Raw genomic sequence first — 126,782 nt, forward strand, 5'->3', positions numbered from 1 at the left:
TATTTCAACATGTTGAATGAAAAAGTGTTACTGAAGGACAAGGCCTAGCTAGCATATCAAGGGCTTAATCTGAATTTATACTTTCAAATGCATCAGCTGTTTGTAGGTGATCACGTCAAGATTATTTGACGGCTACCGATTGTGAAAAACAATTGTCACTCTTCGTCACGTGAAATCAATGGAATCGTCAAAGAATTAATTGAATCACTATGATACCGAAAACTGTGGCTTACCACGTTGATTTTCATCGCAACAAAATATCGAACCGGATGAAATTGATCTTACGTACATGCACTTACCTCATTTTTCAGTATGTAATCGCGCTGAGAAGCCTTTACAAAAACCGTATATGATTTTAGTAACAAACATATTCTATCGGGGCGACTTTCCCGGATTTTTGGCATAGCGATAATAATGTACGTGAGTAGTCAAACATTTGAAGTATCTTCAAACACAGTTCCGGAGCCTTTCTGTAATTCACTCTTGAATATTCCAAGTATCGTAAAACACAGTTCATCAGCCTTTACAGAATTCACTACGCATAACGTCGCAGGTTTGAGATTGTCTTCGACGATATATGCACATTTTATGTGGTTGTCCGATTTTTTTTCCTCAATAAATCCGAGAGTAGTGGCTTCGCGTCTCGGCGAACTACGAAAACCAAATGAAGATGACGTCATTCTGCGTGAACAGCATTTGTGATTTGGATGGTGGTGAATGCATATATATAGTGGACATATTGTAAAAAATCGGTCATTCTGAGCTCTGTCATCTCGGCTCAATGAGAAGTTTTGTTCTCACGCGTATAAAGCATCGAAACATGAGTGTTTCGAACATAAAACAATTTTTCGAGTAATTTTATCGCACTCATTTATCAGAGAATCGTAAGTTTTGTATCACAGTGACGTTGCTGAAAAGCAGGCAAATGAAACAATCAGTCCAATTTCATACCGAGTGAAGTGCAAGATCATGCTACGTTGCATCTTCTTACTGATCACGTGCATATACACAGGTAAATTTTAAATCCAATTCATCGAATCGCGCAAATCTTTTATTTATATGAAAGTAACGTTAAAAATAAAATTAGATGATAAATGAATGAGCCGGTCTAACATGGATATCAATCAACGATATCGTATAATTGTGCATGATTAACACTGTTTTGAGAAAAGTGGTCACCTATCATCCAACGTTTAAATTTACAGCGCGAAGTATTCCTTGCGTACATCGCGATTTTGGAAACAACGGAACAGTCTGTGTATGCAACGCTACTTATTGCGACAGCACTCCCGTATCCGAGGTTCTAGACATTGGTTTCTACATCCGTTACTCATCAAGTGAAAACGGCTTGAGGCTTGACGAAACGCGTGGCGTTTTCAGGAAAGAATGCAGTCTTGCTGATGCAGATGGTTTCCAACTAGACCTCGGTACTACCTTTCAACCAATTCATGGCTTCGGAGGCGCGTTTACTGACGCAGCGAGCTTCAACATAAGAACATTGAGCCCTGGGGCTCAGGAAAATTTATTAAGGTGCGGCGTTTATTGTAATAGAACCGAAGAGATGATGGACCAATTTTGAATCTTTGAAATTAGCATGGCAAATCTGGAATCGCACGTACCCCTTTTTTGTTTAGGTTATTGTTTGCTCGATAACTGAATTGTTGCTTATGGTTAGAGTGCTATCACTTTCGATTAACAACAACGTAAGATTGAATACCCAACAGCTAACAATGCAGTAGTGTACTTGTGTGAATCGACATTATTGCCAGTTGATCACCTCATGGTCCACACCATCAAGTGTTCAAAAACCGTTCTCACGTGGACGTTATCCCTTCTTATTTTTGACTGAAAACATGTGTACAGTAGGTCAGAAAAACTTAATATTAAGCTATAATAATATTCGCCTTTGTATTATGTGGTAGCGATTTTTTAGGACATACTTCAGCAAGGAAGGTAGTAATTACAATTTAGGACGTGTACCAATTGGCGGAACTGACTTTTCTAAAAGGCCATACACGTACGATGATCACGAAGGTGATGTGCTACTGAAAAATTTCAGTCTAGCAAACGAAGACTTACTCTACAAAATTCCATTGATGAAGAAAGCTTTAGAAATTAATCCGGAAGTTAAATTTTTTGCGGCAGCATGGACTGCTCCACCCTGGATGAGAACAAATCACAATTACACAGGTTACGGTGAGTATTGTGGAGTACCGCCATTTTGGATCATATCACGTTTACTACAAAATTCTTTTTCATTCGATGAACAGTTTAATGAATATCGTTATGGTCTGTAAACTTTAAGTCTTCAAATTTCAATTATCGTACGTAGTAATTGCGGAAATCGATCTGATTTGACTACTTTATTTGTTCGGGGTTTTTAACGAAAAAATTTTAACTTTAACCCAGCAATTTCGTTACTTGGTAGGATTTTTGAAAAGAAAATACTATCAGGTATACGCCGACTATCTAGTGGAATTCTTGAACAAGTACGGAGACCATGGGCTGGAAATGTGGGCTATGTCAACGGGTAACGAACCCTATATTGGTACCCAAAGCTTATCTAACTATGGAAGTATGGGTTGGTTACCAAAAAACCTCGGCAAGTGGATAGCGAACAATCTTGGACCGACTATCAGCAAATCAAAGCATAACAAAACTGTGATTCTTGCTTACGACGACTCAAGATCGCGCCTGGATCCGTTCATCAATGACATTTTTAAAAACAAATTAGCAAGGAATTACACAGCCGGTATTGCTATCCACGCGTACGAGGACGCCACGTTTTCCGCAAGCGTATTAGGCGAAATCCGTCAAAAGTATCCAGGAAAGTTTCTCATCATGACCGAGTTTTCCGCGGGTAAGTGATGTGACGATTTATACGTGTTACGTACTTTATATATCACCAATATGTACACATATTTGTAACGATTTGTAGCACGACGTGATGGCGTTTTGATTATTGCAGGGAATCCACAAAAAGACACTGGAATCGTTGCTTCGGCATCTTGGCAACTGGCAGAAATATACATATTGAACATAATTGAAGTATGTAAAAATATCATTGAGTATTTGTCTGTTCAACGCCCAGTACGGTATGAAATCAGTATGTTTCCTTCGTGAAGACTCTGAACATTCTATCTTTGAAACTAAGGACAGTGTTAATCTGCACGCTCATCAATATATGGGCTAATTCGTGAATTTACGGCCAGGTTTTTAAGCTCGTTTTTAGAGGCAAAATTATGACTTGGCCAAAATTCTAATATGGTATAGTACACACGGTGGTGTGAAAGTTTGTATTTACGAGAAATACATACGTTGATAAATTTAATCTTGCTTTCAAAATAGACCGTGGTCTTTGAAATGTTATCACTGGCTGTCGTTGGAAAAAAAATTCAACTTATGTGACCTCTGTGTGACAAGGTTCGCGATTTCCGAACATGAAATACATTCAATGGCCAATCTTCAGAAAATGCCAAAAGTTTTTTTTGGTTGTAATTTTGAGTCTTGAGTATGCGAAGACCCGAAAAAGAATTGCTCTTCATTCGTGTGCGAAACAAGAGATCTTAAAGTGTAGCTTACAGTTATTTAAGTAGAATAAAGATATTACATCACCATCAACTCGGTATCAAGATTCCAGGGGTATAAAATATAATCAGAAAATTCAAGACCCCTTTAATATTTATATCGATTCACCGTTAATGATGGCTCGATTTTTAATCTAATAGAAATATTTTCGGACTTCCTCTAGAATGTCAGTTTTTCACGGAAAAAGAACAAACCATTGATTCTGTGTATAATTTTTTCTTAAAATCATTAACTATACCAATATAATCATAATCCCGCTTTAAACTAATCCTGAAAATTTTAGGATATCATTCGAAACGCCTACTTCTTGATAAAATTAATCAACGTGTTTCTCGTAAGCAGTAAGGCATAGAGACCTCGAAATTAGCGTATTTTTATATTACAGTGTATATTACACATCCGGATTTCAGCCAAATTGAAATTTTTACCACACAAAGCTGACCCGTATGATACGATATACTACACTTATCACTGATTATTAGGAAAGATTATTTTACAGTCCAAGTAAACTCTCGCACTTGCTCTGAGTGAATAAATTTCACCTGGATGATAAAATAACCTGTGCTTCGTAGTGCAAGCAGATCTAGAGACTTGTTTCACTTCCTCCAAGAATACTATGAACATATTAATTTCTGGAAAAGGAATGAATTGTTCGTCATGAGAACATTTGAATCTTGCAGAATTTGAAAAACTGGGTAACTGGTTGGGTGGACTGGAATCTCGCTCTTGACAAATATGGCGGACCAAATTGGAGACAAAACTTTGCGAATGCCCCGATTATTGTGAACTCGGAAGCTGACGAATTTTACAAGCAGCCAACGTATTACGCCATTACGCACTTCAGCAAGTTTATTCCACCAGGTTCTGTAAGGGTGGGATTTGTTCACGGAAAGAAACCGGTAGAGGCTGTAGCATTCAAGACACTGAAAAACGAAATCATTGTTGTGATGTATAACAAGTGAGTAGAAGAATTAACTGTAAACTGAGAATCCTCTTTGCAAGTTTCAAGGAAACAGACAGACAAAGTTTGTGAAACTGAAGTTAAGTGCCACTAAAAGTTGTTGCGAACTGTGACTAGGATTTTACGTGAGAGATATCTTTGCGAAAATTTTGAACTCATATTCTTCATTTCAACGAACGTCGTATGAACAACTAATCGAATTAACTATTATATTCAAGAAAAACTGATGTCATTGAACAACGTTTTTGGGTCTTGATGAGAACACCTTAGTGTTTCTTCTATGCTACTTATTTTTAATACGATACCAAGACCAGTAAATGAGACATTTCTCTTTGTATTTTCTATGAGCACTTTGCAAATGTGATTTCTCATCTCTTAAATACGAAATCCTTGTTTTTAAATACAACTCTTCCAATTTCAGAGGTATAGCAGACCAAAGCGTGACTATCTATGATCCAAGGAGAGGACAGGTCCGTTTACAGTTGCCACCAAAATCAATTCACACCATTCTATACAAATAATGCGCATTGGAAGAAATTAAAATGGCCCCAAAAATGATTTTCGTAGCAATGACTGTCAGAAAGTATCGTTAGGATGATTACCTACACGAATTTCTTCTTCATCATGTAACTTGTTCAAACCCGTAATTACGTAAAACATTCAATTGTGCCTCACGTTGGTAGTGTAATAATATCTTCGTACTTTACGTGCACAATCTCTAGTTAAAAATTAGTAACACTTATATACTAGCAGATGTATTTCATGACACACAAGACGTTTAGTTGTCAGATATGTAGCAAAAAATATATTACCTATACAAAAATATATTACTGCTGTAAAACAAATATAATTGAAATATGTGCTCTGAAAAATGATACACATGTTATACCTACTGCATTATACGTTTCGTAATTTGAACTTATTTTGTTGTATTTTTTTACGTCATATTTATGTTATGACGTGGCAAAAGTGTCACACACGTGACTCTCGCTGTCTTCCAGAAACATAAACGTTATTGATTTGAATACCGTCGTTGACAGGGTTGATCGTTTCGTAAAAGTTCAATGTAAAACCAGTAATTCAAGTCTTTGAAATGAAAACAGACTGTTTTTTTTTTTTTGTAATATTGTGCCTCCACTGTCTGTAAGTATTAAGCACTCACGTAATCTCACGTGGGACCAACACCACCGTCGAGAATTTTTTTACTAGCAGGTACTTTGAGCGCTCTGACAGGAGTAGTCTTGTCGCTTTTCCAGCTAAGAATGACCAAAAATAATCGATTTTCGATTAAATCGAATCATATATTCCTCATTAATCGAGTATAATCGATTATTTTTCATCACAATTGATTCTCGTTTTTTACTCCCAATAACGATGCAATACAATATCAGTTTATATGATTGAAGTATTAATTATTATCATTGTCTTACTTACCAAGTATCTATTTGATATAACAAGTGAAAGATAAATATTTTCACCTGACATTGAAAAATATTTGGAACGAAACAACAAATCATTAAAAAAAACTTTTCCGCTATTCAGACTACATATTAAAATTTACAAAATTTTGGTATCATACGCACCGTTTTGAAAAAATACTAAACAATTGACGAATTTTTATCGAATCAATCGAGTCATGTTCGATTATATTTTTGGACTCGATTAATCCATGCATCGATCATTTTTAGCTTAGTGGCCATTGCTACTCCCAGCAGTTGGCACTCCTTGTCCTTAGTTTCTGAGGTTTCTGTGCATCGGTAACCGGCCCAAAAGAGGTACGAATAAACAATCCAACTCAGCTGAGACCATCGGGAGATTATTGCTTCAGGCTGATCCAGGTACGTGAGCTGTGAGCTCACCGACACCGCATCTGTCTTCGATGGCAAGAATTGTATCCCTGATACCTGTGAATGAGCCTTTGGACTCTGTCCTTGCTACGAGAATGTTAAAATACTAGTGTCAACGAAGTCGCAACTGCGAAACTGGTACCACAGCTTTGCTATCCTGCCCTCTAAAGTATCTCCAGCGCCACCTGTCAGGGATGAAAGCTCAAACACGTCGAAACTAAAGTTGCGCTGCAAGTTCCTGTCAGGACATCTATCTCACTCCCAGTCAGCTTAATTTATCATAGAACCATCGTTAAATTATCGCGACCATAAGTTACGGTAGACAGAAAAGGAACATTTAATAGATTTTCTGGTTAGAGGTACAATAGCACGTTGTGTAACAAGTGCAAGAAATAGTCTATACCTGTACGAATATGGGTTGCGACATGAGAAGAAGTGCTGTAATCTCACCAAGTCGGCTATTGTCTGTCTGCACGTCTCTCACACGACGTTTTCGGAACAGCGTGCGCAGAAATTGATTTTGCGCACGGGTTAGAGTGCACAAAATGCCCTACTACCAGTTCTACGTGTAATATCGCTAGAAATTGATAATGTATAGTGGTACTTGTTTTCAATTTGAAGTGCGTTGTAACATCCTCGATACCTTACGCCCCTGAATATTAGACCTATCGAGCACCATCTCGATTTTATTTCATGGATTGATGTAATTTTTTTTTACATATTACAACCTTTATAATATCAGTCTGAGTCGTTCTTATATTTTTCTCCAAATCTCCGTATGCATTGCATGACTTTTATCTCCTAACTGTTTTGGAAAACGGTAATTCTTGTTTGTGTCAATCTTATAGTTAAACAATATTAACGGTAGTCTGTGCTCAAACATACTTAGAGGCAACGCCCATCGTTGCGGTACAGCGCGGATCCACTCAGCCTGCCGCGGCATGCCGCGGCATGCCGCGGCGGTCCGCGACTCCGCATGACGACGCATGGTATGGCACTTCCAACGTAACGCAACAATAAGACTGTTAGGTGCAAAACGATATAGTTCATTCCACTATAACTCTCACTTCTATGAGACCAAAGATTTCTTATGATTCTGACGATTACTATTCGCAGCTAATCCGAATAACCGAAGATGAATCGGTGAATCATTTCTTTTCTGAACTTTTCGATTTGCAACCGATGAAGAAAATTTCAATCATTTCAAGTTGAATTCCTTTCAATACCTATCAATCTAAAAGGTTCAAAAACGGGATTCATTGATTCATATTCAGTTATTGGGATCAGCTGCGAATTGTAATCGTATGAAATCTTTGGTCTCATACAAATGAGAGTTATAGTGGAATGAACTATATCGTCTTGCGCGTAACAGTTTTATTATTGCATTATACCGAAAGTGCCGTGCCGTGCTGAGCGGGTCTACGCTACACCGAAACGATGGTACCAGAAAAACCACACCAGAGAACGAGTGGTATCCTCTCAACATCGCAAGCCTACGGTCAAAGCATCTTTACAATGCTTTTTATGGTCTTTGCCATTTGTTTTGTCGAAACTCAAACAAAAACTGTTAACTACCAATCAACAGTTCGTTAGGACAAACCAGATTCCCGAAGATTACCTCATGGTACTGGCTTGTACGTGCAGCGTAAAAACCTTTTATCCTTCAAGTGGTGTCTGTTTGGGCATTGACTACCCAAGGCTAAAATGGGTTATCTTTGCACACGTAATGCAAGTACGGAAATTCTTACCCGCACTCGTGAAAGAGGTCGGAGTGGGCGTGACTAATCCACTACACTTGACCCTGCGAAGGGCAGGGGTAGTTCAGAGCGAATAAGAAGGCCAAAAATATTGTATCGGCACATGTAAGTCTTCCGTATTGGTCCAACTTCCATAAAAATGGAAGAAACCAACTAGAAATTACGTTAGAAAATTGCTCGCTAAAGGATGAACTCTAGAAAGCGTTGCATTGTTCAGAAAAAGGTAGTTCATCGAAGACCTTGTAAACAGTCAGTTCAGAACTATCATCCAAACAGAGCAGTTCAAAAAAGCTCCTAGAATCCAGACACGTAAAATAACTCTAAAGAAATTCTGTACGACTCGTCTTATTTTAATACCATCATTTTCGCACTAATATTCAATAATTATGATTTTGATTCAACTGAATTTGAATAAACTTAAATATACTTTGTGAGTTAAACTAATTAGGGGAGACGGGGGCACGAAGGACACCTTTTGTCGCTAATTATTTTTTTTTTAACTTTGAGCACCAGGTACAAGAAGTTTTGATTCATCCCGAAAAAATCCATAATTATTTTAGCATAATTTGAAAAAAAAATTACAATTCCGGGGTACGACAGTCCCCCTCACAAAAATTTGACGGAATTTTTTTTCCCCATAACTTAGCATCCTTTAATTCTACCTGTATTGAATAAATCATTAATTATCTATCCATATCTATGACAGGAAAAATGTATATTCCGGAGCTAATGGCCTTTACCGAAAATATCATTTTTATAAATCTTCTCAGATTTTTTTTTTTCGTACCAAAAGAATGTCGTATACTTGATTTAACACATGATGAACAAACTGCTAATAATGTTTCAATATTAAAAAAAAAAAATTCAAAATCAAATTAGCAAATCCATTAAACTATGTCCGTACCCATTTCAGTATATCAGCCGGCCTCCTATCTTGCATTAATTGGTGAATTTTACCTACCATTTTTTGGCAACATCACGTGTATCATCATTGGTCCACCAGCGTCCTATTTGGCCATGGTAAATTGTCCTTCTTTCTGTTGAAAACCCTTTCACCAAACCTTATTGTAGGTAACAGTTTGAAAGTGTAGCATCGATTCCGAAATGCTAGTAAACAATTATTAGTAAACATTTCATTCGTCCGGCGAGGGACAATAATTTAATTGCTGCAACCAAAGCAATCGTGCGTAAATAGTGTCAATTTATATCATATCCAGTCACCGTCGAGTACGCAGAGCCGACCACAGCCCGAATCATCACGATCAACGAAAGGTGAGTGGCGCCTTTTTATGACACCTGATCATTTCCTCTCAATACTAATTCAACCAAGAGAGGAAAACTCAGCGTTTATTTCAGGGAAATCGTATTTAGGTACTGTGTCTTAGTACCAGTGTTAAATTGTTGTGTCGAATTTAGGCTTTATTGAATGAATAATAGCCAACCGATATTCGTTCCTTAACAGAGTACGGTTCACTTGTGAATGTGCGAAAAATGCAATACATCGTACGAACCTGAGACACTGATGCGAGAGCCATGCTTTTGGCGAGGTTATGGGGAAAGCACGAAAAATTGTTGCGGTATCACACGGGATACGATACATTGATAGTGGTTATAATCAATACTCGAATGAAAAATCCAACAAAGCAATAGTAGAGTGTAACAAATCCGAGTAACTGAATTAGTACCTACTTTATACAATTGGGGACTTTTTTTAACTACTCCGCATGTAATCAGTCCTTCAGTTTCGTCAACAATTTGTTCTACCAATTTCACCAGTTAAGATGAACGTTACTACTTGTTTTTGGTATACACTTCCTGCAAAATAACGATATTTCCACTATTTGACGTTTGTTGTTTTGAATGCAGCATTTTTTCAGATATTTGAAATAGAATCCAGCTGTATTCACGTGCAATTTGGAGACGCCGCAAGTAATGATGATTACGAGATTGTGGGATCAATGTATCATGTTATTTGGAACGAATTCGACACTTGGTTGCGAAATAAATCTTGTTCGTTACTCTCATATTATAGTCGTTGAAATTATGCGTTTAGCGTCCCTTGTGGCGATGGTGTATTGGCGGTTTGCTTTCTGAAAATTTGGGTGGTTGATTATTTTTTTCATCATCATCTTTGTACAATAAAGACTGTAATTTAGAAACCAGTGATCCAGCCAAAAATCTGTAGCATGCCGGAAGACAATTTTGGTGAAAACAAATTTTCAGGAATTTTTCAAATAGTGAGAATCGTAGAAGTAGGTTGAATATTCTAAGCATGAACACAGTTCAACAACCTTTCTATAATTCGCAATTGAATATTCTAAGTAAGTATCGTGAAACCAAGTTCATTAGTCTTTCGAAGATTCGCTGTTCTTAATACATTGCAGGTATTTCGTGATGATACGATATTTTTTCTTTACGATTAACGTAGAGCAGAACCAAGGAAGGGTAAGGACTGTGAAACTCAGTGAAGTATGAACACTAATTGAAGACGACGTCAATCATGCGTGAGCAGCAGTTTTAATTTGGGCGGTTGTAAATGCTTATATATACTTTCCGCATTAGAAAAAATCAGTCACTCCGAACTCCTTTGTCGCTTGCTTTTTGTACCAATTGGAAGTTTTGTTCTCCCGCCTCAAGCAAACGGATCTGGTCAATGGTTGAGTAATTAAAGATGTTTGAAACAATTGTCGAAAAATTAATAAGTTAATAACACGTAACGAAATTAATAACGATCCATCACCGCACAGGTTGGTAAAATTGACATTCGCGTTGATGTGATAAAGTAAAAAAAAGTCAAAATAAAAGTCATAATTCCATTTTCTAATGATAGATGAAAATAAAATGACAAGCAACTTATCTCCAAATCTGATATAATGTCTGTGAAATAATTCTACGCGCAAATTATTTTTCAGACAGATTTCTAAATATATAACGATTTTTCTTTTGAAAACACAAACTAAACGGAGATTCTGCATTGTTAGTGAAAATTGTGTGTTCGACAAGAATATTATTCTTCGAAAAGCATTATCGTTAGTAAATACAGCAAGATATATTACCTTGTTTAGTCAGCATTTGATATTTTTAAATATCAAATGTTCCGATGAAACTAGATTCTGTCGTTATATTTTTTTTTTGTTCTGACATCATCACTAGACAATATTTAAAAATACTACCCGTTGCAATTATGAAACGTATGTATCAGTGAGGAGAAGAAGTCGTTAGTTTTCGTAAGAAGTTTTGCTTTCAATATGTCAACGTTTCTGTTGTACGCTCAGATCGACCATCAACGTTGCAAATCGCTATAATTCGTCATGTCATTTTCACTTATTTTACAACATATTCTCGTACTCATATACATGTATTCACAATCATATCTTGATTTTGTTTACTGACAAATATTTGCGAAAACCCTGACGTTGGAACTTTCCATGCACGCCATGGAATGCAAGTAATTTTGTATAACTTTCCTTAAACACAAGTCACTTTTTATGAGTACACGAAAATACAAGTAACATTGAATTGATTCAACTCTTTTCGTGAGTTCAATACAAAATAGATCGTCTTTGATTCGTAGTCACCAGGACTCTGATAATATATGGATTATGGAAACCGTGCAATGACATAAGTCCGTAGAATTATTATTCGGAACCTGCATTTCGTGACTCTCAAAATCATTCAACTGTGACGTCGTTCTCGCTTGCTTGATGTGAACTGTCAATTCTGTATTTTACGCGAATGATACGCGGTCCTATTCAGAGGTGAAGTCAGTGGCTGAGTCAAGACGTGCTCGAGCTATTGGTGGAAAAATTAATTTTCAAGAATCATTCCTTTCACTGCTTTCGAGCGATCCCATTCAGAGGGAAGACTGCAGTACCTAATTTTTACTTATTGTCAATATATCCGATGGCATAATTCATATTTACATTTGAGTATTGGACCGAAGCGACTAAATATTAAGAAACAATTTTCACGAAAATCAACAATCTCCACGCCTTAGAAATATTAGCGATCATGTATATCACCAGAAATATATTTATTGTGAACAAAAGATCATTTTTAGAGTGAATTCATTACCTCCAGTGTTCAAAGGCTTACAAGTTTTTTATGCTAGGCTCGTTGCTGAGAAGCAGCCAAATCAAACTGTCAGTCAAAGTTTGCAAAGTGTGGAGTGAAGAATCATGCGACGTTGCATCTTCTTACTATTCACATGGATATACACAGGTAAACTCCAAACAGTATCTGTGAAATAGCTTAATTGTTCTTTGTGCAGGAAAACACCGTTTAACTTGTGATTGGCTTGTCAAGAAAAAAAAAACGCTTCCATCGAACAATCGTTCTATGTCATAGATTTCCATAGAATTATACTTTATGCCCTGAATGTTCACTTACAGAATTCACCCCTAGTTTGAAAAAATTTTCAGCAGAACTGGGCTTAAGTCTTCCATTCCCGTAATCCGTATGCAAAAAAGCACCCACGTATCATGCGTTAATTAAATTTTCAGCTCTAAGTGCTCCTTGTATACCTCGCGATTTTGGAAACAATGGAACAGTCTGTGTATGCAATGCTACTTATTGCGACAGCACTCCGGTAACCGAGGTTCCAGACATTGGTTTCTACATGCATTACACATCAAGTAAAGACGGCCTGAGATTTTCCACGATAGATGGCGTTTTTAACAAGGAATTGCCTGCTGATTCCAACAGTTTTCAACTAGACTTTGACACTACTTTTCAACCAATTCATGGCTTTGGAGGTGCTTTTACCGATGCAGCGACCATGAATATAAAAACGCTGAGCCCAGATGCTCAAGAAAATTTAATGAGGTAGGACACTGACTGTAATAGGACGTAAAAAATTATTATCTCAGTTCGATTTCTTATAATCATTACAAAAGACTGGAATATTACGTACCATATTTCTACCGAGCCGAAATTTCTCATGTACAAGATTCTTTCTATTAATCGTTTAAATTATAAATATGTCTGAAAAGAGCAGATCCGATGGGCAAAATCTCAAATACTCACTCGATGGTTCCAATACTGTATAATTATTCCGAATGTGGCCACTGATCACAACCGGTAATCACCAATGGTTTTCTAATACCCACATATATGTGCCTACGGCTTCAAAAAAAAAAAAAAAAAAATTACTAAAATTCAGATTACCTGATATCACATTGACAAGATTCCAAAAATCATTTTCACATCAATTTTCTCACTGTTTGTAACCTGCTTACCAAGAGAATAGTAAATCGAAGAAGCTTCATATTCAGCTTCCGCAACACGTATGTGGCTGTTTCGATATTGTGTGATTACGATTTTCCAGAACGTACTTCACTGAGGAAGGTAGTAATTATCATTTCGGTCGTGTACCGATTGGCTCAAGTGACTTCTCTACGAGGCCATATACCTACGATGACTATGAAGGTGATGTGCAACTGGAAAAATTCAGTCTAGCAGACGAAGACTTACTTTACAAAATTCCACTGATGAAAAAAGCTGTGGAACTGAATCCAGAAATTAAATTTTTCGCGGCAGCATGGAGCGCTCCACCATGGATGAGAACGGATAATAATTACACGGGTTATGGTCAGTACTATACACTACCATCAGTCTGTATTATATCTTGCTTCGTGCAAAATTTCCTTACGTTTCCTAAATGTAAGTCGTTAAAATTTTTCCCAATCTGTAAGCTTCACGACTTGAAATATTTTAGATCACATAGGCTTAGAGTGAAGTTAGATTTTGGTCCACTACTTTCTTAGCTCCGAGCTTTTGTTGATAGAGCTTCGAAACAAATTGCAATTTCTTCGCCTGATCCACCATGGAGAAGGACGAATAACAGTTATACAGGTTACGATAGAGATTGTACATCCAACCATTGTATATCATATCTTGGTCCACATGAAATTCATTTCCAGTCTTAAAGGATTTCTTTGAATTCGTTCTGATTCGTAAACTTTGAGCCTAGAAATTGTCGACCCATTCCTTGTGGATTCGAATAGTTGTGACTCTCAAGCCACATATTTGTTTTTTCAACAAATTATCCGGATTGTTAGGAATTTATATGGTAGGAGTAAGGATATTGGGTGTTTAGGATCTAGTACAATTTTAAAGGTGTTTGAAATAGGAGAGCGTGTGGAATAACGTCACTTTCACTGTTGGCAAATTATAAAGATTAGCAATAAACTTTCGTTCTCGGATAGTTACACGAAGACTGATAATAGTGAAACCACTCTTCCGGATCGTTATACTCATACATACGTACTAATTGATGGTTGTTACAATGATAATCAACTGTGAATTTCTACTGTCGGATGATTACCCACAGACATACATGACTAAATAGTAAACCTTCACTATCGGATGGCTACATACAGACGTACAAGAATCGTAAACCTCCGCCATTAGATGGTCCCTATTATTTAGATACAATGGACTCGTATGTTGAAGAATATTTTTGCTCATTTTCGTCAGTATCTGCTTTATAATTAGGGGGCTGCCAGGATATTTTTTGGCTGTACCTCGATCAGAGAGAGTCACTGGATTTTCAATTCTAATCCACAACGAATGGGTCTAATATGAATTGTCAGATTTATTGGGGTTTGATGTCATCTCGCTGTGTTCTCAATTCAACTACTGTACAGCTTTATATGTATATTTAATTTGCAGGATTTCTACGAAAAGAATACTACCAGGTATACGCTAGATATCATGAAGAATTTTTGAACAAATACGAGGATCACGGATTGAAAATGTGGGCTATTTCGGCAGGCAACGAACCCTTTTACGGTATGCTAAGCATCACTTATTACAACAGTATGGGATGGCTACCGAGAGATGTCGGCACATGGATAGCGAATAACCTTGGTCCAACCATCTGCAAATCGAAGCACAGCAAAACTCTGATTATTGGCTATGACGACGCAACGTCAGGTTTGGTCTCATACGTCAATGAAACATTTTCGAATGGGTTAGCTAGAAAGTATATAGCCGGTATTGCTATTCATGGATACACAGACACAAGCATTCCCGCAAACGTACTTGACGGCGTCCATGAAGACTATCCTGAAAAGTTTCTGATCCTTACTGAGTATTCGAATGGTAGGTGATATCAAGATTCGTATGCGTTACGTGCCACATACTTAGATTATGGATGCACCTAATGGATGATAACAATTAATTGCATAGCGTCAATGTATTTTTGATATAGGAAGTCCAGATGCAGAAACTGGAATTCTTGCTTTGGGTTCTTGGGATCGCGGAGAAGAATACATATTGGACATCATTCAAGTACGTAGCTATATTCCTTAATTCTTGTCCATTCGCCGTACAGTACCGAATAAAATCAGAATATTGTCATCGAGATAATTCCGAGCATTTCACCTCAAGGCTCGAAGACGGTGCTGATTCACGCGATCATCGCTAACGTTGTATTAACGCTCATTGTTAGCATCGAATGTTTCACGATTCGGATGAAACACACAAGTCTTACTTACAATTGGTCGTTGAAAATATCATCCTTAGTAAGAGCTGATGGTACTATCTTGTTTAACATAAACTCAGAATGTTGTAGAAGCATGTTTATGTTAAGCTACGGGTAGTTGGTCATGAAAAGGCATTATTATTACAGAATTTACAAAACTGGGTAACTGGCTGGGTGGACTGGAATCTTGCTCTGAATATATATGGCAAACCCAATTGGAGAGGAATCTTAGGAGATGCTGCGGTTATCGTAAATCCAGAAAGCGACGAATTTTACAAACAGCCAAAGTATTACGCCATCGCGCACTTTAGCAAGTTCATTCCACCAGGTTCGATAAGAATAGGACTTACCCACGGCATGACATCCGTCAAGGCTGTGGCTTTCAAAACACTGAAAAACGAGACGGTCGTTGTGATGTATAACACGTAAGTGTAAAAATTAATTAGTGAATTCGTTAATTGGCGAGGTATTTTCTTCACTAGTTTCGACTAAATAGAAACAATTTACGGAATCGAAATACCTGAGATCGAGAGTTGACGCAAACTGTAACTATAAGATTTTACCCAAAACACGTATTAACAGAGTACTTGAACTTCTGAATTCCATTTTTATTCGAGTCATTTCAGCAATAATATTGATAAAATTCAGTCGTTCATAAACAAAAAACCAGTCCATTGAACCAAATTGTTTGACCTCAATGAGAAGCCTTAGTTTGTTATACCACTCTGTTCATTCCATTAAATTGTCTGATGGTAAGTGCAATGCCAAGAGTAGTAACTTTAGACTTGTAAATATTCTTATTCATTTCAGATACCTCACAGACCAGAATGTGACTATTTACGATTCAAGAAGAGGGCAGATCTCGTTAAAGTTACCACCGAAATCTATTCACACCCTCATATACTATTAGGGCACGGTGTGATTGATTGAATATGCGCATCATCGTATAAACATATTGCAGTAACCCGTAAGAAATACGTGCAAATCATATTACAGAATCTCATAAGCCGGATGATTATGTAAACAGTAGCATATTGTGATGCAAGTGTGGAAAGTAAGTGATTCCAAATGGGTTTGAAGTTTGCATCGTGAGCCGCAAAGTCAAGCGTTGCAATAGCACGAGTACTCATGTGAACTCAACAGAAGTCAATACAAGGCGAGCTTCGTAGTTATACCGTAGTTACGCACGGGTGACACACGTAAATTTTCCCAACACTCGTGAAAGTAAGTTCGATGTGAGGAGCAAAAACAATGTCACTGGAAGCGCGTAAAATCGAGACGTTCAGCAATGCGCGTGCGCCAAAGAAAACCCTAGTGTACAAATTTTCGAGCAATTCGGTTATGCGCATGCACTTAGGTCGTTTTGCATTACTGTAAGCTCTGAACATTGGATTTTCTTAGCAGGTGTTGAAAAAAATTGCTTTTTTCTTGCACAATTTATATAAATAATTACTTTAAGAAAACTGTTGGAACCGAAGCTCATAATTACACAATTCACGTGGTATGCACATAGATTCTTCAATTACTACTTTTATCACTATTATTATTATTATTATTATTATTATTATTATTATTAATGTACTTGTATTTCGCTACTCATTTTTATCATCTTTTCTATGGTAGAATTATCATTACGTCAAGTTATTCAAAATTCATGTACAGCGATAACGCAAGCATGGAAATTATGTATCACGAATAAAGATGATTTGAAGGAATAAAAATGAAGCAGTGATAAATTGGAAAATTATAGCTTGTGAGACAATATATTGTGACGTGGATTTTTCCCATACTTCGGTCACTCGGAGAAAATGACCGAGAACTCACCACGTGCACAATAATTTGGCGTGCACGATGTAACCTGGATCTAAAAACAATATCGCGAAATGTTGTTGGGTGTCTGGCGTGATTAACACGGCTCGAAATCATTGATGCGCTATACCTCGCGGAAATATGCTCGGTAGCTCAGTACCGCGGAATGGGTAGGGGTAATTTTGGGAGAGAGAGAGAGAGAGACACTCGAAAACCACATGATACTTAACAAAAGAAGTAAATTAAAATCTTATATTTCACAATACCGGTGATACAAAAACAAAAAAAATAATTCAAAAGTCGATTGTCGCGATTCCAAAACGAACAGAAAATTACACGTAACCTACGCTATTCCTTACTCTACTGAGCTCGCGGCTCCCTAACTAAAATTTCACTTAACAGTTCCAAAATCTCCCTACGCTACTTTCAATTCGCAAATTCGCAAGTTTTCCTCAATAGCAATAATTGCTCGAAACCGAAACTAAAACTACTTTCTCGACGGTGCGCCGGTGCAATCTCACCCGAGGCCTTACCCGACTCGGAGCTTCGACGCTACCGCGAGCTGCCTTAAATCTAAAAGTGACAACTTAACCTAAAGCTTATTTTCTACTCATTTCGACTAAGCAAATCCTTAAACGCCACCATACTTCAGACGTAACTAAAACCCAATATACGGACTTCTCGTCCCAACCGCTGCTCAACGCACGGCTATTTTGACTATACGTAACCTCAACTCAACTAAACACTATCTTGAATAAACGAAAATTTAACTAAGCGCAAGCGCAACTAAACGTAACCTCAACTAAATACAATCTTAAGGTAATGCAACTCGATTAATATCATTTTAATTAAACGGGTAAGGAACTAAGCGCAAGCGCAACTAATCGTAACCTCAACTAAAGGCTATCGCATTCATCCGAAATCAAACCTTCTTGAAATCATCGAAGCAATTATTCGCTAATTCGAGCACTCAAATTCGGCACTTCGCGACCTACTCGAGAGGTGACACTGAAAAACCCGAAAACTCGGCTCGATCCGGTACAGCGGAATTTGGCTGTAATTAGTTTCAAAAACGAGAGAGACTCGACTAAACCCCGTGACTACTCAACTTTCTCAAGGACTCAAAATTCACTCTACTCCATTACGCGCACTCAGGCTACGGTCATCAAGCAAAAGAATCGGCAAAAGAATTTTGAGTACTTTTCTACAACGCAAATCCAAAACGGCTATCCGTTACTCGGCGCTATAATAATATAGTAGCGCTTACCTTCCACATCCTCGCAACACCCTCTCCATCACCCTCGCGATTTTTGGGCGGCTCCATTACTTCGCAAAACTCCCCAAAACGTGACTACCTATCATGACCGCCAGAACCGGAGTGGTTTCAAAAACCTACGATCTGTCGCAACACGGATCTCGATACGCCATCCCATACGTGACGTCATATTCACAAGAATACGCAGTAAGCGACCCGTCGTCGATTTGGGCGATTGCGCAACTCGACGCGCACCTTTAATAGCATCGCGGAGCAGAACTTAACGCTAGATCGCAATCTCGTCTTCTGCGTAGCTCCATGGCGTCTTGGTGGTGAGCGTGGTGCTCCCTCGTCGCTAGTCGGTCCGTCGCAAGTTCGCCGGCCAATTGTTGGCGACGTGAAGGGGGAGAAGCTGCGGCGCGCCAGCCGCCAGCGGGAATCCCGCGATGCGGGGACCTGCGTTGGCTCCCCTTCTGCAGCCTGGACATCCTTCCTTCGCAATCGTCGCTAGTCCGCCACTCCGCAATTTCCTCGAATTCGGTGCCGACTTCCTGCCTGATCCCGTCGTAGCTCGAAAAATAAAAAAGACAAAAAAACCTGAAATATCTTACGCTGTTCGCTAAAGTGTCCCCTCTCGTAGTTTCGGAAGCGTGACTCTGGTCCTAGCGCTCTTTTGCAAAGACTTCGCGACTTAATCTCGGAAATCCCTAAATTTTGGTTCCGCCGAGGGTTCAAGGAGGCCCTTGTAACGGGCATCAAAAACGCCACGTTACAATATGTAAACGAACGAGGTAGAGCCAAATGTAAACGAGACGAAGGTTAAGAATTTGAGTCTATGATTAAAATGAAATGGACAGGTTTACAAAAACAAGAACGATGATGAATATGACATTGAACTGAATAAATAAAATATAAACAACGATAAAAATCTTTAAATCATGTTCATTGAATTTCACTTTTTTACTTCCATGTATCTTATAGATACATGCGCATTTAATCATCTACGTCATTACAATTAAAATCATACACTCATACATTCATTCACCCAATTATTAACGGTAAAATGTGCCATGGCATATTGTTGCAATTAATCAAGTATGACATAATCATAATTCAAATTTGGTACGCTGCAGGAATTAACACGTGTTAGAATATAGAATTGTTTTTTATAATAACGAGATTCGTTTAAAAGATAGAAATAAATTAAAAATCACTCAGCCCTTTGTTTCATTTTTAGCAACAGCTCCGTTGTGTGATCAAACACGTGTTATTGGCGGTCGATGACATCGGATTATTTTCGATATCTTTATTGAAAATTTCGAGATGATGTCAACCACGTTTTTTGATGTCATGAACGTGACGACTCAGTGATGCAAAAAATTGAAAAATTTACGGTCAAGTTGACTGCGTGTCTTCGTTTTTTTTTTAGTATTCAACCACACGTCATTATTCACTAAGGAGATCAAATGTCGATGACGATGTGTTAAAATCGATGAAATGGTATTAACAATGATTATGTGACTGCTACGGGAAATCGAACTTTTTCTCGTCCCTCTCGCTACGTTGGCCTGCAAAGCATCAATGTTATTTCATGTGGATTATTGGTAAGTGGGTAGCCGTTTATTCAGATGTTCAAATGGTATTATGTGTATAAACAGTCCGGCTGTTTACGTTTCTTGCCATGAGTTACGTTAATCTCATGACTATCAGTTGCATGAAAATAATTTCGAAATGGATGTTGTTTCTCAGCACGTTATCGAAGTACTTTGTAAAGAGTTTTGCAAATAGTATCATGCCTTCTGAACTTCCATAGTTAACGAGTTTCGGTGTACTATTTAAATCGTAGACTTCAGCTCTCTGCGATTGGTTCGTGAGGTGTGATTCAAACAATTTCAGTGCCATTCCGCGAACTCTTCTTCGTTCCATTGCGTTGAGCATATGACCTTTATTCCTTTAGTCAGCATTGTGGTGCATTTGTGTGGTGAGTTTACGAATGGAGTATTGCGTAGTCATTCTTGTTTGGAAGCTCTATTGCATGTCTGATTATAAGATGAACCTTACTTTTTCGCGATATTTCGAGCAAAAACCTTTTTGTCTCAGAATCAATTTGTAGAACGTATTTTACATCAAGTTGATCCTAAGATTAAGGAAAAAAAATGTAAGACCAACGGTTGAGGAAATACACAATGGTGTTTTCGTTTAACAGCTAAATCACTCAAAGCGGTGACCGCAGCAACTGAGGTCTATGTAATGTCAATGTCACTCACATGACAATGCGACAGTGAGGTCCAAGTTGATTAAATCTATCGGTTTTTCAGAACTTAACAAAATTTAGCGAATAAAACTAGACATTTTCTTTTCCTCCGATCTTTAGAGCTCAAAATTAATTCGTCCCAGAATTAATTTGTCAGATCTTCTGTCCACTCACCCTGTACCCTCAGGATTCCGATAAGAATATCCAGGATCCGAAAGAACAAGAGATTCGTAAATTCAAAAAAAATGTTTGTTTTTCCGTTGCAACTCCTCAAGCGTTAATCGTACTCAGTCCGGACTGTATATAATCGACTATATTCTTCGTATGAACCAATCTTAAACTGCAACTTCAAGTCATTTATTAATTTGGACCATGCGTAAAAAGCATAGTTGATGTAGAACGCGACACAAACTGTATAATTAGTTGGTCCCATTGAAAAAAATCCACATTCGTGTACCTTTGTCACTTGCCTTTATTATCAATTACGGTTGCATTTTGACGGTGTCAAAGAAACCATTATGGATATGTTCCATCGCTAGTAAATATCCAAACTAGTTGCAGAGCAAAAATGGAGTAGACGATAATTGGTAAAGATTTGTCACTGCGTAAGTTAGTAGGGTAGGTATCCTTGTAAAATTTCCAAAAAAAGTCTACTAAAGTAGACTAAGGCATTTGTATTGTGAAAGAAAAGATCATCAAGTAATTAGCAGGTCGTTTCGTATTTTCGTATATTTTCTCGATAAGAATTCTGAATATTCAGCGAGGTCTCTTTTTTTCAAGCAAAGAAACGGACCTCATAGAGAGTTTGGATTCAGATTCATGAAAGTTCCACCCTCTCCGACGAATCCTTCCACATATTCAAAAAAATTCAAGGGTCACGAAATCTTCACATTGAAAATTCTCTACTAACAATAGAAGAATTTTCATTTTTCAAAAGGTTTCCTATCATCGAATATTAACATTTGATATTTATTATTCGAAATATATTAATTTCGAATTAGTAGCCCGTTGCAGGTCTACCCGTAAATATTTTCGAATGCTTTTTGTGGCAAAACTATTACAGACATACCTAGCCATATAATCTCGAGGACTTTTTTACAGAGTTCATCGAGACCTTGGAAACTCTTCAACGTAAATTCATTTTTAGTGATGAAATACTTATAAATTGCTCATTTCAGGTTGGTTGTTGAAAGGCAGTCGAATCAAACTACATATCAAACTCGTGAAGAGTAGATTGGAAAATCATGTGGCGTTGCATTTTGTTACTAGTCGCGTGTGTATATACAGGTAAGTACTGAACTCGATTAATTAAATTGCTCAATTATTCAACGTTTTCTGTACAACGCGTTTGAACTGTGATTGGTAAATGAATAAATGCCCTGGTGCAAAAATTGTTGGACACGATTGATTTTTGGATACCTAATTATACTGTCTGATAAAAATTTTTAAATACCCAACAAACACACGGTAGTATGATAAACGTTGAGGAAGAGTATAAAACCATAAGTTTATAAAACGTTCATGAAGCACGGATAACGCTTTTCAGAATGTCCCCCACATGTCGTTATTTTTTACGTTTATTAACCGGTTGTGATAGGTATTGTCGGAAGATTTTGAGACGTATATTTGTGTGAGTATAATATCAGTCGTATTTATACGTTTTAGGTACGTCGCTCCGATTCACGTGTAAAAGTAACCCGGTTGTTAATGTATTATACATGGGATACGTGTCTTATACGTATCACATGAACGTCAAGACTATCGCAGGCATGACAAATAATGCAGTCATCAAAAAGTCATCAATGAGATCATGATTTCAGAATTTGCACTCACAATACAATTTTAAATAAATTTACAAGAGCGTTTACCTTCCAAATTTAGTAAGTCGTTAGATAGTCAGTAAATTTATAGTGTAATTGTCTGAAATTGAAAATTTGATTACTTATTCGAAACTTAACATGGTAATTCTTTGGGCATTGCTGTAATCTGATGCTATTAAGTATTTTGTATAAAGTTTAGACAAGCACAATTTGATCAGATTCACAGGAGTAAAGTCCACATTGTCCACTGTAAGATAAAGTAGCGTACATTTCACTGAATCGTTAAAGCAGAAGTTACCATATAATTTTCAGAGCAACTATATGTTATGCTTCCATACCTCACAGAAACGGACATACATACCTACTTACATGATGGTAGGATGCAGAATTAACATTTGGAAATGACACGTGTCAGGTGAACAAAAACGTATTATCAACTAATGATATACGTTGTTGCAGCGACTACTTTCAACGTTGAACATCAGAGTTCATAAAACGATAATCATGTTCGAAAGCAAACGGTAGAAGGCTGCAAATCGATACAACTGCGACATATACGGTTATTCAACGCTTTTTCGACAGCGAGATATACGAATGTTGTAATTTATTCTCATAAGTCATCAAGATATTCATTTTTCAACGTATAATAAACCTATGGAGTTCTGACAATGTAGTCTAAACATTTATCGCTGCTGGATAATACCTACCAGTTTGTGCAACGTTGATTTTCGGACGTTTATAATTTGTACTTATACTGGAATTAAACCACCCTTACGTATATTTGACGTATCATATACTATCGTGTGTCCATTGAGTAGGCGCTGCACTCAAAAAAGCAGTCACTCAAGGTGCGATATTGAAATTTTTAGCGAAAACTTTTCCTTGTGTACGTCGCAATTTCGGAAACGACAGAATAGTCTGTGTATGCAATGCTACGTATTGCGACAATACGCAGATTTCCAATCTCACTGGGAATGGTTCTTATCTTCGATACACATCAAGTCAAGACGGCCTGAGACTCGAAGAAACGCAGGGTGATTTTGTCAAGGAATGGACTGCCGATCTCAATAGTTTCCAAATAGATCCTGACACCACGTATCAAAGTATCGAGGGCTTTGGAGGCGCTTTTAGCGATGCGGCGATCTTGAATATAAAAACGCTCAGTTCTGATACTCAAGAGAATTTAATGAGGTTTGACATCACATATAATAACACACAAGATCGAAATTATTGGAGACACTTTTCCCTTAATATCATTAATTTCTTCATGGTTTACGAAAAGACCAAAATGCGCCAATAACATAAAACATTCCCATTCATGTAAAAATTTCTTACTCTCTATTAAATCTATATATTTTAAACAGTTATTACATGAAGTGTATAGTAGGTCAGAGCAGCGCTATATTCAACATATCCAGTGTTGTCCGTACCGTGAATTTTGATATTACAAATTTTCAGATCGTACTTCACTACCGCAGGTAGTAATTATTATTTCGCCCGTGTACCGATCGGCTCAACTGATTCGTCTATTAGGCCATACACCTACGACGATCACTCTGGTGATGTGGGACTGGAAAGATTTAGCTTAGCAGTTGAAGACTTACTCTACAGAATTCCATTGATGAAAAAAGCCCAGGAAATGAATCCTGAAATTAAATTTTTGTCAGCAGCATGGACTGCGCCACCATGGATGAGGACGAATCACAATTACACAGGTTACGGTATGTGTTGTATAGCATCGCCATCGTTTATCATATTGTTACAAAGGGTGAAATCACCCGTTTTGTCCCCTTTTTAATGATCTAGTAGTCATCATAGATAAAAGGCGTTTATAATCCTCTTATGTCTTTCAAAAGAATAAGGTTGCTGCGTCAACCTACATTATTGTAAAAACAGTCTATCTCGAGACTTTAAAACGAGAGCTTCGTCACAAAATGAATCCTTCTCCTCTCTCAATTTTCCGCTTCGTAACAATATACACAACTGCTCCACAACGCGAAACTCATTTCCATTGTACGAATAATCAGTCGAAATGAGTTCCAATCCGTAAACTCTAGACCCATTGATAGAGTTATGCGATTTTACTGCATTCCAAGTCGATTTTGCTGCATTCCTTACTGACTTGATATATGCAGTATATGTGCTCCACAGGATTTCTAGAAGAAAAGTACTACCAGGTATACGCTGACTATCTTGTAAAATATTTGAACAAGTACGAGGACTATGGACTGAAAATGTGGGCTATATCAACGGGCAACGAACCTTACATCGGTACGCTAAACCTATCTCATTATGGCAGTATGGGATGGCTACCGAGTGATCTCGGCAAATGGGTTGCGAATAATTTTGGTCCAACTATTCGCAAATCGAAGCATAAAAGAACTTTGATTCTTACCTATGACGATGAAAGAACAATTCTCGACCCGTTTGTCGATAAAATGTTTGAGAACGAATTGGCGAGGAATTACACGGCTGGTCTTGCAATACACGGATACGCGGATACGGTAGTTCCCACGAGCGTACTTGACGAAATCATTCGGCGTTATCCCGAAAAGTTTCTCATTATGACCGAGTTCTCCACGGGTGAGTGATGTCGAGTTTCGTACACGTTATACCCAAATAACTGTGGATATACACAATCATTGCTAAGGATTTATTGCATATGACATAAAAGTGTTTTGGATACAGAGACTTCACAGCGGGGCAATGTTATTAGTTTCTTGGGATCTTGGAGCTATGGAGAATCCTACGTGTTGGACATTATTCAAGTAAGTATACTTCCGTGACATTTACAGGTCATTTTACCTTGGAGATCAATGACGATGCTTCTGAACACGCTCCGTAATTTGCGCTGCACCTGATTTACGATATCCGAGTACTCATTTGTAGGACTGATTGTTGCATATTCCTGGTAAAATTTATCCTTTTGTGCTGAGCCAATCAGTTTTACCTGGGATATGAAATCGCCAGTCCTTAATAAACGCAGGTGGTACCGCCGCTTTTGATTTTCTCATAAAATACCGTAATAACATGTCCAAGTGAAAAAAACGGATAACTCGTAATGAGAAGCCGTTAATATTACAGAATTTGAAAAACTGGGTAATTGGCTGGGTGGACTGGAGTCTTGCTGTAGATGAATACGGTGGTCCCGATTGGAGACAAAACTTTGTGGGTGCCTCGATTATCGTGAACTCGGAGGCCGATGAATTTTACAAGCAGCCAATGTATTACGCCATCGCGCACTTCAGCAAGTTCATCACACCAGGTTCAGTCAGAGTGGGACTCACCGGCGGAAAAGAATTGGTAAAGGCTGCAGCCTTCAAGACACCGAAAAACGAGATCGTCGTTGTAATGTACAACAAGTAAGTGCAAAACCAACTCAGAGCTCAAAGTTTTCCTCGCCAGTTCTAATCAATGTTAGCGAAATTGAAATTGCTGCGATAAAAAATCTTCGCAAACTATGACTAGGGTTCTACCTAAAAGACTTGTAGAGGAAAACCTTCAAATGGTATTCTTTGTTTCAATTCATGCTACAAGAACCAATTACATAAAATTTACATCCACATGCATGAAAAGCTGACGTCAAATAACGATGTTTTCGGATCCTCATCCGAAACTCTAGTTTCTTCGTGCTACTTGAACTTTTTTACTATGTTTGAATATGATTTTGAAACTCGGAATAAAATCGTTGTTTCCAGTGGTTTCTGTTGGCGAATACGTTTCTTTCACTTCCAGTTGCAGTGCACAGCAGAATGTGATCATTTCTGACAAAGAGAGAGGGCAGATTCGCTTACAGCTGCCAGCAAAATCGATTCACACAATTATGTACAAGTAATGCTCATTTTGATTTACTGAGCACTATTGGTGTACAAAAATTGGCGTAACCCTCAAATATACCATCAATAAAATAATATAGACTCGTATGCGTACAACTTTTAAATTATTATCTGAAAAATTGGTATTGGAAAAATAAGTAATGTAAAAATAATGAAAAAAAAAAATAAAATAAATAAGTAAAAATCTACAGAAGTTTACCGCCGATATCAAGTACATGATGAACTGAACTTTGTTTAGACCAATGATGTAATTACAACTAGATCTTAATATGAAATCGAAGTTTAGGTTCGATTACTCGTGCTCTTAATCGTACGTGTGAAAAATGTATGAAGCATATTTTACACGAAAGAAGAGTTACCTTTCAAATAATTATAACAAAATTATTCTATTCACGCAGGCTGCTACGTCTTCATTTCATCAGTCACGAGTTAATATGCAATGCGACAGCGATAAGACATACAATCAAGTGACTTTGGGAAGTGGGCTGCAAACCTTGGTTCAATCATCCACAAATCGACGCAAGAAAAAACTTTGATCCTTACCTATGACGATAAAAAAAAACACGTCTCGACCCATTCGTTGATAAAATGTTTCAGACCGAATTGGCAAGGAATTCTACGGCTGGTATTGCAATCCACTGGTAACCGGATATGACCATTCCCGCGAAAGTTCTGCGCGAGATCCAGCGACAGTATCTCGACAAGTTTCTCATCATGACGGAGTTTAACGTGGGTAACGAATGTTAAGCTTCATACGCATCGTATCCAAGCTAATGTAAATATGCACAATAATTGCTGAGGATTTGTTGCATACAACATGATGGTATTTTGGATGCAGGGGCATCACAGAAACTCACTGCAACTATTTAGTTGGGGTCTTGGAACTTCGGAGAAACCTACGTATTTAACATTATTGGAATACGTATATTGCCATGACATTGTAGGTCATTTCACCTTGGGTTTCAATGAGGATACTTCTGGACACGCGCAGTAATTTGCACTGCACCTGATTCACGGTATCAGAGTACTCATTTCTAGGACTGAATGTTTCATATTCCGGGTTGAATTTGTCCTTTTGTGATGAGCGAATGAATTTTATCTGGGATATGATATCAACAGTCGTTAAAAAAAAGCTGGTGGTACTACCGCTGTTCACTTTTTCATAAAATACCGTGGTAATACGTTCAAGTGAAGAAAGGGATAGCTCGTATTAGAAAGCCGTTAACATTATAGAATTTGAAAAACTTGATGACTGGCTGGGTGGACCGGAATCTTGCTGTAGACAAATACGGTCGTTCCAATTGGAGATAATACTGTAGGAGCCTCGATTATCGTGAACCTGCAGGCCGAAGAATTTGACAAGCAGCCAATGTATTACGTCATCGCGCTCTTCAGCAAGTTCATTACACCAGCTTTAGAAAGAGTGGGACTCACTAGCAGCAGGAAATCGGTAAAGGCTGTAGTCTTTAAGATACCGAAAAACGAAATCGTTGTTGTAATGTACAACAAGAAAGTGCGAAATCAACTCGAAGATCAGAATTCTCGTCGTCAGTTCCAGTCACAATTTGCGAAATTCTATTGAAAAGCTTTGTCACTATGACTAGGCTTCTATCTGAAATACTCAGAGAAAAACCTTCGACTCGTATTCTTTGTTTTAATTCACACTGCAAGAACGATTTACATTTACAACCACATGCATGAAAAGCTGACGTGATCGAACGATTTTTTCAGATCCTCATGCAAGACTCTCGTTTTCTAATTCTGCTCTACTTCTTTGCTTTGCTTGAACGTTATTTCAAAACTGGGAATAAGGCCCTTCTTTGCCGTGCTTTCTGTCGGAAACTCCTTTTCCGTCACTTCCAGATGCCAGAAAGCGAGGAAGTTTTGCGAAAAAAACGCAGCGGTATCTCTGTTATGAGAAAAATATCAAAACTTATAATCGATGACGTTGGTATAAGTACACTGAGGGGAAGGGTTATTTAAGTCAAGTTGTATTCGTTTGATTCAACTAAATGCTCTAGTCAAATGTTGTGAACCCAATATTTATCTAATTCAACAAAATACTTCTGTCATACGAAATATTTATTGCAACTTAATGTAGAATTGAATCAAGCCTTTGAATGCTAATGCCGACTGTCGATTTATTCAAGATAACACGGCGCGAGTTCCTTGCAATAATGTGAAATTTGTATCAAGAAAATGTGTGATTGGAATGAGTAAAAATTCGATCGAACGCACCCCGATCATGTCTTGTTGCGTCAAAAAATGAATTTTGATCACAGATACTGAATTTTGTTGTTACAAAAAAATTTTGCAATGACTGAAGATTAAGAGTTGTTTAAGCGCAAAAAACGTATTTTTTAAGTGACATCATTTATAATACTGTTGCCTTAAATTTGTGATGGATTTATGAGTTGTTTGATGGGCCATGCTTGAAAATTTATTATTGTATTTGTGGCAGTATAAATTTAATATGTGTCAATAGTTTTTGTTCAGTCGTAATCAATATGAATTTTGATGACTCGAAACTTGATATTACGATTTTTACGTTCGAAGTAGGTTTGATGACAATTTTATGTTACGTTGTCAGTATCTGACAACCCAACCAACTAACCAGTTTTATAACTATCTTTGAAGCTACTTCCGTAACGAGAAAGTTTGCCGCCTAGCGGCCGTTTATAATACTAGCATACTAATGTTTTCTCTACTTCACTCAAAGCATGTGGTGTATATTTTAGCTCGTGAAAAATGAGTGCAACTGATTCAACCAGTTACGCCAAACAAGCTCTGGTTAGATCAACAGTGTATGGCATTCAATTGATGTAAATTTTTTGTTTGCCACATTCATGTACAATTATTTTAATCAAAGTACATAATTGTTTCTGTCAACGAACATGTCATTCAGAGGACCAATACACAAACTTCAAATGAAATGATATTTAACTGACTCAATTTTGGAAACACATCAAAAGGTTCGCTCGATTGTGACGAGCAAGGCTTTTGTCGAATCAAGGTATTCGCTTGACTAAATCATTTTGACAATCTAACCGAATCGAAATTGATGAATTGTAGTCATCGTGTTTGAATCAAATAGGGGATAATAGATTCAAGCGAATGGATTCCAAAAGAATCTATTTTTTTGGTTCAAGAATTTCTTTCCCTCCGTGTGCATAATTATGCACAAGTATGGATAGAAATGCAACGTGACTCCGCACAAAGTTTAATTGAACAGAAACTACGATAAGATATATATAGAAAAAAAAAAAAAACGTCCTATATCCCACAATGGATAGTCATTGCGAATATGTATTGAAGTAAGCTGCTGCAATTTGAAGTAGTAACGATGCGACTGTAATAATCGTATTACCTGCATAAAACACAATGAGTTATTCGACCTTGTATTTTGCAAATATGCCCAATTACTGTCTACATAAATAGTATGAAGTGTCGCATTTTTCGTAAACGCGGACACGCTCTTGAATTGTAAGGTCAGTATTTGCAATTTACTACTGTGAAATAATTTGAAGTCGCATTTATTCAGTTAAAATAAAGAGCCTAATCACTTGATATGCGAAAATTGTGTGTCTCGTGCAAAAATTCGGAACCCGCTACTAATTCTACCGGAGAGTGATTTCACTTCTTATAACGAGTGTACGTCATGAGTTTGACGTTTTATTATACTTTTTGCATTGTAAAAGTTAGTCACAACATACTTTCTCTGACATTTCATATTCATGGCATGTATGTCTAGCAGAGAACATCAACATTTATCCTCCTCTTGTACTGTCACATTTACTACTCACGACGAAGCCCACGTAGGTTTACTTCATTAAGACTTGGACCTGTTTGATGCCGTGTGGTTGCAAACTTCAAGATCAGTATTCGTCATTATTATTCTCTTTGAAAGCAAAAAGGCCAGTATAAACGCGGTGGTCCGTGATTCAGAATAATTCGTCAGAAATTTTTATAAAACTGCGCCACTGGTGCAGCCACGTGGGAATTTGCGTATTCTCACATGTAGAAACCGCGGAGATTCTGTGCAAACGTTTTATCTTCTCCTGAAATTCGGGATTATCACTTGAGGAGAGTGATGACTGTTGGCTCGTGAATAAGTAGCACGGTTCCGTCCAGCCATAGAATTATCATGGGAGAGAATCGCCACAGCTGGACAGCAGTGATTATCGAGCAAGCCGATAAACAGTCGACTTGCTACCGTCGTGCGGTTTGGACGGACCAATTTGTTTGGCTGCAAGGTTTGCTGTGAAACATGTGTCCGAAGCCGAATTTCTGTTGACATTTCTTTCGCCTCCACTGACGCTGACAAACGGCGAATTGACTTTGATAAGAGAGTCGTTAAGCGATCGCTGAGATGCCTGTGTGATCCGTATTATTTATTCATAGTGACAACTTGATGTGAACCGTGAAAATTTATGCTCATTCGTACGTTCGCAGAGAAAGAACGTATTTGGAACTTCTGCTCTTGGGTCATCGCTGAAAATGAAATAGAATCAAGCCAGAGCGAGGATTGAAACTTGGAGATTGCATTATGCAACGATTCTACCTCCTGCTGATATTGTGGATATGTGCAGGTATTTTTAACTTGAATATGTTTAAGTCATTTCGACAAATGCAATGCTCTGTCATTGAAAAAGTATTCATTCGAATTAATACTTTATACGTGTGACGTTTAAATCGAACATGTCTAATAGAGGAACCAAGTATGTATCCATACTGAATTGCGATGACAAAACACATTTTTGCATTACATAGTTGAATATAACTTTGTAAGCTTTTCAAAAGTTCAGAAATGAATACTGATCAAAGTCTGTTGATTATTCGAAATCAGTATCAGTGAAAAGTTGAGTTTTTTATCGATTTTGCACGATTAAAACTTCAAGTTCGTACAATGAATGTTTTCTTAGTACGCATTGCAAATAATAGATTTTTTTTGTTGTTGTAGTGAAAGGAGTAAATAAAATTGACCGTGCCCATGCTATAACAAACCGATTTTCTTAATTCTTCTCTTACAATAAGTGCGAAATATATTCAATACTATTATCCCTCTTCAATGCTACGAAAAAGAACGAATTTGTTGAAGTCACTTGGGGCTTTACATTTTATTCTGTTGCAAGTGTTGAAACTCATGATATGCCGCATGATGGATGGATATAGACATTAAAATTTTTCAACCAGCAGACCTTGTCGTTGAAAACATTTAAAGCGGATGACTTGGTTTTTTTAGTTATCTACAAGAACGAAGTGGATGTCCTGAACGTCAGGAGTTTTGAGGTGGATCTACATCGTGCGGCTTTTTATTCAGCTTCACGATGTATTTTCACTTGAATAGAAATATCCGTCGCGTACATATACTTTTAATAACGATTTACTTATATTCAACTTTTTTTTTCAGGGACAGTTTTATTTATTTAGAATATTCTGATCCATGTACTTTGATCACTGCTAATCTCTGACGATACAATGATATATTCATCTTGAAACACAATGCAGCTTTGGTTGGTACTACATCACTGGCGTACGTACCATTTTTTCTCATGTGACACCCAAAATATTCAAGGGATTCAATCGATGAGTTACTTGCTTCATCGCCTGTTATGTAATCTTCAAATTCGATAAATTACGTCTGTAAAAATTTCCGATCTTCTGTATCTTTTCCGTGTCTGTCTTATGCACTGAATAGAAATTATCTGAATACACAATTTCCTTCAGGGATCGTCTCGATTCTAATTCCGTTCACTTTCATTGTCTTCTAGACGCAAAGTCGACAAATTACGTCGAACAAGGAACAATATTTCTACCTTTTCATAAAACAGAAACTTATCTCACTTAAATGAAGTTTGTGGTTATGTTTGTTGACTTTGAAGAAGAGTTTCTTATCACCTAAACGGGAACTTCACGTACGTGGTTGCTCGTACATAGCACTTTACTGATAATGATAGTACTATTGTTATTATAATCCTCGCTATATTATTGCCATTACCATGCAGCTTGAAGGCACTGTTGCTACTGGATACAGATCACTTTCTATGCAGAGGGATTCGTCAGTTACCGTAAAATAAATGAGTACATATTTCTGCATCACACGATAATTCATGCTCCTGTATAACATCGTGTATAATTACGTTGCATGTAGTCATACATAATCATATGTTTTTGTATTATATAATCGATCGTGTTATACAATACACACAAATATGTCACCACATTGAGGCTCACACAATACGATATGATTATTTATAACAACCTAGATAACAATTTCATAATATTTTGACGTTGTTCGCGTATTACGCAGTCAATATTGTACCGCTAATCTTGCGGCAAGCGTCAATAAAAAAAAGAATGCAGTGTGTAATTTTTTATACACGACAATGACAATCGAATTCTGTTATTGAGTGATATTTTCACCGTCATTGATCAGTGCTTTAACATTGCGCTCTGAACTTCATCTCCAGAAGAGAAAAGAAACTCTTTGTTCGTCAAAATACACTGGTTGTCCATAATTTGAACCGATACGTTACTTTCAGCTCCACCTCAGGATGGGTGGGGGTGAGAAATCAGAGAAACCGAAAATCGGAATGGCCAGAATTCCGAATTTAATGAACTCGAATAATAAATATGAGTGAAAAAATACTATCAGAAATTTCAGTCCAAAATAGTGCCCACAAAAAGCTGCAGTTTACCTAAACTGTATTAAGTAGAGGACTCTATTATCCGAAAACGTTAATCCAAGAATTCAGAGATGCAGAATTTAATAATGTATAGAGTCAATATTCCAGAGACTGAATCTGTAGTGAGTTTCATATTCTCGAATGTCCAGATATTATAAAAATAATCGTCAGAATTTTATCATCTAGAAACGGCGGAAAACAGATATCCAGAATGCGGAACGCTCATCATTCAGAATGGTACGATTCGGAAAGATTGGTACGCCGAAAGTAACCGTATAGATGGCTTACCACCAGAATTTCACATTCCGTGTCTATCCAACTAATGTATTTTGACTTGTAAAATGTCTTATATACAGAATTGAACAAATTCTTTATTCAATAGTTATTCTCAATAAAGGGGAAAAAACGCGATGCAAATGGACAACCTTGAGTTGTTGAAGCTGGTGGGTTAGACCTTTAGAGTCTGGCCAACGATGTGCCTCTTTTTATTTTCTATCTTTATTTTATCTCATTAAAATATTAATTACGATTTTTGATATCATAAACTTATATTTCTGGGCTTCTAATATGATGTGAGTTATTGATTCTTCTGATATATTGCGATTCTTTATTCTAACGATTCTGACATACCGCAATTCTATATTCCGAGCCTTCTATGAGATTACTACTCGGAGTTCTAACCGTTCTGATTCTTGATCCTCCGCATTTATGAATTCGAATAAATGAAAATTCTACTTTGTTATCCATCCGAAGGTTATTTGTTTGTGAGAGTAAGAATTTCTTCTCTGCATGCACGATGTAAGGAGACTGTAGTGTGTAGATGTTTATGTTTACCCCTTTCAATCCTTCGCTTCCGATGAGAAGCCCGTAAGACAGCGATGCTGTCTAATAAATGAGATGCGGGTGTGCAAATCATTAATCTACGAGAGAATTTTTGTTGAGAAAATGTAAATGTTATTTGTTTGTGTTTGCGAGCAATCGCATTCGCCTCAATCTACTAATGGCCTTTCGGAATTTTCATCAGTTTGGTATTCTAAATTCTATAACTTCAAATTTCGATACCTTTATATTCTATATTCATTATTCCTGGCTTACTGAAGATTCACCACTTTGTTCCTTCGTGGTTGTGAGTTTTTGATACATTTATGTTCGGAATTCTGACCATTCTGATTTGTAACCCACACCCATTATGATCTTTGTGAAGAGGCTGATGCTCATTCTACCGAACTAAAGAACTGACGTTAACCATTCAAATCTTCCGTATTCGCAGCGGAATCTCTTCCCTGCGTGCCTCGAGATTTCGGAAATGGAGGAACAGTGTGCGTGTGCAACGCTACTTACTGCGACAGTACACCAGAGCTCGAAATTCCGGAAATCGGTTCGTTCGTGCGATACGTCTCGAGCCGAGACGGCTTGAGATTGGATCCAACGGAGGGTGCTTTCACCAACGAATCGGCAACCGCTGACGTCACTTTTCAGCTGGATCTTAACACTACTTTTCAAACTATTCACGGATTTGGAGGTGCTTTTACCGACGCGGCCGGCATCAACATAAAATTATTGAGCAACGCTACAGCGGACTATATACTTAGGTAATTCTTGTACTTGAAACACAACAGTTACCGGAAGTTAGTGATAATTATGTTACCTTGACTCTTGCCCTTTTCATTGATATACTTCTACAATGGCAGATCGTGTAACCATTAGGCGATATATTTTATTTGAAAACTTTTGTCGATGAAATCATCGTATTATTGACAAAAGTTAATATACTCAGGAATATTCAGACGACATGAGAATCTTGAGGAAAATTCCGATCTCGAAAGTCTGATTTTGCTCAAATGTGAATTTAGATGAAACCGATCTCAAGTCATATGATTTTATTGGATGTTGAACAATTAACGTTTGCGATCTAAATTGTTTAGGTGATTATATGGTTGACAGGTTTCCAGCTTCAAATATTTAATAACTGTGGGTTCTTTAGAAGACATGTATTCGTTATTTAATATTCGGATAATGCAATATGTCAGATGGAAATTAACGAGTAGCACGCATTTTGTTGTAAGTTAAACTCTCGTGGACCGGTTTCCCAGCAACTCTCTCGAATTAAGGAAGAAGAACAAGCTCGCGAAACTTGTGACCTACTAACGAGATTTTTAACGAAAGGATATCTGTGTCGGCTGGATTCGTCGGTAGATCATCGCAAGGAATATTCCATTTAAATTCTTCTGTGCTCATCCCAGTTCATGATAACCTTACTTTCCACGAAATCAATCTCGAAGCTTCCGTATAAAGACTCTTCAAACGAGTCATTAACATCTGCCATTGTGTTTTGCGTCTGAACGGGCACCAGTTGAGTAGCTTAAAAAAATCCCGCAATTTTCAGATCGTACTTTGGCGAGGAAGGTAGTAGATACAACCTAGGTCGTGTGCCCATTGGTGGGTCCGATTTCTCCACACGAGCATATACTTACGACGACACCCAGAGTGCTGATACGCAACTTCACAACTTCAGCCTGGCAGAGGAAGATATCAAGTACAAAATTCCACTGATGCAAGAGGCTCTTAGAATGAATCGCGATCTAAGATTTTTCGCATCTGCGTGGACTGCTCCGCCTTGGATGAAGACAAATAATGATTACACGGGTTTCGGTGAGTACGCATATTGCAGTATTGCCAGTTCAGGGTCAACGATGTATCGATGGATATCGTGCATTATAACTCAAGTATGTACTTGGTAACTGTATTCCGCAGGGTTTCTCCTTGAAGAGTACTACCAGGTGTACGCTGAGTACACTGTGAAATTTATGGATGAGTACAAAAGCTATGGGCTCAAAATGTGGGCGATGACGACAGGCAATGAACCGTCTCTCGGTATCATAGCAACGTCTAGTATTAACAGCATGGGGTGGACACCGAGTGGCATGGGCAAATGGGTGGCGGAAAACCTCGGCCCTACCATGAGCAAATCCGAGCACAAAGATACGATAATTTTGGCTTTCGACGACCAGAAATTCGGCCTGCCCTGGTACGTCTCTGATATGTTTAGCAACAAGGTGGCAAAAAACTATACGGCTGGTATTGCATTCCATTGGTACTGGGATAGTATTGTACCTTCTTGGGTGATCGATCGAACCCATTATCATTTTCCTGAAAAGTTTCTAATCATGACCGAGGCCTCGGTTGGTGAGTCATGTCATTTTCAATCTACATATTGCATGCTAGATATTAACGGTCTTTTCTAACAATCCGTTAGTCGAAACATCGTCTATTGGTACAGGAGATAAGCCATGGCAATTCAACAAAGTCCCCTTAGGATCCTGGGAACGAGGGGAAATGTACATTACGGATATCATGGACGTGAGTATAATATCCGTAAACACGCGTGGCGAAAAGGGAGCATTCTGTTGTGAATGAAATGGCGGCAACTCGCTTGTCATGGATTCGTTGAACTTAAAGAATCTGCAACATTGGGTTACCGGCTGGGTGGACTGGAATTTAGCTCTTAACCATCATGGTGGTCCCAATTGGAGTGGCAACTTTGTTGATTCTGCAATCATCGTGAATGCTGAGAATGACGAGTTTTACAAACAACCAATGTTCTACGGCTTAGCCCACTTCAGTAAATTCATTCCACGAGGTTCTGTCAGATTTAAGCTCAGTCAGGAGGGAAGCTCTACAATTGCTGTCGCCTTCAAGACTCCGGACAATAAAATTGTTATAGTTCTGTACAATACGTGAGTTCAAGATATATTATGATCGGATTCTAATCGGTATTCAGCTTAAAATAAATTGTATACATAATATTCTTTAAACGTCCTGTTTTGGCAATGCAACTCATTTTTCGTTTTAGACTCACTGAAAATCAGCATGCAGTTATCCGTGACCAAGAAAGAGGAATCATCGACTTACAGCTACCACCGAAATCCATTCACACCATTATGTATAAGTAACAACACACTGTAATCGATTGGTCACTTCTAAACAATTGCGTCAATCTTAACGATTTGAATGGGGGCAAAAATGAGAAATAGCAGTATTCGGTACAATAGCAGAGGGTTTAAGGTAAATTACAACATTGTTGAACATTTTTTACGATGAGTTCTTAAATTTCATTCTGTTTCCTCAAACCTTCGATTAAAATAACTTCCATCTTCAAGCAGCGAGCAAAGTAACAGTTATCTGAAAATAACTGAAACAAGCCGGACAAAAAAATCACTGCAATCATACGCTAATCTTGCCGTTACGATAACGTAATATATTTTGATGCTCTCTAATCTTATGTCTCATGGACGTTGCATTGCATGTTGGTGACTAATGAATGGAAATGTATCTCACGAAGCATGCCGTTCTGCATTAGACGAATTTCCTGACGTCGAGCTAAAAATAACACCGGCCCACAAAAAAAAAGTGGTCTGTACTTTTGACCGGACCTACCTATCTCTATGTAATTTGACGCGCTGAATCCGAATCTGAAGTCAGTGTTGCCGTTACACCCTCAAAATTCTGAGTAAATCTCCCGCTGTTCTGGAGGTCCAACATCCAGGACGATCCCAGGATGTTCGTGACTCAAGGTCTGTGCCTTTTATTAGGAGAGTAGATGAATCCCCAATTTGTAGAGCAAGAGTAGATAATGAGGTTGGTTTTTCCGAGCCTCTATCTCAGGTTCAGCCTCGATATTCTCATTTAAGTCAATTAAATAATTCGAGATTTCCTGGGGTTGCTTCTCAGATTAACGAGAAACCCTTTTGTCCTTCAAAACCGCCAATTTTTGATGGAAAAATTCCATGGGCAGAGTATGAGCGTCAATTTAGCACAATAGCAAAACATACTCAGTGGGACCCTGCCATGAGGGCCCACAGCCTTGCCTCTTGTCTTCGGACGCCGGCTTTGAATGTTTTAACAGCATTGTCCGAGGAAGAAATTTCCCATTATGAAAAAACTTAGCTCCGCGCTTGAGTTAAGATACGGAAATGACCATCTGACAAAATTTTACACAGCTCAATTACAGACCAGAAGACAAGGACGAGACGAAGACCTCGCATCACTTAGCCAGGATATTGAACGGCTTTCTCGTGTAGCTTTGCCAGACCACGAGTCGTCTCGTAACTTATTAGCGGCCCAAGCTTTTTGAATCGCAATTAGTGATCCGGAAATCAAAATGGCCATTGGGACATCGAGTCTCATTTCTCTGCGAGAGGCAACGGCCAAAGCCCTTGAGGTGGAGGCTATGCGAAAGAATTATTTTGGGACAAACAAGCTTCGTCAGATTGAGGTGTCCAAAAATACCTCAGAAAGACGAAGATTAGAGCACCCGGAAAAGACAAAGCCTCAAAATTACAGAAATAAACATAGTCATAATAATTTTAAACAAAGAAATCGTGGTTCTTTTCAAGACCAGAAAAACAAACGTGAAATTAAAAACGCGGTCATGACAAATCAAACCGGCTTAACTTATATATATTCTCTAAAAAAATTGGACATGACGCCAACCATTGTTTTCTGATTAAGAAAATTAATGGGGAGCCGATGCAAAGTTCGAATCTGAACTCCTATAATCGGGGTAAGAAACATATAGAAATTAGGGAAGCAAATCCTCAGTCGAGCTTTCTTCAACAGAAACTCGTCCAAAAAACTAATTTCGGATGATTTTTCCAGGCGAAAATCATCGCAGATTGTTAAAAGTGAAAGCCCTCTTAGAGAACAGTTTTTGATGACAAGTCTACGACAGTCTGGTCTTTACGCGCGCGGTACTGTAAATGGCGTCGATTGTCTTTGGGTAATAGACACCAGCGCGGAAGTAACCGTAGTTCGATCGGATCTCTTTAAATCCGATGAACAGATTGTTCCCTCTTTATCCCTGCGAACAGCGACTGGAGAGACGACCCCGGTTTTAAGACAGGTTACTGTCCAAATTAACCTTTTTGGGCGTATCGACTCTCCACATAAGGTTTTAATAGCAGATATAGAGGATGAAGGTATTTTGGGAATAGACTTTCTTACAGCACATAACTGTGTTATCTCGACCAAAAGAAGTTCACTAGCTTCAAACAATCGCGAAATAACTCTTTGTACGAATAGGAATGGAATTTATTGGACTTGTCCTAGAATTCGGGAAATAGAACTTTCAGAGGATGATTTTCAACAACACTTTCCTTCACATTTACAGAGCCTTGTTCAGAAATCTTCGATTTCGTTGAATCCAGCTCAGTTATAATCGTTTTAATCTCTTTTGCTAGAATTTGTAGATTCTTTCGCCAAAGATGGTGGTGATAAGGGCCGATGTACTTCCGTCAAGCATAAGATCTACGTCGGAGAGAGTTCACAAATAAAACAAGCTCCTCGAAGACTCGCTCTCAACGCCCGAGAAGAGGTGAAGAAGTTTGTGGAAGACATGCTAATGAACGATGTGATTGAACCATCGTCTAGTCCCTGGGCCTCACCAATCGTCCTTGTTAACAAAAAGGACGGATTCAAACGATTTTGTATCGATTACAGGAAGCTGAACGATATAACGAAGAAAGATTCTTACCCTCTACCCAGAATCGACGAGACACTCGACCTGATAGCTGGTCCAACTTGGTTCAGCACCATAGATCTTCAGAGCGGATACTGGCAGGTCAAAATGGATCCTCTAGATAAAGAAAAAACAACTTTTGTTACGGGCTTAGGAGGATTATGGCAGTTCAAGGTCATGCCGTTTGGTTTGAGTAATGTCCCGGCTACCTTTGAACGAATGATGGAGGCTGTTCTCCAAGGGCTCACTGGCAAAATATGCCTCGTTTATTTAGACGATATAATCGTCTTTGGCAAGAACTTTGAAGAAGAAGTTCAAAATCTCAAACAAGTTTTTGCCAGGCTGAAGCGAGCAGGCCTAAAAATGAGCCCGAAAAATCCCATTTGTTCCAGAAAGAAGTAGGCTTCCTCGGACATATCGTCTCAGCACAAGGTGTGAAGACCGACCCATCCAAAATCGAGAAGGTTTCTTCTTGGCCGACACCTAAGAATAAGGAACAAATTCAAAGCTTTTTAGGCCTTTGTACGTATTACAGAAGATTTGTAAAAGGTTTCGCTAGTATAGCTAAGCCTCTCCATCATTTGATCGAAATCAAGATTCCTTTTGACTGAATCCTAGAATGCGAAGAAGCTTTCAAGAAATTAAAAGAAAATCTTATTTTTCGCGGATTTTAGCTTATCCAGAAGTCGAACTTCCTTTGATTTTAGATACGGATGCCTCTCTTTCAGGAATAGGTGGGGTTCTGTCACAAATTCAGGTAGGTCAAGAGAGAGTGATAAGTTATTTCAGCAGAGTTTTGAGTAAAACTGAGAGGAATTATTGTGTCACTCGTAGAGAACTTTTAGCTGTTGTTAAGACCGTAGTACATTTTCATCATTATCTGTACGGTAGCAGATTTTTGATACGAACAGATCATGCTTCTCTCAAGTGGTTACTTTCGTTCAAATCTCCCGAAGGTCATGGAGCTAGATGGTTAGAAAGGCTTGGACAGTACGATTTTGACACTCGTCATCGAGCAGGAATTCATCATGAAAACGCCGATGCTCTCTCTCGAAGACCCTGCGAAGAAATGCCAGAGTGTAAACAGTGTGCACGATTAGAGAAAAACCGAGACCCCTCGCTTTTAATACGGAATATTTCTCTCGAAAATAACCTGGAGGAATGGAGAAAATCACAACAAGAGAAAAGTTAGAAAAACTCGCACGACTCCTTTGCATCCGCAATCTGACTGCATGATAGAACATCTGAATCGAACCTTGCTACAGTATTTGTCGTCCTTCGTAGAGCAGAATCAGAGAGACTGGGACTCCTGGATCCCTTTCTTCCTCTTATCTTACAGATCTGTGATTCATGAGACGACGAAGCAGACGCCAGCCCTCATGCTTACTGGAAGAAATCTTCGAGTTCCGTCAGATTTAGAGAAAGGCCCTGTTCCTGTGCAAAGACAGCATCAAACAGATTATGCCTTTTTATTACAACAACGTTTAGAAGAAATTCATCACTTTGCTAGGAGTAGAATTTCTATGGCTTCAGACAAATTAAAAATTCGTTATGATATTCAAGCCAGAGATTTAAAATTTTATCCTGGAGATTCTGTCTGGCTCTTTCAACCCCGAAGACAGAAAGGACGATGTCCAAGACTACAAAGAAATTGGGAAGGCCCTTACTTAGTGGTTAACCGGATAAATGATGTTGTTTATATAATCCGAAGATCTCCTCATTCGCGTCAGAAAGTGGTACACTTGGATCGTCTTGCTCCATTTGAAGAAGGTCAACCTGGAACAGTCTCTTCCAGACCAAGAACATCCTTTGAGGTTAGATCTTCAGACGTACACCTTTGATGACTGTGATCGACTTGACCTTCTTTACAGTCGGTCATCGATTGGGAGAAGAATCTGCCTTTTGGAATTCATTTGAGTAAAACTCGACCGCTTACGATCATTATAGAAGGGAATATCGGATGCGGAAAAACAACTTTCACCAAAAGGTTTTTAGCAGATCACCAGGTCTGTACACTTTTAGAACTTTTACTTTTCACTTTTAGTGAGGAATATCGAGACGTAGCTGGAATTAATCTCTTAGATTTGATGTATCAGGACCCAGATCGTTATTGCTATTATTTTCAGCATTTCGCTCAGATGGTTATGTTAGATAGACATCTTCGGACGACTTCATTACCTGTAAAGGTGATGGAAAGATGGATATTCAGTATCAATTGTTTCGTAGAAGCTCGTCGAAGGTTAGGTAATTTTCGCGACTTCGAATCTTATTTATTGATGAAAAATTTCGATTTTCTCATTCGCTCGTCTGAGCTCAGAGTAGATTTGATTGTTTATTTGCGAGTTTCTCCAGAAACTTCTTTTGCTCGAGTTAGTTCCCGTTCTCGTGAGGAGGAATCGAACATTTCTTTAGAACTACTCAGAACTGTTCATGAGGTTCATGAAGATTGGCTAGTAAAACAAACCTTTTCTTATTTATCGGCTCCTGTCTTGGTTATTAATGCAGGAGCTACGGCCGATCAAGTTTTTAAAGAGTTTTGTACTTCCTTGACATCCGGAGAACAACAACGAACTGATGTTTTCAATATAAGAAGTTGTTTGTTTTGAAATGCTCTTTTGTTTTTCTAAGAGTTTTGTTTATTTCTAGAAACTTCTTATTTGGAATCGAGTTTCGTGTCGGATAGGCTTTGATTTATTTTATAATGTGAATAGAGCCACGATTATTTTTCGAGATTGATGAGCGATTGCTTGATTTTCACATTTTATTAACCTCAATTGTCAGTTTTTGTGAGCACTTTTTCAGGTTATTTGACACAGCCTTTTCCTTCCGACCTTTCCCGATTCCTGAGGATGACTGGTGGCCTTACTTTGAAGAAATACAGGGATGTGATTCAGATAGGATCTTTTCTTTTGTTTTGAATAAATATTCAATTCATTTTATTCGTGCATTTTCCCGAATTCACTTAGTGAATTTGAATTGTTACACCATCACTCACATTTGTCCTCCCAAAAACTCTAGGGTGTGCTGTTTCTAAAGAAGTCCTGGATCAGTCACCCATCTATTTCCCTGTTTCCTGTGTGAATTTTCAGAAAGGAATCTGCTTTTATTCTGTTTGGTCCTGGAATTTTCGGTTCCCGCCTCGATGTTTTCACCCGACATGTTTAGTTCGGACAATCCTTCATGAAGAGGATTAGATTTCTCTTCGACATTGATCTGGAGCGTTGCTGATGACTTCAAATTCATGAAGATACATAACACTTAACAACACTTACCTTTATAAAACAAGGCACATAAATTTTTGAAATTATTTAACTCTCAAATATCTGCTCAAGGTTTTCTGTGGTTTACCTTGAGACTGTCGGCAAATGCCAGATAGTAAAAGAGGGAGTCTTTAAATTTTTAGAGCCACAGCTCCAACTCACCTTTGAGCACTGACTGCTAGATCACTTTTATAATTGTTTTATCTTTCCCGAGTCGGGTCGACTCTTTTCCTCGGGGGGGGAGTAGTGTTACAAAGGGTGAAATCGCCCGTTTTGCCCCCTCTTTAATGATCTAGTAGTCATCATAGATAAAAGACGTTTATAAACCTCTTATGCGTCAACCAACATTATTGTAAAAACTGTCTTGTTTCAGATTTGAAAAGAGAAACACATATCTTGCAATTGAAGCTTTTTCACGAAATTTTATTTACGCCTTTGATTTTGGCTTGATAATCAAACTCACGGATCCATATTTATTTCCGGAACGTCTAAGAACGTTACAATATAAAATCCGTCACAGTTTGCTTTTGTATTCTTGGGAGAAGCTATAAGGATTTTACAATTTTGATAGCACAAGTTTACATGGATTTTGTGCCCGGTATTTGTGAACGTAATTATTACAGGTCAAGTGATACTAAACACAGGAGAATGACGATTTTTCGAAAAGTTTGATATTGTGTCAAGGACAAAACTGCGCCCTCTGCATCCCACCAAGGGCTGAACCTAAAATAATTCCCCCACCTTGTACCGCGCACCTTTTTTTCTTTCGTTCGTTCAAATTCATTTTCGACCAATTGTTCTATCCTTCGACCTTGATTTAGTACTGTCCACTAACTGTGACGAACAATGTTGTTCGTATCGCGGGTACCGTTAGCGCAGAGGAAAAATATGGTCGTACAACAATAACGATTTTTTTCAACCTGCAGCATTTGAAAAAGAAGACGTCTTAGAAAAGTGAGGTTAAAAATTCGAAATGAAACAATACGCGTTGTTCTTAATTTGCATTAACTTAATTTGACAGATAATGAGATACAGAATTGCACGAAACTATAAATGGGCAATTTCACCTGAAATTGGCGAGAAATGAACTTCCATTTTTTGAGTCAATTAAAACTTTTCTTACGTGAAATGTATGTGGAGAGGTGGAATCGCGTTTCATCGTATATCAAAAAAAAAAAAAAAAAAATTTGTACGCTGACCACGAATTATTGCATTTTGCTGCAAAAGTGGCGTGCGTGTGGCGTTAAGAATTGTTATCTCGGGTCCCCCCTGACGTAAAAATATGTTTAAAAACGTGTTTCAAAGATGACGAAAGACGCATTCTGCAAAATTTGAAACACTCATAAGAATAACAAAACTACATTTTTCAGAAATTGCAAATTTCTTTCGAGATGTGTCTCTCATTATCTTCAAAACACGTTTTTGCACACCTCTCCACGGTAAGGGGACCCCAAATATTAATTTGCGAAGTTTCCCGTCCGTTATTTTAACAGTGAAATGCGATAATTTATAACTGATGTAACAAATTTTTCTGAACTGGAAAAAAAATACCGGCGCACTTTTTTCTCTGTTCATTTTACGTAACGAAGAGTTTCAATCGATTTGAAAAATACAAGATTAAACTACACTTAAGATATGCTGCTCAGAGGCGGAATTACCCAAATGCTATTCAGCCGAGTTACCGCTATCACGTTCCATGTACGTGGCTGTCATCTCAATGGAGCTTTCTGTGATAACGGCGGAAGTGCGATCAATCTGTTTTACAATTGTTGACATCAAATAACGCTGGTTACTTTTTCTCAACTGCAACAGACACTTGAAGTGGATGCGCACAATACGTTTATCAGGAACCAAGTTTAGAACTAATAGTATATATCTAACGGAATGATCAGGATGGAATAGATTCACTAATATGGAGTGTATTAAATTTATAATTATCCGTCATTAGATAGAATCAAATGGACTTGATGGACACTTGGCACATAGATCATCCGTAACCTGAATAGGCCGATTATTCCATAAAAAATATTAATAGTTTCGACTGTTGGTCACCTTATCTAGACGAAAATAAAGGACGGTAGAAACGACACTATCTCTTTATCACAGTAGCAGAAAAGGCTCGGCCATCACAGGAATAGATGTAGCATGCGTAGTGACGCACAAACACGAATGGGAGGGGGACCTCTAGTGTTCAGAGATGCACGACAGACGGCGCGCGGCGTTGGAACTTTTATACGGAGAAGTAAATTAGCGCGGCAGTACAAGTTCAAACCTTGCGCGATTCTGTTGCATATTTGGCGGGTTGCGTTGCAAAAGCTCTATCTTGTTCTGCTGTCTTGTTCGGAGAAGTGCGAATAAACGTATTAACACAAAACTGCTGGCAGGAATAAGCTTTCATTAAGCTCATTCTTTTGGTCGAGTTGAAGCTGAGAAATTCACGGTATCGATTCGAGACGGCAATAGTAGGCTTAGTTTCAGACTTGTTCGTCTTTCGGCTCGGCATCTGTGATATTTATAGAAGATTCCCAGGAGTAGAGTACTACACGTGCGATGACAAACAGACTAAGCGATTCAGGGGCAATCGATTTCGATGTATTAACGAAAGACAATTATCGAAGTTGGCGAATGAAAGCCGAAGCCTTGTTGAGAGTATCTGATCTTTGGGATCATGTCGACGAGGACGAAAAATCATCCGCGGTGGGTGAGTTATGGATGAAAAAAGATGGAATAGCTAAATCAAAATTGATTTTACATATAAGCAGCGAGCTGCTTCTGTTGCTCGAAAATTGCACAACTGCGCGCGAAGTTTGGTTGAAACTTGAAAATGTTTATGATAATAGAGATAAAGACAGCGAAGTTTCAACAGATGATTGTGAAGATAACGATGAAGATGTCATTATAAATGCTATTGAAGATAGTGCTGAAGACTTTTTCAACAAAATCAATGATTTATCTGGGAAAAATTTGATGAATTATAAGGAATTACTCAGCTCTACCTTCACCAATGGTTTATTCTCGCGATTGAAAAAAAATAATGCTGAAAATTCGCGGGATAAAGAAAAGATCGTAAACACTGTCAATGATTTTATCGCTGTCATTGGTAAATTATCCAATATTGAAATACAGAAACAACAGAATGAATTGGTCTCCAAGCTTATTGATACTTTACTTGTGATATTTGATATTGAGCCACATAAAAATCATATCGATGAAGCAAAAAGTGATGCTGACGCAGCGGAAATACCATATGATAACATGAACGGTGACAAGAAGATAAAAAAAGATGGAATGATGGGTCAAGAGATTTCGTCACAAGCCTCTGATAATACGAATGCCGAGTTATTCGGAGACGATGAGACCGATAATGAAACAGAGGCTGAGGCGGAGACTGAGACAAGAAATGTATTGGGAAAATTGGCTGATATCTGGAGGAAAATGTTGCAATCCAAAGAGCAGGTCGATCATGAGGAATTTCCGTGCGAGTTGGGTAATTGCAGAAGTGACAAAGTATTATAATTGAATGAATTTATTTTATTCGTCTTAGATTCGTAAGTTTTGAAACTGAAATTTCCAGAAAACAGAGATTCGATACGCTCAGTCATGGATTCTCATACTCCACTGCCTACACCAAGTCTTGAGAAAACGCGCGAATGTGAAGTGTGTCGCGAAGAAGGTATAAACGAAGATATATTGATGAATAAGATATAATTCACGATTTGACGTGAAAATTTTTTCTAATATCTAGGGCACAACAGAACGACCTGTCCAATGAATAAACCGGCTGCATCCGAATCAATAATTCAACCTTCCAAAGTCACCGAAAGTCCCAAGAGATCATATAAGTGCGGAGTATGTCGCGAAGAAGGTATAAACGAAGATATATTGATGAATAAGATATAATTCACGATTTGACGTGAAAATTTTTTCTAATATCTAGGGCACAACAGAACGACCTGTCCAATGAATAAACCGGCTGCATCCGAATCAATAATTCAACCTTCCAAAGTCACCGAAAGTCCCAAGAGATCATATAAGTGCGGAGTATGTCGCGAAGAAGGTATAAACGAAGATATATTGATGAATAAGATATAATTCACGATTTGACGTGAAAATTTTTTCTAATATCTAGGGCACAACAGAACGACCTGTCCAATGAATAAACCGGCTGCATCCGAATCGATAATTCAACCTTCCAAAGTCACCGAAAGTCCCAAGAGATCATATAAGTGCGGAGTATGTCGCGAAGAAGGTATAAACGAAGATATATTGATGAATAAGATATAATTCACGATTTGACGTGAAAATTTTTTCTAATATCTAGGGCACAACAGAACGACCTGTCCAATGAATAAACCGGCTGCATCCGAATCGATAATTCAACCTTCCAAAGTCACCGAAAGTCCCAAGAGATCATATAAGTGCGGAGTATGTCGCGAAGAAGGTATAAACGAAGATATATTGATGAATAAGATATAATTCACGATTTGACGTGAAGATTTTTTCTAATATCTAGGGCACAACAGAACGACCTGTCCAATGAATAAACCGGCTGCATCCGAATCGATAATTCAACCTTCCAAAGTCACCGAAAGTCCCAAGAGATCATATAAGTGCGGAGTATGTCGCGAAGAAGGTATAAACGAAGATATATTGATAAATAAGAAATCATTCACGATTTGACGTGAAAATGTTTTCAAATGTTTAGGGCACAACAGAACGACCTGTCCAATGAATAAACCGGCTGCTTCCGAATCGATAATTCAACCTTCCAAAGTCACCGAAAGTCCCAAGAGATCATGTAAGTGCGGAGTATGTCGCGAAGAAGGTATAAACGAAGATATATTGATAAATAAGAAATCATTCACGATTTGACGTGAAAATGTTTTCAAATGTTTAGGGCACAACAGAACGACCTGTCCAATGAATAAACCGGCTGCTTCCGAATCGATAATTCAACCTTCCAAAGTCACCGAAAGTCCCAAGAGATCATATAAGTGCGGAGTATGTCGCGAAGAAGGTATAAACGAAGATATATTGATGAATAAGATATAATTCACGATTTGACGTGAAGATTTTTTCTAATATCTAGGGCACAACAGAACGACCTGTCCAATGAATAAACCGGCTGCATCCGAATCGATAATTCAACCTTCCAAAGTCACCGAAAGTCCCAAGAGATCATATAAGTGCGGAGTATGTCGCGAAGAAGGTATAAACGAAGATATATTGATAAATAAGAAATCATTCACGATTTGACGTGAAAATGTTTTCAAATGTTTAGGGCACAACAGAACGACCTGTCCAATGAATAAATCAACTGCATCCCAGTCGGTAATTCAAGCTTTTAGAGCCACCGAAAGTCCCAAGAGATCATATCAGTGCGGAGTATGTGGCAACGAAGGTATAAACGAAGATATATTGATAAATAAGATATAATTCACGATTTGACGTGAAAATTTTTTCTAATATCTAGGACACAACAGTACGACCTGTCCAATGAATAAATCAACTGCATCCCAGTCGGTAATTCAAGCTTTCAGAGCCACCGAAAGTCCCAAGAGATCATATAAGTGCGGAATATGTCGCGAAGAAGGTATAAACGACCGGTATATTGATAAATAAGATATAATGTACGATTCAACGTGCAAATTGTTTCCAATATCTAGGACACAACAGAACGACCTGTCCAATGAATGGATCATCCAAACCTGCTGCATCCAGCACTCCTGCGAGATCTTACGGATCGGAACTATTTGGAGGAGAAGGTACTGACAATGTATAATGATTCAAATATAACCACGCAATGAGCACGACACACGCGGATGAAATATTAGCAGACCGAAAATCGACGAACTTATAATAAAAAAATAAATTCAAACCTCGGAGAAGAACATTTAACATTAATTGTTATAAACTCCACAAGTCAAGTCAAATTGAAAGATAGACGATTTAAAATGAAGGAACAACAAAAAACACTGAGAAATCCAAGAATATAGTGCCTCGACGAACGACTACTATTCACTATAATTTTAACAATATACACCATTTTTAAACAATATACACCTGAAACGAATGAGTTATGGAATGGATGAATGAATGAATTTTAAACCAAATGACGGCTCGTGTTTTAATACATTCAAAAATAAATTAAATTGTACTCTGCTATTCGTACCTTATAAAATATACTCAATATTGATTACGCATAATTTTCAAATTTCAAAAAAGTCTTGTAAATTCAACTAGTTTCACTGATTTTGTATGAAATTTCGTGTTTTCAAAATTTTGCAACCCTCAGAACACAACAGATCAACACGCTCGCGCGATTCTGTGACATCCAGGGCTTCAACGAGAGCCACTCCTCGATGCAGTACCTGTGGCGGTGAAGGTACATTATTGAGACCATTTTCAGTGACTATCATTGGATCTATGATGTTAACAGTAGAGATTATGATCAGAAGTTAAGATGATGAGAATTAATATGTATTTTGTCTTCTCATCTCAGGTCACAACAGTAGAACTTGCGGCCGTCGCAGCACTTCGTCATCGTCCTATAACTACATGTTCACACCATCTCCTCCGATGTCATATTCTGGGGGTGGTCGCAGTTATACGTGCGGAAATTGCGGTGGTTCAGGCAAGAGTACCCCACTCTCTAGAAATAATAGTTATAGTTAGTATGATGTCGTTTCAATAGAATCTTGAGTATTTTTTTTCATTCACAGGACACAATCGGAGAACATGCCCATACTAATTTGCATCACAAGGTGTCGACGTATTTCTCAACATTACTACAAATATGAAACGTCAAGGAAAACGTCGACTTGTGCCTTCCATATTTTTCGTGATTATTACTTATGTATAACATTTTCCGAAACATCAAGTAAAACTATGCCTTTGTTTTCGGTCAAGCGTACATACGAAGTATTCCGTGCCGACTCGACGAACGATTGTTTTCATCCTTTTTTATTTCTTCTATAATTTTCACATGATTGTCCCAACTGTAAATCACTCTGCTGATCTGCGTTAAATTATTTTCTCCAACCATCATCTTTCATGAAATTCGTAACTCAAAACAGTTTTACGGGGAAGAACGCGTCGACTTCGATGCGTGGCTACCGAAACCTACTCTACGCCCAACCAAGGTGTTATTTCGCTGTTTTACGCTCCGTACATACCGATTATGCACTTTCGTGACACTGCTCCTAGTGCAGAAAATGTATGAGAGAGGAAGAGATCGGTTTAAAAGGAGGTAGACCATCCGAATGGTATAATTAGTTCATTGCTGATGATCGAGTAATCGAATTGTTAAGACCAACTCATGTTGACGCACATATACGATCGAATGATTCGGAACGGAATCGCGAAAATGTTAGATATAACGCAACCCACGCGAACTTTGAACTACACTCAGCCCTCCTGCTCCGTTGTTTATTCTCATTTTTTTAAAGTTTTTTTTTCTAAGCTGTAACTGATATATTTTGGGTATCTCATACGAGATTAATGGGTGGGCGGGATTGATCTCTTCGGAAGAGGCGCTCATACAATCACGATTGAACTTCACTTAGGTAAGTTCGTTTAATCGTTAATTGTATTTTGCGCCTCTTCCTTCAGAGATCAAATTGTAGCTGTTTAAAGCGAGTTACGGCTGTTGAGAAAATTGTTATATTTATTTTTGAAACATTTTGAAATTTTCATAACATTTCAAACCAAAAACGCAATAATGCAATAATACGCATGCAATTTTTCGCCCTGCATATTTTAAGAATCAAATAAGGTCACAAATAGAAAGCCTTAATCTCTATTACCGAGAATACCTTCAGCAAATTGGACTTCATTTGACAAAACCTCTCGGTCGTAGAATCGACCGAAGGTTGCAGACTCCTGCGTCCAACCCGCCGCTTTTCGAATTAAATCGACGCTTAGGCCAGCCCGTTTTGCTGCTGAGGTGGAGGCGTGACGCGTACTATACGCGGAAAAAACATTAATCTTGACGCCGCTTATGGACAAAATCTTCTTTACCCAGCGGGATAACGTTTGAGACGTAACCGCCTTATGCGGTTTTTTGAAACAAATGAAAAGACTTAAAATCGCGTTACGTAGATCTTTTGTTTTTTTCAAGTAACTTTCGAGAGCTGACGCTACACATACTGACCTATCCTCTGTGAAAAACGGTGAGCGCAATACCGGTTGCTTTTTATTTGGAGCCGAAGTTTTTATTCGGTTCGGAATTTTCATCTCGTATGATTTTTCGTCGACTTTTCGGATACTACGAAAATCTATTAACGAAAAAGTTTGCAGTCGATGGCTTGTCATTAACGCTAGTAGCGTTACTAGTTTCATAGAGAGTCGCTCTAACGAAAGTTCTTCATTTGAACCCCAGCTTGAAAGTAATCGTAACACAATTTGTGGGTCCCACGTCGAATCATACCTAGGCGCAGAAGGCCTTAATTTTGAAACCCCCTTAGAAAATCGTGTTATTCTGTCGTCTTCACCCAAACTCGAACCAAGAATAAGTGAAAGCGCTGATCGATAACAATTAAGCGACCCATATGACGCGTTGTTTTTGAACTCTCTTGTAAGGAACGATAAAACGTCCACTGGCGAGCCCCTTAACGGATCGAGACTGGTGGTTGCACAGAAACGCCACCATTTTTTTAACCCACAATCATACTGCCGGATCGTTGCATCTGTTAAAGACGCAATAAGAATGTCGATTGATTCCGTTGGGGCTTGTCTCAAGATGAACGCTTCCCTGATAGCCTGCCGGCAACCGATGTAAGTTGCTTCGACAGCGGGTGAGGGTCCCTGTTGGAAGAACGCAACAGATTGACGTTTGGTATGAAATAAACAAGATCACCAATCAATAACGAAGAGAAAAAGGGGAACCAAGTGTATCGTGCCTACACGGCAGAGTTACTTGTATTGGGATACACTCATGTGATTACGTGTGACACACACCTTCAAATCTGTGCAGAACTCGAAAACAATGGCTACCTGACATGCGCAGTACGGTAAGTCGGAGAAACGCCGGGTCAACACGTGCTGGCACAAGCAGTTGCTTGATACGCGTGAGCCAGACAGCACTCTGGCTCCTCTTCAACTTGGTGAGCCTATAATTCGAATCTCTGATTTGAACTGACGCTAAGTAGTATTTGTGACGATGGTTGTGTTGATACATAACTGAGCAACGCCACTGCGGCATAAGAGGGTCGACACTCGTCGTCACTCCATGACATAGCGCCTCTCGGCCACTTAAATAGCGCCTCTCGGCCATTCAAATAGCGCCTCTCGGCCGTTCCATCTCTCTCTTGTATTCCCACTGGGGAATTGATTATCGCCTTGATAATTATCGTGTAACTAGCTTCCACGCTAGCATCTTGTAAGGCGGTTGAGCTCACCCCTATTGTGTCTTCACTCGAAGCGTCATAATTCTCTCTCTAGATACATCCAGTGCACACATCCACTCATAAATCTAACATTCATTCACATACATTGTACACGATTTCGAGGAGGTTTTTACTCAGTTCCTGCTGAGGTTTTCCTCCTCTGGGGCAATAAACCATCTTTGATTGACCCCCAAACCGAGTGGATTTATTTAAAATACCTAACCTTGCCCATATCAATAATTGTTATAAGTATTAATTTCAAGATGAAAGGGAAGTACGGGAATTAATCCTGGTGGTCAATTTCCGACAAAACACCAAGGTTGACTTTCCCAATATGGAACAACCACTATTCCTTCTGCGCGGTCCTGGCAAATTTTTCGCAAAACTCTCGAAATAATTGAGAATGGCGGAAAAGCGTAAGAAAACCATTGATTCCATTCTACGGTAAATGCATCAATCGCGAATGACTCGGGGTCCCGACGTCATGAAATATAATGCTTGCATTTCGTATTTGTTCGCGAGGCAAACAGGTCAATTCTTGGCTCATCCAACACCTTTACTATTTTTTGAAACGCATAATCCGCAAGTTCGGATTCTGTTTCGGGCTGTAATTTGCGTGACTCGTAATCTGCTTCTATGTTTTCTTCCGATGCGATGTATCCCGCAACGATCCAAATATTTCTGACCTCGCACCAATTCCAAATTTGTTTCGTTATATCGCTAAGATTATCGAACCGGCTGTCTCGCATACGATTTATGTAAGCTATCGCGGTGGTGTTGTCGATACGAAGAAGCACGTTGAATTGTTTCTTGTGGCTTAAAAAACATTTAAGTCCGAAAAATGCGGCCACCAACTCGAGATGATTGATGTGGAACTTTAAATCATACGTGCTCCAGTGTCCGTTTGCTCATCGCCCCTCGCAAGCTGCTCACCATCCTGTACGCGAAGCGTTGGTAAAAATCTCGCAATCGAATACTGGCTCATTCAGCGGGGCACTGGCTGAGGCTATATTTACCGTCCACCAATCGATATCTTGTTCTAATTCCTCCGGAATGACCATGGTCACGTCATAATTATTATTATTTGCTCCGAGCGCTAATAATAATCTGACTTTTTCGAACCGTCTCATATGTATCATGCCATATTTCATTGCTGAACAGCAAGAGCCGAGAGTACCGATCCAAGATGCGAACTCGCGAATCGAGCACTTTTTCATTTTCCTAAATTTCTTCAATAGATCAAGAGATCTTTTGATTTTCTCCTCTGGCAACTCGATTGTCATTTTTTCCGAGTCGAAAATAAGCCCTAGATATTTGCATCGTTGTTTGGGAATCTTACAACATTTTTTCTGATTGATTATGAACCCGAGTTCTTTTAAAATAGCCGTCGAGCTTGAAAGTTTTTCGCACACTCTTTGTATGATTTCCCGATAAGCAAAATATCATCTAAATAGAAAACGGATCTAAAGCCTTGTTTTCTTAAATATGCTGCCACTGGTTTGAGTATTTTCGTAAATACGAAAGGTGCGACATTTAAACCGAACGGTAAGCAATTGAATTCGTAATATACACCGCTGTATTGGAAACGTAAAAACTTTCGAGAACTCTTGGCGTTTGATACGAGGTAATACGCGTCCTTTATATCGATTGATGCCATAAAACAATTGGGCTCAATTAGCGACTTCGCCACGCGCCAATCTTCTATCTTAAAATGTTCCGCCTTTATGAATTCACTAAGTCCTTTCAAGTTTAAAATGAATCGTTGCGTACCGTCGGATTTTGGCACCAGAAAAACATTTGATAAAAACTGGTCGGATGACGGAGTAACCGTCTGTATCGCGCCTTTTTCTAATAACTTTTTGATTTCGCTCTCGATTGCCAATTTCTCGTTATTTGACCAATTTGTTTTTTCCCCGATTCGGCCCTGCACAGGAAGCGATGTGAAGGGTATTTTTAACCCTCTAATCCATTCATTAATCTCGCGATCAGCCGATACTTTTGCTCATGCTCGATGAAAAAACCGTAATCGACCCGCAGATTTACGTACGCTGGGAATTAACGGCGTCTGTCCGGGAACCGCGTCTTTCGAGGATATGTTATCTTCGGTCTCGGGCCGAACTTGTCGTTCGTCGGTTTCTTTGGCCCGCTCGACGTCCAATTCCTCTTGCGCATTAACTGTAGCTTCGCCGGCGGGCCCCTCTGGTTTTTTGAATCCTTGAATTCTGATGGTTTTTCCCGTTGGATAAGGTCCTTTGATGCACGCTCAATCGTCTTTGCAGTCTTTATTTTTTCTTCCAGATTTTCCCCGAACAGGAAACCGTCGACTGTCGAGCCCGTCAAAATTTCTCTGACGGATGAATTGAGATTCGCGAGGATTAAACTCTTGCGAATTTCTGATTCCTCCCTCTGGAGAAAATCCAGGAGTCTTCCCATGTCACTCTCAATTTCGAGCCGTTCGAGTTTATCTGGACTGTCCGATTTTAAAGTAATCGAGATAGCTTTTCCGTTGGCTGCCACGCAGGCAGCGATGCGCTCTTGTTTTTCCGTAATACGCTTGTCTCTTGTTTTGACATTCTCCTGTATTGCAGCAATAACCTCCGAATTTAGCACTGGGGCAGCTATGAATCCGTAATTTTCGGGAATATTATATTTTTCCACTAGGTTCTTGTTTTCCTCGTTAGAAATCCCTTTTTTAAAGATCTCTTTCCAACGAATGACAATATCCTTGTGCAATGCAGGGGCCTTTTTCTGGTCCGGTTCCAAACGCGGTCCAATAACGTTTAATACGTCCTCTCCAAGGTCAACTTCATGATCAGGCTGGTTTTCATTGTCCGTTGCGGTCACGCTCGCGTGTTGTTCCCTGTCGACCGGTGCTGTTGATGCGGCCCCCAGTGTGCCCGCTGGCAACTGCTCGGTATCGATTTCCACCTCGTCATTTTCCTGAGTCCGTATCGGAAATTCCGCTCGCTCTTCCTCCGACTCCTGCGGAAGTTGTTGTGAGCCCTGGCCAATTTCACGCGAGTGACTCCGCTCTGAGCGACAAGAATGACCCGAGCGCCGAGAATGATCCGAGCGACTACGCTCTGAGCGACGAGTGTGACGCGAAGATCTTCTCGAACGACGTGATCGACTGATGTCGTATCGTGAGCGATTTTCAGGAGACCGGACGCGACGATCTGACCTTCGTCTGCGTTCGCCGTTTCTCCTGTGACGGGTTCGAGAGCGATCCCGACGATGTGGCGAACTCGATCTATAACCTGAAAGGTAAACGGGCAAATTGCCAATACTTGCCTTACATCGTCTCTAAATTGTTCAATTTTTCATTAAAAGGAAAAATTTCATTTCCTAGGGTCAGACCCAGGAAACTGAACAATGAATGTTGCATTCCTTCGTCAGACCAAGGCGTGCGCCCCGGTCAGACCAAAGGCACGCGGCCGAGCAATCGAATCGCTGGCATAGCAACAAGGTGTCGAGACCAACAAATCTTTGTCAGTAATTGATCTTTCAGAAAGAGTCAATTTTCGTGGTGGACATTTTCGCCCCGTAAGCACAGATTAAGTTCTTCTCCACTTCCGTTTTTTATTTTTTCGGTTAATATTTGTCACCATTCCTCTTAGTCTCTCAGCGAAGACCTTCTTTTTCTTTTCCCTTGACGGTGAATGATCGTGATTCCTCTTCTTTCCCATTTCTTTTTGACTTTTTGCGTTTTTATTAATATTTCGCGTGTGACGACGTTGACACAAAGCGAAAGATTGAGAATAAACAACGGAGCAGAATATGGGTTGTATAGCAACCCAGAAAAAAAGCTTGCTTTAAAACTTGTGGCGACAAGTAAGGCAAGTGAGGGGTACTACAATTTGATCTCTGAAGGAAGAGGCGCAAAATATAATTGAACAGAAACTACGAACAGATATATATCTTAAAAAAAAAAAAAAAAAAAAAAACGTCCTATATCCCACAATGGATAGTCATTGCGGATATGTATTGATGTCAGCTGCTGCAATTTGAGATAGTAACGGTGCTACTGTGATAATCGTATTACCTGCATAAAACACAATGAGTTATTCGACCTTGTATTTTGCAAATATGCCCAATAACTGTCTACATAAATAGTATGAAGTGTCGCATTTTTCGTAAACGCGGACACGCTCTTGAATTGTAAGGTCAGTATTTGCAATTTGCTACTGTGAAATAATCTGAAATCAAATTTATTCAGTTGAAATAAAGAGCCTTATCACTTGGTATGCGAAAATTGTGTGTCTCGTGCAAAAATTCGGAACTCGTTACTAATTCTACCGGAGAGTGATTTCACTTCTTATAACGAGTGTACGTCATGAGTTCGACGTTTTATTGTACTTTTTGCATTGTAAAAGTTAGCCACAACATACTTTCTCTCACATTTCATATTCATGGCATGTACGTCTAGCAGAGAACATCAACATTTATCCTCCTCTTGTAAGGTCACATTTACTACTCACGACGAAGCTCACGTAGGTTTACTTCATTAAGACTTCGACCTGTTTGATGCCGTGTGGTTGCAAACTTCAAGATCAGTATTCGTCATTATTATTCTCTTTGAAAGCAAAAAGGCCAGTATCAACGCGGTGGTCCGTGATTCAGAATAATTCGTCAGAAATTTTTATGAAACTGCGCCACTGGTGCAGTCACGTGGGAATTTGCGTATTCTCGCGTGACGAACCGCGGAGATTCTGTGCAAACGTTTTATCTTCTCCTGGCATCTGGGATTATCACTTGAGGACAGTGATAACTGTTGGCTCGTGAATAACTAGCACGGTTCCGTCCAGCCATAGAATTGCCATGGGAGAGAGTCGCCACAGCTGGACAGCAGTGATTATCGAGCAAGCCGATAAACAGTCGACTTGCTACCGTCGTGCGGTTTGGACGGACCAATTTGTTTGGCTGCAAGGTTTGCTGTGAAACATGTGTCCGAAGCCGAATTTCTGTTGACATTTCTTTCGCCTCCACTGACGCTGACAAACGGCGAATTGACTTTGATAAGAGAGTCGTTAAGCGATCGCTGAGATGCCTGTGTGATCCGTATTATTTATTCATAGTGACAACTTGATGTGAACCGTGAAAATTTATGCTCATTCCTACGTTAGCAGAGGAAGAACGTATTTGGAACTTCTGCTCTTGGGTCATCGCTGAAAATAAAATAGAATCAAGCCGGAGCAAGGATTGAAACTTGGAGATTGCATTATGCAACGATTCTACCTCCTGCTGATATTGTGGATATGTGCAGGTATTTTTAACTTGGATATGTTTAAGTCATTTCGACAAATGCAATGCTCTGTCATTGAAAAAGTATTCATTCGAATTACTGCTTTATACTTGTGACGTTTCAATCGAACATGTCTAATAGAGGAACCAAGTATGTATCCATACTAAATTGCGATAATAAAACACGTTTTTGCATTACGTAGTTGAATGAAATTTTGTAAGCTTTTCAAAAATTCAGAAATGAATACTAATCAAAGTCTGTTTATTATTCGAAATCAGTATCAGTGATAAGTTGAGTATTTTATCGATTTTGCACGATTGAAACATCAGGTTCGTACAATAAATGTTTCCTTAGTACGCGTTGCAAATAATAGATTTTTTTTGTTGTGCCCATGCTATAACAAACCGATGTTCTTAATTCTTCTCTTACAATAAGTGCGAAATATATTCAATACTATTATCCCTCTTCAATGCTACGAAAAAGAACGAATTTGTTGAAGTCACTTGGGGCTTTACATTTTATTCTGTTGCAAGTGTTGAAACTCATGATATGCCGCATGATGGATGGATATAGACATTAAAATTTTTCAACCAGCAGACCTTGTCGTTGAAAACATTTAAAGCGGATGACTTGGTTTTTTTAGTTATCTACAAGAACGAAGTGGATGTCCTGAACGTCAGGAGTTTTGAGGTGGATCTACATCGTGCGGCTTTTTATTCAGCTTCACGATGTATTTTCACTTGAATAGAAATATATGTCGCGTACATATACTTTTAATAACGATTTACTTATATTCAACTTTTTTTTTCAGGGACAGTTTTATTTATTTAGAATATTCTGATCCATGTACTTTGATCACTGCTAATCTCTGACGATACAATGATATATTCATCTTGAAACACAATGCAGCTTTGGTTGGTACTACATCACTGGCGTACGTACCATTTTTTCTCATGTGACACCCAAAATATTCAAGGGATTCAATCGATGAGTTACTTGCTTCATCGCCTGTTATGTAATCTTCAAATTCGATAAATTACGTCTGTAAAAATTTCCGATCTTCTGTATCTTTTCCGTGTCTGTCTTATGCACTGAATAGAAATTATCTGAATACACAATTTCCTTCAGGGATCGTCTCGATTCTAATTCCGTTCACTTTCATTGTCTTCTAGACGCAAAGTCGACAAATTACGTCGAACAAGGAACAATATTTCTACCTTTTCATAAAACAGAAACTTATCTCACTTAAATGAAGTTTGTGGTTATGTTTGTTGACTTTGAAGAAGAGTTTCTTATCACCTAAACGGGAACTTCACGTACGTGGTTGCTCGTACATAGCACTTTACTAATAATGATAGTACTATTGTTATCATAGTTTTCGCTATATTATTGCCATTACCATGCAGCTTGATGGCACTGTTGCTACTGGATACAGATCACTTTCTATGCAGAGGGATTCGTCAGTTACCGTAAAATAAATGAGTACATATTTCTGCATCACACGATAATTCATGCTCCTGTATAACATCGTGTATAATTACGTTGCATGTAGTCATACATAATCATATGTTTTTGTATTATATAATCGATCGTGTTATACAATACACACAAATATGTCACCACATTGAGGCTCACACAATACGATATGATTATTTATAACAACCTAGATAACAATTTCATAACATTTTGACGTTGTTCGCGTATTACGCAGTCAATATTGTACCGCTAATCTTGCGGCAAGCGTCAATAAAAAAAAAGAAAGCAGTGTGTAATTTTTTATACACGACAATGAGAATCGAATTCTGTTATTGAGTGATATTTTCACCGTCATTGATCAGTGCTTTAACATTGCGCTCTGAACTTCATCTCCAGAAGAGAAAAGAAACTCTTTGTTCGTCAAAATACACTGGTTGTCCATAATTTGAACCGATACGTTACTTTCAGCTTCACCTCAGGATGGGTGGGGGTGAGAATCAGAGAAACCGAAAATCGGAATGGCCAGAATTCCGAATTTAATGAACTCGAATAATAAATATGAGTGAAAAAATACTATCAGAAATTTCAGTCCAACATAGTGCCCACAAAAAGCTGCAGTTCACCTAAACTGTATTAAGTAGAGGGCTCTATTATCCGAAAACGTTAATCCAAGAATTCAGAGATGCAGAATTTAATAATGTATAGAGTCAATATTCCAGAGGCTCAATCTGTAGTAAGTTTCATATTCTCAAATGCCCAAATATTATGAAAATAAAAGTGAGAACTTGATCATCTAGAAACGGCGGAAAACAGATATCCAGAATGCGGAAGGACATTATTCAGAATCGTACAATTCGGAAAGATCGGTATTCCGAAAGTAACCGTATAGATGGCTTACCACCAGAATTTCACATTCCGTGTCTATCCAACTAATCTATTTTGACTTGTAAAATGTCTTATATACAGAATCGAACAAATTCTTTATTCAATAGTTATTCTTAATGAAGAGGAAAAAACGCGATGCAAATGGACAACCTTCAGTTGTTGAAGCTGGTGGGTTAGACCTTTAGAGTCTGGCCAACGATGTGCCTCTTTTTATTTTCCATCTTTTTTTTGTCTCATTAAAATATTGATTACGATTTTTGGTATCATAAACTTATATTTCTGGGCTTCTAATATGATGTGAGTTATCGATTCTTCTGATATATTGCGATTCTTCATTCTAACGATTCTGACATACCGCAATTCTATATTCCGAGCCTTCTATGAGATTACTACTCGGAGTTCTAACCGTTCTGATTCTTGATCCTCCGCATTTATGAATTCGAATAAATGAAAATTCTACTTTGTTATCCATCCGAAGGTGATTTGTTTGTGTTTGCGAGCAATCGCATTTGCCTCAATCTGCTAATGGCCTTTCGGAATTTTTGTCAGTTTGGTATTCTAAATTCTATAACTTCAAATTTCGATACCTTCATATTCTATTTTCATTATTCCTGGCTTACTGAAGATTCACCACTTTGTTCCTTCGCGGTTGTGAGTTTTCGATATATTCATGTTCGGAATTCTGACCATTCGGATTTGTCACCCGCACCCCTTAGGATTTTTATGAAGAGGCTGATGCTCATTCTACCGAACTAATGAACTGACGTTAACCATTCAAATCTTCCGTATTCGCAGCGGAATCTCTTCCCTGCGTGCCTCGAGATTTCGGAAATGGGGGAACAGTGTGCGTGTGCAACGCTACTTACTGCGACAGTACACCAGAGCTCGAAATTCCGGAAATCGGTTCGTTCGTGCGATACGTCTCGAGCCGAGACGGCTTGAGATTGGATCCAACGGAGGGTGCTTTCACTAACGAATCGGCAACCGCTGACGTCACTCTTCAGCTGGATCTTAACACAACTTTTCAAAGTATTCACGGATTTGGAGGTGCTTTTACCGACGCGGCTGGCATCAACATAAAATTATTGAGCAATGCTACAGCGGACTACATACTCAGGTAATTCTTGTATTTGAAACACAACAGTTACCGGACGTTAGTGATAATTATGTGTCATTGACTCTTGCCCTTTTCATTGATATATTTCTACAATGGCAGATCGTGTAACCATTAGGCGATATATTTTAATTGAAAACTTTCGTCGATGAAATCATCGTATTATTGACAAAAGTTAATATACTCAGGAATATTCAGACGACATGAGAATCTTGAGGAAAATTCCGATCTCGAAAGTCTGATTTTGCTCAAATGTGAATTTAGATGAAACCTATCTCAAGGCTGATGATTTTATTGGATATTGAAAAATTAACGTTTGCGATCTAAATTGTTTAGGTGATTATATGGTTGACAGGTTTCCAGCTTCAAATATTCAATAACTGTGGGTTCTTTAGAAGACATGAATTCGTTATTCAATATTCGGATAATGCAATATGTCAGATGGAACTTAACGAGTAGCACGCATTTTGTTGTAAGTTAAACTCTCGTGGACCGGTTTCCCAGCAACTCTCTCGAATTACGGAAGAAGAACAAGCTCGCGAAACTTATGACCTACTAACGAGATTTTTAACGAAAGGATATCTGTGTCGGCTGGATTCGTCGGTAGATCATCGCAAAGAATATTCCATTTAAATTCTTCTGTGCTCATCCCAGTACATGATAACCTTACTTTCCACGAAATCAATCTCGAAGCTTCCTCATAGAGACTCTTCAATCGAGTCAATAACATCTGCCATTGTGTTTTGCGTTTAAACGGGCACCAGTTGAGTAGCTTAAAAAAATCCCGCAATTTTCAGGTCGTACTTTGGCGAGGAAGGTAGTAGATACAACCTAGGTCGTGTGCCCATTGGTGGGTCCGACTTCTCTACACGAGCATATACTTACGACGACACCCAGAGTGCTGATACGCAACTTCACAACTTTAGCCTGGCAGAGGAAGATATCAAGTACAAAATTCCACTGATGCAAGAGGCTCTTAGAATGAATCGCGATCTAAGATTTTTCGCATCTGCGTGGACTGCTCCGCCTTGGATGAAGACGAATAATGATTTCACGGGTTTCGGTGAGTACGCATATTGCAGTATTGCCAGTTCGGGGTCAACGATGTATCGATGGATATCGTGCATTATAACTCAAGTATGTACTTGGTAACTGCATTCCGCAGGGTTTCTCCTTGAAGAGTACTACCAGGTGTACGCTGAGTACACTGTGAAATTTATGGATGAGTACAAAAGATATGGACTCAAAATGTGGGCGATGACGACAGGCAACGAACCGTCTAACGGTATCGTACCAGTGGCTGGTATTAACAGCATGGGGTGGACACCGAGTGGCATGGGCAAATGGGTGGCGGAAAACCTCGGCCCTACCATGAGCAAATCCGAGCACAAAGATACGATAATTTTGGCTTTCGACGACCAGAAATTCGGCCTGCCCTGGTACGTCTCTGATATGTTTAGCAACAAGGTGGCAAAAAACTATACGGCCGGTATTGCATTTCATTGGTACTGGGATAGTATTGTACCTTCTTGGGTGATCGATCGAACCCATTATCATTTTCCTGAGAAGTTTCTGATCATGACCGAGGCCTCGGTTGGTTAGTTATGTCATTTTCAATCGACATATTGCATGCTAGATATTAACGGTCTTTTATAATAATCCGTTCGCCAAAATATCGTCTATTCGTACAGGAGATAAGCCATGGCAATTCGACAAAGTCATCTTAGGATCCTGGGAACGAGGGGAAATGTACATTACGGATATCATGGACGTAAGTATAATATCCGTTAACACGCGTGGCGAAAAGAGAGCATTCTTTTGCGAATGAAATGGCGGCAACTCGCTTGTAATGGATTCGTTGATCTTAAAGAATCTGCAACATTGGGTTACCGGCTGGGTGGACTGGAATTTAGCTCTTAACCGTCATGGTGGTCCCAATTGGAGGAGCAACTTTGTTGATTCTGCAATCATCGTGAATACTGAGAATGACGAGTTTTACAAACAACCAATGTTCTACGGCTTAGCACACTTTAGTAAATTCATTCCACGAGGTTCTGTCAGATTGAAGCTCGGTCAGGAGGGAAGGTCTACAATTGCTGTCGCCTTCAAGACTCCGGACAATAAGATTGTTATAGTTCTGTACAATACGTGAGTTCAAGATATATTATAATCGGATTTCAATCGGTATCCATCAGACAGGTGAATTATCAGTTACGACCAGTTTTCGTTACAGTTTACAATAAATTGTCTACGTAATATTTTTCAAATGTCCTGTTTTGGCAATACAACTCATTTTTCGTTTTAGACTCACTGAAAATCAGCATGCAGTTATCCTTGACCAAGAAAGAGGAAACATCGACTTACAGCTACCACCGAAATCCATTCATACCATTGTGTATAAGTGACCACACACTGTTAATCGATTGGTCACTTCTAAGCAATTGCGTAAATTTTGTCGATTTGAATGCGGGCAAAAATGAGCAATAGCAGTATTCGGTACAATAGCGGAGGGTCTAAGGTATATTAAAACATTGTTGAATCAAATAACGTAATACATATCTTGTTTTGATTTCAAAAATAATTTTCGTCACAACGTCAATTTTTTGAAATTTTCAGAGATTTTTTGCTATTCAGTTAGATTTTTAAAGATATATAAGCCAAATAAGCCATCAGCCAAAAGCCATAAAAATCATGATTGATCTATTAATCTAGCTCTATAGAATTTATTTTATCACAATAACTGCAATTTTTTGCTATTTTCCGCAATTTTCAGGTTTTTTTTTTGAAATTTACATAAATTTCAAAAGGCTTATGGTTGAATAAACTTCAGATTTGGATTCAGCGGACCAAAATACATAAAAGTCACACTTGGTCTTTAGTTCCATATATTTTTTTCTGACCAAAACTGCTAATTTTTTGCGATTTACTCAAAATTTTGAGGGTGTACGAGAAAAGCCGACTTCAGATTCGGATTCAGCGCGTCAAAATACATAAAGATAGGTAGGTCTGGTCAAAAGTACAAGCCACTTTTTTTTTCTTTTTTTTTTGTGGGCCGGTGTAATTAATAGACCGCTGGACTCGTTAGTAGAATAATTTTTTGATGATTATCTGACAGGCAATTCTTGTTCCGTGTAAAATATACTTCATACACTGTTTAGAGCACGTTTAAATGCTTTCCCATTCATTATCCCGATTATTTCAACAACTTGGCTCTTAGAATCCTGACATAAAAGCATCATTATTCCAGAAAGCCAAGCCATACTTGGTGTAATTTTTACGCGGCAATATCATTGTAGATGAAAGATCCCATATAAATTATGCTTACAGATCAATTCGTTACGGTTGAAAACTTCGCAACGCTGGTTCTGGTATTTTTCTTCATACGTTCATTCGCATCATGTGTCACGCAGTTGACGGTTTGTTTACGAAATGGAATCGTAATTACGTTTTTATCGACCGAGTGCGGGCGATCAACTCTTGTGCTGTCTCCGTAAACTTCTCGGATCGAGTTATTTTTTGTCCAATACGTTATATATACGTTACAAAAGTATGTCGTACAATTATTCGTAAATTAATTGATGGTCATTGAAAATTCTTGATCGAACCGACGATTTCGATGATCTTGGAAATGTGTGTATCGACTCTCCGTGCATCGATCGTATTGATTTAGGGCTTAAATGAAAGCTCTTAAAATATATAAGCGTATAAAATTTGTGAAATGTCGAATTTCATCGTCAGAGCGAACGAATATCTGATAATATTTTCGCCGGTAGTGCATTGGTTCCCACGCGTTTATTTATTTATTTTTTTTTTATAATGAACTTGGCGCTGATCTTGATATATGTAATATACATGAATCTTATTTTTGAAGCGTCTGATGAACGGCCCGGATTACGGTGCGTCGTTTATTGGAGTATGTCCGTGCACAGACAGTCTTGCAAGTATTTTTATTCGCAAAATGGAATGCTCTGTATTTGCCGCCAGCATTTGTTTGTACTTAAGCTATTCCAGCATCGCACAAAACGTTGAATAAACGCACGCTAGACGCTTTGAATAAACTTATAAATGCATCGGGTATGTAAAAGGTCACACGTCACTCATAAGTCAGACGTGTTCAGCTTAGTCGATTAATATCCCGCATGAGGCAAATATAGCCCGAGACTTGTTTCCAAAAGTAGCTACAATCAGAATCCAAGAGTCGGTAGCAGGAGAGTTATTCCCAAAAGCCTGCCAAGGTCGTTCGAGGTTCGCCCTGTTCATCGGAAGTGAAGATTCGCTTATGCTCTTTGAACCTCTCCTCACGGCTAGAGCAAACGCGAGGTACATGGTTCTTACGTCCCAGTCGATAATTATGGCTGTACCCTCTTTGTACCGTAACCTACCGACGTGCAATTACCATAAGACAGCGCCCATGCTCGTACCATAGCCTTGAAGATCAATATCGATCTAGATTCAGTTACCATCTTGGTGTGCAATGATTTCGCACCGACAATCTGCATACAAAATACCATCTGTGATTTCGCAAGCGAGCTAATGTTCATGTAATGCCATGCAATATATATATATATATATAATATTATATATAAAATTTACTTCATATCTTCAATTCCAACTCACACATAGACCATATGGGTCTACAATCTAAATCCACGGAACTCAGACTCATGAACCCTGACTGACGAAACGCGAGCAACGTGATAAAAAAAAAAGAGCAGTTCACAAAGTATCATTCTGAGAATTCAACCATGCATTCTTGCAACTAACTATCTTGTCGGCACCGCATCGATTAGCATCTTCAAGACCAATCGGCTTGCACTGACGTAGCTAAGAACCAATCAGGAGTCTCTTCCAGATCTCCCACTATCGAAGATCCTTTTCGAACCAGACTAATGCAAAAGAGAATGACTTCGGACATCGAAAGAGAATGAACTGAATTGATTGCAGAATCAATTTAGACTCCGGACGATTCAGAATACTTTGAAATTAAGAATATTATGGATCATTCTGAATCGTAGAACACTCACCTTCGGAACCTTCGAACTTCAGTATAACTAACCTAGTGAATAATAACATTGTAGAACCAAATCTCGAAAATCGATTCAACCAACATCTTATTGTTGATAAACGTGTATTTTGAATTGAATTGTTGTATAAAACGAATCATTCTCATCACGCATAGTGATAGTTGGCGCGACCCGCAATATAATTCCAGATCAAAACAGGCTGCACGAGAAATGCTACCGAGACCTTAACACCACAAGGTTTGTGAATCAAATTAAAGTCGAAAATCACGCAGTGAAGAAAAGATTTCTTGCGACGTTCTTCCCACAATGTAATATGGTGACAAATCGTGAAAGCAATAGTTCAGGTAAGTTTATCATTTCGTACTTTATTTTGTACTGATGAGAGTTCGATTTCATCTGATATTATTGAAATTAAACAACCATGCGTTGTGATTGAGATTAAAAAATGGCAAAACGCTCTGGGGACGATGTGAGTCGAGAATGTCGTTTGCGTGAAGCTGTGAATTATTTTGAGGATGAGAGCGAAGACGACGTTGATTTTGTAGTTATAAAATTTCAATAAATAGTTTCAAATCGAATAATGTTTATATTTCTTACCAAAACCTCCTACGCTTACACCTAAAAAAAAATTATATGTTCGTGTAAAAAGTAAGGGTTCCAATTTCATAAAATGATTTTGCAATATTTTTTCTCGAAAGGAACACTCTAGAGCTTTAATTTGCTTTTTTAACCGTTCAATTTCATATATTTGCCTCAGAGTTACGAATTTTTGAAGATACCAACTTATTTCAGGAGTTTAGGTGTTTATTGTTATTTGTATATGAATTATTTTAGAAAATTTCCATGCTTCAGAATTTTTTTCAGATTTTAAAAAATACGTTTTCTAAGTTATTTGAATGTTTGTCGTACCTAACTCGAAAAGGAATCACTTTTAAAATCACTTTTATTACAAGTAACTAATGAGAAAATCAACTTTCGACTGCCCTGGTTCTCCGTTTGACTAGAAAATTTGAAAATTTGTGAATTTTAGCTAACCGAAACTTTCGATCAATTGTAAGTATATAAACCGAGCATTGCCTCAAACCATTAGAAACTTGCAAGTGTCTATTACTCCAACAGCTTTGATTACACTACGCAGATATTGACAAAGAGGCCGTTTACTTCACTGACAGATTCAAAGTGTTGCAACATTGTCGAAGTCACATTCTTATCATTCACAGTGAAAGTCATTCTTTGCGCATCCCGGGACTGTGGCAATAATTGAACGGTCCGTATCTGCAACGCTACATATTCTGACAGTTACCCGGAATGCTCGGTTCCGGTTTTCGGCTGCATCAAAATTTCAGCTGAGAATCATTCACCTGGCCCAACTTACGCCCGAAATCAGGGTCTCATATCAGGGATCGAGAGACCTTGACAGTCTGACCTTGTTGTATAAACTTGACGTATTTCAATATACGCTGCAGTTTCGGACATACCGATTGCCAAAGTTGATGTGGGATGAAAATTCTTCTTCTTCTCCGCCCTTCGACGGAACGCAGCTTGGGACCCATTGAGTTCAAATTCAAGAGAGCGGTTAATTTTATCGAAATCTCGCCACCTATCGAATTTGAAGTGAATCCAATCTCGGACTTGGAAGGAAAGAATTAATGAAATTGTTAGGCACCGAACGCTTCGTGGGACCTCATTACGTATCGAAACGCTATGGATGTTGAAATTCGAGTTTCAAAAAGTAGTACAAGTCGTGGAAATATTGCCAGGATATGTCAGAACGCGAATATAAAGAGTGACGTCAACCAATGTGTCATATTTTCCTTATTATCAAAATCATGCAGTTTCCTGCCATGGCACCGGAAACGCGAGCGGACAGATAAAAAGCGCGACGGAACACTCGCAACCGCGAAAGATTTTTTCACTCCAAATATGGCTTTTGGACTTACCGTTGAAAGTACCACAATTTTAATGATGAATTTGTTTGACTCCTAAAAAAAAGCTCTTGGTGTGAAAATTTACATTTTATTCGTAACAACTCAATTGTCAGTCTTCCTGCATGAAACATCATTTTTATTGTTCAACCTTTTCATGTAACTTGCGGAAATAAGAAGAACGTAATTCCAATACGTGAAGCCTTGAAACTTGAAAGAAAATGACAAGGGTTGTTTCCAGTTTGTTTTTATCTGAAAAATGATAAAATTCAACGTAATAACGTTTTTGAAAGAGGTAGGTCATCGCAAGGAAAGAAATATTAATTGCTTAAACGCAAGTACAAATGATGATCGGAATCGTTGGATCGTGTAGTTTCCTATAATATCGGCAGAGTCGATTATTGCGACAGCAAAATAACTTCCGCAGGCTACCGGAATTTATAGGCATATTGTTTGATGCCATTCGTGTGGAATAGTTGACAAATTTTGCAAGAATGCAAAACAAAATTTTCTATCATGCAAACAGTGGCGTATCTTTCGAAATAAAATGGTTTCACAAGAAATTGATTCGGAAACATATATTATTGTTCGGATCTCCCTGCGCCATTTTTTTTTTTTCATGCGCCGCGTAGCTGATGGTCAGTCATGGAAAAATTTTCCTCCGGAATCGATGATGTCATGCAGCTACCGAGACCACATCCTTCACTGTTAGTGAGTCTGCTACGCATGTATTTGTAATCAGGGATCGTGATAAGCATACACGGTGGTTCTAATCACCCAATTAAATTGCATGAGACTCGATACCTTAGGCGCAGAATTATGCTGAGTATCACAATAATTTTGTTTAAAAATCGATGCCTGAAGTTGACCATTAAAGGAAAGTTGCGTTTCAACAAAAACACAATCTGCGTAACCACATAAATGCATGCGTCGTCTTTGTTACAAAACTTTCTGCCTTTTCCGAAAGTAGTTTGGTTGCAATTCCTGCTTTGAATCAAGCAAAGTCGATCGATCGTTTGGAGGAAATTTTTAGGGGGTGGGGACTGAAAAATAAAATCAAAAACATTCCAATTTCGAACAAAAACTGTGGTAGCGCAATGTAATTGTGATTTTGACGTTGTGACGCCGCCTGGTTAGTCACAATTACGCGTTAGACTAATCAAAGTCGTGGGGTAATTATGGTCGGGCTTTTTTCACTCAGTGCTTATCAAATCAAAGAAAGAAGAAAAAAATAACCATAATTAGAAAAATAGAGACAGATGATAATGTATAAAAAGCCGACGTAATAACCGTGTGCCTCATGTGTCCGCAAATCGCGGTTGCGCAAAGACGCGAGTTTTTTTGCAAATAGAGTGTGTCGTTTGACAAACGTATCGAGAGAAGCACAAGTCGTGGAATTGACTGTACATTACTGATAAGTATTGAATTTTGACTTATACTCCGTTCAAGTGGAATTATTGAAATAATTTATCGCAATGGCGGGAAAAAAGGGGAAGCCTGGTGCATCACCGAACAAAGAATTCCAAACGAAACAAACGAAGAAAAAGAAGGGCGAGGCGAAACGTGAGACGTCAGGTAATTGAAGAAGTGAAAAATTATAATAATTTTATTAATATATTGCGTTCGCGTAATATTCGTAAATTCATGAATCGAATTATTTCTAAAACAGCATATATACTCATTGGCAGATCTAGCTCTATCGACAAACATACGTCAATCAATGAAATACAATTTAGAATTTAACGTGGAATTTGTTGTCAATATTTAGAGAGTAACAACGGGACCATTCCATCGAACGAACCAACTGCTTCGACGTCGGGAACTTCACCTTCGGAAACCATCGAAAGTTCCAAGAAACTAAGCGATTGCGGTAATAAAGTTGGGGTTCGGAAACAGGATTCTGTTTGCATTGTCTATTGGAATGTGGCAGGCATCAAAAATCTTGAGAAGTTCAAAAAGGAATTGATCAAAACGGATATACTCTGTCTAACAGAGACTTGGTGTAAATTGCAATCAGAAATAACTAAGTACCTCGATTCATACGATGTCCAGCTGTTACCAGCTATCAAGTATCACAACCGTGGGCGTGCGAAAGGTGGTGTGGCGATAGCACTGAGCAAAAATAAATACAAGTATAATGTTATTAAATATGAAACGGACACTCTTGCTCTGAAAGTAAAGCGTGGTGATTTTGAATTTATATTAATTATAGTATACTGGAACTTTGAGATGAGCGATAAAGTCCGTACGGATAAATTATCTCAATTTTTGTCTGATATTGACGAAATAAAATTCAAGGTACCTTTACCTTTACCTATATTTATCGGTGGTGATTTTAATGCAAGAATTGGCTTGTTGTCTTGTTTGGAGGCTGAAGACTTGCGCGATGTGCCAAACATGAGGTCCGAGCGAGTATCGTCGGATGAAATACCCAATGATCGTGGTACAGCACTCATAGAATGCTTAAAAAAAAAGAAATACGTAATTGTCAACGGCAGGTTCCAAAGTGATTCTAGTGGTAACTGTACACGTAAAGCTAGTGAAAGCGTTATTGACTTGGTAGCATGTCCAAAACGATGCTGGAAGTTGATAAAGGATTTCAGAGTTATGAATATTTCTACGGACTCTGATCATAACCCTGTGTATTTAGAAATTCAACCAGGCTCAACGAAAGCAAGTGTTGAGGGTACCCGGTCGTCTAGCACACGAAAATTACACCTATTTTCACGATTTTTTTTTTTGCTATTGAAAATAAAAAAACCGATGTTCTAACTTTTCGAGCTTATTACTACGTTTATTAATCGTACAAAAACAGGGTGGCCACTCAATTTCGCTCACGGAATTCCCTGACATTTCCCGGTTTTCCCTGACTAAAATCATTATTTTTCCCTAACATTTTGATGCACAATTTGTGCAGAAATCACTAAAAACTATAGTAACCTAAGTAAAGTATGGCCAAATATATTCAAGTTATAAAAGTTTTTAAAAGTTGTTTATTCCGTTCATTATGATTTTTGAAAATTGACAAAAAATTAAAATTTCCATTTCCGTGGTCGTGTTAAGTATATATTTTAGAAGGGGCTCCGAGAAGCGAAATATTTTTAGAGCTATTATTTGAACATTTATGCTGTTTGCAACGAAAATCGAGGTTCGAAGAATTATGACTAATTAACGAATGTGTAATTTTTTGAAAAATAAACTTAAAAATTTTTTTCCAACGGGACATTTTTCTTTTAAGTGTTAAGAATACACCACAATTTATCCAAATTTTTAAATTGATATTTAATACAGCAAAACAATTATTTTATGCGGTGTACTGTCTAGACGCGGCGCGTCTATGCCGTAACAGTTGCGCAGAGCCCTATGTTCAGCGTTAAATTAAAATTACTAATACTGAAGATAGAATTCCGGGTGCTCGTACTTTTTTATTGGAAATTTCCTCCTCTTTAAGAATTTTCTTAAAATTTTCGCTAGCGCTTTTACTTTTTGAGTTATTGCCAAAAAACTGAGGCTGCGTTTTTTCTAGACTATTAGGCGTCGGTGAACGTGCGTCTCCACACGCAGTGACGGCCATAGATAAATCAGACCGACTACTGAATTCATGTGACAATCAACAACTAAGCTTATAATCGTCAATAAGAAGAGAAGAAAAATTGTGATGATGCGGTGATAGCATCTCAATTTTATGGACAATGCTTTTGAAATCCGTGAGTTCTACAAAAAGTCCCTGACCAACCAAAAAATTCCCTGACATTTCCCTGACATACAAAATTTCCTGACATTTCCCGGTTTTCCCGGTTTTCCAGACGGGTGGCCACCCTGAAAAAAATTTTTTTTTCCTTTTAAAAACAATATTTATTATTATAAAAATGCCGCTAAAGATGACCCTCTCGAAAAATCGGATCTGGACTGCGGAGGTGATTTCGAGACTTCTACTCATCTGAAACAAAAAATTCAAAGACATTCTTAATCAGAAAGAGTGCAGTTATGGTCGGAACTAGAACAAATCGAAAAAATTGAAAATTGACAAAATGGCGGGCGTTGAAAAAAAAAGTTCGTAAAATCGGGTTTTTTTCACTAGTTTTTTAGTGTAAACAATAGGAAATGATTTAAATAAAATAATGATTCTATTTCCGACGATAGCCATACATGTTGTGAACAACATATCCAAATTTCAAGTCATTCGGTTGAATAGTTTTTTTATTTTCATGCCCTCAGTACCGAAAAAAGTCGTTTCGAGATAAATGAGTTTAAAGTTTGAGGTACAGATATTTTCAAAAATTGAGCAAATTTTGAATACTTACAGTTAATCCGCGATTCCGGCACCATAGAGGATCCCTTCGGAACGTTTGTATTCCTCGATTTCGTCACTCCTTTAATTTTTTCGAGCTGTTCGAGCTTCTTTGGAGTTGTCGGTGCTCCTACGGTTGGCGCTCGATACTCGCCGCTCGTCTCGGTTTCGCGCGAGTTGCTCCGCTTGTGGCCCGATTGTTATGCCCATGGTCTCGATTATTTTTAATAGTGATGCAAAGCCCTCGTTGAATATACACGCGGAAAGATAGGTGGCAATATCCACGATTTTTTTGCCGGCAAACATATGTTTCGGCGCAAGGTGCCACACACAAGCGTTGAAACTTTCGTTGTTGTTCTGCGTATTGCTGCCAATACACCTTTCCAATAAATTTTCGGCGGTCAATTCTTCATAAATTGGTTTACAAATGTAAAGGTAACGGTTACAAATGTAAAGGTAAAATGCGGAGAAGGGCCGGGACAGCTGCCGCGCTCCGAGTGCCTGAACCCGTTAGGAGCGCGCGGACCGCTCTCTACCTGGAATGGGCTGTAGAAGCTATAATATTGGGAATTTCCGCATGAAAATTTCACAGTATATTCTTACGATACTATACTTTCGAAATATCGAAAAAATAAAATCGATTTTTTGAAATTTCTAGACCACCGGGTCCCCTTAAATTGCAGAATCAGCATATTGGACAATGACAAGCAAATTTTGTATACTCATGAAAAACAAGAAAGTTTTAAGCCTGATGTCCGATTCAATACAGAGCTATAAATACATCGAAGATATGCTAACTTTATATATAACCAAACTTAGTAGCGTAGCTTGCGAGACTACGGAACGGGAGGACCTGAGTTCAAATTCCCGACACATCCAGGAGGACCTGATCGGCAACTCGCAAAAATGGTAAGACGCGTCACATCGTTCAGGCGCTGAATTAGTGGGTTGAGGTTTGAATTCGGTCCGGCTACACCTGGGCAAGGTTTTGTGCAGTTACCCTTGTCCCTTGTGCGAATGCGGGTGTTTCTATTCCACATCTTAAGACGGCTGCAGCCGCATAACGATAGTCACTAATCCATCTTTTCCCTTGCCCCAGACAGGTCTCACGTAGACCTCTGGGGACATACTTTACCGGTTATGGCGGGAACTGACAGTAATAATAATAATACATATTTGTATAACCCAATAGTATAATAACAGGGGGTTAACATTTTTATATATTGTAATATATTATAATAATAATATACTGATACATTTGCAAGAATAATTTTATGCACCACGCATGCATTGCGCGCGCCTTTGAGTATACATTTTATTGAAAAAAACATTTGTTATTCGATGAATTCGTTGTAATCTATTCGCAGTACCGTAATTGGTGCAAGAATTCGAGAATGGATCTCTGATTTTCATCATACTAATACTGTGGTTTTCGATTTTTCTCTTAGGCTGCCGTATTTAATTTTCAATTGGAAATAAATTTACCCGATGACGCTTCATTTGTATCTGTACGAATAAAATATATCTATTGTGATCTAATAAAAATAAACTTCCAAGTGAGAGTCCCATGTTTTTCATTCATTCTAATATATCTTATTTTTGAAAGAAAATTAACATCACAATTGTACTCCCAACAACCGGTATTATAGCGACCGCAAAATAATTTCCGCAGGCAACCGAGTTTCACAGGCATACGGTTTAATTGGCAAATTGTGAAAAACTCCGGCTATGTTACAAGAGTGCACTGGGTACAAATTGTTCTGATTCATCTCAACAAAATTCGTCATTGTTTAGCCATAATAGAAAATAATGCGAGGCACGACGGGCTTGCTCCAAAAATTTCATAATTTTTTCATATCACTCAGATAACTCTGCATCCTTTGATTCTACCTGTATCGAAGAAATCATTGAACATATGTAGATTAACATGCATGTCAAAAAACATAATTTTTCGAAGCAAACGGCTTTTATCTAGAATATCATTTTTTTTTTTGAATTTCTGTAATAGTACATTACGATACGAGTGCGCAAAGTAGGTCGTTCCCGCACCAGCGAAGTGAGTGCGAGATGACCTACGTGCGCACGAGTATCGTATACTATTTTTCCTATTAAGTTGCGCAAAGTTCGACCACTACAATTATTTTGAATAATTGAAACGTATAGAATGGTGGCGTTGGGGGGCTGGGACGGGGGGTTCGCGGGGGCGAAGCCCCCCCGCTCCAAAAAAACAAATTATAGAACTGTTGTAAATTTATTAAATTAAGAAAAATCTGATTTATTTATTGTTTTCAAGCATTATTAATATTTATCGTAACATTACAATTTACAAAATGAACGGTATATTTTTTAATGACTGATGTGGTTATAGATACATTTTTAATGGCTTTTGGTGCCTCGCTATCCGTATCACTTTGTACATTATTCATAGTTATTCACTCTCACTTTACTTGTTCTTTCCAAAGAACTGATGCGAAGCGACTGATACTTTGACGTTCGTTGTCCGTATTAAGAAAACGGCAGAATACAAAACACAGAACGCACGTTTTGACCGGTCCATTCCAGACGACAAAGACGTAAACAAACCGGCGCGCTGAGCTGAGAGCTGAGCGCCGGTTTGTTTACATCTTTAAAACTTGCGTTTTAAAACGAGCGATTCTAAGGTATATAGGCGCTCGCCATCTCTGCGGCACCCTCTTCGCATCAACACGTGCGAGCGATACTTTGACGTTCGTTGTCCGTATTAAGAAAACGGCAGAATACAAAACACAGAACGCAAGTTTTAGAGATGTAAACAAACCGGCGCTCGGCTCTCAGCTAAGCGCGCGGGTTTGTTTACGTCTTTGTCGTCTGGAATGGACCTGTCAAAACGTGCGTTCTGTGTTTTGTATTCTGCCGTTTTCTTAATACGGACGACGAACGTCAAAGTATCAGTCGCTTCGCATCAGTTCTTTAGAAAGAACAAGTAAAGTGAGAGTGAATAACTATGAATAATGTACAAAGTGATACGGATAGCGAGGCACCAAAAGCCATTAAAAATGTATCTATAACCACATCAGTCATTAAAAAATATACCGTTTCATTTTGTAAATTGTAACGTTACGATAAATATTAATAATACTTGAAAACAATAAATAAATCAGATTTTTCTTAATTTGATAAATTTACAACAGTTCTATAATTTGTTTTTTTGGAGCGGGGGGGCTTCGCCCCCCCGAACCCCCCGTCCCAGCACCCCAACGCCACCGTTCTATACGTTTCAATTATTCAAAATAATTGTAGTGGTCGAACTTTGCGCAACTTAATAGGAAAAATAGTATACGATACTCGTGCGCACGTAGGTCATCCCGCACTCACTTCGCTGGTGCGGGAACGACCTTCTTTGCGCACTCGTATCGTAATGTACTATTCCGTCCCAATATTATGTTGCATACTTCAATTCTATTACGTGCTAACCGCTAATTGCGGCTGCACCCTTTTCACTCTACTAATTACCGACGGGCAATCACAATAACAGCGTCTCACACGCTCTCACCGTGACTTTTCGGACCTATATTGAACTACATAGTTACCATCACCGTGTATAAATTACAGCATTCACAATTCTTATGTATCACACTATCTGCTACCGTAGCTGAGTAACGCGACGCAGAAGATATAATATGCGGGTAGACGTATTTCTACAGTCGAAGCGCATATCGTTTTTAATATTAGCCTGCTCACGGGCTGCATAATCTCAAATTCGGATTAATAAACTCTTGCAGGAGATTTTAGACACGATAAGACGAATAAAGGTGAAATTACATACAAAACACGAAGAGCGTGAGACAGGAGATACGTAGAGCATTTCATCATCCTCTATTCCTTGGATGCGAATAGACCACGTGTCGTGTCGGCGCTCACCGATCGGCTTCACAGAGCAATCGCCTTGCGCTGACTCACCTGGGAACCTAACTCACCAACGAAGACCCCTTTTTCAAACTCCTCCCACATCCAGCTTTTAAGAAATCTCGAAAAACAGGCATCAAAGAAAGAAGAACATAATCAGAGTTGAGATAATAACCTCACATTGAAGAATCATCTACTCAATTAAACTGAGAATCAATTCCAAATTCAAGCGAAGAGCGAATGAATTAAAATCAAACAACCCTTTGATTCAGAAACACCAAACTCAAGTATTGCTGTTGCAACCGTACTTGAACAACCTCGCGAGTGAATAAGACATTGTTAAAATCTGGCGCTGAGAATTGATCGAGGAGAAATTGTTATTTGTTAATAAATGTGTATTTCAAATGACAGTGTTTGTGTAAAAGGAATCACTTCAATCGCGCGTAGTGTTAATTAGCGCGACACAAAATAACCGAATTCACAGACAGTGAAGAGCTGAAACGAAAATCCTGAACGAACCGAAAATCTGAGTTCACACATATAATCGACGCGACAAAGTTTGTTAATCTGAATTCGATCCTAATCAATCAGCGAATAGAAGATCTCTCGCAGACGTTCTCCCAGAACGTAACAATTCAACACATTTTAAGCAAGCCTCTAATCAGCAGCTGGCGATATCACGAAACCATACGGTGCGGTTGATTGGACCACATCCTTTGCAATTAGTCAGTCTGCAACGCGTGTTACTCACCCAATTAAATTAAATGGCAATCGACATTGTGGAAGATAAAATTATGCTAAGAATGACTAATATTTCATTTGAAATTTATGTCTAAAGTTTCAACGAAATAATACAATATTCAACAAGGGAATGATAGATTTTTATCCCAGTGTGTCGTATAGGACTTTATTCGCAACTCAACTCTGGCCACATCATTGACTTGAAAGTGATTTATTTTCATGCGTAAGTGTGATTGATCAGTCTGAAAACTATGAAATTATTGGAAGTTTATAATAATACAGAGAGATCTAGTTTAAAATGTTATGACATCCTTTCCCAAGCTCTCACAGCTACCTTACATCCTTCATCCTCCTCTTATCATCACCTAACTGTCCCGGTTCCCATATCGTATCAGCAGAATGCTCCCTGTAATCCTAAACTGCAACCGGCCGGTTTCTTGCAGCCTTCGTCTCATATACATATTGACACTCTCAAGTCATCTCCCATTCGGACAACATCTAAATTCACCTCTCTTTCCTTTTTCCTCCCCCAAATCTTCTCATTGTACTCTCCATCAATTGTCGAATAAATCAATCATAATACACTGAGACATTCAACTCCTCAATACAACTTCCTCTCATATCCTTTCATCGTACTCGCCCCGCAAAGTGATAAGTGGAATTTTTTTTGAATCGTCATTTTGGGATCCCCAACCACCACCCCTGTACAAAACTGGTGGCAGCGGAGTCACTCAACGTACTCAGCTCACGACGTGATTGGTGGTTATTCTCTTGATTTTCAATACAAGACCCCGAACCATCTATCGCGCATCGTTCCGATGGCAACGGATCGCTTGTCGAATCGTCATCGTAAAGCGCGAAGTGGAACTTCTCTTGAAAACCAATCCAAATTCACAACTCACCCTCCGGCAGGCATCTATTGGTATCAGTACTTCCCTTACGAGTGAAAAACAGGAAATTTCATCCCTCGCAGTGTTTCGAAATTGTACCAAAAGTGTTCAACTCCCTGAATAATCGGTGCAAATCATCCAGTGGACATCTCACTCCCCTTTGCAAAGTGAAAGAAGATATCATCCTCAAGCGTAAACAAAACTGCTCAATATTCAAAACTTAAAATGTATTTAACGTCTGAAAACAAGAGCATTAAACATCCGATATCATCGCAGTATAAGTCATTCCTAAAGGTTTATCATAAACCCCCCTTCCCCCGTACTGAGGAAAAAAATTAAGGATTTCCTGATAATTTCACTTTGCTGTTGATTCTACAATGTTGCAGATGTTTTTCAGGCTTTCTGCGGGTCCAATGACTCGAATAAGGGTTCTTCAAATCCATCACGAAGGAAAATAGTTTTGGCTCGGAAACGTGAAACAAAGCATGGTTTTTTCCGCACAATTTTTGCCAATTTTGGTAAACGTCGGAACCGATTGTGAGTAGGCTATAGTCGTTACGGTCAATTCCTGAAAACTTACAGCCGAAAAACAAAAGAATCTGACAATATTTTTGATGCGGTTTTCGTGTTTCTGGGAGGCCCAATCACGGTGCACCGTTACTTATAGTAAATTCTGAAAGAACGAGTTCATACTTACAAGATACGTAACCAAATCATGGCTGAGATTCCTTTCATCCAACTTTTACGAAGTGCCTGCACACGCGCTGCTACTATTCGAGGCACGTGCTTTATCAAAGTAATGTTGCGGTGGATAACAATTTTGGATATTCTATACAAAGATGCTGTGATCGATGCGTCGAGAGATACAGCTAAAGATCGTCAAAATTCTCCCGCATTTTCCACTAGAAAAACCATCATGACAGGCAGCGCTGAACATGACACCGATAGACAATGTGATGATGGAGTGGCGATAATTTTATACTTTTTCTTAACGGCGAAACGTTACTATCTTCATGCATAAAAATTTGAAAACACATAAAACGGGAAAAAGTTTTCAGAAGAACAACAAAACCGTCTACCTAGTGAATCTATAAAAATCATGAATAGTGATCGGAAATAGCAATAATCTATACAACTTTCCTACCTGCGTGGGTAGAACGTCTTTACCATCACCAAGAATTTTCAATGCAACATGATGCGATTGTTGAACATTATGTTACGTCATGAAAATCGACCACAACAACAACAACTACAATAATATTGAGAAGAAAAAGGTGGGAAAGAAAATAAGGGAATTCAATGAATGCAAATTAATTAATTGAAATAACGAAGCGACTGGAAAATTTATTGCCATACAAAAAGTCGCATGTTATTTTATGTCGTAAATCGGGAACGGACCTCTACGGAGTTCTTGCTTACCGAGTTTGACTCTACAGAAGTTTCTACGGCGGTTTATCTCTACATAATGATGTTAAGACCGATCCAACACAATTATCTAAGATGTTTGTTTCCACAGAGAAATTATTCCAGATTATCTTGATTTACAGATTTTGGATGCAGGGGTTCGCTCATACAGAATTTGCTTGCGCCAGTCCGTTTCTATGGAATAATGTTATCATTACATGCAAGTTGTTCACCGATTCTTTTCCTACAAAAAAATTATTCACGACGTATCAGTCCTCCTGGAATGAGCTTTCATTTCTACAGAGAAATTGGTTCAGGCTCGTAATACAAGAATGTCAAGGATTATGAAGACAACATAAATCAAAACGGTCTCCGAAAGAAAAAGAATTCTTTGTTAGCCTAGGTTGAGTTTAATTACTTTCTTATTTTTCATGCGCTGAATCAACGGGAAAATATATAAAATCCGTCGCAGTTTGCGTTTGTGTTTTTGGGAGAAGCTATAAGGATCTTACAATTTTGATAGCACAAGTTTACATGGATTTTGTGCCTGGCATCTGTGTACGTAATTATTACAGGTCAAGTGATACTAAACACAGGAAAATGACGATTTTTCGAAAAGTTTGATATTGTATCAAGGACAAAACTGCGCCCTCTACGTCCCACCAAGGGCTGAACCTAAACTAATTCCCCCACCTTGTACCGCGCACCTTTTTTCCTTTCGTTCGTTGGAATTCATTTTCGACCAATTGTTCTATCCTACGACCTTGATTGCGTAATTTCCATTAACTATGACGAACAATGTTGTTCGTATCACGGGTACCGTTAGCGCATAAGAAAAATATGGTCGTACAACAATAACGATTGCAGCATTAGAAGAAGAAGACGTCTTAGAAAGGTAAAGTTAAAAATTCGAAATGATACGATACGCGTTGTTCTTAATTTGCATTAACTTAATTTGACAGATAATGAGATACAGAATTGCACGAAACTATAAATGGGCAATTTCACCTGAAATTAGCGAGAAATGAACTTCCATTTTTTGAGTCAATTGAAACTTTTCTTACAAAAAATGTATGTAAAGAAGTGGAATCGCGTTTCATCGTATATAAAAAAAAAAAAAAAAAAAATTTGTACGCTAACCACGAATTATTGCATTTTGCTGCAAAAGTGGCGCGCGTGTGGCTTCAAGAATTATTATCTCGGGTCCCCTCTGACGTAAAAATATGTTTAAAAACGTGTTTCGAACATGACGACAGAGGCATTTTGAAAAATTTGAAACACTCATAAGAATAACAAAACTACATTTTTCAGAAATTGTAAATTTCTTTCGAGTTGTGTCTCTCGTTATCTTCAAAACGCGTTTTTGCACACCTCTCCACGGTAAGGGGACCCCAAATATTAATTTGCAAAGTTTTCCGTCCGCTATTTGTACAGTAAAATGCTATAATTTATAACCGATGTAACAAATTTTTCTGAACTGGCAAAAAAATACCGGCGCACTTTTTACTATGTACATTTTACGTGAGAAAGAGTTTCAATCGATTTGAAAAATACAAGATCAAACTACACTCAAGATCCGCTGCTCAGAGGCGGAATTACCCAAATGCTATTCAGCCGAGTTACCGCTATCGCGTTTCATGTACGTGGCTGTCATCTCAATGCAGCTTCCTGTGATAACGGCGGGACTGCGAGCAATAAGTTTTGCAGTTGTTGACATCAAACAACGCTGGTTACTTTTTTCTCAACTGCAACAGACACTTGAAGTGGATGCGCACAAGACGTTTATCAGGAACCAAGTTTAGAACCAATAGTATATATCTAACGGAATGGTCAGAATGGAATAGATTCACTGATATGGAGTATATTAAATTTATAATTATCCGTCATTAGATAGAATCAAATGGACTTGATGGACACTTGGCACATAGATCATCCGTATCCTGAATAGGCCGATTATTCCATAAAAAATATTAATAGTTTCGACTGTTGGTCACCTTATCTAGACGAAAATAAAGGACGGTAGAAACGACACTATCTCTTTATCACAGTATCAGAAAAGGCTCGGCCATCACAGGAATAGATGTAGCATGCGTAGTGACGCACAAACACGAATGGGAGGGGGACCTCTAGTGTTCAGAGATGCACGACAGACGGCGCGCGGCGTTGGAACTTTTATACGGAGAAGTAAATTATCGCGGCAGTACAAGTCCAAACCTTGCGCGATTCTGTTGCATATTTGGCGGGTTGCGTTGCAAAAGCTCTATCTTGTTCTACTGTCTTGTTCGGAGAAGTGCGAATGAACGTATCAACATAAAACTGCATCTGTGATATTTATAGGAGATTTCCAGGAGTGGAGTACTACACTTGCGATGACAAACAGACTAAGCGATTCAGGGGCAATCGCTTTCGACGTATTAACGAAAGAGAATTATCGAAGTTGGCGAGTGAAAGCCGAAGCTTTGTTGAGAGTATCTGATCTTTGGGATCATGTCGACAAAGACGAAGAATCATCCGCGGTGGGTGAGTTATGGATGAAAAAGGATGAAATAGCTAAATCAAAATTGATTTTACATATAAGCAGCGAGCTGCTTCTGTTGCTCGAAAATTGCACAACTGCGCGCGAAGTTTGGTTGAAACTTGAAAATGTTTATGATAATAAAGATGAAGACGGTGAAGATTCAACAGATGATTGTGAAGATAACGATGAAGATGACATTATAAATGCTATTGAAGATAGTGTTGAAGACTTTTTTAACATGATTAAGATATTGAGATTTTCAAAAGAGAAAAATTTGATGGATTGTAAGAAATTACTGAGCACTTTTTTCACCGATGGTTTATCCTCAAGATTAAAAACAAATAATGCTGGAAATTTGCGGGATGAAGAAAAGATCGTAAACACTGTCGGTGATTTTATCGATGTCATTGATAAATTATCCAATATTGAAATACAGGAACAACAGAAAGAATTGGTCTTCAAGTTTATTGATACTTTACTTGTGATATTTGATATTGAGCCACATAAAAATGATAACGATGAAGAAGAAAGTGATGCTGACGCAGCGAAAATACCATATGATAACATGAACGGTGACAAGAAGATGAGAAAAGATGGAATGACGGGTAAAGAGATTTCGTCACAGGCCTCTGATAATACGAATACCGAGTTATTCGGAGACGATGAGACAGATGATGAAACAGAGGCTGAGGCAGATACTGAGACAAGAAATGTATTGGGAAAATTGGCTGATATCTGGAGGGGAATGTTGCAACTCAAAGAGCAGGTCGATCATGAGGAATTTCCGTGCGAGTTGGGTAATTGCAAAAGTGACAAATTATTAAAATCGAATGAATGTATTTTATTCGTGTTAGATTCGTAAGTTTTGAAATTGAAATTTCCAGAAAATAGAGATTCAATACCCTCAGTCATGGATTTTCCCACTCCACCGCCTACACCGAGTCTTAAGAATACGCGCAAATGCGGATCGTGTCGCAAAGAAGGTATAAACAAAAAGATATTGATAAATAAGATATAATTCACAATTTGACGTGAAAATTTTTTCTAATATCTAGGACACAACAGAACGACCTGTCCAATGAATAAATCAGCTGCATCCAAGTCGATGATTCAACCTTCCAAAGTCACCGAAAGTCCCAAGAGATCATATAAGTGCGGAGTATGTCGCGAAGAAGGTATAAACAAAAATATATTGATAAATAAGATATAATTCACAATTTGACGTGAAAATTTTTTCTAATATCTAGGACACAACAGAACGACCTGTCCAATGAATAAATCAGCTGCATCCGAGTCGATAATTCAACCCTCCAAAGTCACCGAAAGTCCCAAGAGTTCATATAAGTGCGGAGTATGTGGCAGAGAAGGTATAAACGAAGATATATTGATAAATAAGATATAATTCACGACTTGACGTGCAAATTTTTCCAATATCTAGGACACAACAGAACGACCTGTCCAATGAATAAATCAGCTGCATCCGAGTCGATAATTCAACCTTCCAAAGTCACCGAAAGTCCCAAGAGTTCATATAAGTGCGGAGTATGTGGCAACGAAGGTATAAACGAAGATATATTGATAAATAAGATATAATTCACGATTTGACGTGCAAATTTTTTCCAATATCTAGGACACAACCGAACGACCTGTCCAATGAATAAATCAGCTGCATTCGAGTCGATAATTCAACCTTCCAAAGTCACCGAAAGTCCCAAGAGTTCATATAAGTGCGGAGTATGTGGCAGAGAAGGTATAAACGAAGATATATTGATAAATAAGATATAATTCACGACTTGACGTGCAAATTTTTCCAATATCTAGGACACAACAGAACGACCTGTCCAATGAATAAATCAGCTGCATCCGAGTCGATAATTCAACCTTCCAAAGTCACCGAAAGTCCCAAGAGTTCATATAAGTGCGGAGTATGTGGCAACGAAGGTATAAACGAAGATATATTGATAAATAAGATATAATTCACGATTTGACGTGCAAATTTTTTCCAATATCTAGGACACAACCGAACGACCTGTCCAATGAATAAATCAGCTGCATTCGAGTCGATAATTCAACCTTCCAAAGTCACCGAAAGTCCCAAGAGTTCATTTAAGTGCGGAGTATGTGGCAGAGAAGGTATAAACGAAGATATATTGATAAATAAGATATAATTCACAATTTGACGCGAAAATTTTTTCTAATATCTAGGACACAACAGAACGACCTGTCCAATGAATAAATCAGCTGCATCCGAGTCGATAATTCAACCTTCCAAAGTCACCGAAAGTCCCAAGAGTTCATATAAGTGCGGAGTATGTGGCAACGAAGGTATAAACGAAGATATATTGATAAATAAGATATAATTCACGATTTGACGTGCAAATTTTTTCCAATATCTAGGACACAACCGAACGACCTGTCCAATGAATAAATCAGCTGCATTCGAGTCGATAATTCAACCTTCCAAAGTCACCGAAAGTCCCAAGAGTCCATATAAGTGCGGAGTATGTGGCAGAGAAGGTATAAACGAAGATATATTGATAAATAAGATATAATTCACGACTTGACGTGCAAATTTTTCCAATATCTAGGACACAACAGAACGACCTGTCCAATGAATAAATCAGCTGCATCCGAGTCGATAATTCAACCTTCCAAAGTCACCGAAAGTCCCAAGAGTTCATATAAGTGCGGAGTATGTGGCAACGAAGGTATAAACGAAGATATATTGATAAATAAGATATAATTCACGATTTGACGTGCAAATTTTTTCCAATATCTAGGACACAACCGAACGACCTGTCCAATGAATAAATCAGCTGCATTCGAGTCGATAATTCAACCTTCCAAAGTCACCGAAAGTCCCAAGAGTTCATATAAGTGCGGAGTATGTGGCAGAGAAGGTATAAACGAAGATATATTGATAAATAAGATATAATTCACGACTTGACGTGAAAATTTTTTCCAATATCTAGGACACAACCGAACGACCTGTCCAATGAATAAATCAGCTGCATTCGAGTCGATAATTCAACCTTCCAAAGTCACCGAAAGTCCCAAGAGTTCATATAAGTGCGGAGTATGTGGCAGAGAAGGTATAAACGAAGATATATTGATAAATAAGATATAATTCACGACTTGACGTGCAAATTTTTCCAATATCTAGGACACAACAGAACGACCTGTCCAATGAATCAATCAGCTGCATCCGAGTCGATAATTCAACCTTCCAAAGTCACCGAAAGTCCCAAGAGATCATATAAGTGCGGAGTATGTGGCAACGAAGGTATAAACGAAGATATATTGATAAATAAGATATAATTCACGATTTGACGTGCAAATTTTTTCCAATATCTAGGACACAACAGAACGACCTGTCCAATGAATAAATCATCTGTTTCCGTGTTCAAAACTACGGCTGATAAAGCCACCGAAACATCACATGAAGGCGGCGTACGTGGTCAACAAGGTATAACCATCACTGTCCGACAATTCAGAATCATTTCGAAAATTCGAAAATTGATCTTGAACCTTTGACCGGTATTGTAAATGGAAACAAGTCCTCGCCAGTAAAATAAATTCCATGTTCCTATTGAAAAATTGTTTCAATCACCTAGGACACGAGAGATGGACGTACTCACAGCTGGGATCAGTTACTTCATCACCCAAACCTGCTGCATCCAGCACTCCTGCGAGATCTCACGGATCGGGACTATTTGGAGGAGAAGGTACTAACAATGTATAATGATTCAAACATAACCGCGCAATGAGCACGACACACGCGGATGAAATATTAGCAGACCGAAAATCGACGAACCTATAATAAAAAAATAAATTTAAACCTCGGAGAAGAACATTTAACATTAATTATCATAAACTCCACAAGTCAAGTCAAATTCGAAGAGAGACGATTTAAAACGAAGGAACAACAAAAAACACTGAGAAATCCAAGAATATAGTCCCTCGACGAAAGACTACTATTTACACTCATTTATAATTTTAACAATATACACCATTTTTAAACAATATACAACTGAAACTAATGAGTTGTGGAATGGATGAATGAATGAATTTTAAACCAAATGACGGCTCGTGTTTTAATATATTCAAAAATAAATTAAATTGTACTCTGCTATTCGTACCTTATAAAATATACTGAATATTGATTACGCATAATTTTCAAATTTCAAAAAAGTCTTGCAAATTCAACTAGTTTCACTGATTTTGTATGAAATTTCGTGTTTTCAAAATTTTTCAACCCTCAGAACACAACAGATCAACACGCTCGCGCGATTCTGTGACATCCAGGGCTTCAACGAGAGCCACTCCTAGATGCAGTACCTGTGGCGGTGAAGGTACATTATTGAGACCATTTTCAGTGACTATTATTGGAGCTATGATGTTAGCAGTAAAGATTATGATCAGAAGTCAAGATGATGAGAATTAATATGTATTTTGTCTTCTCATCTCAGGTCACAACAGTAGAACTTGCGGCCGTCGCAGCACTTCGTCATCGTCCTATAACTACATGTTCACACCATCTCCTTCGATGTCATTCTCTGGGGGTGGTCGCAGTTATACGTGCGGAAATTGCGGTGGTTCAGGCAAGAGTACCCCACTCTCTAGAAATAATAGTTATAGTTAGTATGATGTCGTTTCAATAGAATCTTGAGTATTTTTTTTCATTCGCAGGACACAATCGGAGAACATGCCCATACTAATTTGCATCACAAGGTGTCGACGTATTTCTCAACATTACTACAAATATGAAACGTGAACGAAAACGTCGACTTGTGCCTTCCATATTTTTCGTGATTATTACTTATGTATAACATTTTCCGAAACATCAAATAAAACTATACTTTTGTTTCCGGTCAAGCATACATACGAAGTATTCCATGCCGACTCGACGAACGATTGTTTTCATCCTTTTTTATTTCTTTCATAATTTTTACAGGATTGTCCCAACTGTAAATAGCTTTACTGATTTGCGGTAAATTATTTTCTCCAACCATCATTTTTCATGAAATTGTAAACTCAAAACAGTTTTACGGGGAAGAACGCGTCGACTTCGGTGCGTGGTTACCGAAACCTACTCTACGCCCAACCAAGGTGTTATTTCGCTGTTTACGCTCCGTACACACCGATTATGCACTTTCGTGACACTGCTCCTAGTGCAGAAAATGTATGAGAGAGGAAGAGATCGGTTTAAAAGGAGGTAGACCATTCGAATGGTATGATTAGTTCATTGATGATGATCGAGTAATCGAATTACAAAGACCAACTCATGTCGACGCACATAGGATCGAATGATTCGGAACGGAATCGCGAAAATGTTAGATATAACGCAACCCATGCGAACTTTGAACAACACTCAGCCCTCCTGACGCTACACAGATTTCAGTCGTTGAATAGGATTTTCATTAATTTAATGCGAATGAAATTAGATTTCTCGAATATCGTCCTCTTCCTTACGCAAAAACGAAAAAAAAGAACCACTTACAAGAGAGTCTGTTCAATTGCATAGGACCGGTTGTATGATCAAAAAAGCGTCGGGCGCGTTCGGACCCCAATCATGCGTTTGAAAAAAAAAAAATCAAGTCATGAGTCGTAGGGTTAAAATTTACGGTTAAAAAATCATAAATTTTGTTATAATCGAGGCGTTGATTACCCTTCAAACCTGGTACACTGCGTAAGTTCTTGTGAAATCTCTTAGAATATACAAGTCTTTCGCAATATTTACAACGATCTTAAAATCGTTCGACAATGGGATATCTAGAAATCTCATAAAGTCTCATAAAGTGGTCAACCCCTTGGTTTCAACCAAGGACGAGTATCAGGACGAAAAATGGATATGGATAAATGGAATTTGTTTGCTGCGTGTAATAATCAACCATACATAATTCTTGGATAATAAAATTGCACAATTTCAGCAATAAACTCAACAAAGTACAATTGGAACATAAGATTAGAGAATTTTCGCAATGACGGCAACAGAGACACGGACAGTGTACGCTTATAGGGGGTCGTAAGATTAGAAACTTGTCGTATCTTTGATTCAGTTGCGGTAGGCGGCGACGCGAGTGGAAACTCCATAGAATTTAGGACGGGTGCAACCGTCGCCCCAAGAGACAATACCGAAGAGGATTTTATCGCGGACAAGTGGACCTCCCTCATCACCGTAGCAGTGTCCTTTAATTTCATCGTCGTAGCCGGCGCAGATCATGTTATCGGTGATCGAACCGGGGTAGGCGGCGGTACAGTCATCCTTGGAAACAATCGGCACGGAAGTCTGATACAAATGATCTGTGTTTTCGGGGTACCATTCCCAACGGGAACCCCATCCGGAAACTTTAGCGTAGGTGCCAGTTGGGAGTTCCTGATCTTGCTCAGGAAGCCCAACCTTGTTTACGGTTTCGCCCTGGTGAAATTAACGCTGACTTTCAGGAGACTGATGGCATGGTCCATGGACATGCTGTCGAGCTTCGGGTGTTTGATCACCTGGGAAATGGCATGGAATTGGCCTCCGGATGAAAGTTTTGCGGTTCCAGCCTGGAGACTCAAGTCTTGAATATGCCGTCCGGTGGTGCAATTAGCCGAGGTGACGGCCCATTCCGGAGATATCAGGGCAGCGCCGCATATGTGGATGCCTCTCAAGCGCAGGCTCAGCTGTTAGGGAAAGTCGGTGAGTTCCGCAGGAACACCATCGATAATACGCTTACCCGCAGTTGATTCTGAAAATGTACAGTTCTTCGATCACTCTAGTCTTCGGGATCAATTGACTCATTCATCAGAGAGATCCCGCAATATTTCATGAACATTCAAAAATCGAGCTCGCTGATTGATCGGGAAAAAAAATTTCCGTTTGTCGATAGTACCGAGTTTTCACCAGCGGTGTTTAGTCACGTATTCACAGTGACAGGTACGTCGGGCGAGCACGTCAGATGCGCTAGCCGGAAGAGATAGAATAATACGACTGAATCGAGAAGATTCCACTTCAGTATCTGCTTCATCAACTACTCACCGCTGTAAGCGATGGATGAGAGTGACAGGAGGAGTACCAAGTACCGGAACATGTTGCTGAATACAAGTCACTTCAAGCAGGGACTTCCAGGTCTCGCCTATCGAATACAAATGATAATTATGATGAGGCAACAGAAAGCATTGTGTACACGCAATATAAACAATGAGCAATTAGAGATCAGAAGGGCGGCTGACAAACGGGGACACGTTAATACTCTTTGTGTGATCGATTACCTCTGTTTCTTGGTCGTAGGCGACGGTTGTGGAAATTCGATAATGAAATTGCACGTACGAAATTCTCTGTCACACTTCAAAATCCGGATGGTGGTGCGATCGTCTCGGGATGTACGAAGCAAGTATCGATTTCCAATGTTGATCAGCGTATGTAACCCTTTCGGTACGGACGCATTCTACGTCGCGCCGTCCCCGCTGACCGAGCAGTCGCGGCAAGCGTCGGTACCATGGTCACCGCTCGGACAGAGCGAGCGTCGGTCGTTGGGTGACTATAGACACCGCTTGGACAGAACGAGCGTCGGTCGTTGGGTGACTATAGTCACCGCTCGGACAGAACGAGCGTCGGTCGTTGGGTGACTATAGTCACCGCTCGGACAGAGCGAGCGTCGGTCGTTGGGTGACTATAGTCACCGCTCGGGCCGAAAGGGTTAAGGCGGAGAAGATCAAGTGAGGGAAAGGAAGTTCGGTTCATAAGGCGTGCCAAATATTGCTGTCAGCGTCGAAATTGGCAGAAAAAAACAAGCATAACACGAATTCTTAGAAATATGAGGATAACGTTGTTCAAAATCAATGTAATCGTACTCGCGCAATCTATTATTATTCCAATAGATGCAAAAAGGAAGAGATCCTCAGTGGGCACTGCGATAAACGAAGGTGATGAATATTTTGTAAACACTAATGAGGAAAATGTTGGGTTAAACTGGTTCTCATTGATTTATTGCAGAGCCCCGAGTGACACGGTAGCTTGCTTTACGTACAGTGCCGAATTTATTTGTTACTCAATGCGAGAGTTGGAAAGTTAGTTTAGTTAGAAAGGCAGTGTGAGGTGTTCGTCGATGATCTTACCTCGGAAATAATCGTGAACTGTCCAACATTGCGAATTTGAGAGTCTTACAGATCTGAACTTGCTCAGACCATATTCCGATCACCTCAACTTTGAACGAGACATCGTTCCGTTATAAAATTAATTTCTCGAAAAGATACGCATAAGTGGTACAGCCTCCGACAATGTGGCGTATGTATGCAAAAAAGCAACAAATTTTATGCTTAACGTGTTCCGACCGATTGAAATATCTGTGAACAGATGGCAATTGAAATTCGACAATAAATGCTACCGCAACAAAGTTGGCCATCCAGGAAAAATTGTGACAGGCATTCGTTCAATTATACTATATGCGATCGTAACTTGTGATAACGCAGAAAGATATGTGAAATGAAAATTGGCTAAACGTAAAGCCATCCTAGAGCAAGATATTTTTTCCATTACTTTGATCTGGATAGTCTACAAGTTCCAGCTTGGGATATTCGGGTTAAACCGTAAAAACTCACCGTGAAGTTGCGTTTTCATTGACCATTCCGACAAACTGGAACGGTAATCTTTGCATCCCTCGACGGCGTCCGTTTGTGCAAAAAAAAAAAAAGAAAAGTCTGAATTGCATTTCTACCACATTGGACAGCATTGAATATTCTGTAGCGGACGACGCAAAATACGAGACCTTTTTGGAGGAGGTAATTCTGATTGCACCGGAGATACGAGTCTTTATAATTATGTTTGCGTGAGTGGTCTAACAATAGAATAAGCCCGCCTAAGACACAACAAGAGTTCAATGTAGATCATGTAAAGGCTTGACCGTCGCGGTCGTAGCCTATGAATCTAGTCCTCACCGTTTCTAGCTTTCAGTCCCTCGACGGTAACTGAACCGGTAACACGGTCGAAACATAAATATATATATATATATATATATCTCAAAATGGAGTGAGCTTTTCGGAAAACTAATTTTATTGAAGATTCACTGAATTATTAAAGTTGAATAATCACCAATTACACATCAAAAAAGGCAAACATAAATAATAACGGAAATTACGAAAAGGCAATAAGGGCAATCGAATAAATTAACGGACGAAACTGGACCAACACGAGGCTAAATCGTACTGGGATCACTAGTGATAAGTTTACATTATACATATATTTATATTACTTTTACACATATTACCCACCTTTCATACAACTTTTACTGTTAATAAATCTTCATTCGGGATAACACGGTGTGAAATTGCTCATAATTTGTGTTAGGTTTTTTGGTAATAGAGAAAAAAATTTTAATCAATTCTCGCCTTACTGCCATAATTTTAGAGTATGTTTTCAATAATAGACGTATTTTAGTGAGAGGGTAATATTCTATTTGCTTCAAATACTACAAAATTTCGATTGTATTGTAGCGGTACACTTATTTATTACATGTTGATGAGTTTTTCAACAGTTAAACAATGGTTCCTGAAAATAGTCAACGAAATATATTTATTTATTACAACAAAACTTTTCTCAATGTACCGTTTCCGTCGCCATATCAGAAAACCAAATCGTCATTTTAGTACGATTCTGAAATCTTATCATTCCTGGGGCGCACGTTTTTTTCATTCCTACAATATGCGTACAACGTTACATTCATCTACAAATTCTCGACGCGATTGAATGGCCCGAATCAAATCTAATGTTTCGAGTGGCGAAATGAATGATTCGGATAGTGCAATTCAAATATTTATTGTTTCCAGTGCTCTTTTCCCCATACATTGCACGTTGAACGGGTAAGCATGGACTACGTTCCCATCCGTTCTTACGTCGTAGCTGAGACTTGTTTTCATATACGCCCACTATGTCGACGGCCCATTATGTGCGCGCACCTGTACCGGGTGGTTTCGTGGCACTACATTGTACAGTAGCATTAACTATGCTGCGAATTTAAAAATTGAAAAAAAAAAACGAGCAACGAAACTAATCATACTGAAAGTCTAATAAATATTCTTGGTTTCAAAAGTAGGTATAGACGTGACCGATGATCAGGCGAACGATTTACCTTGCACCGTATGGTCCGATAAAAATTCTAAAGCACCCATCACTGTGAACGAGTAATTTTCGGAAGCATTTTGCAGCACGTTTTCGCAATGCGTGTAGGACAGTATGACATCAAAAATCTTGAAATACATCGCCAGTCTGATGGAAGCAGCTCGGAATCGCGAAAAGGGCGTTTTAGATGCAGAAAAAAGGTTGCATTTTTTTTCTCCCCACCACTTGCTAGAAAAATCATAATTCCGCGAACGAGTACATTGAAATATGAAAATACAGAAGTTGAAAGCAACAGGACTTGCCTATTTGAAACGTAAGAAATTCAGAAAAACAATTTCATTCTGTACCTGTCTGTATAGCTGTACAGAGGGCTGGAGAAATTAAGACTTAAATTTTTCGATTTAACGTAGCTTAACTACGTTTTACCAATTGTTCAAAATTATACTCCATACTTCGATTCAGATAGCCATTCGCGTCAGAAAATCTACAGAATATATGGTTGATAAAAGTACGACTTCTCCATCTACACATCTTTTTCCTCGTTTAATTTTTGAGAGTATGAAAACGACAAAATCAAGAGACTGGCATTTCCGCGTTCGAAGCCATGGTTGTATTATCGTGGAAAACAATGACTAGCGTAGCAGAAATTTCTGAAACAGAGATGACTTACGTAATCTTCACACAGAATAACACGGATGACGGCACGATCTTTGGCGGACGCACAAAAAGACGGATATTGCAGAGTCCACCTCAAACCCAAAGCCTGACCAGACTAATCGAATTACAGTTCAAAAGGAGTCATTTGAAACGTCACACGCCATGGACATTGATAATACGTTTCACACATGCTTGATGGAATTATATGATACTTCTCCGAGCAACATCAATTGCGAAGCTAAACAAAAATTACAAACACAAGCAACGAAGTCGCGAAAAACGTATTTCAAAACAGAATTGTCGAAACAGCAGAGAAAATAAAATCTAACGATGGGACGAAAAAAACGGACTGCCAAGAGGAAAATTCCCTAATGTAATAGAGACAATAGACGATTCATATATGAAACAGGATAATTATTTATGTTTTATACTGTCCGAAAACATATATCATTTCTGTATTGTATTATAGGACCTGGTTGCTATTGCTATTGGTTTCGACCTCATCCCGCCGATCTCTAAATCTTTGCGTTTTCACAGGCGCCATACCGTATCTACTTCGTGGCGAAAAAGCTTTTGTCATCTCAAGCTCAGAAAACAGGTTCAGCCTTCTACATATTATCAACGTGCTTCTAGCTAACAGAAAAATGTTTCATAGTTTTTCCGATATTCCAAAACTTGAGGAATTGAATTTTTTCAATTCGAAATCTTAAAAGTGCTCATCAAATCAGAAAGAACAAAATGTCATAGAAACATTCTTGAAATGATGTAAACTGAAAATAAAGCAATTCAAAATTTTTCCAAAATATTTGCAGGTCAAAGTTGACTTGATAAGAAACTTCAAAAAAATAAATTGAGCATCTTAAAGATGCTACTGTCACCTATAAAAGATTTCACGTATTCAGTATTCAAGTGATATGAAACCAAACGATATACGTTCGTCCATTTGATTGACATTTATTTTTCGACTGTATAATTTCAGCGTACGTATTTCTTGTGCGAGATTTTCTCAACTTTTTATTTTCACAATGACGACGGTATGTTACCATCATTTTGCACGCACGCGATAGCTGTTGGTTATGAAGAACTTGTTTTACCGGCGTGGTCAGTTGCTTGTTTGATACACGTGAAACTGCTTTTACCCCCAAACGAAAAATAACTTAATGCTGTGAATCTTTATACATCAGTTAACGCTCGCGAGGACTACAGACGCGATACCTACCCATAACTACGTAGACCTATCTTATCAGCATTTGTGTACCTTGGAGGTAGGCAACCCATCATACTGTGGCGTTTACTCGGGACGTTGACTGAAGAACATAAAGACTAATACCCCTGGGTAAATGTTTGTGACCAGTTTTTGGCGGGCAAGTGGGTCCAGGTGGGCCTGGGAGCGTGGGGGGGGGGGGGTTCTGCTCTATCGACTCTACCTACCGAGCTCGCATCGACATTCGTAGCAACCAAAGTAGTGTCGGTATCAAAGCTTGAGATTGAATCGGTACGAAGTGAGTACGTAAGACTACTTGTCGACTGCGCCTTAGAAATGGCAATCAGCTCGATGAGAGGAAGCGTAACCGCGTCCATCGCCAAGCACCCCAACTACTTCCGAGCACCTCCAACCACCGTCAACCACCTCTGATCACCTCCGACCACCTTCGTGCTCGTCGTCCACCTTGTCCCACTCCTCCTCCACCACCTCAACATCCTCGTAGTCCTCGTCCTCCTCGACCATCTCCGATCATCTCCGACCACCTACAAACACCTTCTACCACTTCCTACAACCTCCAAACACGTCCTACCACCTTAACTGCCACCAACATCCTCCTATCACCTCCTACCATCTACGACCACATACTACCACCGCCTACCACCTTACCAGCGCCTACCACCTCCTACCATTTCCGAACACCACCGACCACCTCCGACCACCTTCGTCCTTTTCGTCCACCTCGTCCCCCTCCCCCCTCGTCATCCTCGTCTTCCTCATTCTCCTCAACCTCATCCCATCACCGCCAACCACCTCCAAACACCTTCTACGTTGACTGAAGAATATAAAGGCAGCTGCCCTAATGGGCTTTGGTGTGACAACCGGAAATCGTTGTGTGCTTGCGCTCACTAAGATGTTCTAACGGTAGAGTTAAGAACTTATTACAGAATATCAGAGAGTTCTCGATTTCGACATGATACTAGCTGCATTCACATTCCAAGTAACACCGTTTTCGCAATAGTAGGCCCAAGCCAGTACTAAGCCTGTGTGTACTTACCGATTTGTCGGCGATACAAGAAATTGATAATGAGAATAAATTTCTTTCAAAATTCGTAGCAAAACAGTGATTTAATTGAAGTATGGGTACCCGAGAGAGGAATGTATACATAGATCATAAATAATAATAGTTCAGATGTAATAGTGATGCAGAGAACAAAAAGTATATGATCCATTTACGATTAATATGTGATGCATACTATAAATTTTATAATTTTCCAGGAGAGGAACTAGATTATCTTAAATAATCGGCTATGATATGAAAATAGAAGAATTATTCATTTCGAAATGGGATACCATACGACACGCGCTCGATGTACGCCATAACATTAATATTCATAATTATTCCAACAACGTTTTATTTGCTCTCTCGATCTTGAATTTTCGTAGGCATAGAATCAAAACGCTGTTTTCATTAGTTGCAGGTGAGATATCTACGTTGGGTAGAGGAGCAGAATTGTTTTTCGAAAAGTGTCCGTATGGAAAAAAATTCAGAGTAACTGTAATACATCCCGGTGAAAAGGTAGAAAGGTGATTGTCGGCGATTTTTTTGTTATAGGGAGAGATAGAACGAAGCTTCTTAAAACTTCGAGTGTATTCTAACACGCATTTGAAAGGTACGAGCAAAAATTTTTATCATCCAACTGTCGTAGAACGGCAGCGTTATTAGCTGACCTGTTAACTGAAGAATATATCTTTAGTCAACGGCTGACCATCGAAGGGCCTATTCATATAGTCGCTTGAGTCTGGAATCGGCAGGAAAGATGAAGTGTGTATTTCTTGTCCGAAATGTGAAAACTAAATTCATTATACGTCATATCATATCATCATACATCATACATCATCATACATCATACATAGTATTAAACTTCGAAACCAAAGCTTAGATCTTCGGATGTTCAGAAAGTGACGTCACCCAAAATTTTTTCTATTTTGACGTCATCGATCTGTAGTAATCAGTTAGCCGAATTTCTCAGTCTGGAAACAACCGCGCAGTAGAGCGGACGGATGAGAATCGCGCTCCGCAGATTTCGAGTACCGGGTTCTCAACCTCCTGGATCCTGCGCTCCGGGTCCGCTACCTGATGAAACTAGACTTCCAGGACAAGCGCTCGTGGTTCCTGCGCTCAAGCTCCGCTACCTAGTGAAACTCAACTTCAGGGACAAGAGGTGGACGAGGAGGAGAAGGAGGAGGACGAGGAAGACAAGGATTTCTGCACAGTGAGAATAACATTTTTATAATATTTAAAGGCTATTGTAATTATTTCGTACCTAAAATCTTTTAAACTTGTCATGTTTACAATGAATTATTTCAAATAATTTTTCGCGCAAGCCCAAATTCAGTAGCTATCATTGTGCTAATAAATTTTATATAATTTTGTATAATTTTCTCATAATCTTCTTGGTAAAATGTGTCAGTAAAAAAATAATAATAATCCTTACACAATATTTTTGCGTGATCTAATGCTGAAAATATTTATTAATTACCACCGGTAACCATCTCGGGTTAGCGGTGGTCGTTGGAGGTGGTCGGATGTGGACGAGGAGGAGGACGAGGAAGACGAGTAGAACAAGGTGGACGAGAAAGACAAGGATTTGTGCTCGGTGAGTTTAACATTTTGATTATATTTAATGGCAATTGTAATTATATTGTATTTAAAATTTTTCGAACTTGTCATGTTAACAATAAGTTATTTCAATTCATTTTTCGCGCAAGCACAAATCAGTAGCTATAAATGCGCTGATAAAATTTATTATATAATTGATGACTTAATTAATTATAATAATCCTTACACAATATTTTTGATGTGTTCTTATACTGAGAATATTCATTACTATTCCAGGTATAACCCGAAGTGGTTATCGGTGGTTGTTGGAGGTGATTGGCGGTGGTTGGAGGTGGTCGGAGGTGGACGAGGAGGAGGACCAGGAAGATAAGGAGAACAAGGTGGACGAGGATGACGAGGATTCGTGCACTCTGAGTATATCATTCTAAAGTATTGAATAGAGTAGGAGTAGGAGTAGGAGAAGGATCAGGAGTAAAAGTAGGATCAGGAGTGGAATCAGGGGTAGGAGTAGGAGCTGAATCAGGAGTAGAAGTAGAAGTAGAATCTGGAATAGGAGTAGGAGTAGTAATAGGAGTAGGATCAGAAGTAGGAGTAGGATCAGGAGTAGGAGTAGGAACAGAATCGGGAGTAGGAGTAGGCTGAAGAAGAGGGCGGGACGGGAAGGGGTGGCGGATGGGAGGGACGAGGAGTGGTGAGGGGTAGGATCGGGGGTAGGGCAGGGGAGGGTAGGGTATAGGGTAGGGTAGGGTACCGCCTTGGCGTACCTTTTTCAAAATCCATTTCATTTCATTTCTTTAATTTCTTCAATGCACAGATATTATTTCATTAAAATCTCATATTCTAATAACGGCGAGTTCCACGTGGCAAAAGTCACGTAGAGACCGACGATGATCCCTAGTATTAGGTTCCAAATTGTTTCTTATGACTGGTACCAAGAACTGAGATAGGAGACTGCTGAGCTAGTAACAGCGGAGCTCAGCCTAATAATACCTCTCTTTTTAAGGCAAAATTATCATTGATATTTAGCATAAACTATTCATCCATTGTGAACTAAATTAAAATAGATTACTTATCAGAATGTATGAATGAATGTGTGAATATTGTATGTAAATATCTCTTGTTCATGTTTTTAATATGTCACCGACGAAATCGAGAATCGTCGGAACACCGTCAAAGAGCGTGGAGTAGCGCTGACCATATAGATTCGGGCACCAGGGGGTCGCCTTCGCACCTCATTGGCTAATTACCGTTGTAACTCATTACAACTGCAGCTCCTTGGACCCTCAGGCCCAAGAAGCCGCGTCTTTCTTCTGTTAAGTCGCGAGGTGCGTGGACGTCAACCCGTATTAGCCCATCTTGAGCAATAGTAGCGTTCGGAAAATCTTAGTTTTGACCGGCCTAAAGCCTCTTGCTAATCCGACAAATTCGAGCAATCATATTATCCTGTGATTTGAAGACTCACTATCTTCTACGTTCCATCTTTCCTGTTCTTTACTAAATCTATTTATTTCGAAAATAGACATTTTTATGATATTCGGTTTTCATAAAAAATAACCAAGTTCTGCCCAGATTCAATCCGGATCTGGTAATGTCAAGTGTTTATAATAATAACTAGTTACATTATCATCTTGAAATAATAATCGTTAGAATCACCTTTCAATATATATCAAAACCGCGAGTGAATCAAATTGACATTTTCAACCATAGCTTTCGATAGTAGAGTATTATTCTAAATTTACAAAGACTAAGTGCTCAACGTTAACAACGTTCGGACTCATCAACCCTTCCGATCTCGAGGTGAGGCCCTGATCCGGAAATTCTACTGACGCAGACCGACACGATCCGACGGCTCTCAATCTCGCCGTATTACATCTAAAGATAAGTCAATCCGAGTGCTAATCATCAACATTGAACGAACTCTAATGTCTTCACCTGTCTAATCAAAATTTACTATCATAATATCTAGTCAAAGGTAAGACTAGAGTTGGTGGCTAGCTTCACTACCCCAATTAAGTCATACGTATTGTTTCCAAGATTTAACCAACAAGAAATAACAATTGGAAATATAATTAATTTAAGATAATCGACAAAGAGAGATACAGTACAATAATCACGACCAGCTAGTTATAAGTATCATTCAGGATAGATGTTCTTGGTATCTAATAATAATAACATTGGAATAGAATAACACACGACTTGCTCAAATACGCAAACGGTCAAATTTAGCGATTCTGCAGCTTCTCTGCATTTGAATATAAATTCGTCCGTCGGTGTGGATTGTTATATAAATTCAAACACTTTATAAATTGTTACGTCATTATCAACACTCATTATTACCACACATTTCAATTACCATATCGTACCAAATATACTTTATCTTTTACCAGTTGAATCACGTCGAACCATTTATTTTGAACGACAACCTTTTCCCATTTTTATTACTATAAATTCGCCTCAATCATTTCAACAAACGTCACAGACCTGTACAGGACTATACCAACACGATCCTACAAATTACCGGCTTATCGAAAGGTAGGTCTATCTTAGATTTGATTTTTGTTCATTGTGGCTACGTGGAAGCTTTATTATTCAATTAATCATTAACTACCACCGCTGAGTACATTCTCACCCCCACGCAACAAATGGTAAGGGGTTGGACTTACTTTTTCTTCATTTTTCGAGCCCAAAATTTTTGGTCTCAGATTCGATTTGAATGACCCTTACCTGACTGATTGGACCCTCAGGAACCCAGACAGCGCAGCGAAAAAAGCGTAAGATCAACAGGCGAGAAACGGCGAGCAAAAAAGCAACTGATGAAAAATGTCGAAATTTCAGGTTCTCGTTTTTTGGCTGTAACTTTTGATGCGTCGATCGCAGCGTATTGAGACTGCGCCCAATCGATTTCTCTCGCAAAATTACGTCGGAATAGTGCAGGAAAGAGTTGATGCCAGCACTTTTCAGAATCGCGAAAATTTTCGCAAAAAATACAAAGGGGTTAGCCTTACTTTTTCTTCATTTTTAAAGCCGAAAATTTTTGGTCTCGGATTCGATTCAAATGACCCTTACCTGAATAATTGGACCCTCAGGAACTAGGAAAACGCAGCGAAAGGAACGTGAGATCAACAGGAGAGAAATGGCGAACGAAAAAGCACCTGCTGAAAAATTTCGAGAACACAGGTTTTCGTTTTTTGGTTGTAACTTTGGACGCGCCGATCGGGGCGTATTGGAACTGCGCCCTATCGATTGCTCTCGCAAAATCACGTCCGAATGAAGCATGGAAGAATTTATTCCAGCACATTTCAGAATCGCAAAAATTTTCGCCAAAAATGCAAAGGGGTTAGCCTTACCTTTTCTTCATTTTTTGAGCGGAAAATTTTTTGTTTCATATTCGATTCAAATGACCCGTACCTGACTTATTGGACCCTCAGGAACTCAGAAAACGCAGCGAAAACAGCGTAGTGATTTAAAGACCTAGAAAGGTGATGGGGAAAGAAAGAACGACGCTTCTTAACACTTGGAGTGTATTTTTACACACATTTGAAAGAAACGAGCGAAATTTTTCATCATCCAACTGTCGCAGAACCGCAGCGTTATTAGCCGACCCGTTCACTGAAGAATACATCTTCAGTCAACGGCTGACCATCGAAGGGCCTGGCCGCTTGAGTGTGGAATCGGCAGGAGAGATAAAGTGTGTATTTCTTGTATGGAATGTAAAACCTAAAATCATTATACATCATATCATATCATCGTACATCATACATCGTACATCATACATCGTACATTATACATCGTACATCATACATCATCATACGTAGTATTAACGGTTGAAACCAAAGTTTGGATGTCGGATGTTCAGAAAGTGACGTCACCAATTCAAAATCAGCTAGCCGAATTCCTCAGTCTGGAAACAACCGCGCAGTAGAGCGGACGGATGAGAGTCGCGCTCCGCAAATTTCGAGCACCGTGTTCTCAACCTCCCGGATCCCGCGCTTCGGGTCCGCTACGTATTTCGAGTACCGGGTTCTCAACCTCCCGGATCCCGCGCTTCGGGTCCGCTACGCGGTGAAACTCGACTTCCAGGATAAGCGCTCCGTGGCTCCTCGTTCATGTTTACAATAAATTATTTCAATTCGTTTTTCGCGCAAGCCCAAATTCAATAGCTGTCAGTACGCTAATAAAATTTCTATAACTTTACAATCTTCTCATAATCTTTCTGGTAGATTATATCGATAAAAAAATGATGTGAAACCTTACACATTATTTTTGATTTGTTCTCATGCTGAAAATATTTATTAGTATTCGGGGTATAACTCGAGGTGGTTGGCGGTGGTCGTTGGGGGTGGTTAGGGGTAGTTGCGGGTAATCAAGGTGATTCAGGAGGAGGGGGACGAGGATTTGTGCTCGCTGAGTTTAACAATTTTATAATATTCGATGGCAATTGTAATTACATTTCATCTAATCTTCTTCAAACGTGTCATCCTTGCAATAAATTATTTCAATTCGTTTTTCGCGCAAGCCCAAACTCAGTAGCTGTCAGTACGCTAATAAAATTTCTATAACTTTATAATCTTCTCATAATCTTTCTGGTAGACTACATCGATAAAAAAATTATATCAAACCTTACACATTATTTCTGATTTGTTCTCATGCTGAAAATATTTATTAGTATTCGGGGTATAACTCGAGGTGGTTGGCGGTGGTCGTTGTGGGTAGTTAGGGGTAGTTGCGGGAAATCGCGGTGATTCAGGAGGAGGGGGACGAGGATTTGTGCTTGGTTAGTAAAACACTTTTATAATATTTGATGGCAATTATAATTATATTTTATCTAAAATATTTCAAACTAGTCATGTTTACATTGAATTATTTCAATTCATTTTTCGCCCAAGCACACATTCAGTAGCTATGAATAAGCTTATACAATTTATTATATTATTAATTAATTAATGAATATTCTTATAATATTTAATGGCAATTGTAATTATGTTGCATTCAAAATTTTTCAAACTTGTCATGCTTACAATAAATTATTTCAATTCGTTTTTCGCGCAAGCACAAATTCAGTAGCTATGAATAAGCTTATACAATTTATTAAATTATTAATTAATTGATTAATAAATTACTCAATTATATTAATCCTTACACAATATTTTCGATGTGTTCTTATACTGAAAATATTTATTACTATTCAAGGTATAACCTGAGGTGGTTGAAGGTGGTCGGAGGTGGACGAGGAGGAGGACGAGGAGGACGTGGATTTGTGCTGGGTGAGTAAAACACTTTTATAATATTTGATGGCAATTGTAATTATATTTCATCTGAAATATTACAAACTTGTCACGTTTACAATAAATTTTTTCAATTCATTTTTCGTGCAAGCACATATTCAGCAGCTATGAATAATCTTATACAATTTCTTATATTATTAATTAATTAATTAATATTCTTATAATAAAATGGCAATTGTAATTATATTTCATCTGAAACATTACAAACTTGTCACCTTTACAATAAATTATTTCAATACATTTTTCGTGCAAGCACAAATTCAGTAGCTACGAATAAGCTTATACAATTTATTATATTATTAATTAATTATTTAATCAATTACTCAATTATATTAATCCTTACACAATATTTTCGATGTGTTCTTATACTGAAAATATTTATTACTATTCAAGGTATCACCTGAGGTGGTTGAAGGTGGTCGGAGGTGGACGAGGAGGACGAGGATTTGTGCTGGGTGAGTAAAACACTTTTATAATATTTGATGGCAATTGTAACTATATTTCATCTGGAATATTACAAACTTGTCACGTTTACAATAAATTATTTCAATACGTTTTTCGTGCAAGCACATATTTAGTAGCTATGAATAATCTTATACAATTTATTATATTAATAATTAATTAATTAATATTCTTATATGGCAATTGTAATTATATTTCATCTGAAATATTACAAACTTGTCACGTTTACAATAAATTATTTCAATTCGTCTTTCGTGCAAGCACTCATTCAGTAGCTATGAATAATCTTGTACAATTCATTACATCATTAATTAATTGATTAATTACATTAATCCTTACGCAATATTTTTGATGTGTTCCAATACTAAAAATATTCATTACTATTTCAGGTATTACCCGAGGTGGTCGGAGGTGGACGAGGAGGAGGACGAGCTGGACGAGGAGGAGGACCAGGTGGACGAGGAGGAGGCGGGGTGGGTCGTGGGAGAGGACCTCTCCTCTCCTCAGCGGAGGGGAGGAGGAGGGGAAGGGAAGGGGGGAAACTGGGAGGGGACGGTAAAGGGAAGGGATGGGGTGGGGAGGAGGGAGGGAGGGAGGGAGGGAGGGAGGGAGGGAGGGCGGGACGGCGGGACGGTGGGAGGGTGGGCGGGGGAGTGTTCTGCTCTATTAACTCTAACGGGCTCGCATCGACTTCCGTCCCCCAATCTCTCCCCCCCCGCCCGCCCGCCCACCCTTCCTCCCTCCCTCCCTCCCTCTCCCTCTTCCCCTCCCTCCCACCCTCCCGCCCTCCCTCCCTCCCTCCCCCCTGCCCTTCCCTTTCCCCTCCCCACCCACCTCTTCCCCTTCCCTGCCCCTCCCCCTCCCCTCCTCTGAGGAGAGGAGAGGTCCTCTCCCACGACCCACCCCGCCTCCTCCTCGTCCGCCTCGTCCTCCTGCTCGTCCACCTGGTCCTCCTCCTCGTCCAGCTCGTCCTCCTCCTCGTCCACCTTCGACCACCTCGGGTAATACCTGAAATAGTAATGAATATTTTTAGTATTGGAAGACATCAAAAATATTGCGTTAAAGATCAATGTAATTTATCAATTAATTAATAATGTAATGAATTGTACAAGATTATTCATAGCTACTGATTGAGTGCTTGCACGAAAGATGAATTGAAATAATTTATTGTAAACGTGACAAGTTTGTAATATTTCAGATGAAATATAATTACAATTGCCATTAAATATTATAAGAATATTATTTGATTAATTAATAATTTAATAAATTGTATAAGATTATTCATAACTACTGAATATGTGCTTGCACGAAAAATGAATTGAAATAATTTATTGTAAACGTGACAAGTTTGTAATATTTCAGATGAAATATAATCACAATTGCCATTAAATATTATAAGAATATTATTTGATTAATTATTAATTTAATAAATTGTATAAGATTATTTATAACTACTGAATATGTGCTTGCACGAAAAATGAATTGAAATAATTTATTGTAAACGTGACAAGTTTGTAATATTTCAGATGAAATATAATTACAATTGCCATATAAGAATATTAATTAATTAATTAATAATACAATAAATTGTATAAGATTATTCATAGCTACTGAATATGTGCTTGCACGAAAAACGAATTGAAATAATTTATTGTAAACGTGACAAGTTTGTAATATTTCAGATGAAATATAATTACAATTGCCATCAAATATTATAAAAGTGTTTTACTCACCCAGCACAAATCCACGTCCTCCTCGTCCTCCTCCTTGTCCACCTCCGACCACCTTCAACCACCTCAGGTTATACCTTGAATAGTAATAAATATTTTCAGTATAAGAACACATCGAAAATATTGTGTAAGGATTAATATAATTGAGTAATTGATTAATCAATTAATTAATAATATAATAAATTGTATAAGCTTATTCATAGCTACTGAATTTGTGTTTGCGCGAAAAACGAATTGAAATAATTTATTGTAAGCATGACAAGTTTGAAAAATTTTGAATGCAACATAATTACAATTGCCATTAAATATTATAAGAATATTCATCAATTAATTAATAATATAATAAATTGTATAAGCTTATTCATAGCTACTGAATATGTGCTTGGGCGAAAAATGAATTGAAATAATCCAATGTGAACATGACTAGTTTGAAATATTTTAGATAAAATATAATTATAATTGCCATCAAATATTATAAAAGTGTTTTACTAACCAAGCACAAATCCTCGTCCCCCTCCTCCTGAATCACCGCGATTACCCGCAACTACCCCAACCACCCCCAACGACCACCGCCAACCACCTCGAGTTATACCCCGAATACTAATAAATATTTTCAGCATGAGAACAAATCAAAAATAATGTGTAAGGTTTGATATAATTTTTTTATCGATAAAATCTACCAGAAAGATTATGAGAAGATTGTAAAGTTATAGAAATTTTATTAGCGGACTGACAGCTACCGAATTTGGGGTTGCGCGAAAAACGAATTGAAATAATTTATTGTAAACATGAACCAGGAACCACGGAGCGCTTATCCTAGAAGTCGAGAAATTTTATTAGCGGACTGACAGCTACCGAATTTGGGGTTGCGCGAAAAACGAATTGAAATAATTTATTGTAAACATGAACCAGGAACCACGGAGCGCTTATCCTGGAAGTCGAGAAATTTTATTAGCGGACTGACAGCTACCGAATTTGGGGTTGCGCGAAAAACGAATTGAAATAATTTATTGTAAACATGAACCAGGAACCACGGAGCGCTTATCCAGGAAGTCGAGAAATTTTATTAGCGGACTGACAGCTACCGAATTTGGGGTTGCGCGAAAAACGAATTGAAATAATTTATTGTAAACATGAACCAGGAACCACGGAGCGCTTATCCTAGAAGTCGAGAAATTTTATTAGCGGACTGACAGCTACCGAATTTGGGGTTGCGCGAAAAACGAATTGAAATAATTTATTGTAAACATGAACCAGGAACCACGGAGCGCTTATCCTAGAAGTCGAGAAATTTTATTAGCGGACTGACAGCTACCGAATTTGGGGTTGCGCGAAAAACGAATTGAAATAATTTATTGTAAACATGAACCAGGAACCACGGAGCGCTTATCCTGGAAGTCGAGAAATTTTATTAGCGGACTGACAGCTACCGAATTTGGGGTTGCGCGAAAAACGAATTGAAATAATTTATTGTAAACATGAACCAGGAACCACGGAGCGCTTATCCTAGAAGTCGAGAAATTTTATTAGCGGACTGACAGCTACCGAATTTGGGGTTGCGCGAAAAACGAATTGAAATAATTTATTGTAAACATGAACCAGGAACCACGGAGCGCTTATCCTGGAAGTCGAGAAATTTTATTAGCGGACTGACAGCTACCGAATTTGGGGTTGCGCGAAAAACGAATTGAAATAATTTATTGTAAACATGAACCAGGAACCACGGAGCGCTTATCCAGGAAGTCGAGAAATTTTATTAGCGGACTGACAGCTACCGAATTTGGGGTTGCGCGAAAAACGAATTGAAATAATTTATTGTAAACATGAACCAGGAACCACGGAGCGCTTATCCTAGAAGTCGAGAAATTTTATTAGCGGACTGACAGCTACCGAATTTGGGGTTGCGCGAAAAACGAATTGAAATAATTTATTGTAAACATGAACCAGGAACCACGGAGCGCTTATCCTGGAAGTCGAGAAATTTTATTAGCGGACTGACAGCTACCGAATTTGGGGTTGCGCGAAAAACGAATTGAAATAATTTATTGTAAACATGAACCAGGAACCACGAAGCGCTTATCCTGGAAGTCGAGTTTCACCGCGTAGCGGACCCGAAGCGCGGGATCCGGGAGGTTGAGAACCCGGTACTCGAAATACGTAGCGGACCCGAAGCGCGGGATCCGGGAGGTTGAGAACACGGTGCTCGAAATTTGCGGAGCGCGACTCTCATCCGTCCGCTCTACTGCGCGGTTGTTTCCAGACTGAGGAATTCGGCTAGCTGATTTTGAATTGGTGACGTCACTTTCTGAACATCCGACATCCAAACTTTGGTTTCGACCGTTAATACTATGTATGATGATGTATGATGTACGATGTATGATGTACGATGAATGATATGATGCGTAATGATTTCAGTTCTCCCATTTTATACAAGAAATACCCACTTCATCCTTCCTGCCGATTCCAGACTCAAGCAGCCAGGCCCTTTCATAGTCAGCCGTTGACTTAAGATATATTCCACAGGTAACGGGTCAGCTCATAACGCTGCGGTTCTGCGACAGTTGGGTGATAAAAAATGTTGCTCGTACCCTCCAAATGTGTGCTAAAATACACTTGAAGTTTCAAGTAGCTTCGTTTTTTCTCTCACTATCACCTTATCAGGTCTCTAAATCACTACACTGCGTCAAATACCGTCTCATGTACGGAGCATCAATTTCATTTCGATCAAAATTAGCGCATTCGTGATGTATTACAGTTACTCTGAATATTTTTTCCCCCAAACAATTTTCGAAAAACAATTCTTCTTCTCTACCTAACATAGATACTCTACTTGCGACTAGCTAAATCAGCGTTTCGTTTCTACGTCTACGAAAATTCAAGATCGAGAGAGCAAATGAAAAGTTGTTGGAATAATTGTGAATACTAATGTTATGGAATAAATCTAGCGCGCGTCGAATAGAATCCCATTTCGAAATGAATAATCCTTCTTTTTTCATATTATAGCCGTAATATTGTAGATAGTCCAGTTTGTCTCTTGGAAAATTATAAAATACATAGCATGCATCACGTATTAATCCTGAATGTATCATATACAATAATATCGTCGCACATGAACCACATATACATATATACTTTTTGGTCTCTGCATCATTATGACATCAAATCTTTTATTATTTATGACCTATGTATACATTTTTCTCTTAGGTGCTTATACTTCAATTAAATCATTGTTCTGCTTCGAATATTGGAAGATTTTTAGTCCCGTCATTAATTTCATGTATCGCTGACAAGCCAGTAAGTATACACAGGCTAAGTACTGGCTTGGGCTCACTATTGCGAAGACTGTATCACTCGGAAGGTGAATGATGCCAGCATCACGTCGCAATCGGTCACTCTCTGATGTTTTGCAACAAGTTCTCAACGCTACCATTGGATCATTTCAGGGGACGCAAAGGCACGACGATTTTCGGTTGTCACACCACAGCCCATCAGGGCCATTGTCTTTTTATTCCTCAGTCATTGCTCGGAAACACGCTGTATTCGCGAGAACCTGATAATTCCCTTATTTTTAATTCATCTTGTATCTAGTGTTAGGTGTCATTAAAATGTACCAAATTTCAACTTATTCTGGTGCAAGTACAGCACATTTATTTGAATAGAACAATCCCATCATTGAACCAGCCACACAAGGACGATGCAGGTTTCTGACACGAGACAACAGTGACATTGTCTTCATTATCTCTGTTCTCTTGAATCCTGATTTATCAAAAACTACGTTGTTCGAGCACTTTTATCTGACAAAATACAAACTGTAAATCCGATCGATCCAAAAATTTTTACAAGTTTCGATTACGAACTCTGAGATACATTTGGAATTGGGCTCAGGGCTGCATAACACAATTTTTTCGTTTTACTCTTCAACATATCGCGTGTCTAATGGTGTGACAACGCATGCGCCATTATACGACCTTTTAACACGCGTCAAGGTAAAAAATAGGGCTGTGCGGATACCCGGAATCACGGGCTTGCATCGGGTTGGGTTTTTGGCAATCCCGAAATTTTCGGTAGTCGAAATTGTCCTTCAGAACATCCGTTTCGGAAATGACGTAAGTTCGAAACTTTCGAAAATCGCCATCCACTTCAGAAGTCCCGGTATTTTTGGACAAGTGAAAACAGCCGTGGCCAAAATTTTCGACAATTCTCGAAGAATTGAAGAATAAAGAATAAAAAAGAATACATTCAAAAAAGTTAAAATTGAAAAATCGATCAATTAACAGTAAAAAAGTTGTAAGTACTGTCGGTTATGCTCGTTCGTCGCGAACTTTGTGAAGAATAATCACACGAGTTCACGAAAATTTTGAAAATATTATTTCTGACTAATTCAGAAGAGAACGCAATTTTCGCCCTTCACAACTTTGTCCCAAATGCACAATCTTCGAGTTATGGAGGATGAAATCTTAACTATCTACTCCTAAGCGGTAGGTAAGAAAATATGGAGAAAATTAGACAATATATATTTGGTGGAGCAGAAGTAGGAAATAAATTGACAGCCAATTCGTCAAAGATCGAGGTCAAACCTTATTCTAATTCATTCGGACTTCCTCACATACTAGTCCATGCATAAACTATATCAACGTAATTTGCGACGTAAACCGATTTTGCAATTATATATAAAGTCACTGTGATCAATACGTCGAGAGATAAACCATAGAACGACGAAATTTTCCTCAATTTTCTACTAGAACAACCATTACTTTCATTTATATCAGATCATGTTCCCTGCAAATCCAAATCAGCGAGAAATGTGAACCTAATTTAAAAGTCCCGGTTTTCAAATAAATATTGCCGCCAGAGTTGAGTCGGCAATAAAGTACTTTATGTAACGCAGGAATCAAAGTCGACTTTATTCCCTTGTTACATAATGTACTATTTTCAATCACAAAAATTGTATGAAAATTTTGAAACGGGAGAACGTGACCCAATTTATGTACCTATTCTATTCATGAAAATCTTCTAGCAACTGCGTCCTGCGATAGAAGTCCTGTTTTATTGCCTCAAGTTATGGCTCACTAGATTCGACATGTTCTTACATCCATCTCCTTGAATGAAGTTTAGTAATACTATATACGTATATTTGTAAGTAATAAAGTAAAATTGTTCAATTAAAGCGACTGCGATTTTCGATATCCGTATAACTTACATCCAATTCTAGAAACTGTAAGCGATTTAAGCTTATTATATAACAAGGAATAGTTAGCAAAATACAGGCGGCACTGTTTATGGTTAAATCACTGCTTCCTGATAATTTGAAAACGTCATAGCTCGACGTGTGGCTCTCACAGCGAGAGTCGCAGCCTGTAACGAAAAAAATAACGAATGGTTAAAAGCCCGTCATAATTAAACATGCAGACTTCATTCGCTCTCAACCTACTTTAAATTTTCTCCTGGCGTTGAATTCGCGCAGGTGTTTTGCGGTGTTTGGCATTGGAAGTTCGCTAGATTTTTCACCGAGTACCCAAGGGTCCAAAAGGAGATCGCGTGTTGTCGGTCTGTCCTCCGGTCGCTGCTGCATCAGCTGCAAAATAATATTATTATAACATTTTTATTGCCACTTTATCGTTCTCGTTACGCTTTGATACGCTCATCGATTCACATTTTCAATAGGAAAGTAGAAGATAAAATTGTAATGCGTAATTTTACGTGATATTGTGAATAACTCAACTTTAATGCTACCTAACAGACACTATTATTGACGCAACTTCGTGCAGAAAATTATTTTTCATTTTTGTGACTACTAGATCCAAACTATAAAATCCACATAGATATTTAAGTACGCAATGCCTTACACACCTTTATGTGAATCGATTTTTTACGAATGTTTGTCTTGTAAGTCGCACAGTTTCTGCCGAGAGATGTGAACTCTTGGTTATTCAAATAATATTGACGCGAATGTTCGGCTGATATTTATGATAAATGAAATTGAAAAGTCGGATTAGAAATTGATTGCAGGTGTCAATACTTGTTAAACGTACGGATGACGTATTTTTCTTTAAATAACGCACGTCTTGAGAAGATCACAGATATAGGTATTTACGTATTGTTGTAACTTACCCTTCTTATAAGCAGCTTTGCATCCGTAGTTTTATCATCCCAATACGGCGATGGGAAAAAGGTTACCATTGTTCCTCGAAAAGGTTCAAATCCGCACAGCCTAAACAGGAAAACATTTCAATGATTAATCACATTTCAGTCGCAGAAAAAAAAATGCTAATAATAGTAATTGGCAGGTCAAAGAGTGATACACGTAGTGCAGTTAATCCTCTCGTCTTACGATTAGGAAAACTTGTGCCGAAGAAGTTTGGTGGACTATCCAGCAAAATAGATTCCATTGTACGAGTAAATTTCAGAATAATTTAATATTGTTCCCAACATCACGTATATTCATGATATGCTACAATAAGAACACGGTAATCAACGATTGTGTATAAGATCGTAAAAAAATTAAAGCTACATTTATTTTTAGAAATTTTTCGCACAATTTATTCCATTTTTAAAACACAAAAATAGCGCAAAATGGTTAGGCGTACCTCGTTTTTCGTAATCCCAACAATATTCAAACAGTTTTTTCAACGATCTCTATTTTACTGAATTTTTCTAGTTACTATAACAAATGAAATTTTTCTCAGTGTATCGGCTGCATGGGTTATATGACGTAATATATTCACATGCTGTACGCACATGATGTAAATGACGACTCCCAGACTCCAGATGTCAGCCGCGGTACTCTCGACATGTCCAACCAACACTTCAGGAGCTAAAACAAACATGGCTGTCAAGTAGTTTTACAGGTTTGGAGAACTTTTGGAGACTCTTGAATTGACTTCACTTATTTCGTCTGCTATTTTTTTCCTACGCAGACAGAGTAGCGAAGATTTTTACTGGAATCGGAGTGAAATTGATCATCGACGTACGAACCGCAGTAAAGAGCGTTGTACCCGTTCAACGAATTTGTGGTGATCCCTCTATCCACCAGCAAGAGTCGCGAATTTTCATCCTCCGTTGAGTATATCAATTTCTCGGGACGAACACTCCCATGCCAAAGCCCCATTCCGTGGAGATACTGAAACGTGATAAAGCCTATTCTCAATCATGACAAGTCGCATCGAACAGAGTCATTCAGCCAGCTAACGATTACTTTAAAGGTTTGGAATTGTTCGAATATCCTAGGTGAAAAACGATGCTTAAGGATGTATGGAATATAAAGTCGACGTAAAAATGTGTCTCAACAAGAACATAAGCTACTGATAATCAGATCCGGACCAAGAAATGTAAATTTTTCGATGATAAACGACAAATGAGAGAATAATCTTATTTCCCAGAAGTTGCGAACGCGATGAGGTTTCTGTAATTAAAATTCAGCATATCATCATATTCTTCCGTGTCACGGGAACTTTATTAGTTATATGTGACTCCATTCGCACAAGTAAGACTTTTCAAATCTATGTTGTATCACGTTTTTGTAAACCACTTCTTAGACTTGACATCCTCAAACTTCGGCTTACATGGGATTTGACGAATGGTATTGGATTGCCAAAATGCCAAAAACACGAATATCTACACCAACAATAAAATCTTTCGGTCTGGTACTCCGGTATAATATAGCTGCAAGCAATTACGTATCATATTCATGCCTGACGACGAATCCAAGTGAATGTTTGTTCATGTAATACGTTAAACAGGATGAAGAAAAAACTTGTTTTTAACCACGAATAACAACACTTGGACTCTCTTATAGAATCCTAGGTACAAAAATTGAATTCGGCTGATGCACAAAAATCTATTTGACAAATTCGGTCACATCAGTAACGTAAAGTGACGACTAACATTCAAAGCAGCCAGTGCATCTCGAACAGCTTTAGCAGCGTCTCTCTCTGAGTGTCCACCTCTTGATGCCAGCCTCTCTAGCAGTTCTCCTCCGGATGCCAGATCCGTGATCACGAACAAGTGTCGTCTTTCGTTGTAAACCGTCTTTACCGAGATCTGGTTCACAGAAAATAAATATGTTACCAAATTTCAGGATAATAAGTATGCGTTTCCGTAATCTACGCGGAATTCTTTGTGAAAAAAAAAAATGAAGGCTTATAGTACTCGGTGAACCGGATTGAAGTACGAAAAAGAAGTTCATAAATACTTAATTCAGTCCAGTGAAAAAAATTCGTGAAAATCGATCAACTAATCCAAAACAGCCTCATTATAAAATCATACACCGGGTTATCAGGAGCACTGAAGAAAATTTTATTTGTCATAGTAACTAGAAATATTCAGTAAAGCTGGTATCGTTATGTCGATCCTTTTTTGGTAATTGCAACGCAAAATCAGTTTGTGAGGTTTAATCTACTTTTTTAGTTAAATAAGGCTTTAACATCAATTTATTGTTGCACAAGCATTAAATTTTCGCACCAGTTACAAGAAAATATAAAAACAGTGATCGTAATGAGAAAGAATAGTAACGGATACTAGACCTTATTGTACCTAGAACTATATTTTTGGATTGTGGTAAAAAATGAAAATAGATTAGGACTGAGCGATAACCGGAACTGAAAATATCTCTCAGTGAGTGTATTGAAAATTTAAAAATCCAAAAAGGTTGTTGAATAAAAATGAGTAATGGTGAGTTGAATTTTATTGTCAGTTGAAACTGGGCTCATTCAATCGAAGCTGCTCGTCATCGAAACACACATTTATTTCGATACTGAAAATACGTAATCTATGCATTGGAACTCCCCACGGAGGAAAATTGTGCCGGCGGTATCAGTTTTTTATTCTCACGTAACTAGAGCGTGGATATTTTAACATTGGCATACAGCTGGAGATAAACATGTTCACTGATATTTTAAAAATGTAGTACGAATCGGATAGATTATCGTCACGTGGTGCCAGATTTTATTCGTCGAGTGCGCGAAGAACTGCTATTCGAAACCTGATTGTCAGTCGATGCTGGGCGTTGTTACAATAAATCACCTGCCCTTCACTTCGTTGAAATCGATAAATTGATACAGGCATGTTCGTTTCACTTGTTGAATTCGTAGCGTTTTTGACAGTGAAAAATGTCTGTAAATTTCATTGGTAAACTTACGATATTGTTGTGGCGAAGTTTCAGCAACGTTTCAACCGTACTTCGAACTTCTGATTTGTTCAACCGATCCTGCGACGCATAAAATGTACTGTTAGGAATATGATTGTATTATTTTTTGGTTTTTTTCTTAGCTCAAATCGCCTTTCAGTGTCTTTTTTGCAGGTAAAAATAGTGGAGATTAATGAACCAACGAAAATGCAGTGTGGAGAAATGGAGACCGGAAGAGGAAGAGGAAGTGGTGCAAAAATCTGGGGATGGGAGGAGAGGCTGAGTTTAGATCAAATACAGGATAAATACATCAGATGGTCACCGAGAGATGAAAAGCTGGAAAATGGTGACAAGCGTTGGGAAAAGGGCATTAAAATTTGAGAACAAGATCAAGTAATGCGAATAAAACTCAATCGGGAAGCTTTGTCTGGAGGAAAGAAGACAGGGCAAAATAAAAGGAAGGTGGTGGAAAGAGAGAGATGGATTCCTAAGAAAAACAAGATATGTTCCTCATGTGAGCTCGAGTGAGCTTTTCAACCGTCACCAGCTGTTTCGAGTATTGTATTTCAAGAAAATTATATCATAAACTGACTGTCGATTCAAGAAGTTGACACTAATATTGTCAAAATAGCAATTGAACCGTTGATCGAACCCATGTGCCTGATGAATAAAATGCAAGACTGTGAATTCGACGGCGATTGTAAATTTTATGTGTCAGGTTAACTGCTAGTTTTACGATCCTCGCTATATCGCAACTACTTAAAATAAACTCACTCTTCTCTACTAATACTTACCACAGAAAAACGAAACCTACAATTTTTACTCTGAACTGAAATGATTGAGCAACTTCTTCTCACCTTGGGTACCATTTTGCAGGCAAACTTTTTCCTTCCCTTGTATAGACAAGTGTAGACTGTTGACACGGATCCCCTTTAATTAACAATAACATTCTTTGTTATAATACGGTATCATCTACCGGTGTAATAAGTTAACGATACTTCGCATGCGATGTGTACCTTCCTATCATCTCGCCCAGTATGTAATCGTTCTGAAAAGATCCCTTGAAAATATCGCTCGTTAGCCAATCGTCTTCGTCCTCCATCATGGTCACGAGTGCAGCAAAAAATGAATTTGATTATGCACTACAACGATTTTCCGACAATATATTTCCCGGTCTCGGGTCCTAAATAGGAAAAAACGATACTTTATTTCCTTAGTTTCAAATATTTATGTCTAACTATAATTTTAGGCAATCATTTTAGATTCATTGTTGCGATTAAACGAGTTGAAATATTGAAAAAGTACTGTTGTTATCGTTAAGTCAAACAAATATTGTCGTAAAGAGTAGGAAAAAAAAGGGTTCGAATTAAGGTGAAATTAGAGTACGTCGAAGGTGAATTTGATGAGAACAGCATTTCTTAAGGTTCGAAAATGTTTAATTGCAAATTTTAGCTGGTAGCTTTCTGAAATTAATTCAATAACTATAATACTGGTCGCAATATCATGCGTTATTTGTTCAAGTGCCAATTGTACATGTACGGATAGTTTGTTGAATTTTAGCAGATAGACAAGTTATTTTATTTATAAATAATTACTTTGTATGAATTTAAAATTGTAACATTGAACAAAAAAGAAACCACGATGTCTCATGATGAGGCAGATTACAACTAATAAATTTATGCTTTATTGTCAAACCATTATTAGCCTAATGAAAATCTGTTTTGAACGATTCATGAATGACTCGTTTACAAATGAAACGAAGGTATTATTCATGAAAATTGATGAAGCAATGGGCCGGAAGAGATAGAACAGAGGTACGTGTAACAACGTGATCTTTCTGAAGTTGGTCGCAATTGCGCTTCATCGATTGAAATTTACAACTTTTAAATACCTTGTGCATCGAGAGAACGATGGATTCAATCAAATTCAGCACTATTCACTTCGATCTTACCTTACGTACTCCGAAATGTAGAAAAAATTTAACTATATTTTTATTCGACGATATGTTATACATGCATTTTCAATTACTCGTGAATCGATGTTCTCGCGTTGAGAAACGCTAACGCGATATACGTTGTACAATAATCCACAAGTGAGTGAATGTCACCGGCGGAAGCCTTGTTTGGACAGAGTTTCGAGCCAAAGTGTCTGGAGTGTGTGGGATAAAGACAATGCGCGGTTGTAGACGGGATTATAAAAGATCGTTTTTCAATTGGCCAGCTTTGAAAACAAGTAAGCATTTGCACCGTGTTTAGAATCCTCGTGCCGAGGGTAGAGACGGAAATATATTATCAAGTCGATTGAAGAGAATGCTACAAACAGTCCTTACCGACCGAGTCGAATGTCACTTGTTTTGGCTATTCTTCAGAGCCTATATTATAGGTATACAAAGTACGCATGCATTGTTGGCCAAAAAGCAACGCAAATACCGCAGTTCTCCGTGTGTAGAAAAAGCTTGTTCGTTGGTTTAAAGTTTGTGAATTAGTTCTAGATTAATTTAGAGTTATTTGTAAACGTTTGATTGATGGAAAATAAGTTCAAGTTTGATAAACAACGCTCTTTTTTCACGGGATTGTTGTGAAAAGGGAGGAGAAGGCATTCGGTAAAATATGTCGTAGAAATCGAGACGTTTTGGGGATAATAAATAAAGTTATTTACGATTATCGTAGCGCTGGTATCATCAAGTTCACTGGAAAAGTTTATTTGAATTTATTGTTCAATTTAAATCGCTCTATCTCTGTTGTAAAAGTTCATCGGGGAGATTTTGGCAACTTTAGACTATCGAAAAGGAAAAGTCTCCCAGAGAACTAAAGACCAGGATTTAACCAGCTGGAAATTTCAGAAATTTACAAAACTTGAAAGGAAAGATCTTAACCAAATCACCGATTTATCTTAATATGAATTTATAAGACTTCTCGTAACGAACCAAATAAATAAATAACCGTAATAAAACAAAGTGATAGATAAAAACTCGGGAGAAAACACCTTCTATTACATGCGTTCGATCCTAAACACAAATATCCGTGGAAAAAATATCGTTTTACGTAACAATAATGATAAGAAACGCGTTTCTGTAATTAGATTACCACGTATTGTACGAATTTATTTTTTCTTGTCACTCTCGCACGAAACAAAAAGTTTCGAGGATATTTTCCTTCGGGATTGGAATCGTAGAATCCTGGAATCCTTCGTCGCTGATAATAGTGAGAATAACTGACATTTTGCTCGGTCGGTAAAAACTGACCGCAGCATCTTCTTCAGCCATGTTCCAGGCACACTCAACCTCGCTCGTATCAGTTTCCATAAATTATTTATAGTTCATACTTCATACTTGTTTTTACAAAGTGCGCAGTTTTTGATCAACGTCTGTATCAACAAGCTTTACGTGCGTTTATATGCGGCGATAAGAGCTGGTGACTCAGCTCAGAGAATTACCTGCACCACGATTCGCTACAGTCGCGTTTTTGCATCAAGATAACAGACGTTGAATGCAGCTGATGATTCAACTTGTGCGATAGAATACGTATAATTTTTCTTCCAATCCTTACGACGATTTAAGAATGAGAAATATTGGGAGAAAGTCGTAAAGTTATCGGTGCAGGTTTTCACTGGGCAATAAAAAGTACTTAAAATTTAACCTGTAAAATTGAGGCGATGATGGAAAACTGACTTCACGAAGGCCATGCACAACCTGCATGTTACATCAGCTTATATGCAGGTGGCGGCTTGATCGAATTCTCATAAACACATCTGTTTTTTTTTCGTGTTTAACAGGTCCGTTGCAATTAATTGCACCACCTGAATGCAGCTGTGTGAATTACAATACGATCGCGACGAGTAAGACGACCAGTAGATTATCGATTCAGCCAAAAGAATCGCTATTTTAATCTTTTTTTTTTCTAACTATACCAAGTTTGGAGAGTCGGAAAAAAAACAACGATTGCGAAGATTATCATACAATTACACAGGCGATGATATTCATAATGACAGGATAGCATATTCATTAGAACAGTCCAAAAAAATCGAATATTTTTCTTCAAAGTCACACTTTTAATAGTTCTAGAAAGAGGAAATGAGACGCCTGTAAAAATTTGAGCCCTTTATTTTGACACTTAGTGATTCCTGGACGCCATTATTCATTATCCATTTGATTAACAATTAACATTTTAGTTTCATTCTGAATTCTGTAGCTCAGTAACGAGGCAATCTACATAAACTTCCGATACATGCTTTAGCAGGGAATACAACGCGCCGTAAAAAAGGTCTGTTATAATTTTTTGACAACTCAACTCTTTCAAAAGTTATTCAAGGTTGAAGTTGAAATCATGTAAAAATATACTTTTTTCGAGATTAATGGCGGAAATTATAGATTTTTCAAAAAACATTTCGGGTTTCTTCTGTAAAGCATTTCAACCGTTATAAAATTATGTCATTCAGTTAATTCTCAATTTGAGAAAATTCATTTTTTTTTTTTTTTTAAAGGTGCTTTTAAAGTGGAATTACATAAATTACATATTAATGGTAACAATTGGAAACTGAATTTTCTAAAGTTGAAAATTCATTGAATAACATGTTTTTGTAATGGTCGAAGTGCTTGACGAAGGAAACCCGCAATATTTTTCGATCAATCTAGAATTTTCGCTCATAATCTCGAAAAAAGTGTATTCTTACATGATGTCAACTGTAACCTTGAATAATTTTTACAACTATTGAAAGTGTGATATTGAACAAAAAAATAGTCGATTATTTGGACTGGTCTAATATACGTAATATAGTTGGTTTAACAGTAACATTTCTTTTTTTTTTTAGTTCACAACAATTATTATGGCTGTAGCATTTCTTTGCTTCTTGAAGTTTGGCCGTTATTCGGACGAAATTAGGTAAATTCGAAATTTTTAGAACCGCACAAGAGAAATCAGCGACAGATAAAATTGTGTGCAAAGTTTTCAAGGCATTTTAGAAATAGATTGATATGTAGTAAAAATCTCGACGTTTCGGAAACGGAAATTTTTTTCAACAAAGTCTTTAAAGTTAGTTGGACCCGAAATTCTTCAGCCAATTAATTCTCTGACAGAAATTTGTTTCCGAGGTGAAATAAAAAAAAAAAAAAAACTGGGCGCTTCCCAGAGATTCCAAAATGTGTGAGACAAATATCGAACGATCGTAACTTACAGCGTTAAGTTTGCGGTTCGCATAGATCATGATCGACGAGGATTATGCGCAGTTAATCGAGTCGCAAAGTGATATACTACCTACGTGAAAGTTAGAACGTTGTAATAATTTGTCAGTAAGTTCCGCACAATAGCGTAACATACATACACGATATTAGGCCAAGATCATCGAATTGAGTTGATGCTGAGGTAACGGGTCTTGCAGAGACATTAAGAAATCAGAACTCGTGTGTAATGGTCATGAGGCAAATAATAAACTCGGATTTTGGTTCTCTGCCTATTTGCCAAAACTAATTATCCGGTAATGCTGTAACTATTTGTTTTAAAAAGGATTTTATTTTATGTTTCAGATAATTAATCAGTCGAAATCAGTGACATTGTCGAGTGTTTGGTTTGAAATGTCTAACTTATTTTAGTTACCGCGGTCAAGATTTGATCAAATTTAACGAATGCGAGCGTAACCAGTCGCACGTAAATATTTACTTTTTAAATTTGAATTACAACTGGTAAAAATAATAATTGTTTCATTTGACTAGAAGCTTGCTTTTATTAAGTGTCATTCACGTGTGTCACGTTAACGTTCACTCACGAGTTGTTATTCGCCAATGGAAACAAATTTTACGGAAGTAAACTGGCTACAAATTTCATTAAAAATGATTCGGATGTAAGGTTTTCAACGTTTCTAAAACAAAAAGTGGCAAAATTTGTCTTTGGTTTAGTACAAGGTTATTTCTGGAAAAATCGCTGACTTCAACAAGTAAAATCAGATCAATAATTGCAACTTGAAATCTCACAACCACCGAATTATTGTGCTGTATAATTGATGTTTGTTCATTATCACGTGATCAATAACGTTAATCAGCGATGATTAATAACTTGACCGTTGACGACGGAATTTCAAAAAGTTCTTTCAACATTCACCCCCATTTCAGATTGTAGTTTTTGAGGTCATAAGTTAAGTTTTCCTCAAACAAGGTAATTGCCGTATGATTGCAGTGACTGACTCGTCAAAAAATTTGGACACTTTTTGTTAATTTTCATTGACAAGATCTTGAGATAAGTAAATAGACACTTGAACCGTGCTTCTCATGATTACCTCAGCACAAAACTAAAAGCGATTAGTTATCTTGTCAAAATGCACGCGGTATCCAAAAATATAATTAGCTATTAGGCACAATTGTTGCTGTTGTTTTTTTTTTTTTTTTCTTCTTTTTGTACATATTACAATATTCATCTATCTCACCTGCCAGTCGAATTTCCGATAATATTCTTCAATCGGTACTAACGAACTTTGAGAAGTGAATGAAATCTGACTAATCACTCCTTATCGCCAGTTTGACATAGTGGTTTTATGTTTTCGTTCCGTTTCTTTTCCATATCCGATTTCGTAACTTGACTCTATGGGATCGAGGATATCGAGAAAGTGTAATAATTCAATGCCCGCCGTTTATTGCGTTTCAATGTTTCAATAGCTACGTGGTATCGTTGACATTTGCCAAACTCGACTGGCTGCAACTTGACTTGGCAATAGAACAAACCTAACGAAAATAGACGAGTTTCGATCGAATAAAAGGAGGAACGACGACAAAATCCGCGGTACGAAGCCGATCGAAATGCTCCGAAATCGTTGACCGGTTTCCAAAAATTCGGGAAAATTTTGGAAAACTCGAAGAGGCGACCGTTTTGTCAAAATCTTGAAAGTACTCGATTCGGCTGCACTTAACTTCACAACTCACCGAGAAATAACGAGTATCGGAATTCCGGCGATCGGCAGGACAGTCCGTCAAAACACTGAGAACGTAACGTCGTCACCACGTTGCTCGTTGCGATGTTTTATGCTGAAAGGTCGCTCGCTCACTGCGGACGTTGAAACCGCATTGAAGAAGGCTGATTATCTCGATCGCTTCGGCGAAGGCCGGAGGTGTAATGAACTGAAATTAATCACTTCCACGCGGAAAATTTCACCCGAATACGTAATTAAGTCCGGGAGTTTTTTCTCCCTCTCTGTGTAATGCGATCGAGCAACGGATTTTCCATTTTGAAATTGTTTCATACTCGGGCGAACGGGAACTTCGATCGAAGCTCGAACTTTCCTGCACTTCTTACTTCCAACACCTTGCACGCGTGACTAGCCGCACAGATTCTGACGTCCGTGGGAAACACTCGTACATCATGTGCCGCGGGTTGCAAAATCTTTAAACTCGCCGTTGATCAACCTCTGAACGACGATCGTTGCAATAAACTGTCCGTTTCATCGACGCGACTTTGAAACGGCGTTAAATGCGTATAACGCAGACTTTGTGTATACATTCATTAGGTTTGATCTTTCTTTACTCGGATCCGACGTCTGCCATGGTTTAGATTTTGCCTCGCGTGATGTGGGACGATTACACTGAGAAAAATATCATTTGTTTTAGTAACTAGAAAAATTCGGTAAAACAGGTATCGTTAAAAATAACTGTTTGAATATTGTTGGAATTACGAAAACCATTTTACGCTATTGTCGATCCTTTTTTGGTAACGGCAACGCAAAATCACTTTGTTCGGTTTACCGTACTTTTTTAGGTAAATAAGGTTTTAACATCGATTTATCGTTGCACAAGCATTAAATTTTCGCAACAGTTACAAGAAAATATAGTAACAGTGAACGTAACGAGAAAGAATAGTAACGGATACTAGACTTTCCGGTAACAGCTACAAAACTAATTTTCATTTTGTACCTAGAACTGTATTTTTGGATCGTGATCATACTTCGCGATATCCTTAAACTGGGTTTTAGCATGAATTATTCATGTCAATCGGCAAGTTGTCTTGCTGCAGATTTTTGTCACAAACAAAACGTGAATTTCTGTAACCAGTATCGCTGCGACTGATTTTGAACACTTTGCAAGAAAATTATCAAAATTTTTCTCAACAACTTGAGAATTTATCACTGAAAACGAAAAAATTACTGTTTATTTGTGTTGAAATAATCATGATTTTTTATATTCTAAAATATCTTATCTTGGAGTCCAAAATATTGTTCAACATATACGTATACATTTTGTTTACGGTACTGTTTATCGAAGATTTAAATTTCGCTTTACGATAATTCGATTTTTATAAACTGATAAATCGTAAGAAAAATTTCGCCTACAATCTTTTTTGCGACGCATGATATTAAAATGAAAAAATCGAACCCCCGAGTTCTTGCTTGTAGAATTAAGAAGTAAAATAATTAGAGAAGCAATCGCAAGTCGATTTCAAGACAACGTATAACGATTAGCAGGGTCTCCCAACAAGTAATACAACTTCTGACGACCGTTGCCAAAATAATTTAGCGAAGGAAATATTCGCGAGGCGATAAATTGAGGGAGACATCTACATGCTCGTAGTTCAATTTCGTTTGAGTCGGTTTGGCAGCGATTTGGGCGGAAAACATTTGACGCTGAAGGTTCGCGAAATTTTGGCAGGCGCCTAGAGTGACTGTAACAGCATTAGTCTCGGTCTTTGCGAACTTCATTTACTCCCTGCCCAAGTCAACTAACTCGCAAATGACAACCGATGCAAATACAGATCCTATTAATAAGCTGGCGCCAACATAATACATGCTTTGGTCCAACCGACCTCATAGCGATTCGCGTTATTTGTAATTTTTGGCGTTGATTATTGCAGTTTTAAACTAGTTTCAAATCCGTCGCAATTGCTCTCGCGTAAACATTTGAAACTACCGTACTCCAGATTTATAAGATGATGACGGAATTTCATTGTGACAAAGAGTCAAAACTTGAAGGGTGATCTTAATTTGAAACCCAGTAGTTGGGGTAAATCAACAAATCCCTTTTGCAAATTTTTTGAATTTTGACCCTTACGATTAGTCGGGTTGCAGCGTTCAAAATTTTGACTACTCGCAGTTTCAGATTCAAAATTCTAGTTTTGACCCAAAAGTTCCTTTTCAAAATTACCAAATCGTTGAAACTCAGATTTATCGTTATGTGGAATTACGAATCTTGATTCTTCCTAAGAGTCAAAACTCGAAGTGATTTCAATATGAATGCACTGAGAGAAATTTTTAGTTCCGGTTACCGTTCAGTCCTCAACAATTTTCATTTTTTATCACAATCGAAAAATATGGTTCTCGGTACAAAATGAAAATCAGTTTTGTAGCTGTTACCGGAAAGTCTAGTATCCGTTACTATTCTTTCTCATTACGATCACTGTTACTATATTTTCTTGTAACTGTTGCGAAAATTCAATGCTTGTGCAACAATAAATTGGCGTTAAAGCCTTGTTTAACTAAAAAAGTAGATTAAACCTCAGAAACCGATTTTGCGTTGCAATTACCAAAAAAGGATCGACAATAGCGTAAAATGGTAACGCGTACCTCGTTTTTCGTAAATCCAATAATATTCAAACAGTTTTTTTTATCGATACATGTCTTATTGAATTTTTCTAGTTACTATAACAAATGAAATTTCTCTCAGTGTGCCAATTTTTGTTGTAAACCAACAAATGGCTTTTGCTAGTTTGTTGTAACCGATTAGCATCGTTAGGAATTCACACCTTTCGTCGATTTTAACAATAATTTAAGATTTTAACTAACCGCACTTCTAACTTTTCGAAGTCTCAACTGTTGACAAAATTCCAACCATCCATGGTTTAGTACAATTGTTTATAAATCTTCATTCTATCATCGGAAATTGCGGCCCACACCCTTCCGGAGCAAGTAATTACAGTCAAACCCAGAAACGCTTACGTCAGAATCGCTCCGGGGGTAATCACGCGATGGAAAAAGGCTTCGTTGCGGTTAATTACATTAAAAAATTCGGATCTCGAAGCGCGCGTGAAAAAGCTCCGGCGATCGGAGCGACGTCGATCGGGAATTGCGCGAAAGTTTGAATAAACAATCCGCGCAATTTTCAGTCCCGCTTATCTCATTCGCTCGTAATACCTCTTGGGATTAAATCCCTGGACGAACGACGAATGACGTGTACCTACGTTCAGAGTCCTCAACAGATCGATGGGAATGGGCACAAGTATATGTAACAAACTCTGGTTTGGCACAAGGTCTTCGAGTCGGTCGTTATATTGCAAATTATCGGCAACTCAACACGCGATCCCTGACAGAAAAGACCTGAACACGTATGGCGTGAATTTTTAACACACGATCGTCTCATTTACCCGCATCCATGGATGGTTGGATGGATGGATGGATCGCTCTTTCACATCGCTCGCCTGCCTACATGCTCCGATATACTTGTTCAGACCGACCCTGACCGCCATGGAACTCGCGGGCAGTTTGTCATGGGAAATTGAGGTCAATGTTAGACAGGAAACATCCGTTTAACGTTGAATAAAAGGATAATGAACGTTGACCTAACCGGTGATCGTCGAAGTAGAGCTAGGATTTTGAATTATGAATATTCTTTTCACTTTCAACGAGTGAGGATGATTTAAATTTCGTGGACGGTACGTTAGAGTTTATACCGATCCCACTGACAGACACCTTCTTTTAAATTCAGGGACAATTTTATTTACACTTGTCCACTTGTTTAGCCGACAACTCGGTAAATAATTCTCTTCAGAACTGTCACTTGAATTTCTGTAATAGACTGAAAAACATTATCATTAAAAAGTCGTCCCACATATGCGTGTATATTCGACTGAGAACAGTGCATTTCGTTTCACTGAAGTATCTACCTATTCGGAACGAAATATTTCAGACATGTTTCACTTGAAACATGTTATATTTTATTGAAACATTTCAGAAATGTGTCAGAATTATGTCCATGTCGGCAAAATATAACCCATCGATATTTCTCAAGCTACAAATGCAGACAAACACATATATTTGACACATTGTTGACATGTTGCAGAAACATTTCTGATACATTCATGCCATGTGGGTAGTTAGTATGGAAAATAAATAAAAAAAAGTATTTTTAGGTTATTGTAACTCGTCTTTGGTCCCGAATGTCCATTAAAATGCCTATTCAAAGTCTGCTGTGATACTTCGCATTGTCATATTCGCACATCCTAACCTAAACTACGCTCTACTGTCGCTTCCAAAACCTTTTTAGTTTCTTCTGTATCGTTTCTACCGAATCAGTAATGAAATTTCGTAATAATAAGTTGACTGATTGTTAAAAAAAAATCAAATTTGTCGGCACACTACATTAAATGGATAATGTATTATGAGATTATAGTTTTGAATGAAGTTTCTCAAAATAATAAAAATGTTGGGTGGCATCTTAAATGTGTCTAAAATATTTCAGAAATATTGGACACCGCATATTTGGATCGTCATTTGTTTAAAATATTTTTGAAATAACGAAACTGTTTCGTTTAAAATAACATATTTCTGAAATTTTTTCGAAATATTCGAAACGTTACGTTGCAGTTGATACGTTTCTGATATGTTTCTGAAATTCTCGTGACGTTATATTCCACCTGAAATATTTCAGAAATATGTTTATCAGATCGAAAATATTATATTGCTCTTGAAATTTTTATGAAATGTTTTTATGATATCGAAAACGTTGTATTGCACTCGGAATATTTCTGAAACGTACCAAAAGTTCCGGGAATGTGATATTGCATTTAAAATATTTTTTTAACGTTTCTAAAATATTCAAAATATTGCATTGCATTTGAAATATTTCTGAAAAGTTCATGAAATATTGAAAACTTCATATTGCAATTGACATATTTTAGATACGCCTCAGAACTGTTCCAGAAATTATGTAATGGATATGAAATTTCGTAACATTTCTAAAATACTTCTGATATATTTTGTAGCGTGTGGCTACGTATTAAAGTAAAAATCTTCTGACCCAAAGAAGTGTAATAACTGCACGATTCGAGTTGTATTAATTAACTGTTTTTAATTTCTCATTAATCGTAAACTCTTCTTTATATTAGTAGGCATTAGTTCATTTTGTTTAATGTTCAATTAGCTGGAATATAAGCATCTCATTCAACAGGTTCGTTTCATTTCAACAATTCTTATGTATAGCAGACATTTGGTTTGTGAAAGTAAATATTCAGAAAAATAAAAACCACAAACTTGCCTATTGAGATAAATTTATTATACTGACGTGAACCTGAAATGAATCTGAAAATAACTTTATTCTATTGTTAGATGAAGCAAATTATAGGTTCCAATTACCTACGCGAATCAATCGATTGGATTTACTCATTTTCGTGTATTTATACTTTGAGTTCACTTGAAAATATCATATATCCTAATATTTATTCCCTCATGCTAAAACCAATTAGGTTGTATCCGTCAAATTTATTCTTGACAGCGTTTCGATTCGTACGATTTCATCATGAACCTCACAGTGAGCGATGATCGCGATTTTCAAGCACGTTTGAATAACCGGTGGGTGCAATTTTTATGCAAAAATATTCTGTTTAAATCAAATATACTCAGCATATTTGAATACCTGTTTTGCGCAAAGAATGCCTGCGTGAATTCTAGCCACTAAAATCGTCGAGAAGATGAGAGAGGGATAGAAAGAAGATAAACGAGATGGAATGAGTCGACTGAAGCAAACTGCGTGAAACTACGTGGACAGGATTACATTATCAGGTAGGTTTTTCCTTACATCATATTGCAGACATGTTTGCGAGCAACAAGAAGGACGAATCAAAAACATCGACCGTACCGTTGCGAGAGAGGAAAAGTATGAAGAAATATCATGGAGTGGGAATAGCATTTGCATAACGTTAACTCACCAGAAACGGTTTCCTTATTCACTTTTAACTGCGACATCAGTCAGCCAGGTGAAAGAAAGAGAAAGAGAATCTTGTCACACCCCTGGGGCAGACCTTCAATTACGCTTTCAGAATTTCATGATGAAACTGTACGAAGCACTTCTCGTAAATCTTGCGCAGCGTACTTGATAATTTATTTGCTTCTCATTTTCAAGGATGATTCTAATTTTTTTTACTGCATTGTTTGGATTGAGCTTGGAAAAGCGGCAGTTGCTTATAACTGTGGAAATCTGTTACATATCGATTTTTGAAAAAAATAATTATCGCGATAATACTCAAGATAATACATGTGACTGTAAAGTAATTCAACAATTCGTTAAACGTACACAAAGCCTTGATAATGGGTATGCAACACTTTAGGGGTGGCTGCTTGTTGCGTATATTCGGCGTGACACGAATTGTCACGAGAATTGTGAACTTGAACAATAAAGCGTTCACAACGAATCACGTTCACAATGGAATTATATCGATCATATTCCATTGTACAACACGCTAAATGATGTAGAATTTTATTGAAATTCTTTCCTATTATCCTAGGTACGCTTATATTCTATCCAGCCATATTCTACGTATATACCATATGAGTTTAGGTATAAATTCACTTGCGCAATGTATACATATACACGTATATACATGAAATTTCGCTGGAGGCGGTGAGCTCGAGTGATCGAAGTGGTTGACCATGCAATTGACAATGGGAAGCCAAAGCGGTAGCGCGTGTTCCGATTAATTTGAATAATGTTCTGCTGCGTAGCGAGTCGGTGATGTGAGAAACATGCAACATTCTGTCCTTAACCGGTACAGTGCACAAG

At 38.3% G+C, this 126,782-nt stretch overlaps 7 protein-coding genes and 1 long non-coding RNA gene across 18 annotated transcripts; 6 read left to right on the forward strand and 2 right to left on the reverse strand.

Moving 5' to 3' along the window:
- The first annotated feature begins 772 nt into the window (after positions 1 to 772).
- LOC124178080 (lysosomal acid glucosylceramidase-like) lies at positions 773 to 16,802 on the forward strand. Of its 6 annotated transcripts, none has more exons than XM_046561216.1 (8): positions 10,752 to 10,814; positions 12,265 to 12,374; positions 12,656 to 12,977; positions 13,480 to 13,742; positions 14,826 to 15,257; positions 15,367 to 15,446; positions 15,787 to 16,064; positions 16,450 to 16,802. In XM_046561216.1, the coding sequence occupies exons 2-8, from the start codon at positions 12,332 to 12,334 to the stop codon at positions 16,547 to 16,549; spliced, it is 1,518 nt and encodes a 505-aa protein (XP_046417172.1). In that variant the 5' UTR covers positions 10,752 to 10,814; positions 12,265 to 12,331; the 3' UTR covers positions 16,550 to 16,802. The 6 variants fall into 6 exon arrangements, with proteins under 6 accessions (XP_046417170.1, XP_046417169.1, XP_046417175.1 ...); XM_046561218.1 differs by lacking the exon at positions 10,752 to 10,814 and adding an exon at positions 10,842 to 10,900 and having other exon boundaries at positions 12,307 to 12,374; XM_046561217.1 differs by lacking the exon at positions 10,752 to 10,814 and adding an exon at positions 10,852 to 10,900 and having other exon boundaries at positions 12,214 to 12,374.
- A 3,635-nt stretch (positions 16,803 to 20,437) lies between these two features.
- Positions 20,438 to 26,764, forward strand: LOC124178148 (lysosomal acid glucosylceramidase-like). Its single transcript, XM_046561322.1, has 8 exons — positions 20,438 to 20,684; positions 22,136 to 22,244; positions 23,647 to 23,968; positions 24,236 to 24,498; positions 24,929 to 25,360; positions 25,466 to 25,545; positions 25,862 to 26,139; positions 26,513 to 26,764. The coding sequence occupies exons 2-8, from the start codon at positions 22,202 to 22,204 to the stop codon at positions 26,610 to 26,612; spliced, it is 1,518 nt and encodes a 505-aa protein (XP_046417278.1). The 5' UTR covers positions 20,438 to 20,684; positions 22,136 to 22,201; the 3' UTR covers positions 26,613 to 26,764.
- Positions 26,765 to 29,955: 3,191 nt separating this feature from the next.
- On the forward strand, positions 29,956 to 37,391 carry LOC124179118 (lysosomal acid glucosylceramidase-like). 2 transcript variants are annotated; one of them, XM_046563220.1, is made up of 8 exons: positions 29,956 to 30,101; positions 31,066 to 31,202; positions 34,570 to 34,891; positions 35,686 to 35,951; positions 36,054 to 36,485; positions 36,556 to 36,659; positions 36,759 to 37,036; positions 37,153 to 37,391. In XM_046563220.1, exons 2-8 carry the CDS (start codon positions 31,160 to 31,162, stop codon positions 37,250 to 37,252), a joined length of 1,545 nt encoding a protein of 514 aa, XP_046419176.1. In that variant the 5' UTR covers positions 29,956 to 30,101; positions 31,066 to 31,159; the 3' UTR covers positions 37,253 to 37,391. The 2 variants fall into 2 exon arrangements, with proteins under 2 accessions (XP_046419176.1, XP_046419177.1); XM_046563221.1 differs by having other exon boundaries at positions 36,580 to 36,659.
- A 7,944-nt stretch (positions 37,392 to 45,335) lies between these two features.
- Positions 45,336 to 86,737, forward strand: LOC124179117 (zinc finger protein 224-like). 2 transcript variants are annotated; one of them, XM_046563218.1, is made up of 21 exons: positions 45,336 to 46,563; positions 46,651 to 46,749; positions 48,358 to 48,477; positions 48,550 to 48,669; positions 82,913 to 83,032; positions 83,105 to 83,224; positions 83,296 to 83,415; positions 83,488 to 83,607; positions 83,679 to 83,798; positions 83,871 to 83,990; positions 84,063 to 84,182; positions 84,255 to 84,374; positions 84,446 to 84,565; positions 84,638 to 84,757; positions 84,830 to 84,949; positions 85,021 to 85,140; positions 85,213 to 85,323; positions 85,472 to 85,582; positions 86,120 to 86,209; positions 86,327 to 86,458; positions 86,547 to 86,737. In XM_046563218.1, exons 1-21 carry the CDS (start codon positions 45,627 to 45,629, stop codon positions 86,573 to 86,575), a joined length of 3,189 nt encoding a protein of 1,062 aa, XP_046419174.1. In that variant the 5' UTR covers positions 45,336 to 45,626; the 3' UTR covers positions 86,576 to 86,737. The 2 variants fall into 2 exon arrangements, with proteins under 2 accessions (XP_046419174.1, XP_046419175.1); XM_046563219.1 differs by lacking the exons at positions 45,336 to 46,563; positions 46,651 to 46,749; positions 48,358 to 48,477; positions 48,550 to 48,669 and adding exons at positions 81,462 to 82,654; positions 82,742 to 82,840.
- LOC124179120 (mucin-1-like) lies at positions 47,140 to 48,073 on the forward strand. Its single transcript, XM_046563224.1, has 4 exons — positions 47,140 to 47,325; positions 47,398 to 47,517; positions 47,590 to 47,709; positions 47,782 to 48,073. The coding sequence occupies exons 1-4, from the start codon at positions 47,229 to 47,231 to the stop codon at positions 47,946 to 47,948; spliced, it is 504 nt and encodes a 167-aa protein (XP_046419180.1). The 5' UTR covers positions 47,140 to 47,228; the 3' UTR covers positions 47,949 to 48,073.
- On the reverse strand, positions 49,456 to 59,022 carry LOC124179121. Its single transcript, XR_006869958.1, has 3 exons — positions 58,647 to 59,022; positions 56,941 to 57,627; positions 49,456 to 49,728 (listed from the first exon to the last, which is right to left on the reverse strand). It is a non-coding gene; the product is annotated as an uncharacterized LOC124179121 (long non-coding RNA).
- LOC124179119 (lysosomal acid glucosylceramidase-like) lies at positions 57,593 to 97,181 on the forward strand. The gene is made up of 10 exons (XM_046563223.1): positions 57,593 to 57,725; positions 60,861 to 61,182; positions 61,977 to 62,242; positions 62,345 to 62,776; positions 62,871 to 62,950; positions 63,050 to 63,327; positions 63,485 to 63,565; positions 79,044 to 79,051; positions 89,405 to 89,412; positions 97,155 to 97,181. Exons 1-10 carry the CDS (start codon positions 57,683 to 57,685, stop codon positions 97,167 to 97,169), a joined length of 1,533 nt encoding a protein of 510 aa, XP_046419179.1. The 5' UTR covers positions 57,593 to 57,682; the 3' UTR covers positions 97,170 to 97,181.
- An 11,234-nt stretch (positions 97,182 to 108,415) lies between these two features.
- Positions 108,416 to 120,344, reverse strand: LOC124177802 (calcium/calmodulin-dependent protein kinase type IV-like). Of its 4 annotated transcripts, none has more exons than XM_046560623.1 (10): positions 119,949 to 120,344; positions 114,058 to 114,224; positions 113,899 to 113,971; positions 113,054 to 113,122; positions 111,802 to 111,957; positions 110,893 to 111,037; positions 110,656 to 110,731; positions 110,029 to 110,128; positions 109,349 to 109,492; positions 108,416 to 109,272 (listed from the first exon to the last, which is right to left on the reverse strand). In XM_046560623.1, exons 2-10 carry the CDS (start codon positions 114,144 to 114,146, stop codon positions 109,201 to 109,203), a joined length of 924 nt encoding a protein of 307 aa, XP_046416579.1. In that variant the 5' UTR covers positions 114,147 to 114,224; positions 119,949 to 120,344; the 3' UTR covers positions 108,416 to 109,200. The 4 variants fall into 4 exon arrangements, with proteins under 4 accessions (XP_046416579.1, XP_046416581.1, XP_046416580.1 ...); XM_046560625.1 differs by lacking the exon at positions 119,949 to 120,344 and adding an exon at positions 119,456 to 119,821; XM_046560624.1 differs by lacking the exon at positions 119,949 to 120,344 and adding an exon at positions 114,933 to 115,052.
- Between the last annotated feature and the right edge of the window lie 6,438 nt (positions 120,345 to 126,782).

This window comes from Neodiprion fabricii, chromosome 3 (assembly GCF_021155785.1).
Source record: "Neodiprion fabricii isolate iyNeoFabr1 chromosome 3, iyNeoFabr1.1, whole genome shotgun sequence".
Lineage (NCBI taxonomy): Eukaryota > Metazoa > Arthropoda > Insecta > Hymenoptera > Diprionidae > Neodiprion > Neodiprion fabricii.

Bases quoted from the DNA above. Each gene is read 5' to 3' on its own strand.
- LOC124178080 (XM_046561214.1), top strand. From the start codon at position 970: ATGCTACGTTGCATCTTCTTACTGATCACGTGCATATACACAG. The intron at 1,013-1,205 runs GTAAATTTTAAA...TTAAATTTACAG, and splicing joins GATCACGTGCATATACACAG to CGCGAAGTATTCCTTGCGTA. The intron at 15,447-15,786 runs GTACGTAGCTAT...TTATTATTACAG, and splicing joins ACATATTGGACATCATTCAA to AATTTACAAAACTGGGTAAC.
- LOC124178148 (XM_046561322.1), top strand. From the start codon at position 22,202: ATGTGGCGTTGCATTTTGTTACTAGTCGCGTGTGTATATACAG. The intron at 22,245-23,646 runs GTAAGTACTGAA...TGAAATTTTTAG, and splicing joins AGTCGCGTGTGTATATACAG to CGAAAACTTTTCCTTGTGTA. The intron at 24,499-24,928 runs GTATGTGTTGTA...TGTGCTCCACAG, and splicing joins TCACAATTACACAGGTTACG to GATTTCTAGAAGAAAAGTAC.
- LOC124179118 (XM_046563220.1), top strand. From the start codon at position 31,160: ATGCAACGATTCTACCTCCTGCTGATATTGTGGATATGTGCAG. The intron at 34,892-35,685 runs GTAATTCTTGTA...CGCAATTTTCAG, and splicing joins ACAGCGGACTATATACTTAG to ATCGTACTTTGGCGAGGAAG. The intron at 37,037-37,152 runs GTGAGTTCAAGA...TTTTCGTTTTAG, and splicing joins GTTATAGTTCTGTACAATAC to ACTCACTGAAAATCAGCATG.
- LOC124179117 (XM_046563218.1), top strand. From the start codon at position 45,627: ATGACAAACAGACTAAGCGATTCAGGGGCAATCGATTTCGATGTATTA. The intron at 48,478-48,549 runs GTATAAACGAAG...TCTAATATCTAG, and splicing joins CGGAGTATGTGGCAACGAAG to GACACAACAGTACGACCTGT. The intron at 83,991-84,062 runs GTATAAACGAAG...TCTAATATCTAG, and splicing joins CGGAGTATGTGGCAGAGAAG to GACACAACAGAACGACCTGT.
- LOC124179120 (XM_046563224.1), top strand. From the start codon at position 47,229: ATGAATAAACCGGCTGCATCCGAATCGATAATTCAACCTTCCAAAGTC. The intron at 47,518-47,589 runs GTATAAACGAAG...TCTAATATCTAG, and splicing joins CGGAGTATGTCGCGAAGAAG to GGCACAACAGAACGACCTGT. The intron at 47,710-47,781 runs GTATAAACGAAG...TCAAATGTTTAG, and splicing joins CGGAGTATGTCGCGAAGAAG to GGCACAACAGAACGACCTGT.
- LOC124179119 (XM_046563223.1), top strand. From the start codon at position 57,683: ATGCAACGATTCTACCTCCTGCTGATATTGTGGATATGTGCAG. The intron at 61,183-61,976 runs GTAATTCTTGTA...CGCAATTTTCAG, and splicing joins ACAGCGGACTACATACTCAG to GTCGTACTTTGGCGAGGAAG. The intron at 63,328-63,484 runs GTGAGTTCAAGA...TTTTCGTTTTAG, and splicing joins GTTATAGTTCTGTACAATAC to ACTCACTGAAAATCAGCATG.
- LOC124177802 (XM_046560623.1), bottom strand. From the start codon at position 114,146: ATGATGGAGGACGAAGACGATTGGCTAACGAGCGATATTTTCAAGGGA. The intron at 111,958-113,053 runs GTAAGTTTACCA...TCTGTGAACCAG, and splicing joins AACTTCGCCACAACAATATC to ATCTCGGTAAAGACGGTTTA. The intron at 109,273-109,348 runs GTAGGTTGAGAG...TTTTCGTTACAG, and splicing joins ACGCCAGGAGAAAATTTAAA to GCTGCGACTCTCGCTGTGAG.